Raw genomic sequence first — 119,077 nt, 5'->3', positions numbered from 1 at the left:
ATTGCGGCGGACAGATCGGACACTTTTTTGGGACCATTGACCTTTATACAGCGATCAGAGCTAAAAATAGCCACTGATTACTGTATAAATGTCACTGGCAGGGAAGGGGTTAACACAAGGGGGCAATCAAGGGGTTAAGTGTTCCCCAGGGAAGTGTTTCTAACAGTGGGGGAGAGTGTACTGACTGGAGGAGAGAGATCGCTGTTCCTGATCACTAGGAACAGCAGATCTCTCTCTACTCCCCTGTCAGAACGGGGATCTGTCTGTTTACATACACAGATCCCTGTTCTGGCTCTCTGTGGAGCGATCGCGGGTGGCCGGCGGACATTGAGCATTGGCTCCGGGGTCGCGTGCGCCCTCTATAGCCCTTAAAGCAGCCGCCGTACAGCTACAGAGATTCGCACAGGGGAGCCAACCTGCCATCGTATAACGATCGGCAAGTAGTTAAAGCGGTTGCTTTTTTTTTTCCCAGACCTTCAAGGTAAAGCCATAATGTGTTAGTATGCATCGCATACTAGCACGTGTGAAACTTACCTGAAAATGAAGCATTCCAGCAATGCGATGACATCGCTTCCATCTTCACCCATCTTCCGGATCTGCGTACTTTGGCTGTGTGACTGGCTGGAGCCATGATGATGTCACTCCCGCACATGAACGGGGGAGCCATTAATTACGCCACAGGATTCTGAAGGAGCGGCCCGGGTGGCCGTTCCCTTAGAACGCATGCGCTGATGATATATAGTAAATATCTAGTTTAGGAGATATTTACAGTACCTATATGTGCAAGTACAAGATTTAGGTTTACATCCACTTTAAGGACAACTAAAGTGATAATATCTTAAGCTGGTTCAAAGAATGAGTCTCAGTGGCCATTTTGTTGTAGCCCAGAGTATGTGTGACTGGAGAGTTTTTGCTGCAATGTAAGAAAGAATACTGCACAGCTTTTGGATCGCTCTTGCAATGCTGGAGACGAGCGCTGAACTACTGCCATGTCCTTAAAAAAAAAAGCAAGGACATAGGAGTGTAAAAATTGGGAGTATTTCAGCCAGACTTCACAGGTGACAGAAAAAACCCACAGTTATAGCATTTTCATTAAACAATATTTTTACAAATGATATAATGCATTCAATTACTGGGACCCTTGGTCTTCATGGGCCAGTTTATGTAAAAGGTAAACTCAGTCTTTAACTGCAAAAAAATTGTAATTATGTTTTCCAGATACCTTTGACAGACATTATGCAAGGTCCTAATTGCTATACCACAGTCAAGGCAATACAGGTTGGTCAAGATTGTGATTGGGTAGTGAAGAAACAGCAGCTCACTGATGAGGTTATCGCTATGCTCTAGCCCAATCAACAAGTTGTACTGATTATATACAGAGAGCTGTGCAATGCCGTAAAGCCTGACTGACTGGGTGCTGCATTCTCCTTTTCCAGATTAAAGCCTGTTAATGTAGTTAAATGCAAGGAGCTGAAGGAGAAAAGTACAAAGACAGACAATTTAAATCAGAGGAAGGAGATGTACATCAGCATACACTTAAACTGATCTTTCTAAACCCCTCAGTGACCATTTAATAAACCTTTTATTTAATATTTTTATATCCGGGAATGCATGTTTCAGTGCGTGTGTCTCTTCAAAAAGAACCAATAGTGTCGCTCTTTACTGGTATAACAATGTGGTGGAAAATAATTAAGGTAGTTGTAGTGGCTAAAGGTATTTTACCTTCATGCATTCTGTGCACGAAGGAAAAAAAAACCTTTCAGCAGCACTCACATCCCCCCCCTCCACCAATACTTGCCTGATCCCAATCCAACGATGTGCACAAGAGCAGCTGCTGTCCAGCCTTTCTGCCTCCTCATTGGCTCTCAGACAGCAGCCAGTAAGGAGGAAGCAGGGCCAAGGCCCACTCTGTGTCTCTTATGGACACACAGCAGCAGAAGTTTGGGAGCAGATGGCTTGCTATGGGGTCACTCAGCAGGGGGACCCGAGAAAAGGAATATCGAGGCTGCTTTGTGCAAAACCATTGGACAGAGCAGGTGAGTATAACATGTTTGTTATTTAAAAAAAATTGAGCCTTTAGTATCACTTTAAATAGAAAACTGTGATATGACTGGATGCAGATGTCAGTATTGTTGCTCCTGCATGGAGTCAGCTTACTACTTTGTACATCCCGTTTACCTCAGTAGGTAAATCCATGTCTTCTGAGGGGTAAATATCAGACTGGCAGTCTTGCCTTTTTTGTATTTGCTAGAAGAGCTTTCTGAGAGCATTTTAGACTGTTTCTAAGCGCCACTATACTGCAGTAATATATTAAAGCGGTGGTCCGTCCAAAAAAAAAAAATTTAAAAGCCAGCAACTACACATACTGCAGCTTCTGGCTTTTAATAATAGTGCACTTACCTGTCCTGGAGTCCAGCGATGTCGGCACCGCAGCTGATGTTTCCATCAGCTGTCGGGTGCATGCCGCAGCCATTGCGGGTATTGGAACCCGGCAGTGTAGCCTTATGGCTTCACGCTGGGAACCCTACTGCGCATGTGCGAGGCCACGCTCCTCTCTCCTACTGGCCTGGTGACAGGGGGAGGAGGAGGAAGCCCCGTGGTGACATTATGGGCCGCGGCGCGGACTCCCAGAAGTGGGAACAGGATAGTGGGAACCGGAGGGGGAGAGGAGACAAGTGAGTGGAAGTTCCACGTTTTGTTTGATTATGCTAATTCAGACCAATCACCCTTCTAACAATCTGGACTATAATATTTTTCTTGTAGTATGGAATAGAGGGGAGAAGCGCGTTTCCAGTCTTTTGTCTAATTTTTCTTTCTTAATTTGACAACTGCACAAGGGTTGGGGGGTGATTCTCTGTGATCTATAAATATCAGAAATTAATTTTAAAACAAATATAGGCTCTATCCTAAATGCAGTTTTTCCATTCTGAATAGAACTGTATTTTCTGAACCTGACCCTGAATGTTTTTAATTTTCTTCTGGCTCTGGTAACTTCTACAAGAGCCATATACGGGGTGGTAGATACTTCAGAGAAGCATGGGGTATTGGTTTCTTTCTCTGTTTGTGACCAAAAGCATATTTGAGAGGTTGCATTTAACCTTTTAACCCCAAAATATTTCAAATTTCTAATCCATGGTGTAAATCCTTTTTTGTAGTCGTAAGTGATTAAAATAAAAACTAGAAGAATAAAGGAGATTAAGCCCTCTATACTTGGCAGGCACTGCCTCGATTTATTGGCTTTTTGATTTTTGTATTGCTGTCCTCATAAGACATGGGTCTGTCTAAAAAATTTTAGCCACTTTGGCTCCTGCACCTATACACCCCATATGGACCTGAGTAATTTTTCGCTATAGGCTTAATAATTCGGCAGTAACTTTGTACTTTTGATACCGAAGAAATACATATATCATTTGTTGGAAACAAAAAGGGCTCTTTTGGCATTATTGACTTGAAAAAAAATATTTTCTATATATTCTAATTTAAAAAAAAAAAGTGACAAATTTGATTTGTTTTCCTAGTTTGACCAGTGTTAGTTTTAAAACAATTAGTGTTATAATACTGTAGATAAAAAGTTAAAATGTTATTCTTTAATTTGTCCCGTCTATAATGACTTGATACAAATAATTGCAAAGTTATTTGAAAATGAAATAAAGGCTTTTATTCATTTTGTGGGGTTTTTTAATGCAATATTACAAAAATTAACAAGCAATATGAACAAGAACTAAAAAAAGTATTATTATATATCAATATGAATGGCAAGTCAAAATATAAAAATAAATAAATAAAAAGGGAGGAGAGGAAGGAGTTGATTAGGACTTCAGGATTAAACAGCTAAATGTGTTTGTTGGACTTGGTGTGTGAGATCATTGACCAGTCCTTTAATCCACACTCAAAAGCAGTAATCAAAATATATTGTTTCTATGCATTTATAAAGGAAGCCTGAAAATTGTATCTGCAGGCTTTAGTCATACAGAAGTCACCAGCAAATCTACTGATCACCTAACACATTGGACTAAAGTATTTTTCTTGTGGTATGGGATAGATGGGTGAAGATGTTCTTTACAACCCTCTAAATACTATATAGCAGATCTAACAAGATATCTTTCTTGCTTTGACATCTGCGCTAACAAGGTCGGGGGTGATCCAGACAATCAAAGAGTTCACGGAGCATCCACCACAAGTCTTACAAGTTCAGCGTACCTCATCTGCCTGAGATGTGGGGTTCACCATCTTTTATCCCTACGAAGCATAATTTATTTTAGGGAAGGAAATACATAAATTGGGGTGTACTGATCCCACTGAGTCACCAGGTCATTTACTGCTTCTGCTTGGGGATTCCTGTATTGGTAGACAAACCTGGCCAGGAGGTGCAGATCCATCATCCCCCACCTGCAACACAGGTTGTGGAACATCTCCAGGTATAGGAACTACTCCCCTGGGTCCAGACATTGCTGACTAAAGAAGTCAGTCTGCCACACCCAGGGTATTCTACTGTGGACGAGGCTGGAACATTAAGTTCTGCTCAGGACTGATCCATTCTAGTTCGGTTGCTGCAGCGAGACATCTAGTTCCTCCCCAATGGTTGATATACACCATTATAGTGGTGTTGTCCAGTTGAATCTGTATCGGATAACTCTCCAGCAGGATGGTTAAACGTTGCAAGAAGAGTCAGATCACCCGAAGCTCAAAAAAATTAAAGAGATTCTGATGACAAGGCCCCTGAACTTAGAGTGCCCAAAGCTTCTCCCCAGCCCAACAGGCTGGCATCCATTCTGCGGATCTTCCAGGAAACGGAAAGGAAGGACTTCAGCTGTGGTTCCAGTACTGAATTCCTCAGCCACCATGCAAGAGACAACCTGATGTTTAGAGTCAAGTGAATTGGTCTGCCCAGGAACTGTCCTGATAGAATGGTCTAATGCAAAGGTCTGGAGTGAAACTTTGCAAATGGGTCTGTATCAAAAAGGAAGCTACCAGCAGATCCAAGACACTGGTGCAAAAGTGAAGTCAGAAGACTCTGGGACTGGAGGATGTGAAGTTTCGCCTGTGGTGGGGAAAAAAGAAAATCCTTGCCTGTCCAGGACTAGACCCAGATACTCATAATGATCAGTCATTTCCAGTGTTGCATTGACTATTTTCTCAACAGGGGATCGTTTAGGTATCCCACAATGAGGATGCCACAAAAGTGTAGGAGAGTCAAGACTGGGGCAGCACCTTGGTAAACAACAGAGATGTAGACAAGAGGCTGATGGGTGGGGCCAGAGCATAGTATAGGAAATGCTGATGTACTGAAAAGGTGGGGACATGTCCCTGATGTCCACAAAAGCTAGAAAGTTTCCCTTGTAAAGAGAGGCAATTATAGACCTAAAGGATTTCATGTGAAATTTGTGAGCTCAAATGAAGACATTTGGTGCTGATGCCCTCTTTGGGTTTGAGACTTGTGAACAGTTTGGAGTAAAACCCCTGAAACCATTCTGCCACAGGATCTGGGTCAATGACATCTTCATCCAGAAAACCCATGATGGCTTGATTGAGATCTGCTAAGTGACACAGGAAGATTGGAGGTGAAAAACCAGAGGCAGAAGGGTGCGCAACTCAAGCTTGCATACCGTGGAGACCACCTTCTGACCCCAAAGGTTAAAAAATTTCCTTCCACTGTGGAAAGTGGGGTTTGTTGGACTTTGAGCCCTGGACCTTATGGATGGACTGGGAGCCAAATTTGAGGAGTGTGGACATGGATGCTGTGGGGTGGAAAAACAAAAGTATGTTTCTTGACAGACAGCGAGGAGAAAACTGCAGTCTGTTCCTTAGTCATCTTCTGCTGGGGAAGATCAGTACTCTTGCCTCCAGTAGTATCCTTGATGGTATCTAGACTAGAACCAAAGAAAGATGTCCTTTTAAAGGCCATGTGGCTCAGACACTTCTTGGAGGCTCTACAATGCAGTATTTTAACCAGTGTCCTCTGCACCTGTACAGACATGAGCCCCATGCAGGAGGGGGCAGGAAAACTTCAGCAGCCCTTCACAACTGTAGCTTAAGGCTGCAACCATTTGCGACAAACATTCTTTGACCAAGAGATAAACTGCAGCAGTGGTAAGCTCTTTTGTTTTTTAAGGGATTTTAACCAGGTCACAGCCAAGATGGAGTAAACTACAGGGCCTGCCAGCAAGAACAGAGCTTTACCAAGGGCTTCCATCCATACATCAGTTAACTGCTTCTTGTGCAGGTTTGGTGGTCAATTTGTTAAGGTGTGATACTTCCAGATCCACTTTCTACAAAGTCCTCTTCCAATGGGTACAAGGCTAACAAGTACTTGGGGAAAGCAAGCATCTTGCCAGGGTTCTTCTGATCTCTGTTAAGGGAACAGTGGGTGCATTGGAAAAGTCTGAGGACTTGGGGGCTCTAAAGGACCAAAGACCGGGACTTGCACATGGATGATGCATGTCTAATCCTCTAGCTTCAGAGTGGTGGACACCATATTAAGAGCCAAAAAAAAATTGAGTAATAGCAGAGGACTACAACTCTTAAGAGGTAAACTTGTGAGCTAAAGTCTGGAGGAACTCAGAAAATTGGACAGTCTCAGCTGATGGTTGGGAGGTTGCCACAAGCAGTTTAGATAAGAAATCTTTAGGGAAAACCACCAGAGCACCCTTTGCAGTCAGAATCAGCAAACAACCTCAGTCCACGGGGGCAGAGAAACCAGAGGTGATGAAGCCAAGGAAGACTCTAAGGATGTGTTAGACCAGGGGTAGGGTCTACTAATGGCTCCTGTGCTGCCTGCAGCATGCCTACTGATACGGCCAATGTCAGCAGCCTGGAACCATGTTACCCCCTACTCTTAAAGTCTAACACAGGGGTAGGTAACCTCGGCCCTCCAGCTGTGGTGAAACTACAAGTCCCATGAGACATTGCAAGAACCTGACAATCGCATGTAAATCGTTTGGCTGCGTTTGCGTCTAGAAGCGTTTAGTTAAGATAACAAAGACCCTCCCCAAGCTGAGAAAGCATGATACATTTTCACTATTTCTGCTATTTTGATCAGAGTGAGCAGCAGCAGCAGAGAGAGCAGTTGTATACTTGCATTTGCCTCTCTTTCTGTGTTTTTTGGAAATGGATCCCATATTGAACATATTGCAGAGCAGAAAATGACATTTTGCGACCCGACTTTGGGGCCCGCATCTCGGGGGCACTTGGTGCTAGGAACCCCAACTTTGGATATGTTGTAGTGCTGGTTCCACTGTGTTTGCACACCAAATGTGGGGTTCCTAGTACCAAGTGGCCCCGAGATATGGGGCCCCAAATTTGGGTCGCAAAATGTCATTCTCTGCTGCAGAAAAGTGCTTGACATTTTGCGACCTGACTTTGAGGGCTCGCAAAATGTATCTCGGGGGCCACTTGGTGCTAGGAACCCACAAAATGTCATTCTCTGCTGCAGTTTACCATCATATTTCTGTGTTTTCTGGTCCAAAAAATAGGGTTCCTTTAAAACACTTCTAAAGGCAAACGCGGTACCGCGTTTAGCCGTCTGAAACGTGGAAAACTTTTGCGTCTGAACCCATTTTTTTGCTTCTGGAAAAACGAGGTTAAACGCAACTGCATAAAAACGCCAAAAAATGAGACTGTGTACATGGACACATAGGATAACATTGAATGAGTTCAGGGGCAGCTGAAAAAAGTGTCCAACTGCCTATGAACACGCATTTAACGTCTCGTGCGCATGAGGCCTTAGAGTAGCGTTGTGGAAATTTTTATTAATGTATGTTGTCAGATGTCCCTCAGTGTCAGTTTTGCTGTAATACCCTCATGTGAGGGTATTCGCACATACAAATGTTGGTGGAAGACCATTGGCTGCGGAAACCTTCCCGTGGACATGACAGATCTGCTTGCTCTTTTAAGGATGTTTGTTTATGCCTCACCAAGGGACTGGCCACTCCATGGCGACCGCATTTAAACTCCTAAGTAAGCAGATCTGCGTACATGGGAACCATAGCATAACCATACAAACTTATGGCCCACCGAGCCATGACAGAGTATGGCTCACGTCATTGGTAGCAGTGGGAATGTGCACACGATCGTGTTCAGGGCCATGTCCTTACTTGCCGCATGGCCCTGAACACAAGCGTCTGCACACGTCACTACTGTATTCCTATTTAAATATATACACATGTGTGATTGGTTCTTTTGAAAGAATACAAGTGTCTGGCTGATTCTGAAGCCACCACCTTCCTTTGTTATCCATGTTTATAGTATAAATAAAAGGAGTCTGGCTATTCTCTGGAGGATTCTCTGCTAAGCTCAAGGTGATACCAGCATCAGTCTGTGTTAATTGGAGAGATACAAAGCGCGCTTTCCCGGCATTATATGAGAGAGCTATATTTGTGCTTTTAAGCGCAAAGAAATTATATGCTTATAGGGAGAAGCTTAAAATTTCCCTGACATGGCGGGCCAGAAAGGAAGCCAACAGATCTTCCTAATTCAGCGGATCTCGAGGGGGAAGAGACCTCCAGAACCAGACCAGCAAAGGCCAGCCTATGGTAAGACAACCATACTTCAAGTTTTTTGAACATTTTTGCTGTTCTGTGTTTGGGATCTTTATTTTCTGTCAGCTGTATGAGGTAAGATCTGCCAGGCAATGAACCTTATGTTTTTTTTTTTTTTGTCGCTTTCTGTATAATGACGGGACTTTTATTGTAGGTTATATTTTTGTAATTGTAGGTTATATTTTTGTCATTGTAAGTAGGTCTATTAATTGGGGAAGCACCTACATTTAAATCCTCTATTGGTCCCATTTAATACAAACCTAAACTGTATGCTGTGTGTATGACTGAACAGGTTGACACCGTGTGTTAAAATGGCTGCTGCATATGTAATGGACCATGTGGCTGAACGGGGGAGGGGCAACCAGTATTGTTGATGGTCCTGTGTATCTGTTGACTTTCCAACTTTCAGAACAATGTTATATGTAATATGTTTGTGATGTATATAAGAAATAGAAATGGATGAATTGTGATTTTTACCTTTTGTATGGGACCAAGACACATGTCCCCATAAGTGTAAAAATATTTTAAAAGGGTTTGGTTTTAAGTTGAAAATGCCTGCCACATATTCAAGCGGACATGCATTGTTGGGATATCACTTACAATGGGAGCTGTTTCTTGAATGTGCTATACCCTATGGGTGGTCTCAGGTTTCTAGGTAATAGCATGGGGGGAGTTCTGTTGACCTTCTAACTTTCAGAGCCAAGTATTGTGTTGTATTTGGGAACAAGAGTGTATGTTTGAGCCGTGTTATTTTGTGTTTTATGTAACGTTGTTTGATTGGAGAGCCTGTGTTGGGTTGGCCAAGGTCCCTAGTAGTATATAGCCTAAAATGTTTGTAAGTGTTTATGTGGTGTCTCAAATGTGTAGTTTTGTGGGGAGAAAGTGTTGATGTTTTAGTGAAGAAATCTTGGTTTTGGCGGGATCAGCAACTGCATTTCATGTGTTGGTGTTTTAGTGTGGTCCTTTTGTTGGCCATTTTGCTGTCTGCCATGCGGCCCAGCTCTTGTGGTCACGTGTGGCCGTGGCTTGATTTCATTTGTTGCAACTGCCATTTTGCGTCCGCTGTGTTTTGGTTGGAATTGCTCTGCTTTTGGGCCAGGTATAAAAATGTGATTTTGGTTTGTAGAGGCGCAGTTTAAGGATTTTATACTGTTTAGCCTGTAAATCATCCCAGAGTGGAAATTGCTCCAATTCCAGGGGTGAGACACTGGGTCGAAGGCATCATTTTTGGTTTTCTGTGTGTGTGTAGCCATGCGGTCTGAGCACCGTTTCCTTTTAAGTGAATTCTAACTTTTCAGATCTGGCTGTTTTTGTACTTTTTACATGCTTTTCAGTGAAACGGTTGTGTTGTTTGTATTGAGTTTTGGGTTTGAGTGGGGTCTCTACTTTGCACTGAATTTACTAGCTTTAACTGAGTTTTTGTACTTTTAGCGGTGTGTGTTATTTTTAATTGTTTATAGCCTGCAGTAGAAAAGAAAGGCTTTGGTTGATCTCCTTGAGCCATCTTTTTGCAGGAGTTTCAGTTTTTGGCTTTTGTTGCGCCATAGATTTTTTTTAATGTCTTGATAGGCATAATATGAAACTAGGCTCCCCCCTCCCTGTTCATTGATATTTAAATAAACCAGTTAGATGGTTTTTAGAGCTGAGAAGACAGGAAGTTCTTTACAAGATGTGACGTACAACAGGAAGTTCTTTGTAGGTGTGCAACAGGAAGTTGGTGGGAGGAGCTTGGGGTCTTTTGACTCGTGTTTGGAAGTATGTTTGATTTTTAAATTTAATTCCAGTTGTTTTATACTGTAATACAGTTTTGGGTAGAGCGCAAACAGGAGGCATCCAAGTTATTGTTGTAATATATAGGTACAGGTAGAAGCCACATTTTTAAATTTTGAATAGCGGTAGATTTCATTGGGCTTTGTCATTTGTCTGACAAACATTTACAGGGCTGCCGATAACCGGTTGTAGAGCATGTAAATGTGAGGAGTAGTATGCTAGCATACCGGGAGGCCGTGTAAGTTAATTGGAAACGCCGGGTGCCAGTATCTGTAACAATGGTCACTGGGCAGTACTGCTCCGAAAGTTAGTGCGAGGTTGCCCTGGACACAGGGACTGTCATAAGCGATTCGAAGAGTCATGGGTAATGTTGACCGTCCATGTGTTGGAGAAAAAAAATGAGGCTCCACACGAGTTAGACAGCTGCACAGTACATTAGGTCTGGGTTTGGGGCTCCGGACATGAGACCCCCTAAAGATTGGCAGATATGGTCAGAGGGTACAGTAAGGTGCATTCCTTTGGAAGGTACTTTTAATGTCTGGAGGTACAAGACCCCAGAATAAAAATACCTTGGAAGTAGTTCAGCTGTGGCTTCAGAAATCTGTAATAAGTGGGTTGGATGTGTAGTACACGCTTGTGTGATTTAAATTCTCAGGCCTGTTTTTGAACTTTGTGTGGCTGGTCCATACTAGATTTCAAGATGCTCTTGTGTCTTTCCCACTGTATTTTTTTTTCTATTTCTAAAAGAGTGAAGGTAGAATTCCATCTGGTTGGTTTTTCATTTTTGTTTTGAACTATGAAATATTTCCCCCACATTTGTATCTAAATGTTTGTCTCATGTTTTAGTCTTCTCGTTGTTTGTATGTGGTAACAAGAATATGTTTGAACCTACCGCGACAGCCCTCCTCCAGTTCGTAATGAGGAAGAAAAAAAGGGGGTGTGATAGTAGTGAGAATGACAATTTTCAAACCAATAATACTAACCGCTCAAATTCTAGCCAAGTTTGTGAACCAGTAGGACTGTCTTTCTTTGATGGAATTTGAATCAGCAAGCAGCAGTCTGGTGAAGGACGCTCCCATAAGAACCTTTTTGTCAATGGTTCCAGGTATTACACCCGATGGTAAGCCACGCACAGGTTGTGCAGTGACCACAGTCATTACGTTCCCACATGTCTGGGTTATTGCCATATGAGGTTTGTTTGGAGGTCAACCAAAAACGGAGTTGTACTTTCCTCAGCAGCTGTTGACATTCTCAGCTGATGGGGTAGGTGCAGTCACTGTAACAAACTTCAAATGGTCCACCGCAGGGTTCATGAGTCTCTCCTGGTCCCTGACACAATAACTGGTTTACATTCTTTCCAACCAGGTGACTGGGTCATTGTAAAGAAGCTTGAGGGACGAGACAACTGGATCCAAGCCAACCACTGCAAGAAGCTGCTCAACTACACCAAAGGATGAGGAGTATCTGTGTTTATTTATATTTTAAAAGTGTATTTTCCAACTAGCTCAGAAAGCAAACAGGACACATGGTTGGGTCTACTGAGTCTCCACCGAGCATTAGTGCCCCAGCGATGACAGAAGCACATCATATTGGTATGAGGAGTTTTGACAAACTAGTAAAATCCAAACAGACACTTGTCAATAGAAAATTATAATTAATTTTACCCTATAGAAATGTAACATACCTCTGGTTCTTGCCAGCTTTGGTATCTGGACAACTAGGTAGCCCACAAGTGTGCTTCAACTTTAGTTTGGCATTAATGTGGATCTACAGCTTATAAGGTAATTCCCCTAATGCAAGAGGTTCATGCATCCGGGTGAAACTCATGCCAGCATCTTATGTCACGGCCGATTGCGAGGATCTTATGGCGTGAGACGCTAAGAATGGCAAGGACAGCTGGAAGGGAATTGCTCACCAACCCCGACCAGGTCTGGGCATGGTTTCCTGCTTGTACATGGTGCGGGCTTGAGCTTATGATACGATTGAACAATTTCTCATCCGTTGTGGATGAGGGGTTCAATGTAACTGTTGAAGCTACAAGAAAGTTCCCACAATCCAGGGGGGGGGGGGGGGGGTTTCCTGTGAATTCATAGGTAAAGACTGTTCTACCTGGATCGGGGATACTAGTGACAAAGTTCGGGCCCATATGGATAAGGTTTAGATCCCTGCATGGCAAAGCCAGAGCCATAGCTAGTGAAGGTTGGAATCCTTTTAAGGGTTTGGGAAACTTAGGGGATTTTTTATTTTTCATCGGATCATGGTTGAAGGAAGTAGGGGTATATATGCTCATGTTGTTTTTATTTCTATTCCTTCTATATGTCGAAATGAGGTGCTCTTGTTGCCTGACTGGACGAGTGAACAGAGGCCGAGCAGATGTCCACATCTTCCTCACCAAGATGAGATGCCCCACAGCCCAACCCACGTACAAGACACAGAGGATCCAAGACCGACCGGTGATTACTACAGCCCACCATGTTATGTCCTCCCTATAAGTCATCTCTCCTGAAGAAGAGTCTGCAAGTCAAGCCGTGTTATGAACTGTAAGGACTGACTCGTTTCCTGGTGTAAAAAGATCAAGATTCATCGAGAGACACATGGGAGCATATGACAGCCATTGTGGAAATTTTTATTAATGTATTTGTCAGATGTCCCCCAGTGTCAGTTTTGCTTTAATACGCTCATGTGAGGGTATTTGCACATACAGACGCTGGTGGAAGACCATTGGCTGCAGAAACCTTCCCGTGGATCTGCTTGCTCTTTTAAGGATGTTTATGTCTCACCAAGGGACTGGCCACTCCAAGGCGACCGCATTTAAACTACTAAGTAAACAGATCTGCGTACATGGGAACCATAGCATAACCATACAAAATAATGGCCCACTGAGCCATGATAGAGTATGACTCACATCATTGGTAGCAGTGGGAATGTGCACACGATTGTGTTTAGGGCCATGTCGGTACTTGCCGAATGGCCCTGAACACAAGAGTCTGCACACATCACTACAGTATTTCTATTTGAATATATACGTGTGTGTGTGTGATTGGTTCTTTTGAAAGAATACAAGTGTCTGATTGGTTGATTCTGAAGCCACCACCTTCCTTTGTTATCCATGTTTATAGTATAAATAAAAGGAGCCTGGCTATTCTGTGGAGGATTCTGCTAAGCTCAAGGTGTTACTTGTAGAAATACAAAGCGCGCTTTCCTGGCCTTATACGAGAGAGCTACATTTGTGCTTTTAAGAGTAAAGAAATTATACGCTTATAGGGAGAAGCTTAAAATTTCCCCGATAGTGTCAAGAGAAACCTCAAAGTGCTCTACATGCTCTGTTATAGGATGAACAATTTCAAGTCTGCAGTGTTGTACATGACCACTTATACTTTGTTTTAATATGCCTATTGGCATTTTGATCTAACTGCAAGATTTTCCTTGGGTGTGTTTAACCACTTACCACCCGCCATACAGCAAAATGACGGCGGCAAAGTGGTTTCAAGACCTTGACCAGAAGTCATGACGTCTTCACAATATTGAGCCGGGGCACGCATTGCGGCGATCGTTGTTGCAGGGTGTCAGTCTGACACCCCGCAACACCAATCTAGGTAAAGTCTCTGACAGACTCTTTACCACGCGATCAGCCGTGTCCAATCACGGCTGATCACAATGTAAACAGGAAGAGCTGGTGAACGGCTTTTCCCTCACTCGCGTCTGTCAGATGCGAGTAGAGGAGAGCTGATCGGCTGCTCCTCTGACGGGGGGGGGGGGGTCTGTGCTGATCGATTATCAGCGTATATTATACTCCTTTTTTGAGCTGATCATAACAGAGTGTAGCTGAAAAAAGGTATGCATCTATCTGTCAAGCTATTTGTAATCGTACTACACATCTGGAAACATCCAGTGCATGTTTATTAGCAACATGAATGATCATCCATACACATCAATAATAAGCATACCATCTGCTATGTTTTTCTGGAACCTATTACTTAACTATACCAGATGACTGCTTCTCAATACAGACAAAGAACTCTGATGTATGGAGATGGAAGATTTTATTTATTCCATATTTAGAGGCTACACCTCTATTAGCTGTATGTAGGAAAGGCAGAAGAATTCAATAATACTGGAAATAATTCATTTTACAAAACATGAACCAGGTCTAGCTTTAAAGAAATAGTCAAAATAAACTGTCCCAGCATGATCCATGTGAAAATTAAAAAAAAAACAAAAAAAAAAAACAAACAAAAAAAAAAAAAAAACTGTACAAGTTTTTCTTCAGCTGGTGGACACACATCATCTGAAAAATGGAAGGAGATTTAAAATTATTAGCTGCAATTCTGAAGCAAAGTCTGATTTAAAATGCATTGCACTAAAGTCACCTTAAAGAAATATGAGTTATATACACAACTATACTAGGTTTAAGGGTTTTTTTTTTACATTAATTCTCCCTGTCTAATCACAGGATGGAGCCAGTCTCATACGAGGTTTTATTGTTCAACTGTAGTGAAGTAATCTATAGAGAGGTCTTTGGTCAAACACCACATTAGGTTCGGTTACCCTAAGGGCCTAGTTCACATGGCTGGCTGAATAGAAATACAAATCTTTTGGCGGCTATAACAGCTCCTATATATGTATTTTAACCACTTCAGCCCCGGAAGGATTTACCCCCTTCCTGACCAGGCCATTTTTGTGATACAGCATTGCGTTCCTTTAACTGGACAATTGCATGGTCGTGCGATGCTGTACCCAAATAAAATGTATGTCCTTTTTTCCCCCACAAATAGAGCTCTCTTTTGTTGGTATTTGATCACCTCTGCGGTTTTTATTTATTTATTTTTGCTATAAAACAAAAACAAAAAAAAAAAAAAAAAAAAAAAGACTGACATTTGTGAAAAGAAAAAAAAAAAAAAGAAAAAAAAAATTACTGCTATAAAAGATACCCAATTAAAAAAAAAATGTAAAAATCAAATCAATATAAAAATAATAAGCGTATATTGATTGGTTTGCGCAAAAGTAATAGCGTCTACAAAATACGGGAAACATTTATGGCATTTTTATTATTACTTTTTTTTTTGCTAGTAATGGCGGTGATCAGAGATTTTTAGCCAAACTGCGACACTTTGGCGGACAGATCGGACACCTAGCTGACATTTTTTGACACTTTTTTGGGAACCAGTGACATTACAGTGATCAGTGCTAAAAATATGCACTGACATTGTACTGACAGTGAAGGGGTAAACATCAGGAGCAATCAAGGAGTTAAAGGTGTTCCCTCAGTGTGTTTTTAACTGTGTGGGGGGGATGGGCTGCCTGGGGCAACACACAGATTCGTCTTCCTGCATAGCAGGAAGAGAAGATCCTGTGTCATCCCGTGTCAGAACGGGGATCTGCCTGTGTAAACAAGGCAGATCTACGTTCTGTCTCTGAGGAGAACGATCACGGGCGACCATCGAGTCCGCCAGACACGCCGATTGGCCAGCGGGGGAGCGCGCCCCCACAGAACCTCATTCACCTACGATGATTCGCACAGCCGAGCCAGTCTGCTGCAGTATAACTGCGGCGGCTGGTTGGCAAGGTTACCTGTGTATTTAGGCAATTTTCTAGACTTTAGCACATCACCTTGTTCATGGAAAATGGGATTTAATTTACCATAAAATTCTTTACTTGAGTACATTAAAAGAGAAATGTGTGCGGTCACAGTGGCAAAGTTCACATTACAGTGTACTTTGACACTCCTCTCTCACAGTTAGCCTTTGGGTATCAAAGCTTTCAAAATAATGGCTGCTTAATAAATACTACACTATATGGTTTCTTTGGCTCGTGTACTTGGCGATATGATTTGGGGGAGATTTATCAGTGGATCTTAAGGCCTTTTTTGATTGGTGGAGCGAAAGGGAAGGAAAACCCTAATGCAAGGCACACAGTGACCTTTTTATGATAAAGAGGTAACATTTTTCTGGTGAGTGAGCACCTAAGTCAGAGTAAATTCTTTGTTTTGGTGGTACAAGTGGAAAGCAGATGCCTTTCCTTGTGTCACACTCAAATAGTTTGTATTGGTGTTCACTACAAACCTCTAAATGTGAGGGTTATTTTCACTTTTCATAATTTGGGAATATAATAAATACTACATTATAAGGTTCTTTCTTTGGTTTATGTGCGTTTGGCGACAGCCATAGGTGGACCTTATGACCTGGTTGATGTTCCTGGGGGATTGGATACCAGCAGAGTAGAACCTTAACTCAAAGTGCATTGTGACCTTTTAATTAAGAGGTCAAATCATTCTGCATTTAAATCATGTGGTGAATTCTTTTTGGCTTTGTGGTGAGCAGAACACCATCGTGGTTGACCACCATAGATGGTTTCTGTTGTTGGATGGTCACGTGGATGTTTTTAAATTCGTGCAATTCTTCTAACACATGGACTTATGGATTATGTGGACATTCTTTTGGACTGATTTTTTTACTCAGCAACACATTGGATCAAGTTTTTTTTTTTTTTTTTTTTTAATTCGATTGGTGTAAGCACCACTTCCTATTTTTAATTACAACTGGTTATCTTTCTTGTTTTACAACACTGCTAGGAAGGGGGCTGCTCCAGGAACCAGTGCTGCCAATTACAAAAACAGATCACACAGCAGGCAACGCTAATGCCGCGTACACACGAGCGGACTTTACGGCAGACTTTGCCCGGCGGACGGGATTTCCTCGGACAATTCGATCGTGTGTGGGCTCCAGCGAACTTTGTTTTCTCAAAAGTTGGACGGACTTAGATTTGAAACATGTTTTAAATCTATCCGTTGAACTCGAGTCAAAAAGTCCGCTCGTCTGTATGCTAGTTCAACGGACAAAAAGCCACGCTAGGGCAGCTATTGGCTACTAGCTATGAACTTCCTTGTTTTAGTCCAGTCGTACGTCATCACGTACGAATTCGACGGACTTTGGTGGATTGTGTGTAGGCAAGTCCGTTCATTCGGAAAGTCCGTCGAAAAGTCCGCCGGGCAAAGTCTGCCGTAAAGTCCGCTCGTGTGTACGTGGCATAAGTGTCCACCAGGGCTGCTTTTACAAATCCACAGCCTGGCCAACAGCCTGGCCAACGGATGACAGTGCTGTGTAAACTTTCAGTTTTAGGCATGAGCGGCCAGTATTATATACAGCACCGGCCCAACATTGGTGATCGCTCATTCGTAGTAAAAGCTTGCACAGTGCTGCAGCGCTCTGTGAGCCATCAGCTGAGCTGCGGATTTGTACAAACACCCCTCTAAGATACAGAGAAAGGAGCACCTCTGAGTAATCCGTCGCTGTTATGAACGAATGAGTACCGCAACGTGTTCATAATGGTAAAGATTCATAATAGTAAAAAATCATTCAGAGTTGTAGCTCTGTGTAACGCATCTACTTTACACAGAGCCAAAACTCTCATTGATCTTTAACCATTATCACCGAACAAGCAGCACTATTTGTTCATTCTTAATAATGACAGATCACTCAGCCTGGATAAGGGGTGGGGCTCTGCTGGCTGCTCATTGGGCTTCAAAGGGAGCAAAGCTACAGCCAGCATATAGAAGCATTTTTAGGGGACAAAGCGCCACCAATCCGAATGTGACCAAGTGCTATATGCAGTCTGTCCCCTGGTCAGTTAAATAATGATAGTTTTTCAAAAGTAATAACTATGCAAAACCTTCTATCAGTTATGGATCTATAAAGTGTGCTTTTTCCATATTTAAAGTAGAGAGTAAACAAGTGCTCATTACCCAACATCATTCATGATTTATTACTGGTAGTTTGAGTTCTGCAATCTCTGTGTCAGGAGAACTGTTCTCGCTTCGGTCACTGTATGTATCCCTGTAAAGAAAATGAAAGTCATATTAAAACAAACGTGGGCATCTGTAAGAGCTGGAGATGTTAAGCTGGCCATACACTGTACAATCTCCTTTAGATCTACTATCAACTGGAAGGGCCTGTCTGATTTGATACAAACTGAATGGAATGTTTAGGTACGTCCTCATATTATATATTTCGAAGATCTGAAGGCGTGTACACAGACAGCTTTAGGGCTCTTGCACACAGTCACACATTAGGGAGTATTACTGTGCAGAGGAAAATCTGCTTGTTCTGGTACCCAAGAATCACAGCTGCAGCCCAATCTAGCACATTGACATTTTTTGCAAAATATACCTATACGCATAAAACCATGGGTGCCAGCAGCTATGCATGTGTAGCTAGCTGCCCACGGCATATATTTTACAATACATGTCAGCGAGCTAAATTATGCTGCAGACTAACACAATTTGTAAAGATACTCCCCTGAAACACTGGGCTCCCAGGTACAACAGGCGGATTGTACTCTGTACCGCCGTGGGCTGGAGCCTCTAGCCAATAGACTAGACTAACACAATTTGTAAAGATACTCCCCTGAAGCACTGCACACAGTACCCCCTCAGATTTCTCAACTTCCTGATCAATAACAATGAACTTCTCTGATTTGCTTTTTTTGTCAGTTTTATCTGTTCTGTAAGTGAATAAAAAATTACTCACTGTAAAAAGGGATTGTTGTACTTACCACAAAATCCATTTCTTGAAGTTCACTGACGGAAAAAGGAATTCAGAAACTGTTGGGTTATATACCGCCACCTACAGGAGGTTTTGAATACTGGCAAACAAAAAATCTCTGGTCAGCCAGATACAACCTTCCAAGTATGTCCAAAAGCAGTCCAACTGAGGAATGGACAGCAAGGAAAAAAAAAAAAAAAAAAAACCCAGGACCACAAAAACACAGAACCTAAGACTGCCTGTGGCTCAAAAGGGCTGCCTGAAGGTCCTTTTATCAGATGAGGCCTGAGCATCTACCAGGTAAAATTTTGAGGATGTGTAAACAAAAGACCAATGGGCAACATAAAATTGTACGCTTGAATGATGATCTGTTTGTACCACCAGAAATGGTGGAAGGAGAAGCAGCAAAATAATCTAGTAATTTTACCTGGGGGAAAGGCGGCATCCCCTCTCAATATACTGGGCTAGTCTCCCTGCAGAGGCAAGCAGCAAGCCAAAATATGGAGGAGAGGGTTTGATAGGGCGGGATGTGAACTCAGGATGATATTGAACGCCAACAAAGTATGGGTGATCTAGAAAAACCACAAGAGATTAGGTTAAAAACAAATAAAGACCTTCCGTACGAATGAAAATCAATAAAGAGGATTTATTTCTGTTTCTGTATAAGAAAACATATGCAATGCCAGCATAGCATCTGTTCTTGAATCCTTTACACCTAATGAAAAAAAAAACATTGAGTCTTCCATTGTTGACCTCTTGTCCCCCCCCCCCCCCCCCCCCCCAAAAAAAAAAAAAAAAACAAAAAAAAAAAAACAACACACTAGCTGACTGGCATCAATACTTTGAGTCACTCACCCAAGTATCTACATACTTGTTCTAGGTTTGTGACTCAAAGTATTAGAGACTGTGACAGCATAACTGCCAGGAGACTTGTACTTTCAGAACTTCAGCAAGAGCAGCACTTTTTTTTTTACATCGCAAGACAAGTTTTCCTTAACTGCCTGACCTCTGGTTTAATAGACATTGCTTTTACATTTTGTTATATGAAAGTACTACACTATTGGAGATTATTCCCACCTCCTGGCCAGCTTTATTTAACTGGTGTCATTGGATGCACAGGATTGCGATTGTGCTTTGCACTCACACTGGGAAGTTCTGACATGAGTCACAGGTGTATAAGCCGTTGTAAGGGCAGCCATGTGTTCTGGTGAGCATTGACTCCACAGGGGAATGGTGACTGGTTTTTGAACACTTGAAGAACATTGTTTCATTGGGAAATTTTCAGTTGTTTATGAACTGACTGATTTTGCACGATTGATATTTCTATGTAATTTGCACATTTTTTTAAGTGGCGCTACACATTTTTTTTTAATAGTGCTAATAATATGCACTATCACTGTACTAATAACACTGGGTAGGAGAGGGTTAACATCTGGGGCAATCAAAGGGTTAACCGAGTGCCTACCAAGTGTTATTTTAGAGAGATCGATACTGTTTACAAACACAGATCTCTCGTGTCATTGGCTCTGCTGATTGGCGGGTCCTGGCCATCACTTATTGGCCAGGACCTGCTGATCTGCATCTAAGGGAGCCAGTGAGAATGCAGCCCCCCCCCCAGAAACGAACAACTAGGTATATTCAGTGCATCCGGAAAGTATTAACCGCACTTAATTTTTTCCACATTTTGTTATGTTACAGCCTCATTCCAAAATGGAATTAATTATCTTTCTCAAAATGCTACAAACAATACCCCATAATGACAACATGAAAGAAGTTTGAAACCTTTGCAAATTTCTTAAAAATAAACAGAAAAAAAAAAAAAGTCTATAAGGATTCACAGCTTTTGCCATGACTCAAAATTGAGCTCGGGTGCATCCTGTTTCCACTGATCATCCTTGAGATGTTTCTACAACTTGATTGGAGTCCAGCTGTGGTAAATTCAGTTGATTGGACATCATTTGCAAAGGCACACACCTGTCTATATAAAAAGGTCCCACAGTTAACAGTGCATGCCAGAGCACAAACCAAGTGATGAAGTCCAAGGAATTGTCTGTAGACCTCCAACAGGATTGTATTGAGGCACAGATCTTGGGAAGGATCCAGAAAAATTTCTGCAGCATTGAATGTCCCAAAGAGCACAGTGGCCTCCATCATCCATAAATGGAAAAAGTGTGGAACCACCAGGACTCTTCCTAGAGCAGACTGCCAGGCCAAACTGAGCGATCGTGGGAGAAGGGCCTTAGTCAGGGAGGTGACCAAGAACCTGATTAGTCACTCTGACAGAGCTCCAGCATTTCTCTGTGGAGAGAGAACCTTCCAAAAGAACAACCATCTCTGCAGCACTCCACCAATCAGGCCTGTATGGTAAAGTGGCCAGACGGAAGCCACTCAGTCAAAAAGGCACATGTCAGCCCACCTGGAGTTTGCCAAAAGGCACCTGAAGGACTCTCAGACCATGAGAAACAAAATTCTCTGGTCTAATGAAACAAAGATTGAATTCTTTGGCTTGAATAGCAAGCATCATGCCTGGAGAAAAACAGGCACTGCTCATCACCTGGCCAATACCATGCCTACAGTGAAATATGGTGGTGGCAGCATCATGCTGTGAGGATGTTTTTCAGCAGCAGGAACTGGGAGACTAGTCAGGATCAAGGGAATGATGAATGCAGGAATGTACAGGGACATCCTTGATGAAAACCTGCTCCAGAGCACTCTGGACCTCAGACTGGGGCAAAGGTTCATCTTCCAAACAGGACAACAACCCTAAGCACTCAGTCAAGATAACAAAGGAGTGGCTACAGGACAACTTTTTGAATATCCTTGAGTGGTCCAGCCAGAGCCCTGGGAGTGGAGGGTTTCTTCCCCCCACTCCCAGGGAATATGTCTCACATGGACCGCGATCTAGTTCATCACTGAAGTTAACTGTGAAGTTGTTATTCTCCCGTGTGGATTATCATCTGGAACTCTAGGTGCCAGCTCTCCTGGCTCTGATCCAATTAACCACAGATTCAGCACATATCCATGTGGAATTAGTGGCCCAAAATATGTGTGTGGTATGAGTGTGTGGTGGCTACCTGTGTCCTTTGACAACGTTGTCAAATTGTAAACTGAATGTGGTGGAGGTTATTTAGATATAACTTTTTATTGTTTCTAGTGTCTATGTGGAATTGCTCAGTAAACATTTAACTAACTTTGATTAATACCGGTTGTTTCTCATTGATGAATTCTTTGGCAACTTTTCCCCCTTTTTCTATATGCTGCTGTTTAATCCAGAGGAACACACCTCTTAGTGCTATCTAATTGAGATGATTTCCCCTTTCAGTTACTATTTACAGGTGTAGCCTTAGTGACTATTTTATCTAGTTATTTACAGACTTGATCCCGATTGGACATCTCTGGAGCGATCTGAAAATGGCTGTGCATAGACGTTCCCCATCCAACCTGATGGAGCTTGAATGCAAAGAATGGAAGAAACTGCCCAAAAATAGGTGTGCCCAGCTTGTAGCATCATACTCAAAAAAACTTGAGGCTGTAATTGGCACCAAAAGGTGCTTCAACAAAGTATTGAGCAAAGGCTGTGAATAATTAAAGGGGAGTTCCAGCTGTTTCTGTGTTTATTAAAAATGAGCAGCTACAAAAAAAGTAGCTGCTGACTTAATAAAGACACTCACCTATCCCTGGATCCAGCAATGTGGCCGCCGAAGCTTTGTTTCTCTCCTCGGCTTCACTAGTGTAGGCACCCGGCTGCAACAGCTTGCGGATTCACAGCCACGTCGTCACGCTGCACATCCTGAATGGCTGGGCAATCTGGGACCTGTGACGTGTCCCAGAAGATTGCAGGGAGGGGGAGAGAAGAAATTCTGCTCGAGTCGCCTAGGCGGCCCGAGCGGAAGTGGGAGCTGGGTACCTGTGTTTGCCCCTCCCAAAAAATGACATGCCAAATGTGGCATCTCAGGGGGTCAGGAGTCCTTAAAGCAGAAGTTACACTTTTTGGTTGAGCTCTGCTTTAAGTGCATGTGATTTTTTTTTTTTTGGTTTTTATTTTTAATAAATTTGCAAAGATTTTAAACAAACCTCTTTAATGTTGTCGATATGATGTATTGTTTGTGGAATTTTAAGGAAAATAATTAATTTAATCCATTTTGGAATAAGGCTGTAACATAATAAAAAAAAGTGGAAAAAAGGGAAGCGCTGTGAATACTTTCCGGATGCACTGTATACACGCGATTCTGCGCAGCCGCCCCACACTGTAGTAATAAAACTACAGCAGTGTGCGGTCGGCAATCAGTTAAAACATAAAAAGAATAAATTCATAAGGTAGTCAAGTTTAGTATAATACTAACCTTCTAACTCTACTATCTCCATTCTTTCTCCTTCTGTATCCTGTCCAACAAATGCCAGACCTCGGGACTCCAGGTCAAGCCTAAGCTCTGGGTTTACCTTAATAAAAAATAAAATAATCATGACCGCTTTCTTAAATCAAAGCAAAAATCCTATGGTATCCTGTACTTGTAGCTTTTATGGCTTAAAGAATGACATCAGAATAAAGAGACAGTATGGGGTTGATTGGATGATAGAAATCAGCAGAGCTTCCCCTCAGATCTAGAGCAGTGCACAGTATATTTGCCTTTAGTAAATCAACCTCTATGTCTATTCCAATTTAAAGTAAAGTTATTGTCTCCCGACAGGCTCTCCCTCCCTCATCCCCTGGAAAGGTAGACTCTCCTATCCATGCTCGTTCACTGCCTGCCCACTGTCAGCTCTCATGCTCAATTCCCTAATGAAGTGGGGCTTCTGGGTATAGGAGAGCATATGACCAAGCTCAGACTTTAGCAGTTGTCCACTTAAGTAACTCAAAGCCTTGGACGCTAGAGCTTATCCAGGCTGGAACCCTCAGGCCAATGCGTTTCGTGAACAGCAAAAGCAGAAACTCATCTGTTATGGTGTCTACGATATATGCAGCGCTAATTTCAGTGGGGGCAGAAGTAAGCTGTACTATTTAAGGAAACGCTCCGCTAAATTTATAAACCCCATAGAATGTTAGAAATCACTGTGTCTAATTGGGATTTAAAATTGTCAACATGCAAAGCTTCTCACAACTGGTCTGCACAGAACACAGACATGTAGCACATTTCACTGAATAAGCTGCCAGTGTTAAGAGGGCTCCTGATGCTTCCTGCTCTGTAATAGCACGATCCTGAAATACAGGGCCATTTTGGTTGTTTAATGTACTAGTCCAGCTAGCTGCAGTTTGACATACAGAAACTGTACAGGGAGCTGGTTGCAGGGCTGTAACTGCATGATTAAAAAGAGAGCTTTTAGTAGTGTCTCAAACCTGTAGAATCTGTATACAAAGGAAACTATAACATAGGAACAGTGAGATGTTTGTTTAGGGCAGACGGCAGGATCACCTACAGGACTCTTGCAAAGTTTTCCACTGGATAGAGTTCAGCAAAGATTTTTGGAGCAGTGAAAATTCTTTTAGGGGTGACCCAGTCATCAGACTGCACAATCTATATCTGTTAATGAACAGGGAGAGTTTTGCAGGTCTCTTTGTACCAAAAGAGGCATGGCAAGATGGAGAGTTAAAGCCAAGGCTTTTATGGACAGAGGCTTTTCAACATGAACAAGCATGTTGAATGAAGCTCACTCTTGAATGTAGTGATAATCTGCTCTTCTCCTTTGCAGTTTCCTCCAATACTGCCTCAATATCCTCTTCATTCCCTTCTGTGTCCTCTAGAAATGATACATCAGGATCCGACGGTTGAGAAATGGGAGTATGAGAAGAGACATGGCGTTTTTGAGCCCTGGATGAAGATGGCTGAATTAAGGCCATAATCTGTACGTGGAAATGTGATGTAGATGCAGATTGTTCTGCTTAATTCAAATAGGTCGCCTGTTGCATGCCTGAAATGCCTCATGAAGTGGGATAGGGCTATAGGGGAGGTGCTCAGGGAGCGTGCCTTCTAGAGTGTTGCCAGTGTATGATCACATTAAAGTGTATGTAAACCCTCACATATACCCAGTGAAGTGAACAGCCTCTGATGATACACAGGGAGGAAACACATCTCCCTATATGTATATCTGCTATCTTTAGCTTAATATGCTGTTTAGAAAGTGCACATCATGTGAGGAGATTTTCTCTTCCTGTTCAACACTGCAGTGAAGTCTGGGCATACAGCCAAGACAGCTGATTGGAGGAAAGGCACACACCCCCACTCATAGGTAGAGACTTTCAGCTCCATATGGCTCCAGACCTGTTCTGTAATACTGAAAACAAGACAAATACAAAACTAATACATATAATAAAAATTAAATATATGCGAACAGGAAGGATACAGCTTATAGGAAAACAGGAGTGAAAAAACATTACGGCTTTATAGGGGAGTTACCTCGTATCTGTGTCGATGTCTCTCTTCTACATGCTCCTGGCCACCATATAATTTCTCTACAAAGACAACAAACGAAGCTTAACCACTTTCTCTACAAAGACAACAAACAAAGCTTAACCACTCTAAGGCCTCTTTCACACATGCGGCTGCCGTGCCGCTGTTAAAAGCATGTTTTGCTATTTTGAAATTCCAAGACTCCAGGCACAACGATCACTTGAAGTTGTAAATTGCGATTAGCAGCGATTACAGGTGGCTGCATTTAGCTGTGGTGGAACAAACTCTTGCCATTTCTGATGTGTTGCCGCTGCCATCCGCAGGTGAAATAGTACACTGTGATTACCTGTGGTTATGTACAGATGGCTGCGATAAATCGGTCCTGGATGCAGTCACAATTTTTTTTTTTTTTTTAACCGCACAAAACCCCATAGGAAAGCATTGTCTGAATTTAGGTGCGGTAGATAACCTATATGCAGATAAAAGCTGAATGCTATCCGCCCGTGTGAAAGGGGCCCAAGACTGGACTGTTTCATCCCCTTTCTGCCTGGGCTATTTTTCAGATTTTAGCGGTGTCAAAGACAATTAGTCATGCAACACTGTACCCAAATACATTTTAGATAATTTATTTACCCGCCACTGGGTTCTTTTTTTTTTTTTCCTTTTATAAAACAAAAAAAGAAATTCAAACACTGAAAAAAAAAAAAAAAAAAAAAAAAAGAAACGTTTTTCCATTTAGTTTTTGTTATAAAATTTAGAAATGATCTTCCTTATACATTTAGACCAAAATGTATTCTGCTACATTTCTTTGGTAATAATAACTAAAATCAGTGTATATTATGTAGTCCGCGTGAAAGTTGTAATCTACAAACTATGATAACTAAACTATAATGAACAGATATTTGATATTTTGAATGCCTATCATTTCTTTAGGCCCTAAAATGACAGGACAGTACAAGTAACCCCAAAAATGACCCCCTTTTTGGAAAGAAGACAGTCCAAGATATTAAAAGGGCATGGTGGGCTTTTTTCATTTGTATTTTTTTTTTGCCACCATTTTTTTGAAAATTCTCCGGAGGATGGGGATGAGACATTTTCACAGCCCACTCACATAGAGGGGCCCAAAATTCAAGAAGCACCCTTAAAGGCTTTTAATGCGCATACATTTAACGTCTAATTTCCCAACTACTTATCACATTTTTTTTTTTTACAGTTATTAAATATTAAAATGTTTCTGCATAGGCGTACTTAGAATTATACCCCAAAATACATTCTAATAATCCTGAGTATGGGGATACCACATGTGAGACTTTTCACAGCCTAACCAAACAAAGGGGCCCAAAATCCAAGTAGCACATTAAGGCTTTCTAGGGACATAAAATTACACATCTAGTTTCCCAGACTACCTTTCACATCACTCTGCCAATCAGTCACAGCTACCCCTGTCCACCAGCAACTCCTTCCACCAGTCAGCGATTCCTGCAGTGCCACCCCCCCAATATCAGTTATATCCCTCTAATGTGCTCTTTGATCAGCTACAAACCACCCCAGCATGTCCCTACATCAGCTACAAATCCCCAGCCCCCTTCACCCAGTGAGCCCCCAAATTAGCTACAACCACCCCCTTTCCCATTTGCCCCCACATCAACTACCATTTCCTTTCCCCCAGTGTGCCCTCTCCCTCTCTCCCCATCATCCAACCCCCTGAAACCTCCAGCCACCACACAGTGTGCAACACTTTTCAGATTTTAGAATTCATCTGAAACTAGCTTCAACATTCACCAATTGTAGCTTTTTTTTTTTCTCCCCCAGTTTGATCCAGATCAGCTACAAATCCCCCAGTGTGTGGTCACATCAGCTACCATCCCACACATCAGCTGCCATTTAATACCTTCCACATCTACAAATCCCCTTCCAAGCAGTGTACCTCCCCACCCCAGTATTTACAAACCTCTACCAGCCACCACATTTGGATAATTCACAAGCTGCAGCACTTCCTTACAACTGTAGAATTTTTTGCTGATAAATGGATATTTTCAGAGCTGGAATCCAACTGGCTGAAGTACTCCCATTCTGATTGGCTGGAATGGGGTAAGGTTCACCAGCCAGTGAACAGCTCTTGGTTATGTATTTTAAGATTGCAACAGTGTTACAGAGAGGCAGGAAGAGTGACAGAGGCTCTGGAATCAGGTACAAGCCATTGCCATGCCACTGCTCCTGGCACAGAGTCACATATCCCTGTTTAAAGGTGCCCAAATAGTGGGCCGCATGTGGGTACCAGGGATTTACGGAGATAATAGGATTTTTAAAACAGCTTACCTGTAAAATCCTTTTCTTGGAGTACATCATAGGACACAGAGCCTCAAGTAATTACTTGGTGGGTTATGGGCCTACCTTCAGGTGTTGACACTGGTATAACCAATACAGGAAGTTGACTCCCCTATATAACCCCTCCTCCTTCCAGGAGTCCTCAGTTTTTGTAGCCAAGCAATATATGTAATATACTCTCACCCCATAAAACAGAGGGGCGGGAGCTCTGTGTCCTATGATGTACTCCAAGAAAAAGGATTTTACAGGTAAGCTGTTTTAAAAATCCTATTTTCTTTATCGTACATTACAGGACACAGAGCCTCAAGTAATTACTTGGTGGGATGTCCCATAGCAATGCTACTTGAGGAGAGGGAGACACAACCCGTAGGGCACCCCCAGACCTTGAGGAATTATACTGCTGCCTGCAGCACACTGCGCCCAAAGGCGAAATCCTCATTCCATCTTACATCTACTTGATAAAACTTTGTAAATGTATGTACTGAAGACCAAGTTGCGGCCTTGCAGATCTGAGACATGGAGGCCTGGTGACACACTGCCAAGAAGCACCGACCACTCTGGTAGAGTGCGCCTTAACTTGAAAAGGGGGAATCTTTCCCCTTAAATCATAAGTTATAATTCAAACTAGCCGAATCCACTTAGCCACAGTGGATTTTGACGCTGCCTGTCCTTTCTTAGGACCCACTGGCAGAATAAATAAGACATCAGTCTTACGAATCTGAGCAGTTTTCTTTAAATAGATCTTCACTGCTCTCACCACATCACGACAATGTAGTGACTTTTCTTCCTTGGAAGATGGTTTTGGAAAAAATGATGGCAGGACAATATCTTCATTCAGATGAAAGCCTAAAACCACTTTTTGGCAAAAAGCCTGGACGAGGACGTAACACCACTCTGTCCTCATGAATATGGCTCTTTACAGGGAAAAGCAGCCAATTCTGAAAATTCTGAAACCCTCCTTGCTGAGGATATAGCAACCAAAAATATCAGCTTCCTAGTCAGAAGGACTAAGGGAATATGCTGTAATGGTTCGAATGGCGTTTTTTGTAACACTGACAAAACTAAATTCAAGTCCCAAGGGCTTAAGGGTGATTTAACTGGCGGATTAATCCGCATCACTCCTTGCATGAAACCCCGGACTAAAGAATGCGGAGCAAGTGGTCTTTGAAATAAAATTGATAAGGCTGAGACTTGGCCCTTAATAGTACTCAGGGCCAACTTCATCTCTACGCCTACTTGTAGAAAGCCAAGAATTCTGCCTCTAATATATCTCCGAGGGTGCCAACCCTTGGATTCACACCAGGAAACATAAGCTTTTCAGACTCTATAATATATAGCTCTAGAAGCTGGCTTCCTAGCATTAAAGTAGAAATAACTGCCCTGGAAAGCCCACGTCTTTTTAGAATGTGGGTCTCAATAGCCAGGCCGTTAAATTTAGCATTCGTAAAGTAGGATGGAATATCGGCCCTTGTGAGAGCAGGTCTGGCCTTAGTGGAAGAGACCACAGATCCTCCACTGCCATCTTTATGACCTCTGCATACCACGACCTTCTGGGCCATGCTGGTTCTGCCAGAATTACCAGTTTTCTTTCTAGCTTGATCCTGCAAAGAAGTCGAGGCAGTAACTGAATAGGGGGAAATGCATAGATCAGTAAAAGCTGATCCCACAGTATCACCAACGCATCTGTTCTGCACGCGAATGGGTCCTTTGTTGTGGACACAAAGTTGACTAACTTTATGTTGCACTGGATGCTAGAAGATCTACATCCAGAGTCCCCCATCCTTGACAAACAGCCCGAAACATGTCGGGGTGAATAAACCATTCCCCTGGGAATAATCTGCTGGCGGCACTGAGAGATTCAAAGACTGGGGCCCTTTTTAATAGGGGTTCCGCTTCTTTGGACCAAAAAGAGTCCTGGTTCCTAGGGTCCAGCTCTCAAAGAGAAGCTTACAGGCAAAACCTCGTTCTTCAATGCGAGGCCCAGGTACCATCCTATGGCCTCAGTGGCGAGGATGGATCCGGTTGTGGAGGTTTTTTTAAATCCAGCATGGATCCCTCCCTGGAGCTCCTCAGAGCATATCTTCACTCGTGACCAACACCTTAGACACTGGCGAAAAAACTGAGGACTCATGGAAGGAGGAGGGGTTATATAGGGGAGTCAACTTCCTGTATTGGTTATACCAGTGTCAACACCTGAAGGTAGGCCCATAACCCACCAAGTAATTACTTGAGGCTCTGTGTCCTATTATGTACGATAAAGAAATTTGGTTTATCTTCTATGCCAAAGCTCAGGTTTACATATGATATTTAAAAAGTAACCCCCCCCCCCCGGACACTTCTATACAGTGACTGGTAACAACTGAAATAGGATAGTTGTACTAATGCTAATACAGCCTAAATAAAAACCAAAATAATAAATAAATATCAATACTTACTCAAGACTGAATTCTGAGACTGAAATATAGTTCTTCTCTTCCCCAATCTCATGGTGCCCCCCATCTGACCTGGATTATGTTCAGGCATGTCAATCACCTGAAATACATCAAAATAAGCAAGAAATGCCACTACTACACCATTGCTTACAATGCAGCTTCAGAAAGAAAAATAAATATTGTAAATACACGCCAACGTTGGTTTACATGAAAATGGTGTCAATCTTCCTGCAACAATTAGGTGTGCTGAAGCATTAAAAGGAAAGACAGAGGGAAATAAGAAAAAAAGAACACGCAGCCCATTTCTGATCAACTGACTAAAAATGTTGAAATGTGATAATATCAATTACTGCCCATTCAGACAGCATCTAACAGCTTCAAAGGTCAATGTGTACTAAAAATGTCACAGCAAGACACATTGCTAAACATTTTACAAGTAGACTGCAACATAATAAGAATCATTTAAGCTGCCCAAAGTGAACACTTACCACTGGGTGACTTGTTTTTGGATTAAACTCTGTAGAGTTAGCATCTGTGGAAAGAAAAAAAATTAACTATATAAAAAGGGATTTGTATCTTAAAGTGGTTCTTTGCGCCCCCGACACCAGCATGTTTACTGTGGGAAGATGGCAACGATTCACAGCCAGCAGCCCACTGTGCATAAGCGAACCCTGCTACGCCTTGTGAATGGTGCCACAATCTTCAGTGACATGTTCCAAAAGGTCATGGGTGGGGGAAGAACGTTTGGCGGATCCCTGCGGTGATCCAACTAGAAGTGGGAGCAGGTACCTGTCAAAAGCAGGTACCTACCCCCTACCAAAAAAAAAAAAAAAAAAAAGGGGGGGGGGGGTTCTGGGGAAGAGGGCATAAAGAAGAGCGAAGTTCCGATTTTAAAGAAAAATTTCAGCTTTTCCACCCCAAAACAGATGCACTGTGTATGTAAATGAATCACAACCCTGCTGCCAGTTTGTGTGCAACTTACCTCCTTTAGCTGAATACAGCAGGTTTCTGTGATGTCACTCCTCCTGGCTGAATTTCTAAGTTCTGACTTCCTGCTTCCTTCATTTTCCATTCCGGATACTACGCCCCATGATTCTTTGAGCCTCTGTAGCTTCAGGGCAGGCTATAAGAGTCACTTGTACCACTCCTGGGAGTTGATGTGGGTGGGTCCCAAGGTTACTGTGAGTGTTTCTGGGCCTTCATGTGGGTGGTGAAAGGTATAAATGTGTTATACCTCCTCCTGGGTCATTACTGTCTTGCAGCATGCCAAAGAATAATGGCTTACTGCAAGACTTACAGCGGAAAGGCTATGGGAGGTTATTATAAAGGTGTTTCCTTTATATGTAAAATTAACACTTCACAGAGACTAGGGCTCTGGGACTCTCCCTGCTCACACTGGTCAGCATATATAACTGGGCAGGATTGAATTCTAATTGTGATATATTCAATCCTGCCCAGCAGCAGCACACCTAGCTTTCAGGATAGACTGTGTATGAAGAAGTTTCCTTCTTGAAGGATATACAGTGTCACATGACACAAAGCCACAACTAAACCCAGAATATCAGAGGATCTTCAGACAACAGAGCAACATGGTACAGAGGTATGATCTATGCTGGGGTTGATCATTCCATTCAGTTCTAGTGAAAACAAAAATGTTGGAATTCAGCTTAAAGTGGATGTTCACCCTCACATATACCCAGTGATGTGAACAGCCTCAGATGAAACAAATCTCCCTACATAAATTTTACATGTATATCTGCTGTCTTCATCTTGCTATATTCTTTAGGTGTACATTGTGTTGGAATTTTTTCTTCTTCATTCAGCAGTGGGAGTGAAGTCTTGGCATACACTGTGTGACAGCTGATTGGAGGAAAGGCACACACCACCCTCCAGAGAAACATGCAGAGCTGAACTGTGAATAGACCAGCTCTCTGCTAATCCATTTATAGCACCCCCCCCCCGACACAAAGTTTCAGCTGCGTGTTGTAGAACTTGTCAGAAGTTATCATGATGATAACAGAAAAACAGAGCAGCAAAAAAGACACAGGACTCAGAGCTTTGGAGAGAGATAAGAAAACACTGCAGATATATATGCCTAGGTCAAATTCCATTAATCGGGTTTACATCTACTTCAAAATACAGTAGGTGCCTTCTTGGTTATAAAAGATAAGATAAAGATGGGAGAGCAATCTACCTGTACTGTACTGGTAAGTGGTTTTCCCTATTCATTTCCATGACCTAGAGCTCCAGATAAACACTGACTGGTAATAGATTGGGCAATAGGAAGCTTTTTGAACCACATCTGAGGTTTGTGATAAAAAAATAAATAAATTAAAAAATAAAAGTTCTAATTAGGAGGGTATTGGCACCATGTGCTGGTGCATGAGAACCCAAATAATACTGTAGCATGCCATCACATGACAGAGCAGTGCGTTACATAATTTCCAAATGAACAAGCCTTATATTATCAAATTATATGCTGCATTTACCTTTCCAGCCTAGTATTTCTCTTGCAAATTCAACAACTGCTAGCTGCATCCCCAGACAGACCCCTGCAAACCAGAAAAGATGTTAGAACAATCTAACTTAGTATATTACTACTACAAACTTTTAAACGTAACCAGAAATGAATTAAATGTGTACAAGCTCACCCAAGAATGGTTTTTTCTGTTTGCGTGCCCAGGATATGGCTTGGATCTTGCCCTCGGTACCACGAACACCAAATCCTCCGGGGACTAGTACGCCACTAAATACAAAACAAAGCAATGCTACTGTAAGGATGCTACAAAAATATGATTATCTATATGCTAATGTATGCTGTAAAAAGGTGCATAAACACTGTGGTGTATTTTGGTTTTGTGCTGCCCTAGGCAAGACTAAAATTTGTCCCACCCCTTCCTTATCAAGTGGCTATGTGGGGGTCTCTGCATGAATGAACGCTAGGCCCTGAGATCTAAGGTGTCACATCCTTAGTACTCAGGAGTTCATGCCCAGACTTGTAGTCATTCACTAGTTGGGGGGGTGTCACATCCTCAGCTCTGAGGGATTCATGCTGCGACTTGCAGTCCTTCACTTTTGGGAGGATCTCGGCATTAACCCTTAAGATCTAAGAATGTGACCCCCCCCAATTGAAGGACTACAAGTCCCAGCATGAACACCTGAGATCTAAGGATGCTGGGACCTGTAGTCTTTCACTAGTATGGAGGGGCGGGGGGGTGTCACACCTTCAGCTCTGAGAGGCTCATGCTGGGACCTGTAATCCTTCACTTCTTGGGGGGGGGGGGGGGGCACATAAGTGAAGGCCTACAAGTCCCAGCATAAACCCCTCCTCTTTGTATGGGTCTCTGGCTTTGAATTGAATATGCCCGGCACTAGAGGTCAACCGATATATCGCCCGACATTTGGCGTTTTTTAATTAATAGGCATCGGGGCAGATTGTGCTGATAAAAAAGGGCCGATTTAAAACTTCAGTGCGACTTGCAAATACTTCTGTAATAGAAGTCAATGCAAGTTGCCTGATGTCTTCCGTGGAGCTACTTGTTTCTCCTATCTGGACAGCCTGCCAAGTCTGAGAAAAGAAGCAGAGATACAATGTTCATACTTATGAATGGACTGAACTGTGTGCAGGAGTTCTCAGTTTAACCATTTAAAAAGACTAAATCTTTTCTAACACTTATTGCTTACAAGTAAAAATCCTATATTTTCTACTAGAAAAGCATTATTTTATATATATATATATATATATATATATATATATATATATATATATATATATATATATATATATATATATATATATATATATATATTTTAGCAGAGACCCTAGGGAAAAAAATAGTGGTTGTTGCAATATTTTATGTCACACGGCGGCATTTGCGCAGCGGTCTTTCAAACGCAATTTTTTTTTGGGGGAAAAAACATACTAATGAATAAAAAAAATAAAATAAAATAGTAAAGTTAGCCCATTTTTTTTCATCCAAAAGTTTGATTAACTGTTTTTGTGTATTAATATTTAAGATGTATTTTTTTTTAATCTAAATTATACATACAAGTGAACTGATTGGAGGTTTGTTTTGTTTAATAAATGTAAGAAATTTTCTGTATCACTTATTACTTAAAGCTGCCTCCACACTGGAGCGGGCAGGCGTTGACGGTAAAACGCTGCTAGTTTTAGCGACGCTTTACTGGCGCTATTTGGCTGCTAGCGGGGCGCTTATAACCCAGCTAGCGGCCGATGAAGGGGTTAAATGCGCCCGTGTAGCGCCGCTGCTGAAGCACTTTGGCACCGGTGCCCATTCATTTTAATGGGCAGGAGTGGTGGAGGAACGGTATACACCGCTCGTAAGATGCTGCTTGCAGGACTTTTTTTTTTTTAACATCCTGCCAGCGCATCGCCTCAGTGTGAAAGCACTTTCACACTGAGACTGCAGAGGAGCCATTTCGTAGGCACTTTACAGGCGCTATTTTTAGCCCAAAAGAGCCTGAAAAACACCCCAGTGTAAAAGGGGTCTAACTGTTAGATTTTCTGAGATGAAGGGAAAGAAAAAAAAAAAAAAAAAAAATCTGCATCATAACCCAAAAATAAAATAATATATAAATATTAAAAAAAACCCTATTGGTCGACCTCTACCCAGCACCCCTTACACTTTAGTTCCCTTCTTCTCGCAGAGCATGCCGGAGGCCCGAACAAGATAGAGTAATAGAGTAGGTGCGTGGACCGTGGAAAGCACTAGGCACAGAGGAGGAGAAAGGTAAATCCTCCTCCACATTGCAAGCTGAGGTTGCCTTGGGCTCCCTCTACATTAGGGCAGGAAGTCACGGCCGTGATATCACTGGTTGCAGCTCTAGCAACCAGTGGCCAGTACAGCATTAGCCAGGGGGTGGAGGCGGGACCAGCACTACGGCCGGGTTCCTGAACGGAAGCGGTTCTCAGTCTAGTCTATTTGCGCTGGCCAAGCCCCAACCCCCCCCCCCCTGCCTAAAGACAGACAATGAAACCAATTTTTTTTTTTATTAGAATACTGCCATATTCATTTTTTTCCTCCACTTCAAGGTAAAACATCAATTAAAGCTGAACTATGGGATAAGCATGTGTGTGTATAATTTAAATATATATATATATATTTATTTTTATTTTTTTTATTAAATCTTTTCACGTGACAACACTGAAGAAATTACACTTTGCTGTAAAGTAGTGAGTGTACAGCTTGTATAAACAGTGTAAATTTGCTGTCCCCTCAAAATAACACACACAGCCATTAATGTCTAAACCGCTGGCAACAAGAGTGAATACACCCCTAAGTGAAAATGTCCAAATTGGGCCCAATTAGCCATTTTCCCTCCCTGGTATCATGTGACTCAGTGTTACAAGGTCTCAGGTGTTCAGCATGGCACCTCATGGCAAAGAACTCTGAGGATCTGAAAAAAATAATTGTGCTACATAAAGATGGCCTATGCTATAAGAAGATTGCCAAGACCCTGAAACTGAGCTGCAGCACAGTGGCCAAGACCATACAGCGGTTTAACAGGACAGGTTCCACTCAGAACAGGCCTCGCCATGGTCGACCAAAGTTGTTGAGTGCACGTGCTCAGTGTCAAATCCAGAGGTTGTCGTTGGGAAATAGACGTATGAGTGCTGCCAGCATTGCTGCAGAGGTTGAAGGGATGGGGGGGGTGGGGGGGTGGGGGGTGGGGGGGTCAGCCTGTCAGTGCTCAGACCATACGCCGCACACTGCATCAAATTGGTCTGCTTGGCTGTTGTCCCAGAAGGAATCCTCTTTTAAAGATGATGCACAAGAAAGCCTGCAGTTTGCTGAAGACAAGCAGACCAAGGACATGGATTACTGTAACCATGTCTTGTGGTCTGATGAGACCAAGATAAACTTATTTGGTTCAGATGGTGTCAAGCGTGTGTGGCGGCAACCAGGTGAAGAGTACAAAGATAAGTGTGTCTTGCCTACAGTCAAGCATGGTGGTGGGAGTGTCATGGTCTGGGGCTGCCGGCACTGGAGAGCTACAGTTTATTGAGGAAACCATGAATGTCAACATGTACTATGACATACTGAAGCAGAACATGATCCTCTTCCCTTCAGAGACTCGGCCACAGGGTAGTATTCCAACATGATAACACCCCCGACCACACCTCCAAGACAACCACTGCCTTGCTAAAGAAGCTGAGGGTAAAGGTGATGTACTGGCCAAGCACATCTCCAGACCTAAACCCTATTGAGCATCCGCAAAAGGAAGGTGGAGGAGCGCGAGGTCTCTAACATCCACCAGCTCCGTAATGTTGTCATGGAGGAGTAGAAGAGGACTCCAGTGGAAACCTGTGAAGCTCTGGTAAACTCCATGCCCAAGAGGGTTAAGGCATGCTGGAAAATTATGGTGGCCACACAAAATATTGACACTTTGGGTCCAATTTGGAAATTTCCACTTAGGGGTGTACTCAATAAATTATATTATATATTACAATTCCTCCAGATCTGTGCAATATTCCAGTGTTAAACTATGCCTTTGTGCAGAAGCTTTCTGTCAGACCGGTCTCTGCTACGCTATCCCCTTGCAAGGTAACTGTCCTGTGTCTGCCCCTCCTGTATTTTTCTTTCTGTATTTTACTTACTCTGAGCTGCAAAGCTTTTGCCATGCTTCATGATAGCGCACAGGCTCCTCCTGAAGAGTGTTCGGCTCCAAATCAGCAGAGTCTATATACTGTCAAATGATGTGTCAAAACACAAAAATCAGTTTGTTTTTTTTTTTACACAAAACACCTACAGCCAACAAAATTACACTGAAGAAAAGGACTAGTGGACAACAGATACATGTTAGAACAATTTTACTCAAAATATACATTAGATTATCAAAAGTATTGGGACGCCTGCCTTTACATGAACTTTAATGGCATCCCAGTCAGTAATTCATGCCAAAGGTGTTCTATCGGATTGAGGTCAGGCCAGTCAAGCTCCTCCACCCCAAACTCGCTAATCCATGTCTTTATAGACCTTGCTTTGTGCACTGGTCCAAATTATTTGGTGATGGGGGGGTGTTATGGTGTGGGGTTGTTTTTCCGGTGTTGGTCTTGGCCCCTTAGTTCCAGTGAGGGGGAACTCTTCATGGCATCAGCATACCAAGACATTTTGGACAATTTCATGCTCTCAACTTTGTGGGAACAGTTTGAGGCTAGCCCCTTCCTGTTCCAACATGACTGCGCACCAATGCACAAAGCAAGTTCCAAAAAGAAATGGATGAGCGAGTTTGGGGTGGAGGAACTTGACTGGCCTCAACCCAAAAGAACACCTTTGGGATGAATAGGAACGGAGACTGCAAGCCAGGCCTTCTTGTCCACATCAGTGCCTGACCTCACAAATGTGATTCTGGAAGAATGATCACACATTCGCAAAGACACTCCTAAACCTTGTGGACAGCCTTCCTGGAAGAGTTGAAGCTGTTATAGCTGCAAAGGGTGGGCCAACTCAATATTAAACCCTACAGACTAAGACGCCATTAAAGTTCATGTGCATGTAAAGGAAGGTGTCCCAATATGTATGTAATCCAAACAAATGTGCTACCGGCGCAAAATTAAAAATATACTAGTTTGCTGCAATCATGTAAGCCTACACAAAAATGGTAGAGTATCAATATAATATAAAAGCGGACTGCGTTAACTTCTGTGTATGAAACCACTGCTGAAATATGCAAAAATAGGATATCTATCCCATGTAGCGTGCTTTTCTGCATCAATTAATATTGTGTCAAAAATATACTGTCCACTTAGTGTTTACTAGTGACAAAATAATATTCCAAAAAACTGTTTAAAGTGCTAAAAAATATAAAATATGACAAATGTTAAAAAATGTGCAATATGCCAATATTACTTTGTGACTATCAAATATCAACATGCATATATACTACATGCTGCAAAAACACTACAGCCCACTAGATGTCCTCAGTGGGTAATTACTTCTGTGCAATAACATTAGGTGCTACCAAAAGCTATTTAAAAAATTATTAATACTAAACAATGTGCCATTACTAACAAAATATTACATATCAACATGCATATGTACTGCATAGTGCAAAAAATATATAAATATATGACCTTGACATTTGCAGAAACACCACAGTACACTGTATGTCCTCAGCGAGTGATCACTTCTGTGCAACGACATTCCTTTTAAGTATATTGTGCTCCTAATTCACCACTTATTGTGACTTCACCACCACCTCATGCAATGGCCACTCACCAGATGTAATAAGAATAAACGCCTTTGGTTCATTAAGGATAACCAATCCGTTTGTGATGGTGTGGGGTTGTTTTTCCGGTATTGGTCTTGGCCCCTTAGTTCCAGTGAGGGGGAACTCTTCATGGCATTAGCATACCAAGACATTTTGGACAATTTCATGCTCTCAACTTTGTGGGAACAGTTTGAGGATAGCCCGTTCCCGTTCCAACATGACTGCGCACCAATGCACATAGCAAGGTCCATAAAGAAATGGATGAGCGAGTTTGGGGTGGAGGAACTTGACTGGCCTCAACACGAGAGAGCACCTTTGGGATGAATAAGAGCGGAGACTGCAAGCCAGGCCTTTTTGTCCACATCAGTGCCTGACCTTACAAATGTGCTTCTGGAAGAATGCTTAAACATTCCCAAAGACACTCCTAAACCTTGTGGACAGCCTTCCTGGAAGAGTTGAAGCGGTTATAGCTGCAAAGGGTGGGTCAACGCAATATTGAACCCTACGGACTAAAACGCCATTAAAGTTCATGTGCATGTAAAGGCAGGTGTCCCAATACTTTTGGTAATGTAGTGTATAATCTACCCATCTATCTATGTTCCTCCAGATGATTCCACGTGAGGGGTACCGTAACTAGTAGAGGTGGAGCCTGGTGATGGAACTTTGTTGCAATAAGAGAGAGCATTTTGATGAATTTTGTACCAAAATGCTTTTAAACTTTTTGATAAATGTGAGTTGAATACTAGCTGGGGTGGTAAGATTCTTAATCCCTTGGATACTGCACTATTGGAGGCAATTTGTTTTTTTTTTACGTATCTGTGGAATTACCGGAAGCCAATGTGGATTCAAGTTTGAAGCAGCATGGTGGAAGGAATCTACATCTGATATAGATTACTACCTCTCTTTTGAAAGTCCAACAGAGATTGCTAAGGACCAGTGAGGATTATTCCTTAGGAGAGTTGCACTGTATGCAAGGCGTGTTTTGACCCCTTGCAGGGTCTTTCATGGAGGTGAGCGAGCATTGCATGAGGTGGCAGGAGCACTATGGATATGGAGGTTGTTTGAAGCAAAAAAAATGTCACATCTTCCAGCAAGACAGTGGAAGAAATATCACTTATAAATAATGATTATTGGAAATTTTTTTTTAGAGCACTTATATCGTCCACAATTTTCTGATTTTCATATTATATTATTTTGTTTTATTATTTATGCAGCGCTGTCTCATTTATAAACTTTATATCTTGTTTTTTGTGGGAGCACAGAGGTGACAACAGCAACAACCCTATGTTAGTTTTTTTAGTATAGTAGCGCGCAACTACCTTACTTATAATTTGTACCCGGCTATGGGTACTTCTCCCAGGGGTATGCTGAACAATCAGCACAAGACTGGCTATCCAGTCCCACACTCTTTGGGTAACATATAAACTCAGAAGTTTACTACATTTTCAGCAAGTCCAGAATTGCAAAAAATAGGATTTTTAAAGCAGCTTACCTGTAAAATCCTTTTCTTTCAAAGGACATCACGGGACACAGAGCCACAGTAATTACTGATGGGTTATATAGGTATCACTGGTGATTGGACACTGGCACACCCTATCAGGAAGTTCAACCCCCTATAAAATCCCTCCCCCTTGCAGGGATACCTCAGTTTTGTAGCCAAGCAATATAGTGTATTAGAAGAGGGGCGGGACCTCTGTGTCCCGTGATGTCCTTCGAAAGAAAAGGATTTTACAGGTAAGCTGTTTTAAAAATCCTATTTTCTTTCTCGAACATCACGGGACACAGAGCCACAGTAATTACTGATGGGATGTCCCAGAGCAATGCTACCTGAGGGGGGGGAAACCACGACCAAGTAGGGTGCAATCAGACCTGAGGACCCTGTACCGCTGCCTGCAGCACACTACGCCCAAAGGCGATATCCTCATGCCTTCTCACATCCACCTGATAGAATCTGGTGAATGTATGAACTGAAGACCAGGTTGCGGCCTTGCAGATTTGAGCCATAGAGGCCCGGTGATGCACTGCCCAAGAAGCACCAATAGCCCTTGTGGAATGTGCCCTGATCTGAAACGGAGGAATCTTCTTTTTCAAACTGTAAGCTTGAATGATCAACTGTCGAATCCATTTAGAAATGGTAGCTTTTGACGCTGCCTGTCCTCTATTGGGACCCTCTGGCAGCACAAACAAAACATCCGTCTTGCGGATCTGAGTAGTTGCCCCTAGATAGGCCTTAACTGCTCTTACTACATCCAACGAATGTAGAGATCTCTCTTCCGGAGAACAGGGATCTGGAAAAAAGGAAGGTAGAACAATGTCTTGGTTTAAATGAAAATCAGAAACCACCTTCGGTAAAAAACTAGGATGAGGGTGTAGTACCACTCTATCCTTGTGTATAATCAAATAAGGCTCCTTACAGGAAAGAGCTGCTAATTCTGATACTCTTCTAGCAGAAGAGATGGCCACCAGAAAAATTAATTTCCTTGTCAACAAGACCAAAGGAATCTGACTTATTGGTTCAAAAGGCTGTTTCTGTAACACAGCCAGGACCAAATTCAAGTCCCAGGGGTTTAGGGGCGCTTTAACCGGAGGATTAAGACGCATCACCCCCTGCATAAAGTTTCGGACCAAAGAATGCGAAGCAAGTGGCCGCTGAAATAATACTGATAAAGCAGAAACCTGGCCCTTGATGGTACTCAAGGCCAGCTTCATCTCTAATCCCATCTGTAGAAAATCAAGGATTCTATCTATGACATATTTCCTGGGATGCCAACCTCTGGATTCACACCAGGTTATATAAGCCTTCCAGACTCTATGATAAATCATCCTGGAAGCTGGCTTCCTTGCATTAATAAAGGTAGATATGACAGGACCTGAGAGCCCACGACTCTTCAGAACGTGGGTCTCAATAGCCAAACTGTCAAATTTAGCGTTTGTAAGGCAGGATGGAACACTGGACCCTGAGATAACAGGTCTGGGCGTACCGGTAGGGTCCACGGGGAACCCACCGTCATCCTTACTATTTCTGCATACCAAGTCCTTCTGGGCCAAGCGGGGGCCACCAGAAGTACCGACTTCCTTTCCTGCCTGATCCTGCGAAGGAGTCGTGGTAGTAGCAGAATAGGCGGGAATGCGTAAATCAGTGAGAACCGATGCCACGGAATCACCAACGCATCCGTCCCGCATGCAAGAGGATCTTTTGTCCTTGCCACAAATCTGTCTATCTTTTTGTTGAATCGGGATGCAAAGAGATCTACATCTGGAACCCCCCATCTTTGGCATATGGCCCAAAAGACGTCGGGATGCAGAGACCATTCCCCTGGAAGTAACTGCTGGCGACTTAGATAGTCCGCCTGCCAATTCTCTATTCCCGGGATGAAAACTGCCGATATGCATGGCACATGCATCTCTGCCCAGACTAAGATCTGGTTCACCTCTTTTTGAGCAGCTCGGCTCCGGGTGCCTCACTGATGATTGACATAAGCCACTGCTGTGGCATTGTCGGACTGGATCCTGACCGGACAACCCTGTAGCCTGATAGTCCAGGCTTTTAGAGCTAGATGTATCGCCCGGATCTCCAGAATGTTGATGGGTAAGGTCCTCTCTGTCTTGGACCATACCCCTTGGACCGCAGCCTGTTCCAGAACTGCTCCCCAACCTGACAGACTGGCATCTGTTGTTACCACCGTCCAGGTAACCGGTAGAAAGGATTTCCCCTTCTGCAGGTTTTCGGGTATGAGCCACCAATTGAGGCTCTGACGCACCGCATGCGACAGGTGCATCGGAAAGTCTAATGCCTGAACCTTCTTGTTCCAGGTCGACAGAATACTGTGTTGCAGCATTCTTGAGTGAAACTGAGCATAGGGAACTGCTTCGAATGAAGACACCATCTTCCCTAGTAGCCTCATACAAAGGCGGACTGAGGGACCCTTCTTGGTCCTTACTGTCAGAATCAGCTCTCTCAAAGCAGTGATCTTTGCCTGGGGTAGAAATATTTTCTCCTGGCTTGTATCTATAATCAGACCTAAATACTCCAGTCTTCTTACTGGTTTTAGGAAAGACTTTTCTAAGTTGAGGATCCAACCCAGGTGTTCTAGATACCTGACCGTGGTCCTCAAGTTTCCATTCAAAGAGGCTACCGACCGGTCTATCAAGAGCAGGTCGTCTAGGTATGCTATGACAGCTATACCCTGAGCCCTTAATCTGGCCAGAGGAGGAGCCAAGATCTTTGTGAACACTCGAGGTGCAGTGGCTATCCCAAAAGGCAGAGCCACAAACTGGAAATGGCGCTCTCCTACCTCGAAGCGCAGAAACTTCTGATGAGCAGGAAAAATGGGCACATGCAGATATGCATCTCTGATGTCTATTGATGCCAGAAATTCTCCTCCCTGCAGGGTGGGAACTACTGTTCGAATTGATTCCATGCGGAAGGATTGAATCCTTAGGAATCGGTTCAGATCCCTTAAGTCCAAAATGGGCCTGACATCCCCAAAAGTCGCTCTAACGCTAGAAGGAGTGACTGCTTCTTCTCTGGGTCTCTGGGAACATTTGATCTGAGGAACCGAGGAGAAGGGAATTCCTGAAACTCCAGCTTGTACCCTAAGGTTACCGTGGAGACTACCCATCTGTCCTGGAAGTCCTTGTGCCAGAGCTCTGAGAACTGTCGCAGTCTTCCCCCCACTCGAGTGAGCGGGGGCGCCCCCTCATGCAGAGGTCTTAGTGTTTTGCCTAGTAGGCTTCTTTCCCCAGGACTTCTTTTGTCCCTGGGGTTGACTCTTGTCTCTGGACCCCGATGGAGGCGGCCGTCGAGACTGCCTGGAGGCTGAAGCCCCCGGTGCTGGGGAAAGAGTCCGTTTGAAAGAGGGACGCTTACTCTTCTTCTTGACAGGTAAGAGAGTGCTTTTCCCACAAGAGATTCTCTTGATATAGTTATCCAAGTCCTCTCCAAACAACCTTGCACCACGAAATGGAAACCCAGCCAGTAGCTTCTTACATGGTGCTTCGGCTGACCAATTTTTCAACCATAGGATTCTACGTATATGCACCAACCCCAGTGAAAGAGGGGAGGTTTGCACGATAGAATCTCTAATGGCGTCAACCACAAAGCATAAGGCCGCTGGAAGGTTAGCAAACCCCTGGGCCTGCTGTTCAGGTAATACTTTGATGACCTGCTTAACATGGTCTCTTAAGTATTGACAGACTCCAATCGCTGCTACTGCAGGTTGGGCCACTGATCCTGCTAAGGAGAAAACATCCTTCAATAGGGATTCCATCCTTTTATCTACAGGATCCCTGAGCATCTGAGCATTGTCTACAGGACAAGTCAAGCTATTATTTACGGAGGAAATGGCGGCATCAATAGCCGGTATTCCCCACATTTTAATAAACTTTTCTTCCATCGGATAAAGTGTTGAAAACTTTCTCGGCGGAAAAAAACGTTTGTCTGGGTGATCCCACTCAGAATAAATAAGCTTTTCAAGTTAAGTATGAACAGGAAAAACATGTGCTGCTTGGAAAGGTTTCAGTGACCCCAAAGCAGAAGAGGATTCTTTAGCAGTTTCAGGTATGGGCAACTTAAATGTGGAGCGGACCAATCCAGTGAGGATCTGCACTAAGACTTTCTCCTCTTGGGAAGTCGCAGAGGGTCCCTCTCCACCTGAATCCTCCGAAGAGGAATCATCCATCCCGTCTCGATCCTCTGAAAGGGATTCATCTCCTTTATCCCAGAGCTCCTCTGTCTGAGGGTCTTGGGGAACAGAGGAAAGCCTAGTGCGTTTTCTTCCACTGAGTGAAGACGTAATCACGGCCATTAATCTTTCCTCTAGACCATTAATGGTTGAGGAAAAAACCTCTTGTGTAATATATACAGGGGCTGAAGTGCCAGAAGCAGGTGTAGCCCCTGACCCCGATGGCTCTCCCTGGCTAGCCGTCCCTGGCCCATCTTTAGGGGGGGAGGATGCTGCCGACAGGGGGCCCTCAGAACCTGAACGAGATCCCCTAGTGTCTCTGGTTCCTGGGGTGCTTGAACCTCTTCTACCCATAGTGCAAAGCAACAAGGTGTGAGGTATACAAATGAACACTGCCCGCTGAGCGATGTAGTCTGGCTAAAAGCCTTGCTACCCAATGCTCAGTCTGGTGTTACTTCAGTAAATGCTGCCTAGGAGAATGCCTGTGTCCCACCTTACATGCGACCGTCAGCTCTGTGTCTCTCAGAAGGCTGAGTGCACCTGTACAGAGTGCCTTTAATAGCCTGCAGCTGGCCTGAGTGGGAGTCTAAACACTCTGTGCTGACATCCCGCCCCCTCCTCTACCGCCCCCCCCCTCGAGTTTTGAAAAAAACGAGCGCTTCCCGCACTGCCGACTCTCCTGTCATGCTTCTGGAGAAAAGGCTGGGGATGGGGGGGGGGGAAGGAGGGAGACTGGTAACAAGATCTGCCTGAACGGCTATCTTCAGAGATGGTGGCCATTAGGCCGCAGAGCCCGGGTGGTATAACCACTTTCTAGACCCCTGTGGCCCCTCTCTAGCCTGGGGGGAACATTCAAACATGAGAAATCCCCCTTTCCACCTTACCTGCTTGCAGCCTGCTTTGAGATGCTGGGACATAATCAGCACTGAACACCTGAGACAGTCAGTCAGCATGTGTAGGTTTGTGCTCTTGGCAGCCCCCGGTGGTCACAATAGGCATAGCATGCATTTACCTTAAAGGAGAAAAGCCACTAGAACTCAAAAATTCTGTGGAATCTCCTCTTACCTTATCCAGCCGCAGGGTGCTGTTTACACAGACCCAATCTTCACCTCTCACGGTGGGCTCCGTTTGAAAAAAACGTCAGAGACTGGGGCCCCCATCAGTAGGGGGATCCAACAGTTCTGGGACCGTAAAAGCACCTCGTCAGAAATTAGGAAGTTTAAAGCCATTTTCTGATCTGCGGGGTCCAGCTCTCTAAAAAGAGAAGCATTACGGGTAAAACCTCGTTTCTTCGGACACGAGGCCCGGGTACCATTCAATTCGGCCATGAAAAGACACTTTGAATGGATCCGGTTTGCCTGGCTTGCCCCAGTATAGGATCTTAGGATATTCCCTTTGGAGCTCAGCACAGGACATCTTTACACGTCCATCACCTAAGACACTGGCGTAAAAACTGAGGTATCTCTGCAAGGGGGAGGGATTATATAGGGGGTTGAACTTCCTAATAGGGTGTGCCAGTGTACAATCACCAGTGATACCCTATATAACCCATCAGTAATTACTGTGGCTCTGTGTCCCGTGATGTTCGAGAAAGAAAACCTGATTTGTTAGCATCCCAGGAAGCTGTTCTAATAAAATGCAGTCCAAATAAGCACGCTCACCTTAAAAAGTAGAGGAAAGCTACCAATTGAAAAACAGTTCATCTTCCCTCTGAAATGTTAATCAATAGCAGGAGGTGTACAGATAAACTTTAGGGAAAAAGTCTAAAGCACTTATGGATGAAAACCATAAATCAGCATCATGACACTACTGTTGTCCAATGAGCAGGGAGATACTCTAGAAGTAGTAGAACTAGGAGTAGGAAAGATGGATTTCCCTGGCTAAACAGGATATAACCACTAACACTGCCATTACAGAACAAATCTTTTGGCAGCTAAAATTATAATAAAATGATAAAGTATATTTAGACTTTTGACTGGAGCTCCACTTTGAGTTGTTTAACCGCATGCCAACCAGCCGCCGCAGTTGTACTGCGGCAACATGGCTCGGCTGTGCGAACCGCCGTCATGTTACGTCGGTAAGATAGACAGCCACTAGGGGCTCACGCCCCATGCTCGTCCATGGAGCCAATGCGAGTGCTCGGCGGTTACGATCACCGCCTGGCTCCCGCGATCGCTCGGGCCACACCTAGAACCGGGATCTGTGTGTGTAAACAGTTTCCGGTTCTCTCAGGGGAGAACAGACAGATTGTCTGTTCATACAGAGTATGAACAGCGATTTGTTATCTCCCCTGCACAGTCACATCCCCCCTTCAGTTAGAACACACAACAGGACACACTTAACGCCTTCACTGCCCCCTAGTGGTTAACCCCTTCACTGCCAGTGACATTTTTACAGTAATCAATGCAATTTTATAGCACTGATCGCTGTAAAAATGACAATGGTCCCAAAAATGTGTCAAAATTGTCCGACGTGTCCACATATGGCAACTCATTTGGTCTCAAGCCACCAAAAGCTCTATGTGTACGCTATATAAAGAGAACCAATACAAGATTTTGTTCCATTGGTATAGGACCCCTGACTTGCTCCACTCCATGTATCCATTGACTGACCCTCGCTGCTGGCGGTGCCATAAGGATAGGGGAACGCTTTACCACATTTACTGGACATGCCCCCTGATTGTACCATATTGGGAGTTGGTGCACTCCCTCCTGGAGGCCATCCTTGGTCCGGGGATGCCTTTCGACCCGAAGGTTTTCGTACTAGGTCTCCCACCAATCTCCCTCTCTAAAAGATCCAAAAAACTTCTATCACATATATTAACAGCCGCACGTTGTCTGGTGGCATTAAAATGGAAACAGAGGGAACCACCTTCGATGTCGGAACTGCACTTTAGGATCAGGGAGGTCAAAAGGATGGAATATCTCACGGCCTCCTTAAACGACAAACTTGAAAAACATAACCAAGTATGGGAACTATGGGTCCTCTTTGAAAACCCCATAACTTAATCTGCCATGTGACGGCCTCGGGAGGCTTGGTCTTTCCCTCTGGTGGGGGGGTACTGGGCTCCTGGGGTGGGGTACGATCCCACTGCCATCATCCTCTTTTCCTACTTTCCCTACCCAACTCTACTTATCCCACCCTGGACTTTCCACTAACCCCCCTTCTTCTCAATTCTTCTCATTAATTTCTATTCCTACACTTTTCTCTATTAATTCTTATTTTTTTTTTTTTTTTTCTTTTCCTTCTTCTGTTAAGATGTACAAGGTATACAATCAGTGGTATAAATCTAGAGTCAGTCCACCTGTTATAATTTTTCTCCCTTTTATCTAACATTCAGACAAGATATGTACAATAACTCTAACTCCATGTTACGAATGTTATTGGAGCTGGGCTCTTCTATGGACATGACTATGGCACCTTATTATGTATCACCTTGTACTTTAATTTTCTATATGTGTTCTATTATGAAAAACTTAATAAAAATTGTCAATTTTCAAAAAAAAAAAAAAAAATTGTCCGACGTGTCCGCCCTTATTTTGAAGACGCTATAACTTTTGCGCAAACCAATGAATATACACTTACTGCGATTTTTTTTTTTTTACCAAAAATATGTAGAAGAATACATATCGGCCTAAACTGAGGAAAAAAAAATGTTTTTTTATATATATTTCTGGGGAATATTTATTATAGTAAAAAATATGGCTTTTTTTCAAAATTGTCGCTTTTTTTTGTTTGTAGCACAAAAAATAAAATCCGCAGAGGTAATAAAATACCACCAAAAGAAAGCTCTATTTGTGGGGAAAAAAAAGAACGTAAATTTTGTTTGGGAGCCAAGTCGCACGACTGCGCAATTGTCAGTTAAAGCGACACATAGCCGAATCACAAAAAAGTGCTCTGGTCTTTGGCCAGCCAAATGGTCCGGGGCTGAAGTGGTTAAATTTGGTTTCTACAAAACATGCAATATTTACATAGAAAAAAAATATATATAAAAAAAGTAAACAAAATTATGTAAACAAGATAATAAACTATACATTTACTACCAACAGAAGACCATTTACCTTGATCTCTAAGCGGTGGTTTATAGCCAGTGCAGAATGCTCTAATGCTTTGATAACTGATGCATAGGAATCTGAAAATTTGATATACTTTCCCACAAGAGCAATGCTACAAGATTCCAGTAAGCGGTCATATCTAGATAAAAAAGAAATAATAATGAAAGGTCAGCTCAGGCATTGGTAGGTTTACAAGGTTGTCAAGTACACCTTCTCTAGAACTCTTCCTTTTACTGACAAGACCAGCTATCTGGACAGTCACACTGTGGTTGCACTCAACCCTCAATTTGCAGGTACGGTCTTTCATGATTATATTAATTTCTAAAGTCTGCCCTAAGCTATGCTTAGTTTCAAACGTGCAGCAGAATGGTTTATAGAGTAAATACTCTTGAACAGTGATAATACAAGCTGGTGTTTTTTTCACCTGTCTGACATCTCTTTCCACTTCATTAACATTCTGCGGGGCTGACGACCGATTGGAAGATCCAAACGTTGGCGAAAATAGTCAACCACCCCCTGCTCCTCTAGTAAGAGAGGGACTTTGTATATAGATGACACGTCATGTACACAGATCACCTGGACAAAAAATGAGTGATATTCTGAATTATTTTACACCATCATAGAGCAGAGACTTCAGATATGAAATATTTTAAATACATAAATGTTTAAAGCGTTTGTAAACCCAACATTTCATATTCCTGATATGTGCCTGCTGTACCATGTACTTGTTTGAAAAAGTATTATGTTCTCTTTGTATTGTTTCCTTTGAGTGAAATACCTGGTGCTCCTGCTAGTCCCTCTGCTTTCCAAATAAGAACTGACCACACTAATCAGAAGAAATCACTGTGTGGTCAGTTCTCTAGCTGTGCCAGGAACTCAGTCTGCTCTCCTCCAATGATCAGACTTGTTCTGACACACCCCTCCTGCACAGCCTTTCACTGGAAAATATCAGGGTGCTGTTAATTCTACCCTTTTTATTTCTTATTTCTATGCTAAACTGAATGGGTTGTGAGGGTTTACAATTACTTTAACCACTTGCCGCCCGCCATATAGCAATATGACGTCAGCAAAGTGGTTGCGATATCCTGACCGGACGTCGCCAGGATATCAAGCCACTGCGCGCCCGGGGCGCGCATCGTGGCGATCGTTGTCGCAGTGTGCCAGTCCGACAGAGACTCTTTACCACGCGATCAGCCGTGTCCAATCACGGCTGATCACAATGTAAACAGGAAGAGCCGTTGATCGGCTTTTCCTCACTCACGTCTGTCAGATGCGAGTAGAGGAGAGATGATCGGCTGCTCTTCTGACAGGGGGAGGGTCTGTGCTGATTGATTATCCCAGAGTGGATCAAATACCAAAAGAAAGCTCTATTTTTGGGAACAAAATGATAAAAATTTAGTTTGGGTACAGTGTAGCATGACAGCGCAATTGTCAAAATGCGACAGCACTGAAAGCTGAAAATTGGTCTGGGCAGGAAGGTGTATAAGTGCCCTGTATTGAAGTGGTTAACAAGAAAAATAGGAATTATCTGGAGTTCACTAAAGGAAAACAGGGCTCTCCCCCTTTACGTTTCTGCTCTTGGTACCGCTTTACTACAAAAATTGAGGTGTCCTGGGTAAAGGGGGAGTTATACAGGGGCTGACTTACACTTTCGCCATTTGCCAGCGTCCAATATTCCTGTAGATGGCACTATGACCTGACTGTTTCCAGTGTCCCTCAATAGATGGGAAAAATAAAAAGGATTTTATTGTAAGTACAAAAATCATTTTTGTACTTCTCATCCATTTAGGGATACAGTAATTCAGGAACTGTCATGCCATCCAAAAGACCACAAACGAGTTTGATGGGAATCACCAGAAGGATCCAAGAATCAATCTGCAACATCCATCCCAACATCTATAAGTGTCATGGGCCTGAGAGAAAAATTCTGTGGAGTCTGCCCAGCTCTGACCACAAGCCATGACCTAAGAGGCAAGAGATAGTATCTCTGCAGAATCGCAAAGATCATTCAGAGGGGGGAAGCCATCTTAGGGACCTTACTTAAGATATTGCAGTTCTACCACAGGAGGAGGATTTGCTCCCATCTGAACAGGTCTCTTGAAATCCTCTGGCCATACTTTATTCTCAGCAGAGGATACTTTCAGTAGGACATGCATGTGTGGCCCAGGGCTCTCCAGCAATGATATTCACTCGACAGGTTGGATCTAAAGTGCACCTAGGTGCTTTAACCTCATTTCTCAGTGCAAGGCTTAATGATTAAGGAGAGCCAGTTTCCAAGGCTTTGACCATATGGGTGACAATGTGCAACTAATAGGGACCAAGCTACATCTCCACATGGTGTTGAATGGAGTCCAAAGTAGCTCAAGCGGCTAATGTGAAGGAAACCATTTGTTTCATGGAACCAGTGGGAACCCCTGGAAATGGAGGCATCCCAGACACAGAGAAGAAAGTACACCAAACCATGCCAGGAGCTACCTGGTCTACAGAGAGAGACCTGTTGGCCTGCTCAGAACCTAAATCAGGGACCGGGGGGCACCTTGAGGGTAGTTATCCCAAATGCATTACGCAATGGGGAGTGCCTGATAACAAGGGTTCTGGGGTACGCTAAAGGAAGAAGTCCTTTTTAGCAAGGTATTAAGCTGAACCGTCTCACCCACTGGTAACAAGTACAGTGAGGGAAAAAAGTATTTGATCCCCTGCTGATTTTGTATGTTTGCCCACTGACAAAGAAAAGATCAGTCTATAATTTTAATTGTAGGTTTATTTTAACAGTGAGAGACATAACAAAAATATCCAGAAAAACGCATTTCAAAAAAGTTATGAATTGATTTGTGAAATAGGTATTTGACCCCTTTTGCAAAACATGATTTAGTACTTGGTGGCAAAACCCTTGTTGGCAATCACAGAGGTCAGACATTTCTTGTAGTTGGCCACCAGGTTTGCATACATCAAGAGGGATTTTGTCCCACTCCTCTTTGCAAATCCTCTCCAAGTTATTAAGGTTTAGAGGCTGATGTTTGGCAACTCGAACCCTCAGCTTCTGCTATATATTTTCTATGGGATTAAGGTCTGGCGACTGGCTAGGCCACTCCAGGACCTTAATGTGCTTCTACTTGATCCACTCCTTTGTTGCCTTGGCCGTGTGTTTTGATGTGACATGGCTCCGTCCATCGTCCCTTTGATGTGCTGAAGTTGTCCTGTCCCCTTAGCAGAAACACACCCCAAAGCATAATGTTTCCACCTCCATGTTTGACGGTGGGGATGGTGTTCTTGGGGTCATAGGCAGCATTCCTCCCCCTTTCAAACACGGCGAGTTGATGCCAAAGAGCTTGATTTTGGTTTTATCTGACCACAACACTTTCACCCAGTTCTCCTCTGAATCGTTCAGATGTTCAATAGCAAACTTCAGACAAGCCTGTACATGTACTTTCTTGAGCAAGGGGACCTTGCGGGCAGTGCAGGATTTCAGTCCTTTACAGCGTAGTGTGTTACCAATTGTTTTCTTGGTGACCATAGTCCCAGCTGCCTTGAGATCATTAACAAAATTCACCTGTGTAGTTCTGGGTTGATTCCTCACCGTTCTCATGATCATTGAAACTCCACAAGGTGAAATCTTGCATGGAGCTCCAGACCAAGGGAGATTGACAGTTATTTTGTGTTTCTTCCATTAGCGAATAATCGCACCAACTGTTGTCACCCTCTCACCAAGCTGCTTAACGATGGTCTTGTAGCCCATTTCAGCCTTGTGTAGGTCTACTATCCTTGGACAGCTTTTTTGGTCTTGGCTAAGGATGGGCTCAGGCACGTTTGCAGCTCCACATGCCCGAGCCCGCCAGGAAGAGCTGTACTGTGCAGCCGCGGATCAGGAAATGTCTCACTGCCTGTGATTTAGCGTTGCGCAATGTAAGCTTCCTGGCGGGCTTGGGCATGTGGAGCTGCAAACACGCCTGAGCCCATCCTTAGTCTTGGCCATGATGGAGATTGGAATCTGATCAACTGATTCTGTGGACAGGTGTCCTTATACAGGTAAAAAGCTGAGATTAGGAGCACTCCCCTTTAAGAGGGTGCTCCTAATCCCAGCTCGTTACTTGTATAGAAGACACCTGGGAGCCAGAAATCTTGCTGATTGATAGGGGATCAAATACTTATTTTACTCATTAAAATGCAAATTAAAGTTATAACTTTTTTGAAATGCGTTTTTCTGGATTGTTTTGTTGTTCTGTCTCTCACTGTTAAAATAAACCTACCTAAAATTAGACTGATCATTTCTTTGTCAGTGGGCAAACGTACAAAATCAGCAGGGGATCAAATACTTTTTTCCTTCACTGTAGTTGCCAACATTGCAACCAGTGGAGCCTGATCATGCGGGTGTTAGGCCCTTCACAACATGTAAATTTCTAGGAACCATAAAACCAACTTCACAGGAGGCTGTTTGAGTATCCCACATTAACCACATGCCGACCAGCCGCTGCAGTTGTACTGCGGCAGAATGGCACGGCTGGGCGAAACAACGTTATGCAACGTCGCTTCACCCTGTGGCCAGTAGGGGGCACACACGTGCCGCCAGAGGCGTCCCGCAAGTCGATGCGAGTGCCTGGCGGTCTCGTTTACCGCCGGACTCCCGCGATCGCCACTGAGACACGGAGAACCAGGATCTGTGTGTATAAAACACACAGTTTCCGGTTCTCTGAGGGGAGAACAGACGATCTTTTATCTTCCCTGCACAGTCCCCATCCCCCTTCAGTTAGAACACAAACTAGGACACACTTAATCCTTTCACTGCCAGTGACATTTTTACAGTAATCAATGCATTTTTAATCACACTAATCGCTGTATTAATGCCAATGGTCCCAAAAATGTGTCAAAATTGTCCGACGTGTCCACCATAATGTCAGTCATGATAAAAAAAAAAAAAAAAAAAAAAGACGCAGATCGACGCCATTACTAGTAAAATAGTAAAAATGCTATAAATCTAGCCTCTATTTTGTAGACATTATAATTTTTGCGCAAACCGATCAATATACACTTACTGCGATTTGTTTTTACCAAAAATATGTAGAAGAATACATATCGGCCTAAACTGAGGAAAAAAAGTGTTCTTTTTATATATTTTTGGGTGATTATTACAGCAAAAAATAATGCGTTTTTTTCTAAATTGTCGTTTTTGTTTATAGCGCAAAAAATAAAAACAGCAGAGGTGATCAAATACCAACAAAAGAAAGCTCTATTTCTGGGAAAGAAGGACGTCAATTTTGTTTGGGTTCAACGTCGCACAACCGAGCAATTGTCAGTTAAAGCAACGCAATGCCAAATCGCAGAAAGTGTTCTGGTCAGGAAGGGGGTAAAATCTTCCGGGGCTGAAGCGGTTAAGGAAAGGCCACTTGATTGCACAAAAGAGCGGATGCTCCAAAAAGTGACTGGATTGGCTGAGCAACACCACAATCCAGAAATGTACCCAGAAAGAGGGCAGCCAGAGCTGGACAAGGTCGATCCTGCAGGTCAGAAAGCCCCTTTGGGTACCAAAAATGTTCCACAAGAGACTTATGATCCAAAAGGTAGGGGCTCGTCCTGAGGAAGGGATTGAATCAAGAGGTCTAGGTGTGGGGGGAACCCAGAGAAACTGAGAAGGTCCACATTTCTGCGCAGAAGCACAGAGACAATAAGGAAAAAACAACAGGGGCATCTGAGCCAAGGGGATAGCTTGTGGGCAAAAACGAGGGGCTCTTTGCACCTGAGTGTTGGACAGACAAACTCTCCAAGGACCCACCAGGATGCACAATCAGTCCCCACCTGTAGAAGTGGGGGCACACCTTTATTTAGAAAAATTGGTAGAAACGTTAGATGACCTCTGAGTTCAAACTCTGCGGGCTGAGTGGGAATTAAGCTCTGAGGTCATCTTCTGCAAAAGTAGATTGGCTTTGCCAACCTTTCCCTAGACCTCCTACCTTGACCTCCCGTGGCATGCTCTGACCTCCCGTGGCATTACTAATTACTGTTCCAGCACAGGACTGTAAAAGAAACATTCCTTTGAAGGTCAAGCGAGTCAAATGCTCCTTAGGAGTGTCAGCCACTTTCCAGCAGCACAATCAGAGTGCGTTGCAAAACTGTACAGACATCAGACCTATGTGGAAACTAAGCTTGGATCTTGTAACAAGCCATCATAATTGAAGCATAAGGCTCCAGACATTTGTTGTATATGTTTAAACTTGTGGTACGCTGATGGTGGAGAGGATCCCTTTTGAGCAACCTAACCCAATCTGATACAGGTTGGCATGATAAAGTCACTGCCAGCGTAGGACGGAGGGCATAACCAGCCAGTTCAAACAGGTACTTGAATTCTAGGTATCCGTTTATAGAATACTCAAAAGGTAAGCAAACCTACCTGTGCAGTGGTACGCCTGCTGAAGTGGATCCACAATAGGAACAGACCACCATAGAATGAATTTCCTTCCACGGAGAAAAGTTCTAACGTACGCTCAGATAGGGTCCGAGACCTATCAGGGTGCTTCAAGTCCACAAAGAGAAATACCCAGCATGCAAGGGGAAGGTCTTTGAGCAATAGAAGCTCTAAAAACAAAAAAAGGTTGGGTGCAGCAGGCCAATCCTCCAAATGCAGACTACTATGCATTTGGAGGATGCATAGAAGACTTTAATATCACTAAGTTTCTTTGGAACAGTATTCCTTTCTGACTGGGCTTTAACGTAATTTACTATGATAAGATACCCCACAGTAAAGTTCATTTGACTAGATCTTATAGTTTGATACTAGCACATACTGAGTTCCAGCAGTTTCATATGGTGTAGCCTATATACCTGGCAGCATTACACCACTTCTCCAAGAGAAGACATGCACTACATTGCATAAAGAGGCTTTTATCAGTGAACAATGGAGAGCCTGTCACCTTCCATGTCTGAAAGGAGTTAGGCTGATATACTCTATGGATAAAAAGCTAATCATGTGTGAGTAGCATGTGTTTCTATCTTGAAAGTTCACTAATGGAGAAACGTTGTGGAATTATGCTTGGACTCTATTAAGGCATTTATAAAGATGGCATACTTTTTAATCTTTGTATTGGTAATAGAATCAGGTATACAGACATTAGAAAAACTAACCTGCTGTGGTTCCACGTGGCAGAACATGGATATCTTTTCCTTTACAGAGGTATCCAAAGGTGTAGTACACCTACATACAACCTGCAGGAAAGATTAGTAATAAAGCAAAAAGCAAGTTACAATTTAATTCCTTAATAAGTGCAGGGAACAACAAGCAAAAAAAAAAAAAAAAAAAAAAAAAAAAAAAAAGGCAAAAATGTCACCACATACTAGATCTGGAGAGAGACCCAATCCTCGAAGCTCCCTGACACTGTTCTGAGTGGGCTTTGTTTTCTGTTCTCCCGTAGCACTGGGCTGCAAACACAATAGGAATTATTCACTTAGAATGTATGATTGCTAGCTGGTGTCCTACGCAGTAGTTAAAAGACAGCTTAATTTATCAACAATGAAAGTCATTAAAGAATTGTCATTATAAAGTTATTTACATTGTTCTGCGTGCAAAGAGACAGAATACATGTAGTACTTTGTCCCATGTAGCTAGGTGCTTAAAGTCTAGTTAAGAAGTCTAACCTGCCCCCCTCACTATAAATCTGACAATATCTAGGAAAAAAAAAAAAAAAAAAAACAGAGATCCATCATAATGGCTACCTGTCTCGGCTCAAAGCACTAGTAAGCTGTAGAAATAACAGGGCTCCTCCCCCCCCCAGCAGGAATGCAGAGAAACGCAGTTCCAGCACCTGTAAAAAATGTATATAGTGCAAAGGTGTGCTGGGGGGTCCATTGAAGCTGCTTGGGGGGGGGGGGGGGGGGGGGTATTCTATTGGTGGGGGACGAGGTCTTATGCTGCTGGAGGGTCTATTGTTGCTGGGGAGTGCTACTGTTGCTGGCTGCAGGGGATTTTACTGCTTTTATCGTTCTTAAAATCCATACAAATTACTTAGTTCTACAACTTAATACTAGATACAAAATGATACATGGCTCTTTTTTCTCAAAAAGCTGCGGTACTAGAAGGTGGATAGGGGGTGGAATCAAGGGACAGTACTTACAGGTGGGTAGGGGGAGGAGACAAGAGGTTACTCAGGGAACAGGGGATCCATGCAGCTATTCTCTGAAAAAAGCCCCGTAGAAACACAGAAACCCCTCCTCTCCCCTCTGCATTCCTCTTGTCTCGGGGATGTGCTCTGAACTAAAACATAAGATGCATCTGTCTTCTCCTAGCTGTTGTCAGATTAGTCACAGGGGAGGGGAGCAGGTGAGGCTCCACAACTAGACACAGGAAGCATCTAGTGCCATGGCACAAAGTACTAAATGTATTCAGTCCAATTAAGGGGGCAGAGGAATGTAAAAAAAAAAAATATGATAGTTCTTTTAAGCATACCTAAATCCTAAAAATGAACTTCTCTTATCTGGTCCATTTGAATCTATTACATTCTAGTATAGTGCTATTAAACCCAAAACCAACAACAAAATCCTTAGCTGTGGTGGTTGCATTTGTTATCCGTTTTAGGGCCAGTTCACACCACATGCAGTCCAGTGCAGTTTTTTTCTGCATCAAAAACACATGAAAGTAGGTTAAATGGATTTCAATAGGGTTCCGACACTAGTATTGGTGCCAATACCGAGTATGTGTACTTGTACTCAGGCAAATAATCCGATGCTTTATCCAATACCTGGACAGTCCGAAGATGATCGGTGGAGCAGCTTCGCCTCCTCTCCCCTCTGCGGCTTCCAGATGCTTTATTGAAATCTATACAGGGGGAAATCAGTGCTTTTAACTCTCCCCACCGCCGCACCGATCACCCCTGACTGTCTCTATATACTCCTCCGGCCCCCCCTCCGTGTGCTTCACTCCCCCAGTCCCCCCCCCCCCCTTCGTGTGCGCCACTCCTTTGGTCTAAACTATCTTTACGATGCTTCAGTTTATGAATAGTTTATGAATAGAGAGCAGCCGCTGTCTCCTGTCAGCTAAGGCTACTGTGAATGGGACTAGGAAATCTATCCTCAGTCCCTTACTGTGTCTCGAAAAAGAGATGTCAGGGGTCTATTAAGACCCCTGATATCTCACCAAAGCCCCCCAACAGGGCTGATTAAAAAAATATAAAAAATAAAGAATTGTAATAAATATATATTTAAAAAATGTTAAAGTTGTAAAAATAATAAAAAATAAAACACCGACACCGTCCATCTCCCCCCACAAAAAAACATTGTAAAAAAAAATAAATAAAAATAATACTGATACAGTCCACGCGTCAGTGCTGCATATTAGTGCCACTGTCACGTGACATTAAAAAAAAAAAAGTATCGGTATCGGCCAGTACTTGAAAAAAAGTATCGGTACTTGTACTCAGTCTTAAAAAAGTAGTATCGGTGCAACCCTAGTTTTCAATAGCATAGTTCACAACAGTGCTTGCAGTTCCAGTAAAAAAAAAAAAAAAAAAAAAAAAGTAGAACATGCTGCATTTTTCCTGCACTGGACTGTACTGGAATGCTGTAAAACGCATCAAAAAGGCACTGGAACACCTGTCCTTATTTAACATTAAGAGAAAAAAAAAGGTAAGGGAGAAAAAAAATGCACTGAACGGCTTCAAAAACACGCATGCAGAAAAACATCTGGACTGCGTTTCTATGGTATGAACTGGCCCTTTTTTCACCTAGTGATATGGTCAGTAACACATTTCATTCTTAGGGCCAGTTCACACCATTGGTCCCCAGATGAAGTCACAAGCCGTGACGTAACGCGAAGGGAGTGGCCGTGGACAGACGTAAACCGGAAGTCACGTGAGGAGGCGCTCTAGACGCCACTCTATTTGCTTGTTTTTATTCATGTAAGAGTACACCTTGAAGCCCTTAATAAATTCACCTTTATTTACCTAACATACTACACTATCGGAGGCTTTCTTCTTTCCTCTTTTACCACCGAGCCATTTGTGCCTCGGTGGTATACATTGTGACAGGCAAGTGAGCTGTATTGGGAGCAGAGAGGAAATTGTCAAAGCCACGTTGAATGTACGAGGACTACCTGGGCTTCACTTTGACGCTGTACACTGATCTACAATCTGATGCCAATAAGCAATGCTTGTTTTAACACACATCAAGGTGAGAGTTCTGAGAGACTGATGCTAACAGGAGATCATCTATAAGGACATTCATGAACTTTGGCCAGCCCATTATATTATCCACTAAGTCACTTTATGCAGTGTTTACTGCTTGAATTGGGCCCTTTACCTAGTTATCACCGATTTTTCACTCATATTGCACAGATAGAGAGCACCTTTACATTTATTTATCCCTTATCATATTGGTTTTATTGTGATGTCATTTATTGCTATGCACTTTATATACGTTTAAGTCACTTCATTATGTGTGAATAGATTTGACTGCGCGAGATCACTTTTATTTATTATTATTTTATATTGGTGTGGTGTGAACACTTTTAGATTTTGCTGCTATCTTTAGAGAGATCTCACATTTTTAACTCTGTGGACACTTACTGTATTTACTCAATAGTAGCGCGAAGGACACTTCCACTTTTATTTCAGTTCACACCATAGAAATGTAGCCCAGATGCCTTCCAGATACTTTTCTGCATAAGCGTTTTTGGTGCAATCCAGTGCATCCCCCCCCCTTTTTTTCTTAACCTTAAGAACATGTGTGTTTTTGATGCTTTTAACAGCATTCCAGTACAGTCAACTGCAGAAAACATGCAACAAGTCCTACTTTTTTTTCTGGTACTGGAACGCACTGGAACTGCAAGCATTGGTGTGAACTATGCCAAGGAAAACCATAACACCTGCTTTCCATGTGTTTTTGATGCATAAAAAAACAAACAAAATAAAAAAACAAAAACAAATAAAAGTCAAACTTACCTCCTTTTAGGATAAAGGTTTTACATAAAGAAATATAAGCTGGGCATTGTGAGCACCCTGCCAAAGGTTAAAGGTTTTGTTTTAAACACTGACTGTCACTTTGGCTGGACAGTTTAGTCTGGTAAAGTTTAAAAAATACTGGCAAGATTAACAGGTGAAAGAGACTTTAAAAAGGAAACTAATGTAGCCACTATACCCAATAACTGGTAAAATTGCAATATATCAGATGTTCATCTTTGGGTTTATTACCACTTTAAATATACCATTGAAAGGGTTTGTGTGTTTGAGAAGTTAAAAAAAAAAAAATCCTGTTGATCTTAATGGAAATCTTGTGAGCGGATAACTTCTTATGCTGTTATCACTGACAATGTTCTTCATTAGCTTTGAGGATTACAGAACCACGTCCATCTACAATATTGGCAACAGGAGAGGGTTTGGGTTCTGTTGCCCTATCGTATGTCTGTCATCCTGACACAGTATGGTAAGTTAGCACTGTCATTGTAGGACTGAATTGTATTACTAGCAGAATCACCAGGAAAGAAAAAAACCTGAGAAAAGGCAGCAAATGCAGCCACATCTAAAGACTGCTAAACTGTAATATATTACCATTTTGTTTTTGGGTTTAAGCAAAAATGCAACGTTGTACTATAGTTAGTGCCCTGCAAGCTGTACAATCTAAAGCTATGTACACATGATAGGATTTTCTGACAACAAAACCGTGCATTTTGTTCCCGAAGGATGTTGGCTCAAACTTGTCTTGCATACACACAGTCACACAAATGTTGTCGGAAATTCCGAACGTCAAGAACGCGGTGACGTACAACACGTACGACGAGCAGAGAAAAATTAAGTTCAATAGCCAGTACGGCTCTTCTGCTTGATTCCAAGCATGCATGGACTTTTGTGCGTCGGAATTGTGTACACACGCTCAGAATTTTCGACAAGCAGTGTTGTCGGAAAATTTGAGAACCTGCTCTCAAACATTTGTTGGTGGAAATTCCGACAACAAATGTTCTATGGAGCATACACACGATCAGACTTTCTGACAACAAGCTCACATCCAACAATTGTTGTCAGAAAATCCTATCGTGTGTACGGCCCTTTAATATATGTCAGATAAGAAAGAAAAAAAAGCCAACTGGTTATGCTTCACATTGACCACCACATTTGTGACACAGGATATGCTTTCACAAATAGCGGATCATTTCGCTTTTATACACAGGAAAAACGTATCAAAAAAGGATAACCTGAAAAGAAAGGCAGAAATGTGTGCTGATGGAAGGTTATGTAACAGGCTATGAAATTAACATCCTGACTAGGGAATACATATATACCTCATTAGCCAGACATTCTTACCTGAGGTACAAGACTGACATGGATATTGCAGAAATTCTCTCTTTTAGCTTTAAACTGGAACTGGCGGAAAGCTTCCACAAATGGCATGCTCTCAATATCTCCCACTGTTCCCCCTAGCTGCAAACAAAGTTTATTAGTCAAGTAGGAAAACATTAATTTCAAAGAAAATACACGCAACTCTCCTCCAACTGTGATAAGAATACTAAGGGGGAGATTTACTAAAACTGGTGCAAAGCTTATTTTAATTTAACAAGCTAAAATTAGAAGCCGATTGGTTACTATGCACAGTTGCACCAGTTTTAGTAAATCTCCCCTATGCAAAGCAGTGAAGCTACAGCTGCAGAATGGCTGTTATTGATAGCAAACTTGGGTAGATCATATAGCTAGATTGCTAAAATTATCCATCAAATGTGACTACAGTTCTTGGTCTGAAGGCACTTGGGATTTGCAGATGATGTCCAAGGAAGAAAGATTAGAGGAAATAAACGCCAAGACATTTTCCAGATAGCCTTGGCTCCTTGGCTTCTGTGACAGTAGTTTTAGAGCAGCCTGTACCAAAAAACAAGGTAAGGGCTCAAATACTTGTCTTTAAAGCATTTATCAGTCATATGCTTAAACTAAAAAAAAAAAAAAAAAAAAAAAAAAAGGGTTGGGTTTTACATGGTTTTGGCAGTGTACACCAGACTTTACCTTTGCTTTTAAAGATCAAGAATTTAACAGACACACCATGAAACATGGTGCTAGATAATGTCCTACTCCCATCACTGTAATGATATCACATACTGGACACACAAAAAGCTGTAGCTAGCGGCCATGTTGTTCGGGAATCTTACGTCAGCCATTACAGTCTTGGCTAACAGTTACACATTTCAGTGGAAATCTGAACCCCCTCCCCTTCTCCCTTATTTCCAAGAATTCATAGGCTTAAAGTGGTTGTAAACCCTGTACAACCACTTGTACCTACAGGTAAGCCTATATTAAGTCTTTCCTGTAGGTGCTGAAAATATCTTCTAAACCTGCACGGTTTAGGAGATATTTACAATATACGCTTGCGCCCTCGTCATTGGCACATGTGCACTTTAAAAAGGACACGATTGTGCCGTTTCTAAAGGGATCGTGCCGTGACCGGCGGCTCCCACGTGCATTCACGAGAGTGAAGTCATTTGACTCCAGCCAGTCACAAAGCCGGAGTCCGCGGCCCCGAAAGGAAGAGGGCTGAAGATGGATGTCCCAACCCCCTTGATCTCAGAGAAGGAGATTCCAAGATAGTGGTCAGTTTTCCTTTACCATCAAAGCAGGAACATCTGCCAAGTTTAAGAACAGATTACCCAGCTCATTGATCAAACTCTGATCAACCCTCGGACATTAATTGCAAGTATTCTTCCCCCTCAATTCTACCTTATTTCTTTGTGGCTGTATATTGTCTTTATCTCTTTGAACATATTTTTCTGTAGATATTTCATTTGCACCAATTTTGACCTTTTCATTATTAAACCTTTATTTTGAAAAGTGTTAACCTTGTCCCTAAGGCTCTTAATGCAAGCTATAAATTAACCCGTCTCTTGAAAAGCGCTACTGTCTGAAATAAGGCCACTGAGCAAACCTGTCTGTGGTGGCAGTGTGACTTACAGACAATTGTTCTAAAATCATAACTGGTATTGCTAAATTGATGGGAGTTCTGACCCTCCCGTATCAAAGGTCATGGTGGTACTTAAAGGTTTAATTGCGTAATTAGCCCAGTGACAATCTCTCTCAGGCTGCTGACACCTAGATTGTGGTCCCGCAAGCTGGGAAATCTTTGTGCCGGGTGCAGCCGAGTGTGGTATTGTTACGTAAGTGGTGTGAGACTGACTGGTCCTCCATTAGGAGTGAGGAGGGCAGGGGCCTGATAACCACGTTTGTCACAATCACTAGTTTGAATTATCCCCTGAAGCTGAACTTTAGCCAAAACTGCTTTTTAGTTTTGGAGAATCAAGAGGTCGGCACCTTTGTCAAATTTTTTATTGTCATCTGCATCCCTGTTGAGATAGCGACCCTCACTTCTTTTCCTAGGGCCAAGATCAAAAAGATAGGAAAATAGCTCCAATTGAAACAAAGACAGCAAAACACAACAATTCAATGGAATGGAGGAAAGTTAAAAACTTGGTTAGGCTTTTACTTTAATCTGTGCCTCCCTGCCTTGGTAAAGCCAGTTCTAATTTGATCATAATCCTGGTGGAACAGGAATATAAATAAGGGGGCATCTAAAGAAAAAAATGAATGAAAAGTTATAAATCTTCCTAGTTCTATTACAAAAGAAAACAAAAAAGTTATGGCTGGAGCTGGGAATAAAGTTTAAAAAGAGTAATGGAGAGATAAAGTAGAATGCCTAATAAAATCCCCAGAACTGATCCACACAGAAATGACAGCTAGGATATGTATACCTCAATGACACAGACTTCGGGTTCTATGCCATCTTCATCCACAGGAATCAAAGCCTGCCGCATCACCCATTCTTGGATGGCATCTGTGATGTGAGGGACAACTGGAAACAACAATAACCGATTATCATCCATCGTTCAATTTTTAATATACAATTTATTCAACAAAGAATGCTGTTCTAGCAATTCATAGGTGTCACCATAAGTGAAAGTCCTGGACAGCATTCTAAAAAGGTAAATATCTTAGAACACTCCCTAGATGTACAGCTTTCAGATTTCCCACTGTCTAATGCATAGTATATTCAAATTATGCCAGTGTCACAATGCTGCTGACTATAGAAGGTAACTGGCTGATACTCAATAACATGCCACTCCATTCAGTAGATCAGTTCTGGTATATCTTTGACAACATCAGCTGCACTACACGCACAGCAACCTTGTATATTGGTCAAACCTCACCTTGTACAGTTTTCCCAAGGTAGTCTCCTCTTCTCTCCTTGTTAATAACAGACTGATAAATCTTTCCTGTTGTTAGGTTGTTGTCCTTTGTTAATCGTATATCCAGAAAACGTTCATAATTGCCAAGATCTAAATCTACTTCACCTCCATCATCCAGTACGAAAACTTCACCTAAATACAAATAATATTTAGTAATAACTAATAAAAAGTGTTCTAGAGATCACACAACTATGACAAGGACAAATGTCAACTTTGGTCAACAACCAGCAAAGTTAAAAAGTAAAAATAAACAGATGACCGAAAGGAGAATTTTAAAAAGGAAAGGGGTAATTAACCACTTTAATACAGGGCACTTTTCCCCCTTCCTGCCCAGGCCAATTTTCAGCCTTCAGTGCTGTCGCAATTTAAATTACAATTTTGCGGTCATGCAACGCTGTACCCAAACAGAATTTTTACTATTTTGTTCCCATAAATAGAGCTTTGGTGGCATTTGATCACCACTGAGATTTTTATTTTTTACTAAACACATAAAAAAAACAAACAAAAAAAAACACACACACACACATATATATATATATATACATACATATACACACACACATATATATATATATATATATATATATATATATATATATATATATATATATATATATATATATATATATATATATATATATATATATATATATATATATATATAAGCTTATCCTGCTGGTCATCATAGGACGTCCAGTCAGGATGACTTAACCACTTTGCGCACATCATTTTGCTATATGGCGGGCGGGAAGTTGTTAAGAACGAGAAAAGAGAAGCACATGACAAAAGGGCATGCGTCTAGTGCTGTTACCAACATACAGTTAGTATTTGTTTACTTTATGAGGTTTGTGCATTAAGGCTTATTTTAACTGTCAATTAGGAGCCTTAGATGTACATTAATTGTAGGTCTTGGTTAGAGGTCGACCGATATGGGTTTTTCTCTGGCCGATGCCGATATTTAGAAATCGCGGTGGCCGATTCTGATATGTGATGCCGATTTTTTTTGGGCCGATATATTTGGCCGATTTTTTTTTTTTTTTTTTTCCCTTCATCTCATAAAATCTAACAGTTAGACCCCTTTCACACTGGGGCGTTTTTCAGGCGCTTTTGGGCTAAAAAGAGCGCCTGTAAAGTGCCTGTAAAACAGCTCCCCTGCAGTCTCAGTGTGATATCCTGAGTGCTTTCATACTGAGGCGATGCACTGGCAGGATGTAAAAAAAAAGTCCTGCAAACGGCATCTTTGGAGCGGTGTATACCACCACTCCTGCCCATTGAAATGAATGCGCACCGCTGCCGAAGCGCCTGCAAAGCGGCGCTTCAAGGGCGCATTTAACCCCTTCCTCAGCCGCTAGCTGGGTTATAAGCGCCCCGCTAGCAGCCGAATAGTGCCTCTAAAATGACGGTAAAGCGCCGCTAAAACTAGCAGCGTTTTACCATCAACGCATGCCCGCTCCAGTGTGAAAGCAACCTTAAGTGATAAGTGATACAGAAAATTGTTTACATTTAAACATTAAACAAAACAAACCTCCAATCAGTTCACTTGTATGTATAATTTAGAAAAAAAAAAAAAAAACTATCTTAAATATTAAATACACAAAAACAGGTAATCAAAACTTTTGGACGAAAAAAAAAAATGGGCTAACTTTACTGCTTAGTTTTTTTTTTTAAATTCATTACTGAATTGCGTTTGAAAGACCGCTGCGCAAATACCGCGTGACATAAAATATTGCAACAACCGCTATTTTATTCCCCAGGGTCTCTGCTAAAAAAATTATATATATATAATGTTTGGGGGTTCTAAGTGATTTTCTAGCAGAAAATACTGGATTTTTACCTGTAAGCAACAAGTGTCAGAAAATATTTAGTCTTTAAATGGTTAAACTGAGAATTCCTACACGGAGTTCAGTCTATTGATAAAAAAGAACTTGAAGAGATACAATGTATCTTATCAGACTTGGCAGGCTGCCCAGAGGAGGAGAGAAGATAACGTTCAGGCAACTTGCATTGACTCTATTACAGAAGTCGTTTGCAAGTCATGGCTGAAGTTACAATCGGCCTTTTTTATCAGCACAATCGGCCAATGCCAAAACCCCAAATATCGGCCGGCCGATATATCGGTCGACCTCTAGTCTTGGTGCAGGTTCTGGCATCCATGGACAACATGGAGAACATTTAGAATATTGCTTTCTCCCATGGAAAAATTGCAATCACGCTGTGCCTTTTGAAGAGCCTTCCAACGGTGATCACTGTACAAATTACCAAAGAGCATATACACATACTTGGAAAACACACACTGGCAAAGTTCTAACAACTTTTAGTATAGGCAGCCACACCTACGGCTTCCTAGCACAACCAGCCAGCATAACACATAGGAAACAGGACTACATTTTTAATTTCAAAAGGACACGCCGCACATTTAAAAACACAGAGTTGTCTTTTGTTGGCAAGACTGACAATCATGCACAAAAAGCTGTTCTACATACCGTGCTCATAAGGAGAAAAAGTTCCAGCATCAATATTGATATATGGATCAATCTTGATAGAGGTGACATGCAAGTTACTAGATTTCAGGATTGTCCCAACACTGCTTGCAATGATTCCCTTTCCAATACCGGAGATTACACCACCTGTCACCAAGATATACTTCATTTTGCCTGGGAATATGAGGAAAATAATAATAAAGTTGGTTAATGATTTTAATTATGTATTTAAGGACAGAATCCCTGAAATATTTTACCCAAGACCCCTTTCCAGGTGTTTTAGCGCTAAAAATAGCACCTCTCTCAAGCCACCCCAGTGTGAAAGCCCGAATGCTTTTACACTGGAGCGGTGCACTTGCAGGACGGGAAAATTAAATCCTGCAAGCAGCATCTTTGGGGCAGTGCAGGAGCGGTGTATACACCACTCAAAAAATGTCGTGCCCATTGAAATGAATGGGTAGCACTGCCGAAACGCCTGCAAATCGCTTTGGTGGCACTGCAACACGGGCGCTTTTAACCCTTTCTTCGGCCGCTAGCGGGGTTTAAAAGTGCTGGGCATAAACCAGAGTGTACTGATTCCACTCAGCACCAAGGCATTCACTGCTTCGTCTACAGCAGTGGTCTCCAAACTCCCTTTGCTTGCCTTTATCCACAGTTACATAGTAGGCGATGCTGAATAAAGAGACCAGTCCATCCAGTTCGACCTGTGTGGGTGTGGAAAAATTATTTCCCATATCTCTGTATACTGTGTTCACTAAGATGCCGATCCAAGAGCTTTTTGAAACTATCAATACTTCCCGCTGACAGCACAGATTATGTAAAGGAGTTCCACACCCTTACCGCCCTGACAGTGAAAAACCACTAACGCAGTTTAAGGTTGAACAGCTTCTCCTCCAATTTCATCGAGTGGCAGCATATTTTCTTACACTCCCTGAAACTGAATCGGTTTTTCCTATGCTAGATTCACAATTAGGATTTTGTACATTGCCATCATATCACCTCTGAAGTGTCTCTTCTCCAGGGAGAAGTTTAATATTTGTAGTCGTTCCATGTAACTGAGGTCCTCCAGTCCCTTAATAACCTTGTTGCCCTTCTCTTGACTCTCTCCAGTTCCAGCACATCCAGCCCTTGGGGCACCATTTCTCCCACCGACACCAACCACAGGGGAACTATCCCTCTCACCAAAACCAACCATGGGGCACGATCCCTCTCACTGACACAAATGATGGGGCACTATTCCTCTCATTGATACCAATAATGGGGGCATTGTTACTGACGCCAGGACATTTTCTCCTCCTACTTGCCCCTCTAATGTCTGAAGGATAATAAACGGGCCCTTTTTTAACCACTTGCCGACCGCCTAACACAGATCTACTGCGGCAGAATGGCATGGGCAGGCAAAATCCCGTACCTGGTACGTGATCTGCCTCCCGCAGGCAGGGGCAGGACCCCCGCTGCCCGAGGCGGTCGGCATCGTTAGGGGAGCGATCCAGGCTGAGGGGGAGACCACTAATTTGTGGCCACTCCCTCGCGATCGCTCCCAACGAATGAGAACCTACCTCTACTGCTGTATAGTAAACAGCGGCAGTGGAAGTGATGTCATCTCTCCTCGGGTCGGTATTTTCCGTTCCGGCGCCGAGGAGAGAAGACATCTGAGTAAGTGCACAAACACAACACTTACAGTAAAACACACTAGGCACACATTTCACCCCCCATCGCCCCCTGATCACCCCCCCCCCCATCACAGTGTTATTAGGGTACCCCCCTATCAAAGTTTTAACCCCTTGATCACCCCCCGTCGCCAGTGTCACTAAGCGATCGTTTTTCTGATCGCTGTATTGGTGTCATTGGTGATGCTAGTTAGGGAGATAAGTATTTAGGTTCGCCATCAGTGTTTTATAGCGTCAGGGACCCCCGTATACTACCTAATAAAGGTTTTAACCCCTTGATTGCCCCCTAGTTAACCCTTTCACCAGTGATCACCGTATAACTGTTACAGGTGACGCTGGTTAGTTAGTTTATTTTTTATAGTGTCAGGGCACCCGCCGTTTATTACCTAAAAAAGGTTTAGCCCCCGATTGCCCAGCAGTGATATAAGTTAGGTTTTAGGGTCAGATAGGGTCTGCGTAGCCCCAGGCAGCATCAGATTAGTGCCAGTAACGCTAACACCCACGCACCATACACCTCCTTTAGTGGTATAGTATCTGAACGGATCAATATCTGATCTGATCTATACTAGCGTCCCCAGCAGTTTTGGGTTCCCAAAAACGCAGTGTTAGCAGGATCAGCCCAGATACCTGCTAGCACCTGCGTTTTGCCCCTCCGCCCGGCCTGGCCCAGCCCACCCAAGTGCAGTATCGATCGATGTCAATTACAAAACACTAAACGCATAACTGCAGCATTCGCAGAGTCAAGCCTGATCCCTGCGATCGCTACCAGTTTTTTTGGTAGTGAACTGTCAAGCACCAGCGGCCTAGTACACCCCGGTCGTAGACAAACCAGCACTGCAGTAACACTTGGTGACGTGGCGAGTCCCATAAGTGCAGTTCAAGCTGGTGAGGTGGCAAGCACAAGCAGTGTCCCGCTGCCACCAAGAAGAAGACAAACACAGGCCGTTGTGCCCATAATGCCCTTCCTGCTGCATTCGCCAATCCTAATTGGGAACCCACCACTTCTGCAGCACCCGTACTTCCCCCATTCACATCCCCAACCAAATGCAGTCGGCTGCATGAGAGGCATTTTCTTTATGTCCTCCCGAGTACCCCTACCCAACGAACCCCCCCAAAAAAAGATGTTGTGTCTGCAGCAAGCGCGGATATAGGCGTGACACCCGCTATTATTGTCCCTCCTGTCTTGACAATCCTGGTCTTTGCATTGGTGAATGTTTTGAACGTTACCGTGCACTAGTTGAGTATTAGCGTAGGGTACAGCATTGCACAGACTAGGTACACTTTCACAGGGTCTCCCAAGATGCCATCGCATTTTGAGAGACCCGAACCTGGAACCTTTTACAGTTACAAAAAAAAAAAAAAGTGTAACACAAAAAAATATATAAAATAAGAAAAACAAAAATAGTTGTCGTTTTATTGTTCTCTCTCTCTCTATTGTTCTGCTCTTTTTTACTGTATTCTATTCTGCAATGTTTTATTGTTATTATATTTTATCATGTTTGTTTTTCAGGTACGCAATTTTTTTATACTTTACTGTTTTATTTTTAACCTTTTTTTGTCTTTTGGTACGCCATTCAGCTGCAGCGCGGATTTATTTATCTTGACAGCAACAGCGTTTGCTCCCACGATACATAAAGCCGTGAGTCCAGCGCTGTCGGAGGTGATATATGCCGAAGCATGGGGGCAGCAGGGGCGGAGGAGCGATTTGCTCCTAACTTTTGGGGCGGATGCCCCCATGCTTCGGCATCTATAAATGGTGCATGTATGCCCATCATTAGAAGTGGGTGGATGAAGGGAGGTATTCTAATGGTGGGCATACCCACCGATCAATCTCTTTTGTTCGTTCAGCCCACAGGCTGCATGAAAAAAAAAAAAAAAAAAAAGAAGATTACAATATATGACCAACAAGGACCAGCAACGTCCTGGTATGTTGCTGGACTTTGAGTGGTTATACCAGAATGATGCCTGCAGGTTTAGGTATCATCTTGGCACCATTCTTTTCAGCCAGCGGTCAGCTTTCATGTAAAAGCAATCCTAGCGGCTAATTAGCCTCTAGACTGCTTTTACAAGCAGTGGGAGGGAATGTCCCCCCCACCCACCGTCTTCCTTGTTTTTGTCTGGCTCTCCTGTCCCAACAGGGAACCTGAGAATGCAGCTGGTGGTTCCGCCAGCTAAACAGAGTTGATGAGAGACCAGACTGGCTCCAATCATCTCTATGGCCTAAGAAACCGGAAGCTACCACCATTTCATGACTTAGATTTCGCCGGATGTAAACAGAGCCATTGGGAAATTGGGAAAGCATTTTATCACACTGATATTGGTGTGCTCAGATGCTTTGAGGGCAAAGGAGAGATCTAGGGTCTAATAGACCCCATTTTTTTCAAAAAAAGAGTACCTGTCACTACCTATTGCTATCATAGGGGATATTTACATTCCCTGACATAATAAAAACGATAAAAAAAAAAAAAAAAGTAAGGAACAGTTTAAAAATAAGATAAAAAAGAAAAAAAAAATAAAGAAAAAAGAAAAAAAAAAAAAAAAAAAAAAAAAGCACCCCTGTCCTCCCTGCTCTCGTGCAAAGGCGAACGCAAGCGTTGGTCTGGTGTCAAATGTAAACAGCAATTGCACCATGCATGTGAGGCATCACCGCAAAGGTCAGATCGAGGGAAGTAATTTTAGCAGTAGACCTCCTCTGTAAATCTAAAGTGGTAACCTGTAAAGGCTTTTAAAAAATGTATGTAGTTTGTTGCCACTGTACGTTTGTGCGCAATTTTAAAGCATGTCATGTTTGGTATCCATGTACTCGGCCTAAGATCATCTTTTTTATTTCAGCAAACATTTGGGCAATATAGTGTGTTTTAGTGCATTAAAATTTTAAAAAGTGTGTTTTTTCCCAAATAAATGCGTTTGAAAAATCGCTGCGCAAATACTGTGTGAAAAAAAAAAATTAAACACCCACCATTTTAATCTGTAGGGCTTTTGCTTTAAAAAAAATGTATAATGTTTGGGGGTTCAAAGTAATTTTCTTGCAAAAAAAAAAATTTTTTTATGTAAACAAATAGTGTCAGAAAGGGCTTTGTCTTCAAGTGGTTAGAAGAGTGGGTGATGTGTGACATAAGCTTCTAAATGTTGTGCATAAAATGCCAGGACAGTTCAAACCCCCCCCAAATTACCCCATTTTGGAAAGTAGACCCCCCAAGCTATTTGCTGAGAGGCATGTCGAGTCCATGGAATATTTTATATTGCGACACAAGTTGCGGGAAAGAGAAATTTTTTTTTTTTTTTTTTGCACAAAGTTGTCACTAAATGATATATTGCTCAAACATGCCATGGGAATATGTGAAATTACACCCCAAAATACATTCTGTTGCTTCTCCTGAGTACAGGGATACCACATGTGTGAGACTTTTTGGGAGCCTAGCCGCGTACGGGACCTCAAAAACCAAGCACCGCCTTCAGGGTTTCTAAGGGTGTAAATTTTTGATTTCACTCCTCACTGCCTATCACAGTTTCGGAGGCCATGGAATGCCCAGATGGCACAACCCCCACCCCCAATTGACCCCATTTTGGAAAGTAGACACCCCAAGCTATTTGCTGAGAGGTATGGTGAGTATTCTGCAGACCTTGCTTTTTGTCACAAAGTTTTCAAAATTGGAAAAAAAAAAAACAAACAAACACATTTTTCTTTTCTTTCTTCATTTTCAAAAACAGATGAGAGCTGCAAAATACTCACCATGCCTCTCAGCAAATAGCTTGGGGTGTCTACTTTCCAAAATGGGGTCATTTGGGGGGGGGGGGGGTTGTGCCATCTTGGAATTTTATGGCCTTCGAAACTGTGATAGGTAGCGAGGAGTGAAATCAAAAATTTACAAAAAAAAAATTTACGCCCTTAGAAATCCTGAAGGCGGTGATTGGTTTTCGGGGCCCCGTACGCGGCTAGGCTCCCAAAAAGTCCCACACATGTGGTATCCCCGTACTCAGGAGAAGCAGCAGAATGTATTTTGGGGTGTAATTCCACATATGCCCATGTTATGTTTGAGCAATATATCATTTAGTGACAACTTTGTGCAAAAAAAAAAAAAAAAGGGTTGTCATTTTCCCGCAACTTGTGGCAAAATATAAAATAGTCCATGGACTCAACATGCCCCTGGGGTGTCTACTTTCCAAAATGGGGTCATTGTTGAACTGTCCTGGCATTTTATGGCCTTCAAAACTGTGATTGGTAGTGAGGAGTGAAATCAAAAATTACGCCCTTAGGAATCCTGAAGGCAGTGCTTGGTTTTCGGGGCCCCGTACGCGACTAGGCTCCCAAAAAGTCCCACACATGGTATCCCTGTACTCAGGAGAAGCAGCTAAATGTATTTTGGGGTGCAATTCCACATATGCCTATGGCCCGTGTGAGCAATATATCATTTAGTGACAACTTTTTGTATTTTTTTTTTTGTCATTATTCAATGACTTAGGACAAAAAAAAAAAAAAAAAAAATTAGTATTCAAGGGGCTCAACATGCCTCTCAGCAATTTCCTTGGGGTGTCCACTTTCAAAAATGGGGTCATTTGGGGGGGGCTTTGTACTGCCCTGCCATTTTAGCACCTCAAGAAATGAGATAAATTCCAGAAAATGTACCCTAGTTTGTAGACGCTATAACTTTTGCGCAAACCAATAAATATACGCTTATTGACATTTTTTTTACCAAAGACGTGGGGCTGAATACATTTTGGACTAAATGTATGACTAAAATTGAGATTATTGGATTTTTTTTATAACAAAAAGTAGAAAATATCATTTTTTTCCCAAAATTTTTGGTCTTTTTCCGTTTATAGCGCAAAAAATAAAAACCGCAGGAGGTGATCAAATAACATCAAAAGAAAGCTCTATTTGTGGGAAGAAAAGGACGCAAATTTCGTTTGGGTACAGCATTGCATGACCGCACAATTAGCAGTTAAAGCGACGCAGTGCCAAATTGTAAAAAGTGCTCTGGTCAGGAAGGGGGTAAATCCTTCCGGGGCTGAAGTAGTTAAAGGGGTTGTAAAGGTAAAAATTTTTTCACCTTAATGCATTCTATGCATTAAGGTGAAAAAACTTTTGACAGTACCGCCGCCCCCAGGCCCCCCGTTTTACTTACCTGACGCCTCGAATCTTCGCTCCTCGTCCTCGTCAGCTTCATTGCAGCTCAGCCTGGTCGCTGATTGGCTGCAGTGGATGGATTGAAAGCAGCGCAGCCATTGGCTCGCGCTGCTGTCAATCACATCCGATGACGCGGCGCGCTGGGGGGCGGGGCCGAGTGATACAGCGAGCGGCTATAGCCGCCGGCTGTATCACGGGAGCGCGCCCGCAAGCACTCACCACCGTGCGAGGGAGCTCGCATGAAGGTGGTAAATGCTTGCGGGGAGGCGCTGAAACAGCTGCCGAGGGACCCCAGAAGACCAGGTTCGGGGCCACTCTGTGCAGAACGAGCTGCACAGTGAAGGTAAGTATAACATGTTTGTTATTTAAAAAAAAATAAAATAAATAACTTTACAACCCCTTTAAGAAAGTGTGGAGACCCCTGGTCTAGAGAAGAGAAATCTGACCAGGTTCTGGAATGCTTCCAGCTGTGGAACCCCCCCCTTCTGGGTCTAGGTCTTTTTGGCTAAATAAGTCTGCCTGCCAATAGTCCATTTATGACAGGTACTTCTGAAACCCCATCAATGTACACAGTGCTTTACATACAGCATCTTACAAAAGTGAGTACATTTTCACATTTCTGTAAATATATCTTCATGTGACAACACTGAATAAATGACACTTTGCTACAATGGAAAGTAGTGAGTGTACAGCTCGTTTAACAGTGTAAATTTGCTGTCCACTCAAAATAACTCAACACACAGTCATTAAAGTGGTTGTAAAGGTTTTTTCTTAAAAAAAAAAAAAAAAAAAGTCATTGTGACCGTCGCTGTGCAGTTGGTTTTGCAGAGTTGCCTGGGGGTCCCTCCGTGGCGCTCCTAGCTCTTCCTCTTCTTGAGTGCCCCATCGGAGAAGCACTCTCCTTCATGGACACCCGTTCGGGCGCGCTCCAATGTCCTGCTGCTGCGACTGTAGACATAACAGGACTCAGCTCTGCCCCCCATCATTGGATTTGATTGTCAGCAGTGGGAGCCAACGGCTGCGCTGCTATCAATCAGGATACGAGACACCGGCCGGAGCTGGTGTGCTCATTCCCATGCTGGGAATTATGGGGCTCAGGTAAGTATAAGGGGGGCTCAGGGGCGCTGCTGTAAAGGAGGTTTTTCACCGTAATGGATTAAGGTGAAAAACGGTGAGGGTTTACTACCTCATTAATGTCTCAACCGCTGCCAACAAAAGTGAGTACACCCCTAAGTGAAAATGTCCAAATTGGGCCCAATTAGCCATTTTCCCTCCCCTGTGTCATGTGACTCGTTAGTGTTACAAGGTCTCAGGTGTGAATGGGGAGCAGATGTGTTAAATTTGGTGTTATCGCTCTCACTCTCTCATACTGGTCACTGGAAGTTCAACATGGGACCTCATGGCAAAGAGATTTGTTGCTCTACATAAAGATGGCCTAGGCTATAAGAAGATTGCCAAGACCCTGAAAACTGAGCTGCAGCACAGTGGCCAAGACCATACAGTGGTTTAACAGGACAGGTTCCACTCAGAACAGGCCTCGTCATTTCTAAATCTATTCCTAAACAGCCATAATAAATAATAGAAACGTATACATTCCTGTAAAAGTCTAAGCCCCTTTGTTCCCCCCATTAGAAAAGTCTCCCCTTTGTGCACAATACACTGTGTTGATGAAAGGAGCACAGTGTGTACAGTGACTATGAATAGTACACTATTACTAATAAGCCCCCATTCCTTTCTTGCTTTAGCCGCTAGTATCACACTCACCGGATGAGCAGCAGCGAGCCGGTATCCACCTCAAGGTGCTGAATCTCACCGGTCCCACGTGCTGTGGAAGACTAGAAACCAGCGAGAGCACAGTACAGGCATAGAGCGCCCCCTCCCCTCACATCCGGAAATATGCAAGCCGAACGAGTGGAGCGCCTGTCACCCGCAGCGGGAAGCAATGCGCGGGCAAATGCCTGAGCTATAGGCGACAGCCGCCATATACATATTACACCATATCACTGTAACATCGGTACATTGTCTGTGCAGTGCTCTTTGTGTGAGCGTCCCTAACACAGAACCAAGAGTATACCGCCTCATCTTTTACACGAGGCGCGCCCGTCACGTGCTCTTCGGACTTGTCAGAGCGGAGGCTGTCGCGTTAGTTGTACGTCACCAGGGCGCCGCACGTGTTGAACAGCTGCTTAAAGGAGTCGCGCGCGGAGGGGAGGTGAAGAGAAGCTGGTAAGAAGTACGTGTTTGGAGGTTAGTGCCTGGTCAGTGAGGGCGGTCAGAGTGCATGTGTGTTCAGCTAGGAGGCCGAGAAGTTTCCAAGAGGGAGGACTCTGATGGGGGAGTGTAATTTTCTGCTTCCCTTAATGTCCTATTACCTCTATAGTGGCATTTCCCTCCCCTGGGGCTCTTCTCATGCACCAAGTAGCTTCTGGTTCACCGGTTACCCCATGTGTTCCTGTTTTAAAGCTAAACTGTGGCTTCTCAGAACTGGGTGTTTTCTTGAACTGAGGCAGGTCTTCTAACATCAGAGAATTGTTGGTGCTTTAGGCCTCATGCATGCTGGGCCTAAAAAATGCCCCTTTTACACGCGTTTGGCATTGCTTTTCAGGATTTAAACACTTCAGCCCTGGACCATTTGGCTGGCAAAAGACCAGAGCAGTTTTTGCGATTCGGCACTGCGTTGCTTTTACTGACAATTGCGCGGTTGTGTGATGTGGTTCCCAAACAAAATTGAGGTTACTTTTTCCCCACAAATAGAGCTTTCTTTTGGTGCTATTTGATCACCTCTGCAGTTTTTATTTTTTGCGCTATAAACAAAACAAAAATGAGTGACAATTTTGGGAAAAAACGCATTATTTTTTACTTTTTGCTATAATATCCCCCAAAAAAATATATAAAATATTTTTTTTTCCCCCTAGTTTAGGCCGATACGTATTCTACATATTTTTGGTAAAAATCGCAATAAGCGTTTGGTTTGCGCAAAAGTTATAGCGTCTACAAAATAGGGAATAGATTTATGGCATTTTTATTAATTTTTTTTTTTTTTTTAGTATTAGTAATGGGGGTGATCTGCATTTTTTTTTTTTTTTTTTTTTTTTTTTTTTTTTTTTTTTTCGTGATTGCGGCGGATACAGCGGATATTTTTGGGACCATTGTCATTTATACAGCGATTGATGCTATAAAAACGCATTGATTACTGTGTAAATGACACTGGCAGTGAAGGGGTTAACCACTAGGGGCAGGAAGGGTTTAAGTGCGTCCTAGAGAGTGATTCTAACTGTTAGGGGGTGTGGCTTACTGTGACACGTCATTGATAGCTGCTCCCGATGAGAGGGAGCAGACGATCAGTGTTGTGTCACTAGGCAGAACAGGGAGATGCCTTGTTTACGAAGGCATTCCCCCATTCTGCCGTTCTGAGACCCGATCATGGGACACCGGCAGACATAGAGCTAAAGGACAGGGTCACGGAGACCGCGGCGGGCGCGTGCCCGCTAGGGGGCAGGTTCAAAGCAATGTTTTTATATACGTTGCTTTGCCTGCCCGTGCCATTCTGCCAACGTAAATGTGCATGAGGCAGTCAGCAAGCGGTTAAAAGTACCTTTTATGTTAGCATATGTGTCTATGCACACAGGTATTTACAGGCGTAGAAAAGGGAGGTGTGCTTAGCAGAAGAGCCAAAGACCACAAAAAAAAAAACACCAAACAAGTCTAACGTTGTGACATTAATGGATTCCAATGGTTAGAATAAATTTAAGTGATACTAAAGAATCATTTTTTTTAAATTACTAACATGTCATACTTGCCTCCACTGTGCAGCTAGTCTTGCACAGAGTGGCCCCGAACATCCATTTCTGGGGTCTTTCGGCGACTCTTGCGGATCCTCCCCATATCTGATAACCCCCTTTGGAGAAGCGCTCACCCGAGGGGGTTACCTTGCGGGCGCGCTCCCGAGTCCAGCATTCGGCGTCCTTAGAGGCTGAATGCAGGACTCGGCCCCGGCACCCACGTCATTGGATTTGATTGACAGCAGCAGGAGCCAATGGCTGTGCTGCTTTCAGTCTATCCAATCAAGAGCCAGGAGCCCGTGGAGAGAGGGACGCGCCAATGGAAATTCGGGGCTTAGGTAAGTAAAACGGGGGCGGGCTAGGGGGCCGGTGACTGCAAGGTATTTTTTTTTTTTCAAAAAACACAAGGGTTTACAACCCCTTTAATATTCTGGTCATTGGAAGAGGAACTGCAGTCTGCTTACAATAATTTTGTAATAAAAACATCTTTACCATTCTGAAGCTTCCCTCCAACCACTTTGCATATTATTTTCTATATACTGTGATTCTGTATTTGCCAAATATGTTGCAGAAATCTCTCACCACTGAGTTTGGCTGCAACCATTTTAACTGTGGGCAGCTGAAAGTGCTGCCTGTTCACTTCCTGGATTTACACAGGTGCACACCTCCAGCCCTGCAGCTCTCATTGGCCATTTTGAGACTCCTCATCCCTTTCTTCCTGGGAAACTCGCAGTAAGTTGTGCATGATGTCATAAGACTAGGTTTTTTACCAGACAAGAAAGAGGAAGTGGGCTCTATAAGGTATTTACTGGCATTAAAGTTTTACTATCCAAAGTTAAAGCGACAAGGGCAGAAGATTTAATAGATGCAAAGTTGAAAAAAAAATGACTGAAGGTCTGCTTTAATACTCATAAGCTTTATGTGTTTAAACACACATGCAGTATTTCTGAACAATCCTTTAGGCCCCATGTCCAATCGCTGTCCAAATCTTGTCGCCTCAAACCCTGCAACATCTCCAAAATATGCCCCTTCCTAACCAATAACACCACAAAGCTCCTAGTTCAAGAGTTTGTAAACCACTGGACTTTACTTTCCTGCAAGGTAAAGTCATAATGTGCTAGGATGCGTCGCATCCTAGCACATATGTGAAACTTGCCTTAAAACGAAGCTGTTCCAGCACCGCAATGTCAGAGCTGTAGCTGCTTCCATTTTCGCTCGTCTTACCTCCGGGGTTCATGGGCTCTGTGACTGGCCGGAGCAGCAATGACGTCACTGCCACGCATGCCGCTGTCCATTGCACAGGGCTCGGAAGGAATGGCACTGGTGGCCCTTCCTTCAGAACGCATGCACCAGTGATGTCATTGGCTGCATGTAACATCTCCTAAAACATATACATTTAGGAGATATTTACACTACATATAGGTAAATGTCAACAGAGGAAGTTTACTTCCTCTTTCACTCCCTGGTCATCTCCCGCCTCGACTACTGCAACTCCCTCCTCACTGGATTACCTTTACATAGGCCACCCCCCCTCCTTTAGTCCATCATGAATGCTGCTGCCAGGCTCATCCACCTTACCAATTGTTCAGTGTCTGCTACTCCTCTGTTAATCTCTCCACTGGCTGCCACTCACCCAACAAAATACTAACAACCATTTACAAACCTACCCACGACCTGGCCCCTAGCTACATCACTGTCCTAGTCTCAAAATACCAGCCTACTCGTTCACTTCATTCCTTCCAAGACCTCCTGCTCTCTAGCTCCCTTGTCCCCTCCACCCATGCTTGCCTCCAGGACTTTTCCCAAGCCTCTCCTATCCTATCGAACTCCCTACCCCAATCTGTCTATCTCCTACTCTGTTTGTTTTTGGATGATCCTTGAAAGCCCTGCACCTCAGAGAAGCCTATTCTGTCCCTACCTAACAACTGTACTTTTATTTTCTCCTTCAACTCACCCCCCACAATTATTACCTTTTGTGTCACTTGACCCTCTCCTAGATTGTAAGCTCTAACGAGCAGGGCCCCCTGATTCCTCCTGTATTGTAACTACCAGCTGCCCTTTTGTTGTAAAGCTCTGCACAAACCGTTGGTGCTATATAAATCATGTATATTATGAGGCTTTTACTGCATTGTTTAAAGCATCTTTTCTCCTGCCAGGGAACAAGGCATTCAGAGGGGCAAAACAGACACCCTGTGTTCATGAGGCCTTACAGGGGTGTATATAGGTATCCCTTAACAACATTAGATGGTGAAGGCCATGACTCAGTATTGCTGTAGCAGCACTCTTAGGCCTGGTTCTCCCCTTTTTTGTTTTTTTGTTTTTGCGGCTCCAGAAGCCGCGTCTGCACGGGAAAGGTGGCTCATTCATTTGAATGGGCTGTTGTGCCTCCTTTTCATGAAAGGTTCCTGAACAATTTTTGAAATGCAGCCACGAGGAAATCGCATAGTGCTTTTTGCACCATGCAATTTCCTAGTGGTACCTGCAAACGCTTTGCGTTTTTGGATGCGTGAGGGTGTCATTAAATGAATGGCAGCCTCGCAAGTTTTGGGTGCGGGAATAGGCGTGATTCCAGCACCCACAGTAGGTTCCTCCCTCTGACCCGCTGCTGACTCATCGACAGTCCCGTTCACTTTAATAGGACGGCTGGTGATGCGGCAGTGACACAATGAGGTGAGGGACGTGGCGGCAGCAGGTGAGTGGATGCCCGCTAACAGGCGCTGACATGATGGATCTGAAATGACAGGTACTCTTTAAATGTAAGGACTCATTCTTGCTGGTAGTTAGCATCTTTAATATTTGCAAACAAAATGAAGGCTTCTCCAGTCGTCTGTCCAGCACAGGAGAGACAGGCTCCACCTCCGGAGGCAGGAAACACAAGTGGTTAAGTCTTTAAAGGGCGGCCACCAATCCTCAGTCTTTTGTGTTTCCTCCCTTGGAGGAGGAGTAGGTTATGGAGCTCTGTCTCCCCTGAGCCTAGGAACGCTGTCTAGAAGGGGGAGAGTGCGCTACCTGTGTAGGAACGATGGGCCCCTGGTCAGGCTGCAGTGGAAGCTGGTACCAGCGCTTCTCCAGAAAAAGCTCAGGGAGGGCTGGACGTCTGCTGCACTGCTCTCCCAGCAGGGGGTGAATCCTCTGCCGGACCGGAAGCCAGTGGGTTTCCTGGTGAGAGTAGGGCAGGGGCCTTGAGTTCTGGCCTTTGGAGTGCAGGAGGGCACAGGGCTTTCAGCACGTCACTCCCGGGTCCCGCAGCAAATGAGGCCGCCGGATTTAAACGCCAGACACAAGCTGCTGGTGATCCTGAGCCTGGTCACAAGTGCAGCAGCGCGATGTTGCAGGAGGAGGACACGTCCATGGAAGTGGCGCGGAGTGGCAGTGGCCCAGCTCAGGTAGGCAAACACGGGGGTGTCTTAGCCTACAGGGTTGGTGAGGGAAGGTGGTGGGGGCCTGGGGGTCCCTAGGTGTCACTCTTGCATTGAATCCGGGCTTAGGGACCTTGAGAATCCAATTATGGCTGCTGGGGTAGCACTGTTTTGTTGGTGATGGTACACCCAGGAAAAGAGGGTGTTTGACAGCATGTTTCCCCCCTTCTCCCTTTTCTCCTGTTCTAGGATCAGCCCAAAGAATCTGAGAAGTCCGGAGGGAAGAAGAGGTGCCTGTCTTGCATGACCTTGTTTAGAGGGTTGAAATAAACTGCTCTGCAAGCCATGTATAGACAAACTAGTCTACAAGACTCAAGAGGGGCATGTAAAGACTTCATCTCGGGTGTGAAGAAGGAAATTAAGGCAATTAAGTCAATGCTGTTGAACCATGAGGCCCCAAAACAGCCAGTTGAAGTATCTCTCATTAAAGCCCCAGAGGAGGGTGGTGGAATGGAAGAGGAAGATTCAGATTCTTTGGAGGAGCTGAGTGAAGCAGCCTCATCCAAATGTATACCGGAACAAGGGACAAAATCGCCTAGATATAGGCTCTCGCTCGAGGAGGTGGACGCCTTGCTGGGGGTGATCTATGAAACCCTGGAGATTAAGGAAGAACAGGTTTCTCTCTCCATACATGACCAAATGTACCAGACTCTGAAGGAAGACCAAGGCGGGGTATTCCCGGTACACAACGTCTTATCAGAATCCATCAGAGTGGGTGGAGCCTGAGAAAAAGTTGTGTTTTACCAAAAGCTTAAAAAGGAGGTTCCCCTTTAACGAGGTGTCCTCCTGTGTGGAACAAAGTTGGACGCAGCATTTGTTTTGCAATGCGCTAAGTCAACTGACCTCGTGTTTGAGGACATAGGAGTCCTTAAGGAACCCATGGACAAAAGGATAAAGGTGTTACTAAAGAGGTCATGGGACATAGTCATGGTGAACTTACAGCCGGCAATGGCTACGATGGTAGTGGCCTGCAATTTGGAGGTCTGGTTAGACCAACTGCAGGCTCACATGGAAGAAGGGTGTGTATGTATATAAAAAATTATAGTTATGACGGCATGTGCAGTTACTGGGAAAGCATAAGCGCAGTCAATATGGTCACCTGATGAAAAGGACGTTGCGCAGGATTATGACCCGGAATAAGAAACCAACTGCTGCAAAAGTGACTGCTGAGCTCAATCTTAGTCTTTCAAACCCCATGTCCACAAAAAACAGTGCTGAGGAAACTCCATAAGCTAAATGTTCAACTGTGAGAGCTGCAATTGCCAAACCACTAGATGTCCGATTATTAATGCTCAGAGAAGGGAATGGTGCAGCACCCATAAACCGATGAACTGAACTTCACACTGTTCACAGAATTGCCTCCAGAGTTTGGTTAGACTGATCAATGGGGAGAAATCTAACCTAGTTCAGTTTTCAGGTTTGTTCCACAGAATTAAAGCTATTCCTGCCACAGGTTGGATCAATAAATTGCACAGCTCTGGATGAGCCATCTTTGTGAATAAGAAGTGTTATGGCAGCAGCTGGTCCAGTGGCGTCTTGGGCACGTCTTCGTCAGAGACACCTCCTTTAATTCTTCCTTCTGAGAGTTTGGGATTCTCTCTGTGGTGGTGGTGGAGACCTCAGGCCCATCTCCCCAATGGACTTCTCTGGACTTTGCCAGTTTCTCTGGGGAGCTAATTTAGGGGACAGAGTAGCACAGGTCAATGACTTAGGTGAAGGGGCCCCATCTTCTTTCCAACGATATGAAGACAGTTGCCTAGGTCAACAAACAATGGGGAACAAGGAGTCTAGCCTTGCAGAGGATAGCAGAGAAGTTTCTGAAAAGGGGCACAAAACACTAGCAGATTTCCTCACTACTTTGCAGGACTAATGGTCCTTAAGTCTGAAAGTTTTTGCCATTGACAAATATCTGGGGACAACCAGAGGTAGATCTTTTTGCTTCTCTGATAAACAAGAAGGCAGACTTTTTTTTTTTTTTTTTTTTTTTTTTTTTTATGCATTTAGGTAAAGAAAAACCTAGCTTTTATAAAAACTTTAATGCAATTAGCACATTGGCCACATGTGAGAACCTTTTCTTTTGATCAATATCTTGGACTGTATTCTCTTATGTAAACCTGTATGTGCAGCAGAGCATTTTTATGCCCCTACTACCATTTTAACCGCTTGCCAACCAGCCACCGTCATACTACAGCAGGTCGCCACGAGCCGTCGTAGCTGTACGTTGGCTCCTTTTAAGCGGGATAGCAGGCGTGCGCCCGCTGCATTGCGGGGGTGCCGATGCTTGCGGGCAAGAAAGAGGCAGAACAGGGATGTGTGTGTAAACGCACACATCCCTGTTCTGAGAGGAGAGGCAGATTGTGAGTTCCTACTAGCTAGGAACCACGATCTGTCATCTCCTATAGTCAGGCCCCCCCCCCCCCCAGTTAGAACACACACTAGGGAAAACAGTTAACCCCTTGATCGCCCTAGTGTTAACCTCTTCCCTGCCAGTGACGTTTACACAGTAATCAGTGCATTTTTATAGCACTGATCGCTGTATAATTATCAGTGGTCCCAAAAATGTGTCTGTGTCCGCCATAATGTAGCAGTCCCGATAAAAATTGCCGCCATTACTAGTAAAAAAAAAAAAAAATTAAAAATGCTGTAAATCTATATCCTAGTTTGTAGAGGCTATAACTTGCGCAAACCAATCAATATACGCTTATTGCGATTTTTATTTTATTTTTTCTTTATCACTTTTATTCCTATAACATGGAATGTAAACATCCCTTGTAATAGAAAAGAAGCATGAAAGGACCTCTTCAATGTGAGATCTGGGGTCAAAAAGACCTCAGATCTCACATTACCACTTTAAAAAAAAAAAAAATTCCCCCTTTTAAGGCCGTTGGGCAGAAGTAACGTTTTGACGTCGCTTCCGTCATCCAACGTCATTGAGTCAAGTGGGGGCTATCTGCTGCCATAACCCCAGTATTCTACGTTAAAGTACCGACATACAGCTATGGCGCTTTGCGTTAAGTGGTTAAGCATGGTCAGATAAACTCAACTAGTCTTAAAGCGGAGTTCCACACAAAAATGGAACTTCCGCTTTTTGGAACCCTCCCCCCCTCTGGTGTCACATTTGGCACCTTTTCAGGGGGGAGGGGGGTGCAGATACCTGTCTAAGACAGGTATTTGCACCCACTTCCGGCATAGACTCCCATGGGAGTCTATGCCTCTTCCCGTCCCCACCGCGCTGTCTGCTGGGAACACACAGCTCCCAGCAGAGAGCGCGGACCACTTGGGATGCGCAGCGCGACTCGCGCATGCGCAGTAGAGAACCGGGAAGTGAAGCCGCAACGCTTCACTTCCTGATTCCCTTACCTAGGATGGCAGCGGCAGCTGCCGAGAACCGAGCGGGTTCTCGGCGTCCCCTGCCGACATCGCTGGACCCCGGGACAGGTAAGTGGCCATGTATTAAAAGTCAGCAGCTGCAGTATTCGTAGCTGCTGGCTTTTAATATTTTTTTTTTTTTTTTTTTTTGGCGGTGTGGGTGAACCCCCGCTTTAAAGTGATACTAAAGGATCGTTATGTTTGTTATTTAAAAAAATAAAGTTTTTTTTTTTTTTTCTTTACTTTCCTCCACTGTGCAGCTCGTTTTGCACAGAGTGGCCCCGAACATCTATTTCTGGGGTCCCTCGGCGGCTCTTGCGCCTACTCCCCGCATTAGATAACCCCCTTGGAGAAGCCCTCTCCCGAGGGGGTTACCTTGCGGGCGCGCTGCCGAGTTCAGCATTCGGCGTCCCATAGAGGCCGAATGCAGGACTCAGCCCCACCCTCCGGCACCCGTGTCATTGGATTTGATTGAAAGCAGCGCAGCCAATGGCTGCGCTGCTATTAATCTATCCAGTCAAGAGCCGGGAACCTTTGGTGACTAACCTGTGTTAGAAAGATGTATAATTTTCAGTCCGGTCGCTTGATTCGGCTCCCGTGTCAAGTCTGCAGTGGCTGCAAGGGCGTGGAGAGAGCTCTGGCAATGAATGGACCATAGGAGCCTATGGGTGATGTCACCGCTTCAGGATTTACCAGCCATTGTTGAGCTATTTCTCCTCTCCCCTGCAGCTACAACTGGCTGGCAGAGGGGATCATGCAACTGGACCGGAGCGGGCTGGAAAATGGGTTAGTGTATATACATCTTTCTTGCATACTTTTTAAAGCTTGTAAACTTGCTTCACGCAGGATATATTTGACCGTGGAAACAATATTTTCCCTGGGGCAAGTCTCGCGTTTTTCCCACGTGTCTTTGAGGGGAGCCAAGTTCTTTGCTTCAGTTAGGAGTAGAGCAATATTTGGCCCATACCTCAATATGGGTTTTGCCCTGTCTATTCTTTTTTCTTGGTCCTCTTAACTGTTCTGATTTTGTACTTTGTACAAGGGTTTGCACATGTTGCTCCTGCCTCCACTCCAAACCTGCCAAAGTGATCTCTGCTTTCATCCAAGGACGATGTTGTGTGATGCTCTTGCTGTGTTCAGTTTCGGTTCACCCCAAGGAGATCTCTCCTCTATTATCTGAATGTGGTGTGGTCCATTGAGGTTTATCTCTTGGCTACTGCTTCTTTTAACCAGATGGATTTATTCCAGAAAGCCCTAAAGGAGTTCCCTGGTGTCCGGATCTACTATTTCTAGTTGGAATTGACTGGCTATTGTACAGGCCCTTGAGTTGAGATATGTTCCTGCCTTTTTAATTGCACTTCTCTAGAGCAACAAGTACTTTTTGGGGTTTTTGTCCTCGGGCTTCTGTCTCTTGGATATAAACGACTGCAACCTATTCTTTTGTGATTGCTTTCTTGAAGTCCTATATGGTCAATGCATCTGCCTTGAAAGATGCTAGTTTATGTCAAGGCTCTGCAAGTAGCTGTTCTGTGTGTGGTTGTTTCGCCTAGGTTTGTGTTGGTGTGCCCCAGGATGGATTCGATTTAAATCACTAGTAAAAAGGCTTCATTTAAATAAAGTCCTTTTTTAAATCATCATTTTTAAAGGGCAACTGTCGTCTCTGTCCTGCAGCGGCTCCTCCTCTGACCCACTGTTGACTCACCAACAGTCCTATTCACATTAATGGGACAGCTGGTGATGTGGCAGTGACACAACAAGGTGAGGGACGTGGCGGCAGCAGGTGAGTGGATGTCCACTAACAGGCGCTGCCATGATGGATCTGAAATGACGGGTGCTCTTTAAATGTAAGGACTTATTCTTGCTGGTAGTTCGAATATTTTAATTTCCAAACAAAATGAAGGTTTTCTATTTAGAATAATAAGCTGTCAGGTTAGTAAAACAGCGATATCGGAACCGATTCAATCATACAGTTTGTAGAGTACATAGATTTGCAAAACAAAGGGATATCCCTAAACTTTGTTTTCTCATGGTTTTGTGAAATTGTGTAAATGCATCAATGCAGTGCATGTTATCTCAGCTGGCAGAGCTTAGATTCATTGAATGAGTTTACCAAAAAACGTAACTATTGCAGAATTTACAGCCTCATGCTACACAACTAAGCTCCATTTCATGCTGAATAAACAAAATTATTAATGTATCTTAAATAGAAAACTATCTTTAGATAGATTTTTACTCCAAAAGCATTTTTATTAAAATTTGATAATCAAATCTTTTTTGATTTAAAAAAAAAAAAAAATCCACCCTTTTGTGATCTGCTTTTGGACCTCCTTTGGTGCCAAATTCATCAAGCTGAAAGCACAATAGAGAACCTCAAAGGACAATAGAAAATTGGATTTGGTACTCCCTGTAAAATTCTTTAAAGGAACTGGCCTTCATATTTTATGTACTTTAAAATAGAATTATAGGCAAATCCTTTTTTCATTCTGGATAGAGCAAGGGAGGAATATAACCCCTGTTGGTTTATTTTTTGCCATTGAGGAGATTTACTTTTTTTAATGTCATGTCACAGTGGCACTGATGGTCAGGCAGTGGCAATGAAATGATGAGAGAGACAATCAATAACAGTTAAACTTTCTTGAGTATACAAGTGCTGCAACGCCCATTTTGGTACACCCTACCTCAGTAAGCCAGCCATTAGAAGGTGGCAGCGGACATCTTGTTACACCCAGCCCATAATAGTTGGTGAACTATATGGGCTGGGTGTAACAAGATGTCCGTTGCCGCCTTGTGACTGCTGGCTTACTGAGGTCGAGTGCAGGGTGTAACAAGATGGGCGTTGCGCTGTTCAATCACTGACGGAGACCAGGGCTGTCACTTCCGTTAACAAATTGGATGGGCCGGGTCACGGATTCTGACGGCTGCAAGTGCAACCCACACCCCTGCCCCTGGCAAGCTTACCTTCCGCTGCTGCCAACCCAACTCGCTCTTCACTGCCAGGACTCGTTTTCTGCTCTGCCCACTGACTTTTGTGAGCCACCTCTTCATATAAAAGGTATCGGGTCAGGCATCGGGAGCATTTGCCCGAGTACAAGTACTTGGGCAAATACTCAGTATCAGCACTGATATCGATACTAGTATTGGTGCAACCCTATTTGTAGTGGTTATGTACCTGATTTTGTCTCATTAAAAACCAAAACAGTAACATTGACTCAAAAACCGTGTACTGTAATGCCCGCCTCTGCACAAGTGGTCAGGGAATATAGCTTAATGTAGCCTCATTTATAGCAGTCCTTGAACCTATAAGCCAAGCAAGCTTAGCCTACAGGCATGTGGCTGTCCCTAGTAATGCCATGTTCACTGGCCAGGAAATACGGGAGGCTGAACAAAGAGTGAACAAGAGTCTTCCTGTGCTTTCAGGAGTGCAGTTGTCATTAGGCGATGGCTGAGACTAATGTCTTGCAGGATTGTAGTCAGTGGAACATCTAAATGGGTCAGTTCAGGCGGCAGGCAGGAACATGGTCAATAAACATGCCAGGGTCAGTACAGAAGGCAGGCAGATGCAACACTCAAGCACTGGGGTGGCAGTGATCAGGAATCTGTGCCAAACACTGTAAAAAAGAACAACAAAAAAAAACACTGTTTTCCCTCACAACTGAGCGCAGTGAAAAGAAACTGAACATCAGCTGCAGCACGAATCATTTGTTTACGTTTGTGATCGCTGTTATTGTGCCTGCTAAAAAGAAAAAGAAAAAAAAAAATACACTGTACAGTTGCCTAACTTTTGCAGCTGAATACCTCAGAAAATATAATTGTTACGGTTTTTAGTTGCCTAATGTGCTGTGATCTTTGCTGCTCTCTCTGTATACGTATTGTGGCCTCTTACAGAGAGCTGAACTGAGTGGAATAAGTCTCTATTACTTGTGGTTGACATGTTTTGTTTGTTAAAAACAAACCAATCAAGGCTTGTATAAAAAACGTCCAAGCTTCATACTAAAAATACTATATAGAAGCATTCATGGTAACATTTCGCTTTTTTGCCTTCAGAAATATTATCTGTAACCGACTGCAATGCGTGGAAAGAAACCTTTGAAGAGGAGCGTTCCTGCTGAAGAAAGCAATGGTACTCCTGAGGTTAAAAAATCTAAATGTAAGTATGAAAACCATGCACAATATATTTGTATATGAGTTCCATTTTGAAAACCACACACGATTAACAGTTTTCATGTATGTAGGGCCAAAATTCTGTAAACGGGTTTGCGTGCCTTCGTGTTACTTTCGTTAAAGTGATTTTGGCTGGGTAGCACTTGGGCTATTATTAGAGTTGCCATTTACAAGGCTTGGATCACATTTGTGTTCTCTAAAATGAGTCAAAGCTGACTCACATCTTTTAATATGTGTCTGTCCCCCCCCCCCCCCCCCATCCCCTATTCTGTTAGCCAACACATTGGTGCCAATAGGGTCAACTGTTTGTGCTGTGATATTTATTATAGTTGCCTGCGACTAGTTAGGATACAACTCCCCGATTGCTGCCTTGATTTTGCTGTTAGTCTTGCTGGAAGGATGCATGATGTTATTGGGATTTGACAAATTGTTAAATACTAGTGTTAAGAGCGTGTAAGCAATGAAAAATATACCGTGCATGTGATGTCCCAGGCTGCTTTATCAACTGTATATAGCGATAAGAGTGGCGCTGGTCTGCACATCAATCCAAAAAAATCATTAAAATTATCAGTAATCCAAACATATATACGTAATAACACATATGTAATAAACAAATTGTGCAAAAAATATATAAAGTGCTAGTGCATGTCAAAGTGCAACGCAAAAAACTTTTGTGCAATATTATTAGAGTGCTGAAATATAAGTCCAAAAAAATCAATCAAGTATATAGAGCAAAATCATAAAACAATTAACTTGTGCAATAAAACATCTTTGCTTATAAGTGCATTGAGTGCTCCACCATTGTGTAAATTCTTCACCGCTCTCACTAAAATGGACTCCCCAAATTTATATACTTGTGAAATTATAAACCAGCTGGAAGACTACAATATCTCCAAATGAACATCAGTCACAGTATTCTGGTCAGATTTCCCTTTCACAGATCACAGGATGTCATGGGGAAGATAAAAAGGGAAGGAGGCTCCCATAGTGTAAAAACTTCAGGCTTGTTAAAAAAATATCTGTAATCCACTCACATTTTGAAGAGTGCCTGCCTGGCACTAGGGAGTAACATGCTCAGCTGTTTTTAGCCCTTCACCTCCAGGCTTGTCATAGACCCCTAGTGTGAACTGGCATAAGCGAATACAAAGACAAGTGTGTCTCGCCTACAGTCAAGCATGGTGTGTCTCGCCTACAGTCAAGCATGGTGGTGAGAGTGTCATGGTATGGGGATGCATGAGTGCTGCCGGCACTGGGGAGCTACAGTTCATTGAGGGAACCATGAATTAGAGGTCGACCGATATGGGTTTTCCTCTGTCCGATGTCGATGCCGATATTTAGAAATCGCAATGGCCGATATATGATGCCGATTTTTGGGGGGGGGGGGGGGGGGGGGCGATATATTTGGCCGATTTTTTTTTTTTTTTTTTTTTTTTTTTTTTTTTTTTTTTTTTCCTTCATCTCATAAAAGCTAACAGTTAGACCCCTTTCACAATGGGGCGTTTTTCAGGCGCTTTTGGGCTAAAAATAACACCTGTAAAGTGCCTGCAAAAGGGCTCCCCTGCAGTCACTTGGGCTTTCACACTGAGGCGATGCGCTGGCAGGATGTTGAAAAAAAGTCCTGCAAGTGGCATCTTTGGAGCGGTGTATACCGCTGCTGTACCACTCCTGCCCATTGAAATGAATGCGCAGCGCTGTCGAAGCGCCTGCAAAGCATTTCAGCAGCGGCGCTTCAGGGGCGCATATAACCCCTTCCTCGGCCGCTAGCTGGGTTATAAGCGCCCCGCTAGCAGCCGAATAGCGCCGCTAAAATGACGGTAAAGCGCCGCTATTGTAAGCGGCGCTTTACTGTTGGTATTCGACCGCTAGCGGGGTGGTTTTACCCCCGCTAGCAGCCGAGAGGCTTAAAAACCACCGCAAAGCGCCTCTGCAGAGGCGCTTTGCCGGCGGTATAACCGCGCTGTCCCATTGATTTCAATGGGCAGGAGCGGTATATACTCTGCTCCTTCACCGCTCCGAAGATGCTGCTAGCAGGACTTTTTTTCCCGTCCTGCTAGCGCACCACTCCCGTGTGAAAGCCCTTGGGGCTTTCACACTGGAGACAAAACAGCGGGTGTTTCAGGTCGGTTTGCAGGCGCTATTATTAGTGCAATAGCGCCTGCAAACCGCCCCAGTGTGAAAGGGCCCTAAGTAATAAGTGATACAGAAAATTTCTTACATTTATTAAACAAAACAAACCTCCAATCAGTTCACTTGTATGTATAATTTAGATAAAAAAAAAAAATCAAAACTTTTGGACGAAAAAAAATGGGCTAACATTACTGCTTAGTTTTTTTTTTTTTTTTTTTTAATTCATTAGTGTGTTTATTTTTTATTTTTTTTAAATTGCGTTTGAAAGACCGCTGCGCAAATACCGTGTGACATAAAATATTGCAACAAGCGCTAGTTTATTCCCTAGGATCTCTGATTTTTATATATATATATATATATATATATATATATATATATATATATATATATATATATATATATATATATATATATATATATATATATATTATAATGTTTGGGGGTTCTAAGTAGCAGAAAATACAGGATTTTTACCTGTGAGCAACAAGTGTCAGAAAAGATTTAGTCTTTAAATGGTTAAACTGAGAACTCCTCCACACATAGTTCAGCTCATTGATAAAAGAACCTGAAGATATACAATGTTTCTTCCTATCAGATTTGGCAGGCTGCTCAGAGGAGGAGAGAAGAAAACTTCAGGCAACTTGCATTGACTTCTTTTACAGAAGTAATTTGCAAGACACTCTGTAGTTATAATCGGCCTTTTTTTATCAGCACAATCGGCCAATGCCGATTAAGTAAAAAATGCCAAATATCGGCCGATATATCGGTCAACCTCTACCATGGATGCAAACATATACTAGGACATACTGAAGCAGAGAATGATCCCCTCCGGAGACTGGGTCGCAGGGCAGTATTCCAACATGACCCCAAACACACCTCCAAGATGACCACTGCCTTGCTAAAGAAGCTGAGAGTAAAGATGGACTGGCCAAGCCTGTCTCCAAACCTAAACCCTATTGAGCATCTGTGGGGCATCCTCAAACGGACACTTTGGGCCCAATTTGGACATTTTCACTTAGGGGTGTGTACTCACTTTTGTTGCCAGCAGTTTAGACATTAATGGCTGTGAGTTATTTTGGGGGAACAGCAAATTTACACTGTTATACAAGCTGTACACTCACTTTTTTTTACATTGTAGCAGTGTAATTTCTTCAGTGTTGTCACATGAAAAGATATAATAAAATATTTACAAAAACATGAGGGGTGTACTCACTTTTGTGAGATACTGTACTTATGCATACTTTCTTCAGATTGGGGGGGGGGGGGTGAATAACCTGTTTTTGTATGGTGGTGTGTGGGTTTGTTTTTTTTCTAAGAATGTTGTGGGAAACCTGCAATAACTAGCCTTATATTCTCTGCTCTTTGATTTTACGAACTACCACCACCCTTAATGCAGTCCTTGCATGTATTTTGCTTTTCAGTGGTCACTCATGGCTCCCACAACACTGTTGGTGGTTTGGTGCTAGCCCTTGGACAAGGTGATGTGGGTCAGTTGGGCCTTGGAGAAGATGTGATGGAACGAAAGAGGCCAGCACTTGTACCGCTTGAAGAACCAATAGTACAGGCCGAGGCTGGAGGAATGCACACAGTTTGTCTTGCAGTATCTGGCAGTGTGAGTTTCTGATATTGTTGACCAAAGAACAACCTAGCAAGTTTGTTGTTCAACCCTTTCTGATTTACATGTATCCACATGATTTATAGCTGATGGTACTCTATCTTCTGTGACTTCACAGATTTATACATTTGGCTGTAATGATGAAGGAGCACTAGGTCGGGACACCTCAGAGGAGGGTTCAGAAACAGAACCTGGGAAAGTCCAGCTGCCAGAAAAAGTTGTACAGGTGTCTGCAGGGGATAGCCATACCGCTGCATTGACGGAAGATGGAAGGGTGTTTGTCTTTGGATCATTCAGGGTATGCAACCAGCATTTCTTAGCCCTTTGCTTGCTCATGTTTCGGTAGACCTTAAAGTGTTACTAAACCCAGTAATATGAAAATGGTTAATCTAAGGATGATCTGTATACCACGGGCACATGGCAAACTGCAGGTTTTCCAGTGCTGAGAGATCGGGAAGGAGATTTCCACTTCAGCCTATATACACGCCCACATGTGTGATGTCAATATCATGTGACCTGGCTATCTCTGAGAACAAGTAACTATTCTATCCAGCATAAAAGAAACAACTGATCATGTGCAGGTTGGCTACTCTGCCTGTGTTGGCTGGCCTTCCCCTGATAGACTGCAGGAGGGAGAGGATCTGTGCATACAGGATAAAATGGCCTTTTTACTCAATGCAGAGGATTAACCCCTCAAGTTCCACAGTGAGTATAACAAACATGCTATGCCACATATACAGACTGATTTTTCTGTTGTGGGTTTAGTAATACTTTGAGAAATATAAAAGTCTTGAATACAAAAGTGGGGGCAGTAGCAATGAGTGCATGTCCGAGCCTGTGAAGGCGAGTGTGTTCGATGCAGTAGCAGCCAGTGCATGTCAAATGCATGAGTCCATGTTGGTGCACTGGTGTCCAGTACAAGTGTGTTGATGTTTGTGTGTTTGTGTGTGTGTGTGTGTGTGTGTGTGTGTGTGTGTGTGTGTGTGTGTGTGTGTGTGTGTGGCAGTGCATTGTTGACGAGAGGTGTTGTGCTCACTCAAGAGTTGAGAGGGGGAGTTAGGCTTGCACTCCTCTTACTGCCTGGCCTATAGCAGAGTGTATGCAGTGTGCTGTTGACCTTTTTTGTCAGAACAGCCGCTATTGATGCGCATCCTTCTGACTGCAGCTGGCGCTGCTGAACCGGGCAGGGGGACCTGCCTGTCGGTAAAACCCAACTCTGGCACCTTAAGTTTTTACTTAGGATAGCTTTTATAGTTGGTACCTCTACCCCTAATGAACTGTGGGCTCTCATGAAACTGCTTGTACATACTTTATTTACCCTCCTTATACATACTTTGCCTACCTCACCTAAAAAATTTATGTGATAGTCTCTTAAGTTGATGTTACTGGAGTTGCCACTGCATTTAATAACCTTACTCTGCCTGGCTGGGCCGTTAACTACAGTTGGGATCCATCACTGCTTCCGTAATGTCTACGTTTTTGGCCCAGCCCTGGTACTAGTAACAGCAATAATCCACGCATGCGCAGTGGTCGCTGCCTCATTTCTAGAGTCTTTTGCTACTGTGTAAACATGGTATTGTCTATGATGTCGGAACATATGGCAGCAGCATTCAGGGTAGTGACCTCATTGCACATGCATGTATGGGATCTCGGTGCCATCATCCCAGCATCTGCTACTGCTTATTCATAGGGATTAAAGGGTATTTGGGCAACAATGTACATACTTAATTGTCCATGCAAGCTAATGAAGTGGCAGTATTTTGTGTGTGTGTGTATGTAGCCACCCTAGTCTCACCATCTTGGCTCCTATTAATGACTCTTGATGGGACATTTCTGCGCATGTGTGGTAGTTGTGGAAACATCATCTTTTCAGCTCCTGATAATGGGGCAACCACCAGCCTAAACTAAAAAACCTTTTTGTCTCTAGCCAATTGATCCAATGTTACTTTTTATAAATGTTACTGATAGGTAATAATGAGTCTGATAATGGTAATCTAAGGTGGAAACAAACTTGATTTTACTTTCTATCATTTATAATAGCTAGGAAAAATAAATGGTATAAAATGCAGTGCGTGTGTGTTCAATCTATATAATTGTATAAAATGTACTCCTGGCATGCATATGGTTGCTTATTGTTTTATTTTCCTATTTGCTAATAGGACAACAATGGTGTTATTGGATTACTTGAGCCTATGAAGAAGAGTGTGGTTCCAGTTCAGGTCCAAATAGATGCTCCTGTAGTGAAAATAGCATCGGGTGAGTGGACTAAGGGCTCATTCATACATGCAGCTTGGCTTCTCTGCTAGCAAGAGTTTGCCGTGGAGAAACTTCTGTCTCATGCACATGTTGTACATATGGCCAGATTTGTACCCTGTAGTTATCCGATTAGAGCTTCTGACCTTTGGTTTTGGCCACAGCTAATTGACTTGTGTGTCACATTTAGCGGCAGCTGAACTGGGAATTGTCCTGCTGCCTTCTGGGACCTGTAACATGTCCCAGAAGGTTGGGGGTAACTTCTGCTCTGATCACCTAGGTGGTAGGAGCAGGTACCCTTAAAGGGGTGGATAAATAAAGCTTTTTTGTGTTAGAAAATGCCTTTGGGGTTAAAATCAAAAGATGGGTTTCTATGTAAGATATATTCATAACTAAGCTCCATTCCATGCTGAATAAACTAAATTATGTAGCATGATGTTGTATATTCTGCAATATAGAATTTTTTTTGGTAAAATCATTCAATGAATGCAAGCTGAGATGACCTGCACTGCATTGATGCATTCACACAATTTCACAGTAACTATGAGATAAAACAAAGTTCAGGAATATTTTTGCAAATATATGTACACTACAAACTGTATGATTGCAGAGACATGCATCTGTACCAGGCTCTAAGTGTGAGGAGGAAGGGCAAGCAGTAAAATTGAAAGTGAAACATTCTAATCCATTTATAAACCTTGTGATCTTTCTGCACATAGCTTGAAGTGCTTTATTCCTCCCTTGAGGAGCAAAATGGCAGTGAGCCGTAAAAGGGACCTAGTTTGGAAATATTTACTAAACTGACAGCTGCTTATTCTAAATGGGAAACCTTCATTTTGTTTGCAAATATTAAAGATTCTAACTACCAGCAAGAATGAGTCCTTATATTTAAAGAGCACTTGTCATTTCAGATCCACCATGGCAGTGCCTGTTAGTGGACATCCACTCACCTGCTGCCGCCACGTCCCTCACCTTGTGTCACTGCCGCATCACCAGCTCTTCCGTTAAAGTGAATGGGACTGTCGGTGTGTCAACAGCAGGCCAGGGGAGGAGCCGCTGCAGGACAGAGATGACAGTTGCTCTTTAAAAATTATTCTTTAAATCAAATTGATTTAAATCAAGCCTTTTTACTAGTGATTTAAATCAAATCCACCCTGCTGCTAAACCTAGGAACTTTTGAAGGTAAAATTCCACTTTATGTTGGTTTTACTATGTTGGTTTTTAGAAGTATTGCAATATACTATGTCTGTGTACAATACATTGACTTAAGCCTTTATGTAAATGCAACGTAGCTAAAGAATAGCGCTTTTTTATTTTATTTTTTTTTAATTCAGAGGTTTTTAATGTAACAAGTGTTGTATGTGGGTTCCCTCTCTCCCCCTTCTCAGGAAATGACCACCTTGTGATGCTCACCGCCGATGGTGATCTGTATACATCAGGATGTGGCGAACAGGGACAGCTGGGTCGTGTACCAGAGCTATTTGCTAACCGTGGAGGACGCAAAGGCCTAGGTTTGGAAATTTGTGCAAACTTCAAATCATTGCTGTGAATTTAGTTCCAAAAAAAGAAAATGGGGAAAAAAATGAAAGCCGCACTCTGAATAAATCCACTGAAACGCCCCCCTGGACGGCTCCTTAACCCACAATGAGCCTATTCCTACACGTTCATTTTTTTCCTATATTCATTATATTGAAAACTAGGTGTGTCCATAAGCACCTGATGTTGTGTGTACAGATAATGGCAGAGCTTTGAGGAACTTTCTTATTCCAAAAAAGCCGTTTTGAGAAAGTTTTCTGTATAGCTTAAGGCTTTCGTACAGAGACCTATCTGATTTGTGTGCGTTGGAGCAACTTTTTTACATCGCACAAGTCCATGAAAATCAGAAGCCTCTCTAAGCAACTCTTGGAGCAATGGTAAGGTGCACAGAATCTCCTGAAGGCATACATTTGACTTGCTTTGTAGACCGGCTCACGGAGATTTACTGCAGCAGGTTGGCAGCGCTGTGCAAATCCCCTTACGGCAGCTCGCACAGTGGTGCAGGTCAGGTGTACTCTATGTCCGCCGGTGACCCGGATCTGCCAGTGTAAACAAGCGGATCCCCGTTCTGACAGGAGATTTGACAGAGATCTACTGTTCCCAGCGATTGGGAACAGTGATCTCTTTCATGTCCCTTGTAGCCCATCCCCCCTGCAGTTAGAACACACTTAACCCCTTGATCGCCCCCTAGTTTTACCCCTGCCAGTGTCATTTTTACATTGATCAGTCCCCAACAAGTGTCATTTGGGTTCAGATTTGTCCGCCGCAGTCCTGCTAAAAATCGCAGATCCCTGCCATTACTAGTAAAAACAATTAAAGTCGCTAAATCTATTCCATAGTTTGCAGACGCAATAACTTCTGCGCAAACCAATCAATATACGGCTATCGCGTGGGGTGTTTTTGTTTTTTTTTTTTTAATTGTCACTCTTTGTTTATAGCGCAAAAAAAAACAAAACGCAGAGGTGATCAAATACCACCAAAAGAAAGCTCCATTTGTGGGGGGAAAAAAAAGGACATCAATTTTTGTTTTGCTACAGCGTCGCATGACCGCACAATTGTCAGTTAAAGCGATGCAGTGCCATAGCGCAAAAAAATGGCCTGGTCATTAAGGGGGCAAATCCTTCCGGTCAAAGTCAAGTGGTTAAAAAGTTGTAAACCCTCCAGGTTTTTCACCTTAATGCATTCTATCTTATCTTTCACATATACATTAAAAAAAACCCTTAGACCTTTAACCACTTCAGCCCCGGGAAGGTTTACCCAAACCCCCCCTTCATGACCAGGCCATTTTTTGCTATACGGCACTGCATTACTTTAACAATTCATGGTTGTGCGGCGCTGTACCCAGATAAAGTTGATGTCCCTTTCTCCCCCCCCCCCCCCCCAATAGAGCTTTCTTTTGATGGTATTTGATCACTTCTGCGGTTTTTATAGTTTGTGCTATAAAAAAAGACAATTTTGGAAAGAAAAACAATATTTTTTACTTTATGCTAGAGCTGCAGGATTAATCGTTTAAAAAAAAAAAAAACTAAGACTAAGCCTTTCTCTGACACTTGTAGCTTACAAGTTAAAATCCATTTTTTTGCTATTAAATTACTTGGAACCCCCAAATATATATTTATATATATTTTTTTTTTTTCAGAGACCCTAGAAAATAAAATGGCAATCATTGCAATATTTTATGTCACACAGTATTTGCACAGCGGTCTTTCAAACACAATTTTTTGGGAAAAAAATACACATGCAGCTCTACTTTACGCTATAAAACATACCCAATAAATAAAAAAAAAATTTGAATGTATTCCTCAATTTAGGCCAATCTGTATTCTGCTACCTTTTTTTGGTAAAAACAGTCCCAATAAGCTTATATTGGGTTGCGCAAAAGTTATAGTCTCTACAAACTCTGGGATATATTTATGAAATTTTTAGTGTGTGTGTTTGTGTGTTGGTTTTTTTTTTTTTTTTTTTTTCCCTCAAATTAGAAAATCATCAAAGTTAATTAATTTCAGTAATTCAAAAAGTGAAACTCATATATTATATAGATTCATTACACAGAGTGTTATACAGTTGTGCTCATACGTTTACTTAACCTGGCAGAATTTATAATTTTCTTGGCCTTACATACCCCAGTTCTTAATACAGTGTATTGCCCCCTTTAACATCAATGACAGCTTGAAGTCTTTTTGTGGATGAGGCTCTTTATCTTCTCATATGGTAAAGCTGCCCATTCCTCTTGGCAAAAAACCTCCAGTTCCTGTAAATTCTTGGGCTGTCTTGCATGAACTGCACATTTGAGATCTCCCCAGAGTGGCTCAATGATATTGAGGTCAGGAGACTGAGATGGCCACTCCAGGACCTTCACTTTATTCTTCTGTAGCAAGTGACAGGTTGACTCGGCCTTGTGTTTTGGATCATTGTCATGTTGGAATGTCCAAGTACGTCCCATGCGTAGCTTCCTGGCTGATGAATGCAAATGTTCCTCTAGTATTTTTTGATAACACATTGCATTCATCTTGCCATCAATTTTGACCAAATTTCCTTTGCCTTTTTGTAGTTCACGCATCCCCAAAACAGCAACGATCCACCTCCCATGTTTCACAGTAGGAATGGTGTACCTTTCATCATAGGCCTTGTTGACTCCTCTCCAAATGTAGCATTTATGGTTGTGGCCAAAAAGCTAAATTTTGGTCTCATCACTCCAAATGACTTTGTGCCAGAAGGTTTGAGGCTTGTCTCTGTGTGCTGTTTTGCGTATTGTACGCAGGATACTTTGTGGCATTTGCATAATAATGGCTTTCTTCTGGTGACTCGACCATGCAGCCCATCTTTCTTCAAGTGCCTCCTTATTGTGCATCTTGAAACAGCCACATGTTTTTGGAGAGTCCTGTATTTCACCTACAATTTTCCTGGCAGTTGTGGCTGAATTTTTAGTTGGTCTACCTGGCTGTGGTTTGGTTTTAACAGAACCCCCTCATTTTCCACTTCTTGATTAGAGTTTGAACACTGATTGGCATTCTCAATTCCGTGCATCTCTCTCTCTCGCGCGCGCATTTCTCTCTGTCTCTCGTGCGCGCGTGCATTTCTCTCTCTCTCTCGTGCGCGCGCGCATTTCTCTCTCTCTCTCTCTCTCGTGCGCGCGTGCATTTCTCTCTCTCTCTCTCTCGTGCGCGCGCGCATTTCTCTCTCTCTCGTGCGCGCGCGCATTTCTCTCTCTCTCTCTCTCGTGCGCGCGCGCATTTCTCTCTCTCTCTCTCTCTCTCGTGCGCGCGCGCATTTCTCTCCCTCTCTCTCGTGCGCGCGCGCATTTCTCTCTCTCTCTCTCTCTCTCTCTCTCTCTCTCTCTCTCTCATGCGCGCGCGCATTTCTCTCTTTCAATTACAGCGAGTGAAAACCCAAAATTAAGTATCTCAGATAATAATTGAAAACTCATGGTGTTGCTCTATAATCAGCTAATTAACTAAAAACACCTCTAAAGGCTTCCTGAGCCTTTTTAAAGGGTCCCTGTCTGGTTCAGTAGGTTACACAATCATGGGGAGGACTCAAGGTCCCAGAGTCTGGAGGAATAGTGAAGAGGCACAGAATCCAAATTGTGTGAAGTTTCCACAGTCATTGATGATTTTAGGAGCCATATGACCTGCTGGTGTTGGTCCACTGTGTTTTATCCAAAGTCAGCGCAGCCCTCTACCAGGAAATACTAGAGCACTTCGTGCTTCCATCTGCTGACCAGCTTTATGGGGATGCTGATTTTCATTTTCCAGCAGGACTTGGCACCTGCCCACACTGCCAAAAGTACCAATACATGGTTTAATGACCATGGTATCGCTGTGCTTGATTGGTCAGCATATTCGCCTGACCTAAACCCCATAGAGAAACTGTGGGGGTATTGTCAAAAGGAAGATGAAACACCAGACCCGACAATCCTCCATGCCACGCTGCATTGATGCAGTGATTCATGCAAAAGGAGCCCTGACACAGTATTGAGTGCATACTACACTGTACCTGGACATACTTTTCAGTAAGCCAACATTTCTGTATTAAACTTTTTTTTCCTTTTTTTGGGTCTTATGTAATCTATTTTTCAGAGATGCACTACTGGATTTTGGGTTTTCACTAGCTGTAAGCTATAATCATCAAAATTTAAAAGAAAAATGCCATAAATAGATCACTCTGTGTGTGTGTGTGTAATGTATCTAGACTAGTTTCACTTTTTGAATTGAACTACTGAAATTAATTTTTTGATATTCAAATGTTTTTTGAGATGCACCTGTAATATCTGTAGTGTTTACTTGTCTCACTCCAAAGCTCTAAGTGTGGTTTCTCTCTGGTGCTTTGTTTCTGTATCAGCATGAGTCACTTCTGATAAGTTCGACACATGAGATAACATGAGCTGTGTTGGGGAGGGAGATAAGCAGGGAGCTTGTGTATTCAGAATACAGCTCCATGTTGTTGTTTTGTCCCTCTGCCCATGTGAAGGGGGGGGTGTCACTTTTTCCTACAATCAACTCTCACACAGTGTAGGTATACTCCCCACCCACCCCCTATGTACTGCTGAAAGATTTGTTACAGGATCTGCACTTTTCAGAGGGTGTAGAAAAGAGAAGAAGTAGAAGTAAAACTTATGTAGGAGGATTTGTTTCATCTCTGTGTATCATTTGAGGGTTTAGAACCACTTTTAAGGCTTAATGTACACGGGACATTTTAAATCTCCTGAATGATGTACCTTGACAGATGGTAACCGACGTTTAAAAACGTCCATTTTGCCACATTTACATGCCGAGTTTAGCTGCGTTTTGCGTTTTTTAGAAGCGTTTTTCTTTTTTTTTCTTTTTTTTTCTTTCTGCAAATTGTCAAAAAATAGCCCGTAAACTAAATGTGACTTACCGCGTTTACAAGCTGTTACAGGCATTTGGGGTTTCACATGCCTCTGAACATCCGTCCTGAACGCTTTTTTTTTTTTTTTTTTTTTTGCTTACCAAAAAATACTTCTAAATTCAACTTCCTAGAAACGACTAATAAACGACCCTGTGTACATGTACTGATAAGATAACATAGAGAAGACTTCAGGGGCAGCTGAAAAAAACGCCCAACTGCTCCTAAATGTCCATTTACCAGCAGCAGTGCACATAAAGCCTAAATGAGTTCTAATTATTTTTCTTAAATTTTGACTTTTTAAAATGCTCATAATAGAATATTGAATGCCTTTTCAGGTAGATTTGATATGCTCAGATTATTTTCTTTTTCCTGCTGCAGAGAGGCTGCTTGTTCCTCAGTGCATCCGCCTTAAGGAGAAAGGTTGTGGACGTGTTGCGTTCCGAGATGTTTTCTGTGGTGCTTATTTCACATTTGCTGTGTCACAAGAAGGTCATGTTTATGGATTTGGCCTCTCTAACTACCATCAGCTGGGTGAGTGATTAGGGTCTTTAATTGGTTGGCTTTGATGCTTCCTTATTTTTAAATTCTAATCTGTGCTTAACTGTTTTATTTTAAATTTGGGAGAGTAGGCGTACAATTATGTCACTGTGTAAAATCGTGATGACCTTTTTCTATGTATGTGAAATGTTAGTTTAAATTTATTCCTGGTTCACACCAGTGCAGCTTTGAAATCGCGCTGCTTTAAAAACTGCACATCGGTGCGATTTACATTGCGACTTCCTTTAACTGAAGTCTATGCAAGTTGCAATGATATTGTTGAAGTAGTGCAGGAACCTTTTTCATAATTGCTGTGACATGAACTGTTCCATTGCCAGCAATAGGATATGACTTGTTATGCGATTTGGAACTGTCAAATTGCATGACAAGTTGCACTGGTGTGAATGGGGGCTTATGCCAGAGAAAACAAGGTCAGGGTACCTTTGTGACCTGCTTGGCTTAAATTTTTTTTTTTTTTTTTTTTTATTTCTACAATTTTTTAAAGAAGTATAGCCAAAGCTTTTCTCCTAGTTAGTTCTGCACTCCTGTGACCCGTTTTCAGGCAACAGCTGGATATAAAGCCCTCTGTCTGCTGACGTCACAGAGCATGTCCAGGCTCAGAAAAGTTCCCGACCATATGATTGAGATCCCCCCAGAAGCCTGGATCCGGCAGCTGGCTCAGCCTCTCAGTGAGCTGCTGAGAGGCTGAGCCAGCCACTCCCGCCGCCTCCACAGCCCACGCTGCAGTGAACTGGATGGGCAGAGCAGAGAGCCGGCCACTGACAGTCACTGGCTCTCTTCAGGCTGAAGACCAAAAGCTTGAGTGATCAGCAGTTTTTGTTCGCTCAATTCTTAGTCTTAGAGGTGGTGGGGGACAGCCGCAGCTGGGATCGGTGCTGCAGCCATCTAGGTGAGTATAACTGTTTTTTTAATTTTTCTCTTAACCCATACTTCTCTCTTAAAGCATATCCATGGTAAAAATGAAAAAATCATATATTCACTTTCACATTGAATTTCAATAATTTTTAGCCTAATCCTATTAACTTGATAGATCCTGAAATTTTGTAAACTTTGTGAAAGATTTCCAACATTGCTGTGTTGCGGAATTCAGGAGCCTGCTCTCAACTAGAGAGGTGCAGGGAGGTGGGGGGGTTAGGAGTCAGTACAGGAATCATTGTTTGCAGGTAGCAAGGTACCATAGGATATGTAGTCCTAGGAGAAGCTGCAACACATGCAGGGAATCCAGGAAGTTGTATAGAGATGACTAGCAAACAGAGTGCACAACATGAAAGGAACTTTTTTTTTTTTTAAATTCAGCTTTATATTGGATTGTCAAACATAAATATTTTTATTACAATGCATTAACTAGTTTCCGACCGGCTCACGTGTATTTACGGGGGCAGAATGGCTCCCCTCAACGAAACCTGTACGGGGTTCCCTTGAAAGCCTCCAGAGGGCGAGCGTGCTGCACGGCAGGTGACCCGATGCGCGTGGCCGACGGTCGCGTGCATGAGCGCCAGCACGGGGATTTGTATTTGTAAACAGACAAATCCCTGTGCTGTCAGGAGACGAGACATGTTTGTTCCTAGTAAGTAGGAACAGCGATATGTCTCCCCTCCCCATACAGTTAGAACATGCATTTAACCCCTTGATTGTCCCCTTAGTGTTAACCCCTTCCATACCAGTGTCATTTACATAGTAATCAGTGCATTTTTATAGCACTAATCGCTGTATAAATGTCAATGGTCCCAAAAAATTTATCAATTTTGTTTGGATACAGCATTGCATGAGCAATTACCAGTTAAAGCGATGCAGGTGCCAAATGGTAAAAAGTGCTCTGGTCGGTGTTGTGCTGAGCTCCGCACAAGCAGGGAGAATCCAGTGCCATCCGTCCCTTAATCCACCTCATCCACACTCAAATTTGTCTGCTACGACCCCTGGACCCCCTCTGCTGTGTTTCCAGTGGGGTCTTTCCGTGGTTCAGCGGATTAAATCTGTTTGGGGCCTACAGACGCCGCCGCCATCGTGAGGCCTACAGGCCGTCCGGAGTATCCCGTTCTCCGCTCCCGGGATCCTGTGACCCATCCGAGCACACTACCTTGGCCAACGAGTCCCTGCACCTCCAGAGGGACAGGCACTGCCTACACAGTAGCGGAGGGTCGCCCGGAATCCCTTGACGGCGACTCCGTTTTCCCGCGGCCTACCACCGTCTTGCGGCCTGCCATCTAATCCTCCGGACACAGTAAGTGACAAGACAATCGCCTACTTTTTCTACACCGGATACCCCCAGCAGTATTTGCCTATCAATATTTGCCCAGAACACCATTTGCTGACCCAGTAAGTGACATTTTAAGCCTGAACGGAGCGGAGTTCACCCGACCGGCTAACACCTTCAGGAAAGCCTGCGGCTTCGGCCTGTTACTGGAGGACGGCGGCCATCTTGGTGCTCCAAATACTCCCATTATCAGTTTGCTCCTGTGCCTGCCTTCTCAAAGCACTCTCACACTTCTTTTTCATTTACTGCCTCCCCCTTACACTGCTGGGACATATTACTATCGCAGATACCATAACCCTGAGCCCGGTGAGAATCCCCTGAGACTTGCATACTAACACATTGCCTGCACTGCTTCTGTTCTTGCAATCCTTAGCTAAGCTGACTCTCTCTGCTTGTCTCAGTGACTATTGAAGTGAATCTACTATACTATTAAAGTGAACTACTATCAACACTTCATCTTCCCTAAAATCTCTCTGCATGCTCACAATTTTTTGATGTATATGTTACACTGAACAGATGTGAGTAGGGGGTGCCCCTTACAGCTAACGGCCATACAGTTCCAGTTATGCCTGCCAAGACACCTAAACTTCGGTCTGCCCCAGGTAAACGTACTGGCAAGAGATCTCTGCCCAATCCAGTCTCAACGGGTCCCATTCAACAATACTTAGCCAACGCACGTGACGATCAAGCCCGAACCTCGAGAACAAGTGCTTCTCCATCATCCCACGCTGCTTCGGTGAGGGAGAGCTCTCCGGCATCCTCCTATTGCTCCGATCTTATAGATGACACTGGATCCCCCGCTGGCTCCGAAATGTCTACACTCATGAGCGGCCTCAAAAAAGAACTGGCAGGTATGTTTCACAGTTTGGAGAAATCCATTAAAAAAGAAATAACCGCTGTGAGATCTGATATGTCACATATCTTGGTCAGAGTGGAAGAAACGGAACAACGGCAGGACGCGCAGGCCTCAGCCATTAAAGAATTGCAGGACACTGTCACCCAGCTGGCATTCGCCCATAGGGCCTCTTTGTATAAGCTCGAAGACCTCGAGAACCGGAATCGCAGAAATAATATTCGTGTCAGAGGTCTACCGGAAGCAACTGGAGATAATGATCTTGAACCATCTATCAGAGGCATCTTTAACACCGTCCTGGGTAGATCCGCCACTGATCCACTACGCTTCGACCGTGTGCACCGGGCCTTAAGACCACGCAACACCAACTCGGACTTACCCAGAGATGTTATTTGTCGCTTACACTACTTTGAAGACAAAAATGCTATCATGATGAAGATGCGGAGCCTACCTAACATTGACTTTGATGGGGCGGTCCTAACCTTATATCCAGACCTTTCCAAGGATACTTTGGATCGCCGTAGATCCCTAAAGCCGCTCCTTGAACACCTACGCTCTGATGGGGTCACCTATAGATGGGGCTTTCCAGCCTGTTTGATAGCCACAAAAAATGGTCGCTCCCATACACTAAGATTTCCGGAGGAACTCCCAACTTTTCTGAAGGATCTTCATCTCTCGCCCATAGAGCTTCCAAGCTGGCAGGACCCAATTCCCAATTTCTCATGTCCAATGGAACCACTTTGGAGAAAAACCCCATCAAAGAAGAGACGCACCTCTCTTCCAGGCTCTGCACAAAAACACGGATGAACTGTCTTCTTTTTCTTTTCCCCTTTTTTTTTTTTTTCTTTTTTCTTTGCTAGTTTGTCCATACCAATTTCATCAATGTAGACTATTTTTCTCCTACTGGGTATAAGTTTTTTGTTTTTGTTTGTTTTTCGTTTTTTATTTCTGATTTACAATTGAACTGACCACTGTTCTTCCGTTTCTATGTTTTGTTTTTTTTTATATAGGTTAGTTCATGTTCTAATACAATTAACATCAGTGATACCTGGTAGGATACATAAAGTTCAACATGATCCTGATCTTACATTGTTATTTTTCATATCTTGCACTGGAACTAGATATTTACATATAGTTATGCTAATTCTCGTTTATAGGCCATGCGCTGTGGGGGCGCATCTCCCTCACTATCCATTCCCCTTTAGCGTAGCCCCATTCCCCCCTTCTCCTTCTGGGGTTGGCGAATGCGAGCGGTCTTACAGTAATCCTATTCAATCCCTGTTCTGGGATTGGGCTGACCTCTCGCTTTCTCTTCCCCCAACGGGACCACTGCAGATTTCTGCGTGTTATTCACATGTTTCCCACAAGTTCTTTAACACACGTATGTAATTTTTACACAAGTTTATCTTCCTACTCCACTCTTTCTTTCTCTCTTCAAACTTTCTCTTTCGTTTTTACCCCCTTACTCCCCCCTCCCTGCTGGCATGCATGGCAGGATAAGCTGAAAGACCACACTCTATTTTAACAAATGGCTATGATAAAAGTTATATCTTACAATGTCAGAGGCCTTAATGTCGCGGCTAAACGACATCAAATTACTCGGGAACTTAAACAAGCCACCTGTTCCATTGCCTTTCTTCAAGAAACACATTTAACTCACACAACGCCTGTTCAATTGACATCACCCCACTTCCCTCAGTGGTATTATAGTCTATCGAACACTAATAAAGCTAAAGGAGTGGCCATTGGTTTCTACAAGGATGTATCCTTTAGACTATCCAATATGCTAGCAGATGATCATGGTCGCTTTCTTTTTCTTAAGGGTTTCATAGGTAACACTCAATGCACTCTCGCAAATGTATACTGTCCAAACCATAATCAACCTGCCTTTCTCTCACAAATTCTAACTAAACTGTCACACTTCGCTAAAGGACTTATTATCTTAGCGGGAGATATAAACATGCCATTAGATCCAGCACTTGATACGTCCCAAGGCCGCTCCAATATCTCTTTCAAACGATTGAAATTTGTTAAAAAAAAGGCTTCTGGACCTTCAATTGATGGATGTCTGGCGCCTCCATCATCCCAAAGAAAAAGATTTTTCACATTTTTCCACAACACACCAATCTTACTCCAGGATAGATAATATGTTTTTAGATCATTTTCACCTCCCCCTATTACACTCTACTCACATAGGTACCGCATCTGTTTCAGACCATGCACCTGTGTCAATGACGTTGACTATGCCTTCACTACCAAGACATACTAACAACTGGAAACTTAATGACTCCCTTCTTTCTAATGAAGCTGAGATTTCCATGTTGGCATCTCATTTATCGCAATATTTCAAGGAAAACAAACCCTCAGACACTTCTCCCTCCATTGTTTGGGAAGCTCATAAGGCTACTATTAGGGGCCGCCTCATTGAGCTAGGTGCGAGGAAAAAAAAGGAACATAGACAACAAATTGACGAGGTTCTACAACAGATAACGGTCCTTGAAAAACAACATAAACTATCTCTACATATTAAACACCTCCAATCCCTCACGCTTAAACGAGAGGAATTGAGGTCTCTTCTCAATTTAGACACCAGGAGAGGATTTCAGCGCCTCTCACAGAAATGTTATGAGTGGGGGAACAAACCAAGTAAATTATTAGCTAGATCTTTGAAGATCAAACAATCGCAATCATTTATCCCCAAAATTAAACTTTCAACGGGAGAGCTGGCCCATGCAACCCCAGACATTGCTAAGGCCTTTCGAGGGTACTATGCTGACCTTTATAATGTTAAAAATGATTTGTCCTCCCTACCTCATAAAGAGAGACGAACTCGCATGCTCTCCTACTTGAAAGCAGCAAATCTTCCTAAATTGCCCGTATCTGTTCTTAATGAAATGGAAGAGGATTTCTCGGTTGAGGAATTTCGAGCAGCGTTGAAGTCTTCCCCATCCGGTAAAGCTCCTGGACCTGATGGGTTCACTGTATTATATTATAAAACATTCAGCGATATTTTACTCCCCCGCCTTACCGCCTATGCCAATTCTGTCTCGCAGTCTTCAGGTCTACGCCCAGAATCCCTCTCAACTCATATCACCGTCATCCCTAAACCTGATAAGGACCCCACTCTATGCAATAGTTTTAGACCCATCTCATTAATAAATGTTGACATTAAATTATTTGCAAAAGTAATGGCGAATCGCCTGCTCCCCCTATTACCTAGATGGATTTCGGCAGATCAGTCTGGTTTCATACCCAATAGAGAAGCAAAAGATAATTCTCTCCGCGTTATTTCCCTAATCCAATATGTTCAGAGGTGCACCCAACCCACCCTACTCCTTTCCACTGACGCGGAGAAGGCTTTTGATAGGGTGGACTGGGAATATCTTAAAATGACCCTACGACATTTTGGCTTGGGACCTAAAATGTTTCATCGCATCACTTCTCTCTACTCTAACCCTTCGGCACAAATTAGAATTAATGGAACATTAAGTGACCCCTTTGTTTTACATAATGGAACCAGACAGGGCTGCCCTCTTTCCCCTCTCCTCTTTGCCATCACATTAGAACCCTTTTTAGCTACAATTAGACACAATATTAACATCAAAGGCATACAAATAGGTAACAGATCCCATAAATATGCGGCTTATGCCGATGATGTGTTATTTTTTATTCAACAACCACGTATCTCGATCCCCAACTTAATGTCTGCTTTTTCTACATTTCACTCAATCTCTAACTTCAAAATAAATTTATCCAAATCCGAAATTCTAAACATTAATATCCCTAAGACCGAGGCACTCTCCCTAAAACCCCTTTTTCCCTTTAAATGGGAACCGAAATGTATGAAATATCTAGGTATCTATCTTACTTCCAATCTCCAATCTATCTTTCGTTATAACTATATCCCCTTGTTAAATAAGATTAGAGACGACCTGCGAAAATGGTCTAGCTTATCACACACGTGGCTGGGAAAAGTTAGTATCATTAAAATGAATATCTTGCCTCGCATCCTTTTTCTCTTTCAAATGCTTCCACTAGGCATACCAGTGGGGTTCTTCACTATTTTACAATCCATGATTTCCCGATTCATTTGGAAGAATGGGCATCCCAGAATATCCAGAGGGCTATTGTTCCGCTCCAAATGCTCGGGAGGATTAGCACTCCCTAATTTCAAAGTATACTATCAAGCTGTAGTTCTGACCAGAGTGGCTGAATGGAAATATGCTCTTAAGTCAAAATTATGGGTACAAATTGAATATTTTCTCAGCGGCATGGATCTCTCAATAGCCCCTTGGATACCCCGTTCCTATAGGAAATTGGCTCCTACCACCTCTGCTCTTACTATATCCTCTTTAGACATATGGGACTCCATACACAAAAAAAATTCATGGAATTATGATTCCCCCCTATTACCCCTCCTTAATCACAGATATTTCCCTCCGGGTCTACTTGACCCAGGCTTTAAATCATGGAAATCGGAAGAACCTCTTTTATTACATCACGTCCTCCGAGGCAATGTACTTAAACCGCTAAATATGATCCTGGCTCCTAAACCGACCACTTTCTTAGATAAATGGAGATATCACCAATTACAACATTTTTTTAAGGTCTCTTCCTAATCCACTTAGAGGTATAAATGACTTAAATAATATAGAAGTAATATTCTATCCGAAAGATCCCCCGACACACGCTATTTCTTTATTCTACAGAGCTCTTATTGCTCTTCATGATCCTGGCTTTCCATCCTTCTTAGCTAAATGGGAGACTGATTTAGATTCCCATCTCACTGACGGCCAAAAGAACAAGATCCTACAATTGGCTCATACTTCATCCCTTGCTTCTAGAATATCAGAGGTCAACTATAAATTACTCACTAGGTGGCATTACACCCCAGTTAGACTACATCAAATGTTCCCCGCCAGTTCCCCATTGTGCTGGAGGAACTGTGGGAACAAGGCTACACATGCACACGTGTGGTGGTTTTGCCCATTCATTCGACCATATTGGGATGCCATTCGCGATCTAATTGTACAGATCTCGGATGTCAGTATACCTAATGACCCATGGATTGTCCTTTTTCATGCTACGAAAACCCCCGCACATTTATATAAACGTTCAATTATTCCTCACTTACTAAACGCCGCCAAAGCCTTAATTCCCACTTTATGGGGCCAACAAACAACCCCCTCTATAAAGGTTTGGTTACAAATGGTAGATAACATACACCTTATGGAGAGCATTACTCACGATATTAGAGGTACTTCCCAGAAACATTCTCTAACATGGGATCCTTGGATAAAATTTCAGTCCACCTCCTCCTATAAGGACCTCATATCGCAAACCTCTTAAATTTATCACGTTAAAGTAGTCATTTATTGAGTGTCCTTGACACTACACTCTTTTTAAATTTATCGAAGTGCATGCCAGCAACCCCTCTCCCCTCCCCTATTCTCATTATCCTCTTTTTCTTTCATTTTTTCCTTGTTTTTCTTTCTTTCTCCTTTATTCTTTTCTTTATTATTTCAATTTCCCTATTCATTATTCAGGGTTCTTTTCTATTCTTTACCCTTCTAAACCAAAGCAATGTTTTTTCAAACTGAGTTGTGATTCAACTGCTCACATAATAGGAATCCAATAACTAAGCGTATATCACTATGTTGGTTAACAGACCTCCAGAGACACTTATTGAAAATATTGCCTTATACCGTACCACTGTACTATGTGCGTACTGGAAATTGCTATACTGTATATGTGAGAATGATTCTATTTTGAAATGTTTGTATATTTTTGCTTTGCCCTTCTTTAATAAAAAATTATTAAACAAAAAAAAAGTGCTCTGGTCAGGAAGGGGGTAAAACCTTTCGGGGCTGAAGTGGTTAAAAAAACCTTCCTAAGCTGCATTATTTCAAACCAGCTTAGGTGAGTTTTTAGCAGCGATTTGTGTTTGGGCGTTTATTGGTCAGAATTTGAATTTATTCTTGCCATTGAAATGAAACTCCTAAAGTGCTAAATGCGCCTAGCATTTGAGCAAGTTTAGCCACATTTGGCTTTTTTTTTTTTTTTGCCCAGCTTGTGTTGATACTTTGTGTGTGTGTATAAATATATATATTGTGTGTATATATATATATATATATATATATATATATATATATATATATATATATATATATACTGTATATATTTTTTTTTTTTTATTTAGTGTGTGTATATTCTCACACAGAGGGCTGTAATACACAATTATTCTAATCCTCAATATGAAATCTCAAATATTAAAAAATTAATACTCATAAATATCACTGCTGCCACCTTTAAAAATAAGTGAATACCAAACACACTGTGCTCTGTGATTGCTGCTGCAATATAAGGTAGCGCTGTGAAAGATTAATTACTCATTATCTCATCAATATAAATGCATTACATACAAATCCAGTAAATCCAATAAAACAATTCTTGCGAAATTAACATGTAAACTGTCCTCTCCACCAACTATAAGGTGCCCAAAAGTTCCCATTTAATTACATTAAATGCTGTACAGTGGAAACTCTTCCAAATATCCCACACATCCCCAATATCTAACACTCCTTTGCACTCGTGCTTATCATATTACTGATGAGCTATAGCGTTTTTAAAGGCTTTCCATGATTTCATACCCAGCCTCTGTATCAGCTGTTTCCCCTTTTTTAAGGGGTTGCTCAGGCAGTTCCCAGTGAAGAGAAAAAATGAATGGCGTGATAGCATTGCAGTAAAACTATATATTCCAATCCCCCAAAAAAGTCTAAGATTTAATACAGTGTGTTCAACTGTAAGAAGCTTGCTGAGTAAACTGTGTCTCGCCTGATCCACCCATCTGTGACTAGTAGCTGTGGGATCCGACCCTAATGGTTTTGTGTTAAAAAAAAATAAATATATATAATAAAATTATTTTTTCTCTATATTAGTATATATTGCTATTGTACACTGTCTTTGCGTTTCATTGACTGGGTGTGACAAAGATGTTAAGTAGAGGTATTTCACTGACCCAATTCAGATACAAAAGCATATTTCAGTTAAGTGAGGATGGGTAAGCACATCTGTCAGGTTTTTATTGCGCTGTGCCTTCCTGTCAGTGACACTTAGAACCCTGTGAGGCATTGTCTTGGTGTCGCTGAGACAAGAACTGCGGGGAGAAAATATCTAGTAAGAACACAGATTGCAAAAAAACAGCTGGAGGGTAGTTTTGGGTGACATCAGGTTTAAAAAGTTGTGTACAGTAGCTCTATGTCCACATACATTGTACATGTTTTAATATGTGTAATTCTTTTGCTGCAGGCACCAAAACTACTAGCTCATGCTTTGCACCCAAAAACTTGACCTCTTTTAAAAACTCTACAAAGTCCTGGGTGGGATTTTCTGGTGGACAGCATCATACTGTGTGTCTTGACTCTGAAGGTAAGTTTTAAGGAAGTTTCTAAAACCCGTAACTATATAAAGTACCTTCAGCACTGTACTTTAATATTGCTGGTTTAATTTTGAAGGAAATGCATACAGTCTGGGGCGTGCCGAGTATGGGCGACTTGGCCTTGGAGAGAACTCTGAAGAGAAAAGTGAACCAACATTGATACCTGGTCTCCCTAAAATTGCTTCTGTGGCATGTGGAGCTTCTGTCAGTTATGCTGTATCTCGCAATGGTAAGGCCCCCCTCCCTCCCCCCCTTGAGATTTTTAAACTGATGCAAGTGTCATTTTTGTTCTGCCCATTCAAAGTTGTTTTTTTTTTTTTTTTTTTCCCAATTCAAACCATTTTATTCAAGAAAAGAGATTTTACAATTTCTCTACAAAGAAAAACACAAAACCTCTTCCTCCTTCCTCCTCCCTCCTTCCTCTCTCCTTCCTCTCTCCTCCTCCTTCCTTCCTCTCTCCTCTTCCTTCCTTCCTTCCTTCCTTCCTTCCTTCCTTCCTCTCTCCTCTTCCTTCCTTCCTTCCTCTCTCCTCCCTCCTTCCTTCCTCTCTCCTCCTCCCTCCTTCCCCTTCCTCTTCCCCTTCCTCTTCCCCTTCCTCTTCCCCTTCCTCTTCCCCTTCCTCTTCCCCTTCCTCTTCCCCTTCCTCTTCCCCTTCCTCTTCCCCTTCCCCTTCCCCTTCCCCTTCCTCTTCCCCTTCCTCTTCCCCTTCCTCTTCCCCTTCCTTCTTCTTTCTTCTTCTTCCTCCTCCTCCTTCTCTTGATACCAACCCACTCTCCCTTCCCATGGTCCCAAGGCCTCCAGGCAGAAGAAGCCTGAAACCTAACAAGCTGTCTATCACAAGTAAACTGATTAAACAATTTGTGTTACGGAAATTCTTTTCTGAGCATAATGGCAGTATACGCATATCAACATTAGTAGAAAAGGATGTAATATACAGTGAAGAGACTCCTGTGCAACCCTCTTGGTTATGATCTAATCATTCAACCAGGTGAGACTTAACATAGTTGCTAAAAAGGAAAAAGTTATTTCTTACTATATGAACTGTATTCATGTGATGGAATGACCAGTTTCATGCACACGTGACACATTTGACATTTTGGTTTTCGTTAATGTTTCTTTTCTATAGGCCGTGTCTTCTCCTGGGGTATGGGAACTAACCAGCAACTTGGTACAGGTGAAGAGGATGATGTTTGCAGTCCTTATGAGATGACAGGAAAGCAGCTTGAGAACAGAGATGTGTTGTCTGTGTCAAGTGGAGGTCAACACACTGTCCTATTAGTGAAGGATCGCAGCTGACGGATGCTCTCATGAATTGGCTAAATGGAGACCTACTCTAAGCCTCTTGTTCTTCAAGCCGGCCACCTTTGGACTTTTTAATCAACCTTAAATTAGCAAAATCCTCTTTGTGAGAGGCTGCCTTATCTGACATCAGCTTCTACTGTGTTTGGGCTTGTCCACATGGGGATTTTTTTCACACTTCAGATACACCAGCTATCATGTGTTCCTCAGACTTCAGATGGAAATCACCTTGAATGTATGCCTGCGTTTGTTTTTTTTTGTTTGTTTTTTTTTTTGTTTTTTTTTTTAATTTTATTTTTTTAATTCTCCTTTTTGCATGAAAAAATGTCTGCACCTATTACCATATTTCTGCAAATTGTAAGACACTGTAACCACTTTTTTTATTAAAGAGTTTTTATGAAAAATTGTTGGGTGTGACAAAACACTCATGTGGATATAGCCATACGGGCATACTTTGTACAGCTTTGTAAGGGGTAGTGATGTGCACTGTTCTTTAGCCCAAAGCTGCCAGCCAAATTGGTTCCTTTGGGTTACTGTAGTTTCCACACAGCTCCTCCCCTTAGCCCGTTAAGTGTGACTTTATGCTTGTGTGAGCCCAGCGTTAATACAGTCATCTTTTTGCCCTCTGTCTCCATTTAGAGTTAATTTTTTCATGTATTTTTAACATTCTTTTTTCCTTTACTGTGATCATGGCTCATCCTTTTTTGTCTTACTACTCATTAAATCACAGAGGAAAATGTCTGCCCTGCTCCTAAGTCTCTGGGTTTTGTTGACCATGCTAAATAGCTTTATTTTTTTAATACTCAGTGATTGTCAAAGGCATGGGTGTGTTTGACTGTAGATTATTTTCCATTGCTCTTTAAAAGTATGACTAATTTGCTTGACAGAGATTAACAACATTTTTAAAAAAATATCTTTTGGAATAAATCTTTTTCATAAATTGTTCTGGCTTCTTCTATTCGGTGCGCAGGTGTAACTGAAAAATGTAGCTAGGTGTTAATACTGAAATCATGGATGTGTTACATTAGATTAAAAAGGCCTAGAGATGACTGCATATTCATGCAGCAAACTTTCCAATTATATCTAAATGTGAGGCAATTCTGACTGCTGCCTACTTGGGTACTTGACCCCCAGCTTTTCACATGTGGCCCCTGTCTATACTTAACCCTTGTTTTCTAGATGATTTGATGATTCACAGCAGTGGCATAAATAGCTGTAAGGTGTAGCTGTAAGGCAAACTTGGTCTTAGGCAAGGTAGGAGCTTTGAGCACCCACTTTGTCCAGTTTTAGCCCCATTTTTAATATGGAATTAAACCACCAGACTAAATGAAAAATTTTGGACCCCCAGGAGGTTTTTCCCATATTATGCAAAAAATGCACAGCGTGTTTGCACATTATGACAGACTTGCCTAGGTGCCCAGCAATGTCTGCACTCCTGCCGGCACTTTCAACTTCACCCAAATTTCTGAGGACTCCTCTTCCAGTGCAGCCATAGGAAGCCACTTGCTATGCGGGCACTCATGTGTGCTCGCTCCTGAGCCCTGCGCTGTGTGTCCATATGATACATAGAATGGGGTTAGGCCCTGCGCCCTCCCCCTCCTTACTGCTGTCTCTCAGCCAATGAGGAGTAAGAGATCCAGGAGAGCAGCTGCTATTGTGTGCATCACAATCAGGCTCAGGTAAATATTAGGGAGGCTTTGGAAGGAACTGCATAATGAAGGCTTTTTGCCTTCATGCATGAAGATAAAAAATCTTCAGCCTTTAGGCTCCATTCACACTAATGCGTTTTTTGGTGCATTTTGCAGAAATGCATGGGAATTTTTTAACATAGGTTCCTATGGAACATGTTCACATCAATGCATTTTTGTGCCTCTGCGTTTTTGGAAAGGGTCGTGGACTTTTTTTCATGCAAAATGCAGCGTTTTGCATGTAATAGAATTCAATGGACCAGCATCAAAAACGCAAGTACATCGTTTTTGACGCTTTTTGCATTTTTTTTTTTTTTTTTTTTTTACACTATATACAGTATAAAAAAAAACTGTATAAAAAAAAAAAGTAAAAACGCTGTTCAAAAACCCAGCGAGTACTGCAAAAAATACTGCAGAAATGCTCAAAAGCAATATGCATAGGTGTGAATCGAGCCTTAGAACCACTTTAAGGCTGGGTTCACACATGTGCCGTGCGAATTCCAGCTCAGTTTTCTCAGCGAAGAGAAAAAATAGCTGTTCAGCGGTTCCTCTCCATTGTAGCTGCGGATCAGTGAGCAGGGAGAGAGGGGAGGTGTAGTGAGGAGAAGGAGAGAATTGGGTGGGGTGGGTGTAACATGCGTTGGAGCACCCAAAAGTGTCAACAGTTTCCGAGCATCACCAGTGCCCCCGCGCCTCTGGCCACATACACAGTACTGCATACACCAGCAGTGGTTGTGGAACGAATCATCTGATTTTCCATTATTTCTTATGGGAAACTCGCTTTGATATACAAGTGCTTTGGATTACAAGCATGCTTCTGGAACGAATTATGCTTGTAATCCAAGGTATTACTGTAATTGGATCCATATATGAAACCATAAAGAAAAACAAGAATTACTGTCCAGTGCAATGGTTCAATTTCGCATTTCACGGTGACATGCCACTACTTCAGATTTTCAAATATGCCTGTGACAGTTAATTCAATATAAAATTCATATATAAAAACCATAAATCAAAGAAACAAAAGGAGAAAGTTCACTTCATCTCAGGTTGTGGGGAGGCAAAAACAAAGACCAAAAATGGAGGGAGCCAGTCCGTCTTAGCAACTTATTGCTGAGTGGTAGTAATGTAAAGGCACCCTACTGGATCACCAGGCAAAATATTATTATGCAGCATTCTGTAACGCAGGGTTCAGTGCCAACTGGCAACATTACAGGCCATGCTTGCGTCGCATCCATCTTCATCCAGTATTGAGTACACGTACCATTCTCTTGGCGATTATAGCCGTAGGCACAGATCTGGATAGGCCAGTCTCCTAATCACTTTGGAACTGTTGAGAATCTGGTTGAAAGTGCCCATCACCTTCAGCAGTGACCATCACCTTCACACACTTTCCAGCAAGGGAGGGGATATGTCTAGGAGAGGACTTCCTGTCTTTTTCTTGGCAGTGTCCATACACCTGTAGGTGGCATATAACCCTGTTAGCGAGGATTACTAAGCTGCTCTGTGTCAGGTGATGTATGATAAAGAAATCTATATAAACTACATTCACAAGCCTTTCTCTTTCCAAATTACTGCTCCCTTTCCCATAGAAAGTTAAAAGGTTTGTCTGGAAAGAGCAATCCTTCACAAAGCAATGTTGGTTGCTACTAATAATACAATTTTCGCTGGCAAATTCTGGATATGGTCCCTAACCAATGCTTCCAATACTTTTTACACCATTGTTGCTAGGCTGACTGGTCTGGAGTTTCCTGGTATACCCTGGACCCTGTTTTGATGATTGGTACCACATTTGCTTTTGAAAATGAGTTGGTACCATTCCAGTCAGAAACGCTCATTTCACAATACAATGGCTAGGTTCTTTGAGGACTCTCAGATGTAATCCATCTGGTCCTGGTGATGTATCCACATTAAAGTTATTGGAAAGTCTCTTCTTTTTAGAAAAAAAAAAAAAATAACAAACATATTATACTTACCTCATTGGTTTTGCACAGAGCAGCCTGGATCCTCCTCTCCTTGGGTCTGTCTTCGGCTCTCCTGGCCCCTCCCTCCTGTCGAGTGCCCCCACAGCAAGCAGTATTAGGGGGTTCTGGGGCGGTTCTGCACACAGGTTTTTTTTATCTTATGCATTAAGATGAAAAAAACTTCTGACTTTACAACTCTAAGTTTTGTTTTTTTTCTATTCTTTTTTTGAACACAGATTTCTGTCCACCGCAGAGGTACATTCAATACAATGTTACTAACATTAGTGCCCTTTCACACGGCCTTCAGTCTGGATCCTTCTGTCAGTTTATCAGACTTCCACTTAGAAGATGTATGAAGTAAATCGAGGGGGTGCCTTAGCAAACACTGGGAGTTAGAGCTGCATGATTCTGGCCAAAATGAGAATCACGATTTTTTTGCTTAGAATAAAAAGATCACCATTCTCGCAATGTAATTTTTTTTTTTAGGAGAAAGAGAGATTGATGGAGAGATTGATTGGTTGAGAGATATTGAATGATTGAGAGCAATTGATTGATAGCGATTGAGAGAGAGTGATTGAAAGCGATTTATTGCAATTGATAGAGAGATTGATTAATTCAGAGCGATTGATTCATTGAGAGATTGATTAATTGAGAGAGATTGATTGAGAGTCTCAATTTATCAATCTCTCTGAATTAATATCTCCCTCTCAATCACTCTAAATTTGAGAGTGATTGATTAAAACTGATTGAGAGAGAGATTAATTCAGAGAGATTGATAAATAAAGAGATTGATTAATTGAAACTTGTCTTCATTATAAGAGAGAAAGATTAAGCATTTGATCCTAAAAAAAAAAAAAATAATAAAGAAGTAAAGCAGCTCACTTTTTCTCAGTGCTGCAGCCTACAGCTGCAGTCACGCTTGTCCCAGAGACCTCAGTGTGAAGAAGAAACGTTACTTACCCGACCGACCAATCACATACTTCTTTGCTGAGTGATGTCAGCACGCTGGCTCCGACGGATTCCCCTCTGCTCCGCTCTGCAACAGGGAAAAATCCTGGGGACAACATCGATCGGTGCGCGGCGGCGCGTGCTTTGCAGCTCACAACATTCAAATTGCTTGATGGTGAGAATCGCACAACTCCGGAGTTGTGATCGCGGCGGGCGGAGAATTGTGACAACGATTCTCCGCGATTAATCGTGCAGGTCTACTGGGAGTTATGAAGATAATACATCGGGAGGTCACCAACCCAAGTAAATAGCAAAAAGTAATAAGAGAAACAAAGCAGGTGTTTAAGGGTGGCCTGCTGATATTTAGCCACAGTATAAACTGCTACACATTCACTTTCCTTCAAGTCAAATCAGCCAAGCTCATTTTCAGATACAGAGAATATAGTCACAAGCCCACATCATCTTTGGCTTGTGAGGACATAATCTCTATCTGAAAATGAGCTTGGCTGATTTGACTTTCTGACTTGGAGGGAAGTGAGTGTGTAGCAGTTTATACTGTGGCTAATATCCATGAGCCCTTTTTGCACACGATCATCAGCTCTACTTTTGGAGACCCCAGAACATTTAACCAATACATAGGACTTTGGATATATTCATCTACAGTATCTCACAAAAGTGAGTACACCCCTCACATTTTTGTAAATATTTTATTATATCTTTTCATGTGACAACACTGAAGAAATGACACTTTGCTACAATGTAAAGTAGTGTACAGCTTGTATAACAGTGTAAATTTGCTGTCCCCTCAAAATAACTCAACACACAGCCATTAATGTCTAAATCGCTGGAAACAAAAGTGAGTACACCCCTAAGTGAAAATGTCCAGATTGGGCCCAATTAGTCATTTTCCCTCCCCAGTGTCATGTGACTTGTTAGTGTTACAAGGTCTCGGGTGTGAATGGGGAGCATGTTTGTTAAATTTGGTGTTATTGCTCTCACTCTCTCATACTGGTCACTGGAAGTACAACATGGCACCTCATGGCAAAAAACTTTGAGGATCTGAAAAAAAGAACTGATGCTCTACATAAAGATGGCCTAGGAAGAAGATTGCCAAGACCCTGAAATTGAGCTGTAACTCAGTGGCCAAGACCATACAGTGGTTTAACGGGACAGGTTCCACTCAGGCCTAGCCATGATCGACCAAAGAAGTTGAGTGCACATGCTCATCGTCATATCCAGAGGTTGTCTTTGGGAAATCGATGTATGAGTGCTGCCAACATTATTGCAGAGGTTGAAGGGGTGGGGGATCAGCCTTTCAGTGCTTAGACCATATGCCACACACTACATCAAATTGGTCTGCATGGCAGTCGTCCCAGAAGGAAGCCTCTTCTAAAGATTATGCACAAGAAAGCCCGCAGTTTCCTGAAGACAAGCAGACTAAGGACATGGATTACTGGAACAATGTCCTGTGGTCTGATGAGACCAAGATAAACTTACTTGGTTCAGATTGTGTCAAGCATGTGTGGCGGCAACCAGGTGAGTACAAAGACAAGTGTGTCTTGCCTACAGTCAAGCTTGGTGGTGGGATTATCATGGTCTGGGGCTGCATGAGTGCTGCTGGCACTGGGGAGCTACAGTTCATTGAGGGAACCATGAATACCAACATATACTGTGACATACTGAAGCAGAGCCTGATCCTCTCCCTTTGGAGACTGGGCCAGAGGGAAGTTTTGCAACATAACAACCCCAAACACACCTCCAAGACGACCACTGCTTTGCTAAAGAAGCTGAGGGTAAAGGTGATGGACTGGCCAAGCATGTCTGCAGACCTAAACCCTATTGAGCAGCTGTGGGGCACCCTCAAACGGAAGGTGAAGGAGCGCAAGGTCTCTAACATCCACCAGCTCCATGATGTCGTCATGGAGGAGTGGAAGAGGACTCCAGTGGTAACCCGTGAAGCTCTGGTGAACTCCATGCCCAAGAGGGTTAAGGCAGTGCTGGCAAATAATGGTGGCCACACAAAATATTGACACTTTGGGCCCAATTTAGACATTTTCACTATTGGTGTACTCACTTTTGTTGCCAGCGGTTTAGACATTAATGGCTGTGTTGAGTTATTTTGAGGGGGACAGCAACCTGAGATGAACTGAACTTTCTCCTTTTGTTTCTTTGGTTGTTCTTATATATGAATTTTGTATTGAATTAACTATCACAAGCATATTTGGCAATCTGAAGAAGCGGGATGTTGCCACAAAATGTGTAATTGGACATTCATTCTTCCTTTTTCTGTATGGTTTCATATGTGGATCCAATTTTATGTTTTTAAGATTTTTTAATTGCTGTACAATAAAAGTTATGTATTTTTATATGTAAGTTTAAGTTTAAGTGTGTAACTGGGCAATCACGTAAATACCCGCAGGCCACCCTCGTTGTTTCTCTTCATATTACTTTTCGCTATTTACTTGGGTTAGTGACCTCCTGGTATATTATCTTCATGACTGCCAGTGTG

The 119,077-nt window shown here is 42.8% G+C and overlaps 2 protein-coding genes across 4 annotated transcripts; one reads left to right on the top strand and one right to left on the bottom strand.

The window, feature by feature from the left end:
• Positions 1-14,333: 14,333 nt before the first annotated feature.
• On the bottom strand, positions 14,334-74,576 carry CTPS1 (CTP synthase 1). The gene is made up of 19 exons (XM_073616216.1): positions 74,200-74,576; positions 65,641-65,811; positions 63,119-63,289; positions 62,663-62,763; positions 60,240-60,356; positions 55,288-55,371; positions 55,078-55,158; positions 48,389-48,540; positions 47,971-48,103; positions 36,613-36,701; positions 32,645-32,739; positions 32,483-32,545; positions 30,482-30,525; positions 29,997-30,093; positions 25,240-25,295; positions 23,191-23,287; positions 19,275-19,419; positions 18,049-18,139; positions 14,334-14,595 (listed from the first exon to the last, which is right to left on the bottom strand). The coding sequence occupies exons 2-18, from the start codon at positions 65,804-65,806 to the stop codon at positions 18,055-18,057; spliced, it is 1,776 nt and encodes a 591-aa protein (XP_073472317.1). The 5' UTR covers positions 65,807-65,811; positions 74,200-74,576; the 3' UTR covers positions 14,334-14,595; positions 18,049-18,054.
• On the top strand, positions 74,301-112,908 carry RCC1 (regulator of chromosome condensation 1). 3 transcript variants are annotated; one of them, XM_073616218.1, is made up of 10 exons: positions 74,301-74,661; positions 87,050-87,152; positions 90,715-90,905; positions 91,027-91,206; positions 93,068-93,164; positions 94,550-94,672; positions 99,945-100,097; positions 110,540-110,659; positions 110,746-110,898; positions 111,796-112,908. In XM_073616218.1, the coding sequence occupies exons 2-10, from the start codon at positions 87,074-87,076 to the stop codon at positions 111,963-111,965; spliced, it is 1,266 nt and encodes a 421-aa protein (XP_073472319.1). In that variant the 5' UTR covers positions 74,301-74,661; positions 87,050-87,073; the 3' UTR covers positions 111,966-112,908. The 3 variants fall into 3 exon arrangements, with proteins under 3 accessions (XP_073472319.1, XP_073472320.1, XP_073472318.1); XM_073616219.1 differs by having other exon boundaries at positions 74,301-74,668; XM_073616217.1 differs by having other exon boundaries at positions 74,301-74,682.
• Positions 112,909-119,077: the final 6,169 nt, after the last annotated feature.

The sequence above is a fragment of the Aquarana catesbeiana genome, linkage group LG02 (genome assembly GCF_042186555.1).
Source record: "Aquarana catesbeiana isolate 2022-GZ linkage group LG02, ASM4218655v1, whole genome shotgun sequence".
Taxonomy (NCBI): Eukaryota; Metazoa; Chordata; class Amphibia; order Anura; family Ranidae; genus Aquarana; species Aquarana catesbeiana.
This window is presented reverse-complemented; position numbering and strand designations above follow the sequence as displayed.

What these genes read in the sequence shown, in the direction of transcription:
- CTPS1 (XM_073616216.1), bottom strand. Translation starts at nt 65,806, where the DNA reads ATGAAGTATATCTTGGTGACAGGTGGTGTAATCTCCGGTATTGGAAAG. An exon ending in CAAAAACAAGTCACCCAGTG is followed by an intron (nt 30,094 to 30,481) that starts GTAAGTGTTCAC and finishes GATGTATTTCAG; the next exon opens with GTGATTGACATGCCTGAACA. An exon ending in GACATCGACACAGATACGAG is followed by an intron (nt 23,288 to 25,239) that starts GTAACTCCCCTA and finishes TTTTTTATTAAG; the next exon opens with GTAAACCCAGAGCTTAGGCT.
- RCC1 (XM_073616218.1), top strand. Translation starts at nt 87,074, where the DNA reads ATGCGTGGAAAGAAACCTTTGAAGAGGAGCGTTCCTGCTGAAGAAAGC. An exon ending in TGGAGGACGCAAAGGCCTAG is followed by an intron (nt 94,673 to 99,944) that starts GTTTGGAAATTT and finishes TTCCTGCTGCAG; the next exon opens with AGAGGCTGCTTGTTCCTCAG. An exon ending in CTCTAACTACCATCAGCTGG is followed by an intron (nt 100,098 to 110,539) that starts GTGAGTGATTAG and finishes CTTTTGCTGCAG; the next exon opens with GCACCAAAACTACTAGCTCA.